General features: G+C 32.6%; 8 protein-coding genes, 1 long non-coding RNA gene and 8 pseudogenes across 25 annotated transcripts; 8 read left to right on the forward strand and 9 right to left on the reverse strand.

Moving 5' to 3' along the window:
* Window positions 1–1641: 1641 nt before the first annotated feature.
* LOC146910183 (LOB domain-containing protein 29-like) lies at window positions 1642–3152 on the reverse strand. Its single transcript, XM_085724255.1, has 2 exons — window positions 2821–3152; window positions 1642–2350 (listed from the first exon to the last, which is right to left on the reverse strand). The coding sequence occupies exons 1-2, from the start codon at window positions 3100–3102 to the stop codon at window positions 1961–1963; spliced, it is 672 nt and encodes a 223-aa protein (XP_085580381.1). The 5' UTR covers window positions 3103–3152; the 3' UTR covers window positions 1642–1960.
* A 14787-nt stretch (window positions 3153–17939) lies between these two features.
* On the forward strand, window positions 17940–20990 carry LOC146910184 (uncharacterized). The gene is made up of 5 exons (XM_085722636.1): window positions 17940–18146; window positions 19050–19164; window positions 20210–20299; window positions 20384–20482; window positions 20612–20990. The coding sequence occupies exons 1-5, from the start codon at window positions 18079–18081 to the stop codon at window positions 20711–20713; spliced, it is 474 nt and encodes a 157-aa protein (XP_085578762.1). The 5' UTR covers window positions 17940–18078; the 3' UTR covers window positions 20714–20990.
* A 1486-nt stretch (window positions 20991–22476) lies between these two features.
* Window positions 22477–29373, reverse strand: EMB1444 (basic helix loop helix (bHLH) DNA-binding superfamily protein). Of its 5 annotated transcripts, XM_085729927.1 has the most exons (12): window positions 29278–29373; window positions 28620–29031; window positions 27681–27851; window positions 27513–27600; window positions 27330–27371; window positions 26712–26771; window positions 25775–25894; window positions 24544–25500; window positions 24341–24448; window positions 23582–23722; window positions 23301–23426; window positions 22477–22877 (listed from the first exon to the last, which is right to left on the reverse strand). In XM_085729927.1, the coding sequence occupies exons 2-12, from the start codon at window positions 28712–28714 to the stop codon at window positions 22788–22790; spliced, it is 1998 nt and encodes a 665-aa protein (XP_085586053.1). In that variant the 5' UTR covers window positions 28715–29031; window positions 29278–29373; the 3' UTR covers window positions 22477–22787. The 5 variants fall into 5 exon arrangements, with proteins under 5 accessions (XP_085586053.1, XP_085586056.1, XP_085586052.1 ...); XM_085729930.1 differs by lacking the exon at window positions 28620–29031; XM_085729926.1 differs by having other exon boundaries at window positions 28620–29373.
* A 15031-nt stretch (window positions 29374–44404) lies between these two features.
* LOC146910186 (autophagy-related protein 9-like) lies at window positions 44405–50563 on the forward strand. 2 transcript variants are annotated; one of them, XM_085730964.1, is made up of 11 exons: window positions 44405–44479; window positions 45205–45262; window positions 45537–46184; window positions 46290–46610; window positions 47058–47280; window positions 48048–48227; window positions 48318–48524; window positions 48652–48729; window positions 48810–48880; window positions 49015–49125; window positions 49460–50563. In XM_085730964.1, the coding sequence occupies exons 3-11, from the start codon at window positions 45610–45612 to the stop codon at window positions 50289–50291; spliced, it is 2598 nt and encodes an 865-aa protein (XP_085587090.1). In that variant the 5' UTR covers window positions 44405–44479; window positions 45205–45262; window positions 45537–45609; the 3' UTR covers window positions 50292–50563. The 2 variants fall into 2 exon arrangements, with proteins under 2 accessions (XP_085587090.1, XP_085587089.1); XM_085730963.1 differs by having other exon boundaries at window positions 44405–44478; window positions 45198–45262.
* A 504-nt stretch (window positions 50564–51067) lies between these two features.
* Window positions 51068–52328, reverse strand: LOC146910187 (RING-H2 finger protein ATL16 pseudogene; annotated as a pseudogene). Its single transcript, XR_015020678.1, has one exon. The product of XR_015020678.1 is annotated as an RING-H2 finger protein ATL16 pseudogene (transcript).
* A 2687-nt stretch (window positions 52329–55015) lies between these two features.
* Window positions 55016–55744, reverse strand: LOC146910188 (putative F-box protein At1g65770; annotated as a pseudogene).
* Window positions 55745–56608: 864 nt separating this feature from the next.
* Window positions 56609–57138, forward strand: LOC146910189 (ethylene-responsive transcription factor ERF095-like; annotated as a pseudogene).
* Window positions 57139–59685: 2547 nt separating this feature from the next.
* LOC146910190 (F-box protein At2g26160-like) lies at window positions 59686–62427 on the reverse strand. Of its 6 annotated transcripts, XM_085724252.1 has the most exons (4): window positions 62310–62427; window positions 61507–61579; window positions 60174–61407; window positions 59686–60015 (listed from the first exon to the last, which is right to left on the reverse strand). In XM_085724252.1, the coding sequence occupies exon 3, from the start codon at window positions 61323–61325 to the stop codon at window positions 60177–60179; it is 1149 nt and encodes a 382-aa protein (XP_085580378.1). In that variant the 5' UTR covers window positions 61326–61407; window positions 61507–61579; window positions 62310–62427; the 3' UTR covers window positions 59686–60015; window positions 60174–60176. The 6 variants fall into 6 exon arrangements, 5 of the variants coding, with proteins under 5 accessions (XP_085580378.1, XP_085580380.1, XP_085580377.1 ...); XM_085724254.1 differs by lacking the exon at window positions 61507–61579 and having other exon boundaries at window positions 59686–60011; XM_085724251.1 differs by lacking the exon at window positions 61507–61579.
* A 4380-nt stretch (window positions 62428–66807) lies between these two features.
* LOC146910191 (ethylene-responsive transcription factor ERF098 pseudogene) lies at window positions 66808–67459 on the forward strand (annotated as a pseudogene). The gene has a single exon (XR_015017864.1). The product of XR_015017864.1 is annotated as an ethylene-responsive transcription factor ERF098 pseudogene (transcript).
* A 511-nt stretch (window positions 67460–67970) lies between these two features.
* LOC146910192 (putative F-box protein At1g44080) lies at window positions 67971–68865 on the reverse strand. The gene has a single exon (XM_085726828.1). The coding sequence runs from the start codon at window positions 68750–68752 to the stop codon at window positions 68021–68023; it is 732 nt and encodes a 243-aa protein (XP_085582954.1). The 5' UTR covers window positions 68753–68865; the 3' UTR covers window positions 67971–68020.
* Window positions 68866–78392: 9527 nt separating this feature from the next.
* Window positions 78393–79400, forward strand: LOC146910193 (ethylene-response factor C3 pseudogene; annotated as a pseudogene).
* A 7468-nt stretch (window positions 79401–86868) lies between these two features.
* Window positions 86869–87458, reverse strand: LOC146910194 (ethylene-responsive transcription factor ERF098 pseudogene; annotated as a pseudogene).
* A 24058-nt stretch (window positions 87459–111516) lies between these two features.
* On the forward strand, window positions 111517–112512 carry LOC146910195 (ethylene-response factor C3 pseudogene; annotated as a pseudogene). Its single transcript, XR_015020408.1, has one exon. The product of XR_015020408.1 is annotated as an ethylene-response factor C3 pseudogene (transcript).
* A 3271-nt stretch (window positions 112513–115783) lies between these two features.
* Window positions 115784–118209, forward strand: LOC146910196 (uncharacterized). The gene is made up of 2 exons (XR_015018939.1): window positions 115784–116197; window positions 116547–118209. It is a non-coding gene; the product is annotated as an uncharacterized LOC146910196 (long non-coding RNA).
* A 4954-nt stretch (window positions 118210–123163) lies between these two features.
* LOC146910197 (uncharacterized) lies at window positions 123164–129306 on the reverse strand. The gene is made up of 5 exons (XM_085729914.1): window positions 128940–129306; window positions 124309–124431; window positions 123923–123993; window positions 123726–123812; window positions 123164–123635 (listed from the first exon to the last, which is right to left on the reverse strand). Exons 2-5 carry the CDS (start codon window positions 124424–124426, stop codon window positions 123372–123374), a joined length of 540 nt encoding a protein of 179 aa, XP_085586040.1. The 5' UTR covers window positions 124427–124431; window positions 128940–129306; the 3' UTR covers window positions 123164–123371.
* Window positions 129307–131192: 1886 nt separating this feature from the next.
* On the reverse strand, window positions 131193–132134 carry LOC146910198 (uncharacterized). Its single transcript, XM_085729414.1, has 4 exons — window positions 131996–132134; window positions 131834–131838; window positions 131448–131723; window positions 131193–131366 (listed from the first exon to the last, which is right to left on the reverse strand). The coding sequence occupies exons 1-4, from the start codon at window positions 132132–132134 to the stop codon at window positions 131193–131195; spliced, it is 594 nt and encodes a 197-aa protein (XP_085585540.1).
* Window positions 132135–135392: 3258 nt separating this feature from the next.
* Window positions 135393–138871, forward strand: LOC146910199 (inorganic phosphate transporter 1-4 pseudogene; annotated as a pseudogene). Of its 3 annotated transcripts, none has more exons than XR_015020411.1 (2): window positions 135393–135594; window positions 136999–138871. The product of XR_015020411.1 is annotated as an inorganic phosphate transporter 1-4 pseudogene, transcript variant X3 (transcript). The 3 variants fall into 3 exon arrangements; XR_015020410.1 differs by lacking the exon at window positions 135393–135594 and adding an exon at window positions 135639–135700; XR_015020409.1 differs by lacking the exon at window positions 135393–135594 and adding an exon at window positions 135784–135897.
* The last annotated feature ends 3718 nt before the right edge of the window (window positions 138872–142589 follow it).

Raw genomic sequence — 142589 nt, forward strand, 5'->3', positions numbered from 1 at the left:
CAAATTGATCACACAACCGAATGCCAAATCAAAAGAAGCTTTTTACGCAATTTTTCATTTTTCCCAAAAAACACAATCCTTTCAATAGCACAAATAAGTCTTTAGGCATCACCATGATTATTCTGTGCCATTGAAAGATTTTGTTCAATACGGCCAATGTGAACAAATGATCCTCCACATTTTTCTTCCCCAAACACGACATACGTAGCGATTCGATCCCCCCATGCCAGAGAACACGGTAACTTACGAAGGAGGCAAATTTTCCTAACAACACTCCTTTATTCGCCTCCACCAAACTAACCAGACAATACCGGTACATTTCTCCAATAACTAACCAAGCTAGCTTATACTAGGGTGAAGGTTTGATTTAAATGTTAAAACACTGAAGCTTACATTATTTTTTATAAATATGATAAAAGAGAAAATAGTAGCATGACAACTAATTAATATGGTTTGATCCCAAAAACTAACATGACTAGTAACATTTCTAACATTTGCCTATAAAAAAACTAATTAATATACTAATATTGCCTATGCAAAAAAAAAAAAAAAAAACCTTGATAGAGGAAAATAGATATGAAAGGAAAATAATCCATGGACACCCAGTATCTATTCTACACCTTGATAGAGAAAGGAGTAGAGATGGTAAAGCGATAGATGTAATATGTTAGTGGTGTAATGGAAAGAGAGAGATAAAGAGAAAATGAGTTCTTGGATGAGTGTATGAAAATTAAAGGTATGCATATATTGTTGATTAATCAATTATAGTGTTTGACAAATATATATTTGCAAATGGATCCTCTCGTGTGATTTTCACATGAGAGAGTAAACAAATCATTTATAAGGAGTGTCAAACACTACCTTTAAAGTGTGATTGTGGTCATTGTTGTTGTGATATGCATTTGTGCCGTAAAATAACTTTAAATTTTCACAAATTATATGACACCACCGTGCCACCTTACTATTTACCATATTAGAGTATCAGTTTGCTCTGTCAATACTAACTGGGAGAGGTGCTTGAAATAAACGATTGAGAGACTATTAAAGGTAAGTTTTTTCATTAGATCTAAAGGAGATTGAAATTTGGGGTTATGGATTTTTAACTATTGGTGAGAAGATTTGAACGAACATTACCAAAATCGTGTGATACAATTCCGATGCGACCATACACGTGATTGAAGATCGCATTGCTATTGCGGTGCGATGTCGTTGCGGAGTCTAGCACAACAATAATATTGTGACCGCAATTGCGGATGCAAACCGTAATTTGAAACCATGGATATGACGAGTTTGAATGTTACCAAGAACTAACACTTTACTCTTTCACATGAAAATCACACTTAGAGAATCCATTCAAATATATTTTATAGTTGCATTAGTTATGAATACCTAAGCAACATGTGTTCCTTTGCCACCATATCCAGTCATCTTACCAAAATAAGAGTAATATTTAGTCCATATAGGTTTCTGAAATTAATATATCACCTACTTTGGGATTACCATCTCCTAGCTATAGTCTATTCCCAATATTTGTCACAGCAAATTAACCTATTTAATTTGAGAAAGCAAAGCAAATGTCAGAAAAAAGGACATATATCCAGGTGTGGATCTATTAGGTCAAAATTTAGGATATTTTCTAGGTCTATAAACAAACCCCAAAATTTCTCATACAAAACTATTGTTTTATCTCCAAGAGTTACACTTTATTATTCTAATAAATGCCAATATATATTACACTAGAATCAGATTAAACAAACACTAGCTAATTGGGTAGATTTTCATTCCAATTATATGTACGAACACATCTAGGCTTTCTAAGCTTATTTATAAATTATACTAACAGAGAGATATATATAGCAACAGATGAAAATTGATACAGTCTTCTTCACCAATTCTTTCACATAGACTGATTTGATCTTTCATAGAGCTTACTCAACCGTAAGTTAACCAAATTAGCCACTTACTGATAGGTCCACTGTCTTTGCATGTTGTCAAAGGACATTGAATTATTACATCGCTCATCAAAGGTAGAAAATGATGAGATGCTTTCTTCCAATAGGGTTCCTGAATTTTCATAGTTTCCAATAGGGTTTAGATCCATGAGAGTAGTGGTAGTCCCATTATAATATTGTGTTGTTGATGAGAGATTAGTGGAAGAAGAGAAATCGGGAAGAAATTGAGAACACATGTTGGAATTTTCCATCTGGAACCAACTTTGAAGATCTTGAGGGAGAATATTAGTAGGTTTTCCAAAGTTCTTCTCATTAGGGTTTTCAGAATTTGGGGCATTGAGACACCTTTGAGCTGCTTGTTCTCTCAGAAAAGCTAGCTGTGCTTGTAAATTGACTACCTACAAAGATCAGGAAGAAGAAAATGCATTTATTAGTAAATTGACCACTGCATAGATCAACACAGTGCTTATGTATTTTTTTCTTTAATAGCCAAAATTTTATTACAAACTCAAACCAGTGCATCAATAATACACCAATTGTATTAACTGCGCGAATTTGGCAAAAACTACACTTTGAATCTTAAACAAAACCTCGATGCCATCGTGATTTTATCAAATATATTTATACAGTCCAAATATGTGCCAAGTCTTACAGATCGACATGGTGTTTATGTCATGTTGATTGTATTAGGTCTTAATATTGATTTTTTGGTCGTTGTAGACTCTTTTTTATATATAAACTGGAGTACCCTTGATACTCTTGTTAATTAATTAATTAATTTAAATTCTTCTTTGCAATTATGAAGAAAAAAAATGTAAGCGTATACCATCTAGGGTTTTCAGTTTAAGATCACGAGAGATGAACAAACCTGTTGCTGGAGTGCAAAAATATGGGCAACACATCCATAAATTGGATCTTGAAGTCTAGCTTGAGCTTCATAAGAGATTGTGACTGCAGCTTCACAACGATCAGTCACAGGGAGGTGTGCGAGGAGCTTTGAAACATTACTTGCACCAAAGACCTTATGAATAGCTGCAAAATGGGTAGCACCTTGTTCATGGCAAAAGTAAGGTGCAAAAACACAACCTCTAACACATTTCCTCCTCAAGAATTTGCAGGCTCCACAAGGAGAACCAGAACCAGTCATCATGGCCGTAAGAATTTTTGGTTGTTTCTGGCTCTCTTGTGCTAATCATAATCATTTATCACCATCTTTATAGACAAAAAAAGAATTAAACAAGAGGAAAGGGAAGATTATTAGAACGATGAATATTTAATTACATAAGGTTCCCTTAATGGCCTACATGTTAATTATTTTATTTCATATAAAACTATATCACCAAATTTTTATTTGTTAGAAAATGAGATTCTTAATTAATTAACATCCTTATGTGACAAAATTAAGAGATAGCATTAACCAAACCCATTTTGTTTGATGATTGGATCTAGCTATTGGCTTTTGTCTTTTCTGTTTCTCAATAATTAATATGTATATAGGGTACCTCATATATGATAGCCGCAACATTTTCAATTACTACTTTTTTATTTATTCTTGTATATAGATACACTTGACCAAGAGAAATTAATATGGCAATTGGAATAAATAAACAAGTAGGTTAAATAATAATTGTATACCAAGCACCTCTAAAAAAAAAATTGTATACCAGGTAAGAATTCCTTTTAATGCAAAAATTATTGTTACTATTAAAAATAGCACAACGGTACTCCAACTCATTGCATAGAAGTAAGAAAGACTTTGGCTTCAAGAGTGTGCGAGTCATTTATTTGTCACTTGTACGTGACTTTGATATAATAATTCAATGAAATGAGAATTATCTATGTCTTGTGTAAATTTGGTATCCTCCGCTTTTGCAATTGCAGAGATTAATTCCACGAACCTTGTGGAACTCAAATAGAGGGAAAACTCTAAAAAAAATTAACGTTGTTGCATACCAAAGTCCCCGCTATGTGGATATTAATAAAGTGGCTATGGAAATTAATTAGGATAAATTAGGAAAGTAAGTTCGAGTTAGTTAAGGCACCAATTGGTGCCATAGCTGTGTTTATCACGTGTTTGTGAGTGTGTAGGAATTCCCAAAACAAAGTGTTGTCAAGAGTTGTAGCACATGTTGCCTAATGCTAAGAAGGAAGAGATTAAATTTTGTGGTGAAATGTTGACTTAAAAAGAGGGGTAGTTTACTCTAATTATAATTACACTTTTTTTTTACCTCATTGTTTGATAGCACTAAAAGGAGATATTTTTTAGGGAAACTTAAGATCTAAGTGTTGAGATATTTTAAGTGAGAAAGCAGGGTTATGAAACACATTTTAAACACCTTAGATAAAGAGATTTCATTAGAGGAAGGATTCAAAAGTTTTCTCTCTTGTCTTTTTGAGGATTGAGAGAAAGGAACATAAAGGGTAGAAATTCAGATTTAATGATAAAGCTAATTTCTTGCAACTTTTTTGCTTCTCTTGTGACTCGTTCATATAGTGGATTAGGGAGATGCTCTCTCCTTCAGACGTAACTCAATTTAGATTGAACTAAGTATTCAATCTAGGTGTATTTGTTCCTCTACTCTCTTTATTTTTGTTCTTTGTTTTAATTTTCGATTTGCTATATATTTAGGGTGCTAGATTTGTTCTTGGTTAAATATGGTTACTTTGGATGTTTTATTTTTAGTTGTCATTGTTATTTACTTCACATAATATTGTCTTGATGGGTTTGCACAAGGATTCAAATTTAACAACAAGTGGTGCCAATGGTGGGGAAATGGAACAAATTATTCAAGTGAGAACCATGAGTACCAAATTTGACGTCGAGAAATTTCCATAAACAACAATTTCAGGTTATGTAAAATGAAGATGGAAGCAATCTTAGTTTAACATAATTATGTAGATGATTTGAAGGGTGGTGTGTTTATTGCGGTCAACCTAACACAATCACATACAATCAGGATGATATATAGGTCAAGGAGTTCCATTATTCTGTCCCTTGGAGATAAAGTGTTGAGGGAGGTCATGAAGAAGAAGATTGTGGCAACGATGTGAGTCAAACTAGAAACATTGTATATGACCAAGTCATTAGATCATAGGTTATGCATGAAACAAAAACTTTACTCGTTTAAGATGGTAAAGTTAAAATCCATAGTGAAACAATTGATGGAATTCTACTTAACCACTGACGATTTGGTGAATTTTGAAGTGAATCTTGAGGATGAGGATAAGACTTTACGTTTGCTAAGATTGTTGCCTAGATCCTTTGAGCCCTTTTAGGATGCACTCATTTATGGAAATGAAAGAAATATTACCCTCGATGAGGTCTAGTTGGTGATTAGGAACCAAGGAGCTAACTAAGCATAATTACTTGAAGGTAAAGAATAGTGTGGAAGCCTCGAGTGTGTCAAGAGGATGATGTGAGAGGTACAAGAATTGGACTCAATCAAAATAAAATGGTGGTGATAAGAAATAAATGTGTTTCAATTGTTAGAAGGTTTGTCACTTCAAGAAGGATTGCCCTGGAAGATAGGGCAATGATAATTACGTGGTAGTTGCAGTAGGCTCAAAGGATGATTATGAGAGAACAGAGGCGTCAGTGGTTACAAATTAGGATCTGGTGAGGAGTTGGGTCATACATTTTGGACGCTCTTTTCACATGTGTTCAAGGAAAAAATACATGTGAGACTTTGAAGCTTATAAAAGATGTAGTTGCTCATCTTGAAAACGGAGAAGCTTGTAAGGTTCAAGGTATAAATTTGGTTGTTTCATGATGTTTGACTTATGTTATACTTAAATATTTTTATTTTTTTAGGTTTTTAATGCATGAAAAAACATTTTTTTAAAAGGCTAAAAAAATTTCTTTTAGCAGGTATGCACCAGCATTTTCTTACTATTAGGTCAAACTTATTTAACTTTTTTAGCAACGCTCTACACTTCGGCGGGTCTAATATTCATATTTTTTTTTTTTGTGGTGGTCGGGGTTTGAACCGCGAACCTTACATATTTTATGCATTGTCCATACCATCTGAGTTAAGCTCACAAGGACAATCTAATATTCACATTTAATCAAATGTTTCGATTAAAAAAAAAAAAACAAATATTCATTCAATGTGCCAAACCGCAAGTGATTCTAATTGGAGGAAAAATAATTATGAAAATGATTTTTTATTTCAAAGCCAATCTAAACGGTATCATGGATATCTATAGAGCACTACTAATTAGACTCATCAAATCCAAGAGATATACCTTTTTTTTTTTGTTAATTCTTTGGTTCTCTCGGAAGAGGGAGCCTAGTAATTCGGAGTTCGGTCGAAAGTTATAATGCCTATATCTGTATCCAATCATTATTTATGTATTGAGAAATTATTAGGTGAAGTCGAACATAACACCTCACCTTTAAAAGCAACCAATTAAAAAATTACAACTAATTAAATGAATATAAAAAATTAAATGAAATTAGAATACATAAAATCATAACCACACGACACAATTGAACCTCCTTCATTCATCCTCTTTTCTTTTTTTCCAGATTTTTCTCCATGAGTTTCTCAATTCATCAACCGTTTTTTTCAATGGTTTTGGTTACATAGATTTTCTGAGATAGAAAGTATTGTTATTGCAAATCATAAATTCACAATAATATACAACTCTTAAAACAAAATTAAAAAAGTTGTTACTAAATAGAAAAGATGAGTGCATCATCATGCAAAAAAATTCTGGAATTGATTTCCTGTATTTCATGCAAAAAAATTCTGGAAACAAATAGAGACTCATGTATAAACAATCGATGAACAGAGAAAACCATGGAGGAAGATGGAGGTTTAGTAATGTTGGGCGGTTTTGATTTCCTTTATTTCCATTTTATTTTATGTTTTTATATTCATTTAATTAGTTGTCATTTTTTAATTGGTTGCTTTTAAAAGTGAGGTGTTAAGTTCGATTTCACCTAAGAATTTCTCTTATGTATTAGGGGACCTTAGATAATGATTAGATGTATTAGGGGACCTTAGATAATGATTAGATGGTTGAATACAAGTTTAAACAAACAATTACTCTGACAGACACCATAAAAGGTCAATAATCTGGAGACACACTTTCCTCTTTGAGGGACTCTAGAGGTAGTGGGGACTTGTGTTTTCAATGAACAGACATCAATTATTTTTGTTAATATGAATGATTAGAAATTAAATATGATAAACTAATGATCAGACCTATTGGATTCTTATTAAGGGAATAATAATTGTCCTTTAAGTACAGGTAATCAAAATGTAAAGCAAGCACACAAAAGACACAGGAAAAAAAAAAGCAGATTATTCCAAAAATGAATGAAACAAACGATGGTGACAGTAGTTTAGATTATACGGAAGCTAATTTAGACATGGTGGGGTGATGATATATGTTTTATTTCCATATTTGAAATTGTTTAAGCCTTTCTGGTCATTGTTTGTCGAGCAATACCATATGTATCAACAAAAATATTATACATGTACTCTTTCAAAAATTTCAATCACTTATTTGTGTCGAGTATAAGTACGAACATGTAGACCCTCCCAAATGTTAATTGGCCCATATTCAATACTAGCTTATAATGACATTCTAACAAAAGCTCACAAAATAAAATTAATGGATGTATATATCTTATTGAGAAACATATATACGCTTCAATATAATTGTGAGAAAATGAAAATGAAAAATTTATATATTTGGCATATGGTGCTGGTTTGGAAGAATGATATAGTTGGAGCCTGTATGAAATTTAATATATATGTAAAGAGTAGTGTATCTTATAATTTCCCTAACTAATCAATTAAATTATATGAATATGAGAACTTTTTATTAAATCTTAATTGCAACATTAGTTAACAATTTCTGGTTTATGTAACATATTTTGTCATTTTCAATATCTGATATATATGATATTTTCCTCAAATTAAGAGGAATGGTTGTGTCCTTCGTATGCTTGTTTGTTTGCCACTTACACATGAAGAGTTCTGGTTGGCAACAGGACGTACGCATGTGTATACACCAAAAAGTATATCCTTTTTTTGGTTAAATTATAATTATCCCCATTACCATTAGACATTTTTTTTGAAGCACTATTAGACATTTATCAACGTGGGGTTCAACAAATTATATTTTTCAAGAGAAGATAACGTTGGTATATGCAATTTCCTAAACATTTGACATTTGTCTCAAGTTTTAAATAAAATTATAAGGACCATTTGATATTGTCTTGTCTAGCTAGAACTAGAAGCTTTCCAATGTTGTATTATTTCTTCACTAAGTAGTGTATTATGTTGTATTATTTCTTCACTAATTAGTGTATTATATACCTTAGCTTTTCTTATATGATGATGATCTTGCGAAGCGTATCTTTATCATGACATTATGCTTTGCTATGGATTTTATGGTCTTCCCATTCGAAGACACATGAATTCAAAATAATTTCCACAACATAACACTTTCCAAGTGACTTTTTTTGTTTCTTCTTCTTCTCCAAGTTCACATGATCCAAAGTGGATCATCACAAAGCTATTCATTTGAATATTAAGTCTTTCCATAAAACTTGTTCGTGTTGTATAATTTAAGTGTGTATAATTAATTAGTTATGTAATATGGAGATAAACAACATCCGTAAACAAAGGAGAGAGAAAAAAAAAAAAAAAACAGGCCAGGAGATTGATAAAATAAATTGCTTCATATCTGTTGCACCAAAGTGTTTTTTTTTTTTTTAAGTAGTGTAGTGGTTAGAAATTTCCCTCTAAAATAAATAAGTAGAGAATCCGAAATTCAAACTTAACCCTAACATACGACAATGTTTTTTTTTTCTTCCAAAAAAAAAATGCTACAATGTTTTTATCAACTGAATTATATTCACGAGGATTCATCCAGTTATTTATTTTTAATAAAGCAACAAAATAAAAATAAAAATGTACTCTAGCTCATATTCATTGTACCAAAGTTAATTGTCATTCACTCATTTAGCAGTCATTTAATTAATGTCCTAACACTCTGCTTCTATGTGTACAATTTTGTCTGGATCGTGTGGCAAAAGACAAAACAATGACAAAACTATTTATTTAAGTAAATAATTTAATCTTTAATTTGAAGTTATATATAAATTAATAAATGTTAAATAGTTAACCTCTAAAAAAAATATTAAATAGTTAAATTATTAATATAGTGATATTTTAACGTTTTATGGATGAAATGTCATAAAAAAGATGTTTTATCACTTATGAGTGAATAACAGTATTCATTGTGATATGAAGTTTTTACTGTCGGTCCTCGTGAACTTAGCTCAGTTGGTATGGACAATGCATAATATATGCAAGGTCTGGGGTTCAAACCCCGGCCACCACTAGGGATGGCAATGGGTACCATATGGGTATAGGGTACTACAATGCCCTTCCCCATACCCGCATTTGTAAAAAATACCGGTACTCGTGCCCGTACCCTCGTGGGAAACAACTTTTGTGTCCTTCCCCATACCCTATGGGTACGTAAGTGCCCATACTCACACCCATTACCCGCACTTTAACTATGAAAAGACAATAAAAACATCACAATTGAAATAAAACTATGGTCCAAATTTTTTAAAATTAACTCATAAAATAGTATGAATCGTAGTATTTAGTCACATAAAAAACATCTAAAATATCCCTAAAAAATTGTACATCGACATGATGTAGGTTTAGGCTTAAATAACTAAATACATTAATTAATTATACACCAAAAATAAATAAATTATTTATGATATTATATAAATATGTAAATGCGGGGTTGCGGGGCTGGACAATATAGTATCTTTACCCGTGCCCATACCCATTCAAATTTGTGGGTATTACCCAGACTCGTGCCCAAACCCATGAAAGCAGGGTTTTACCCTACCCATTGTGGGTATTTTTTGCGGGTACCCATCGGGTCTGGGTCCAATTGTCATCCATAGCCACCACCAAAAAAATGAAGTTTTTAGTTTATAATTTCGTTGAGAAAGTTGTAGGACACATAACGTAAGTTCTTCTTTCACAATCAATTTTTCTCCATGCACAAGAGTCAGCGATCAAACGTTTAACCTTTATTTAAGAAAAGTTATTCCTTTAGCGTCTAGAGAAGTCCATTGTTGGTGATTATTCATTTTCTCCACATATGTACTATCTTGCACGAGGGTTATAAAAAAATGTACAATCTTGCACGAGATATTTACTGGTTCGTCGATCAATAATGCTCCACCATAACCATCACATTTGTTTTAAGATGATAAATCATACCAAATGAAGTGCATTTTCTACTAAGATTGTACGAACTTTTGCATATTTTGAGTGCATATGCAAAGCTCGAATCTGTTTTAGCTCTTTTCTCTTCTGGCAGTAGCTGCAAAGGAAGAACATGGCACACTTTACGGGGGGGACATTTTAATGTGCTTGGAAGAAAGAATCTTGTTCTTTTCCTCGTTTTTTTTTCATTTTCTTTTCCTTTAGCTTATGAATTTGTCAATTTATACTTCTATACAACATGCCATCATGATTTTCTTTTTCCTATTTGGCGCGTATATCAGCCCCTAAAGAGTACTATATTTGTATCGATTTTTTTGAACTTATCTATTTATATAAGTATTTGTGACACTATTTGTAAGAACTTATCCACACAACTTGTGGCATTGTCAATAAGCTCTCCGTAATAATTTATGAAAAACTTATAGATTATACAAATACAGTTCCACTTTATTTTATCTTATGTTATACAATAGAGAGTTTATATGACGAGATTTTTGTTATATATAAGATGCAAAATAAATTGTCTATTCAAGCATAACCTACGGTCTCATTTTGTCACTAATCAACGTATGATAATTTTCAACTTCTCACCATCTCAATCATTATATTCACTTGAATGTTGGAGAGAAGTGTATGTATATACACTACCACCATGGAACATCATCTTTCTATTTACTGTCTAGGGTTACAAATTATTTGGAGACTGATCGTACCTGATCAGAAGGAGACTGCCTGTGCTTTGAATGCGGTGGTGGTGACGGTGGTGGAATGCGTCAGACTGCTTCTTGGAGCGGATGGGGTGTGTGTACCTGCAGGCACTCCGACGCTCAAGTCAGTAGAGATCAGAGAGTGAGGGTTTAGAGGAAGAAAGAGTTCTACCTTGGGGACTGCGGTGAGTCCCCTATTTATAGAGGTGGAGAGCTGCAGAACCGTTGAGGAGGCACATCTGGCTCTGGCGGTTACGAAATTGTGGGAAGTGTAACCGCCAGATATTTTATTGCGGGAATGTGCACAACGTGCAAGAGAGACGTTGGGGTTCGTTTGAACCGGTCTCTTTGCTTCGTGCACCCCCTTCAGGAGAGGGGGTATGTTGCGAGCAATAATGCCAAACGTGGAGTTTGGGCTTTGAGTGATATTGGGCCTAAGTAAATGGGCCAAGAATCCCTTTGGCCGGTCCAGAACAGAGACCTAGTAATAAAATTCATTTTTTTAATTTATTTCCTATTTAAAAATTTATAAGTGGTTCACGAATACATCGGATTTAAGACATCCTCACACACCACACTATGGTTCTGTTTAGTAAAAACAACGAATAGCTTATAAGCTAGCTGATAGCTGATAACTTATAGCTGATAGCTTATAGCTGATAACTGATGACTGACAGCTTATAGCGGATAGCTGATAGCTGATGACTTATAGCTGATAAGCTAATTAAAGTGTTTGGTAAAATTAGCGGTTCAACTAGCTGATAAATATAAAATGACATAAAAGAACATTCCTGATTCGTAATAAAATCTATATTAACTAATAGTATTTCAGATATATCAAAAATTCTTGTTTTTTTAAAAAAATTGGTAATTTAAGTATTTATATATTATTAAATTAGTTTCTTTTTTTTGCTAAAATTTTATTTTGAATTATTTTTCATTTCAGTTTTTATACTTTATAAAAAAAATTGGTAATTTAAGTATTTATATATTATTAAATTAGTTTCTTTTTTTTGCTAAAATTTTATTTTGAATTATTTTTCATTTCAGTTTTTATACTTTATAAAAAATTAAAGTGTAAAATTTTATTTTAAATCAAAATACAAAATAATATACCCATAAGATAAAAAAAAAGTGCTAAAGGAAAAAAAAACAAAGATGCATATATATGGAAGGGACAAGTTGTATATATATATACAACGATAACATTTTTTTTAGAAAAAGAAATTGCTATAAAAAAAATCGTATATTAATTTGAAGTGCCCACTCGATGTTGTATGTTAAGGTAATAGCCTCATTTTGTTTTAAATTATATAAGTAATATTATTATTAAGGGTAAAAGTGGATTTTAATTAAAATGATAAGGGTAAAACTGGAATTAAAAGTGAGACGATATAAGCTATAAGCTCAAACGCTACTTGAAGTGGCTTCTAAAAAATAGCTTATAAGCTCCTGAAATAAGCTATAAGCTCGTTGTAAAAAAACGTTACTAAACAGAGCTTTTTTTGTCAAACGAGCTTATAAGCTATCCGCTGTCATCTATAAAGGCTGTGTTTGCTAACACAAAAAAGCTAGCTTATAGCTTTTTGGACTAGCTTATAAGCTTGCTTTGAAAGAATGACTCGTGTTTGGTAAAAAGTTTTTCTCATTAGCTTATAGCGTTTTTTGAAAAGCTATTTCAAGTAGCTTTTTAGCTTATAGCTGGTAGTTTTTTATACTCTCTTCCAATTTTAACCTTATTAATTTAATTTTATTATTTTTTAATAAACACCACGTTGATAGGCAAGGTAACTACCCACGTTTGATATGACTTTCTTTTAGTGGAAGTTTTATATCCCTTTTTTATGGGGCATTTTTTTATAACATCTGCTTTTTATATTTTTGTTGTTCTTGTTTTTTTTTAATTTACAATAAATAGTAAAGCAATTTTAGTTAAATAAAATTCATCAAAAAAAATTGTTCAATCAAAAATGTCAAATTGAATTCATAAAGTACATTTATCATTTTGGTGATGAAAATATTTAAAAATATATTTAAATAATTAAAAAGAAATACATTAAGTAAAAATTATTATATGTATAATTTATGAAAAAACAAAAATAAAAAAAACATGTCCTTTTATGTCATTTTATATTTAGCAACCACTTCAACAGCTAATTTTACCAAACACTTTAATTTCAATCAGCTAATTTTTCAGCTATAAGCTTTCAGCTATCAGTCATCAGCTATAAGCTAGCTTTTCAGCTATCAGCTAGCTTATCAGCTATCAGCTAGCTTATAGCTTAATTTTACCAAACACACCCAAACTCTTTTTTGGTGTTCCCAAACATACTCATATCTATACACAAATTTACGTAACAAATAGTAATTTTTTCCCACATAAAAAAACCTATTTTGCACTAGTGTCCAGTCCGCACACGAGTGGCACTATTCTTTAGTATTTTGTTTTCTAGCCCGTGACAATTATAATATTGTTTCCTGCCAAAGAATCAATCTAATGCTAGCTGCATATTGTTATTACGAAAGCAAAGTAGTAATTGCAAAACGATAAAATAAGGGTCGAGTTCAAATTCTTCAACACAAACCTAACTAGAGATAACGGAACTGACAAGATTTATAAATTATTACTAGAATAAATAAAGTAGCATCCAATTACAGTTCTCTTCTTCCTAACAAAACAATTTCCATCCTCGAACAAAATTTGATTTAATTAAGGCGAGTTTAAGTGGGGTTTCTCAATTTCATTTGAAAATAATTCACCTATAATATGTTAGGTTGTCACTAATTAAAAATAAGATTTCGTCTAGTTCATAAATTCTAACTCAACTTGTCAAAATGTTAAAATTGTTAGATTGGTCATTATGATTAGGGTTTGATGCTGAGATATCTTAATTTTGAAAACAGAAGAAATTTAATTAAATTGATCACACGATCAATAAGATATGCCTCATATAATTGGAAAATATAATGTTTCTCCACGAATGGTAGGACAACGCAAGAGATTTGTTGTGCGTGTCAGATAGAACTTAGAATTATTCCTGAACCGAAGAAGCTAAAATAATCTACAAGTCAAGATCCATAGCGGAAGCTTAGGTCTGAGAGGAATATTACACCATATAGTATTTCTTAATTCAATCATGCTACCTAAGCCCAAAGTTTTGAAAATTAAATTGTTGTCATTTTGCAGCACTCTGCATCAGAAAGATAATGCTGCTGACTATTGTCTTAGCAATTAGACCAGTCAACACAAGGGTTCAATATGGGACCACTGCACGTGTATGGATGATTGTCAGATACTATCTACTACTATCTAGCTAGATTAGAAAATTCTCAAATTTGGATGCAATTCTTCTTGTCCTGTTTAATATTCTACACAAAGAGTATAAATAAATAACTTATATCATGTTGCTTGTTAGTGTTGTTTTCTTAACTATACGATTACTTCTTGCTTAGCACTATCAATTAATTATCATTCTTTTGTATTAATGTTGACTAGATTCTCATACAATTTTTACTTTATACGTGTGTTGGGTTTATGTGTGAGCTAAATGTATATTTATAAGTGAGCTCCTTCGGATTCTTCAACAAATGGCATCAGAGTCCTGACTCGGTTTAGCGGTGAAGCGGAGGTGAGATCTTTTTGCAAGTTGGATCCTTGTATCGAAAGTCATCATGAGAATGTATTCAAGAGGCATGTTTCGTGGTGATAACAGTATTGATATAGGATGTGAGATATTCACGCTTGAGAAGTAGATTACTTAGGTTAATTATAATATTTAATCTTACATCAATAGTGAGAAACATGGTTAACTTTTTAGTTGTACATATTATCAACTAATTGCGTCCATACTCTTTCAAAAAAAAAAAAAAAACTAATTACGTCCATATCTGATAAAAATAATATTATAACGATGAAATCTAGAAGCAAAACCCTTCTAGAGATATAAACAGTACCAACTACAAAAGAACACAATGTTGCTTAATGATTGAGACACAACTTCATTTTTCATTATAAGATACAAGATGTAACTAGTATCAGTGTACCACATTAAACACATTAGCTAATTTATTCACAAGTGACTTTCATATTTTAAAATTAAATCAATTAATGTAGTTTGAACAGGGAGCAGTTGTTAAAAACCCAGCCTTGATATAGGGATTGTTGAACCTATTAATTTAAATAAATTAAGAGAGCAATGAGACATAGTTTTGTTATCATTTCAATTTCAAAAGTTTTAACAATAATATGCAGCTAATTTGTCTTGTCTACTTAATGAATAAATAAATAAATAAATCAACAGGGCAATTTCCAAATCGAATATTAAAAACTAAACACATCTAGAAAAAGTATCAAGGCTCCAATCGGCCTGCAAAGAGGAGGCAACTGGGATGTAGTTTTAAATTATCAAAGTGAGTCTTCTTCTAGCAAAGAAGAAAGTGTAAGTCTTTAAATTACTAAGCCGCTTATCAACTTTGTCAAAGATGAAATTGAAAAGTATTCTTAGGGATACTTCTATGGAAGAGAAAAACTAGTGGTGGAGCTAGAAAAAAAATTAAGATTGACCACCATAATAGACTAATATATATAGAGAGATGGACACATATAAAAAAATTATGTTTTAATAAACATGAAGAACAAAGTTGGTCATCATTATTTTTAACTACATATCCTTAAAATTTTATCTAATTATTTATGTGTTTCTAGTGATTTGAAAGTGTAATTGTAACGTGTATCGAGATAAAGAAGAGGATGGATCACAAGGTAATTTTATTTAAAAACTAAGGATATCCATGATACTTCTCCACTAAGTGTAATTGGTGGGATGGGTCGTGGCCCACCCAAGCCCTAAAGTGGTTCTGCCACTTACAGAAAATTCATGATACTTCTCCAAATCATACGTCATTTGAAGTACTTTGGTGGTATCATGGTATCTCTTTATACATAAATATAAATTGGTGTCTCTATATTCTTGTTTATGGATGATTAATTAGATCCAAATTCATTATATCCACAAACGTTAATAGAATATGAATTATGTTTAATCAAGTTAGACATTTGTTGTTAACTGATATACTTGGATCATCTATTCCTCAATTGATTAAGATGTAATTTTCTTTTGTTTTTGGGCTTTGACCCTCTTATGATCCAAAAAAAAAAAAAGTTAACATAATACATATATTAGTTCCCACCACACACTCGCATAAAACTATAAATCTATTATAAAAATAAATTTATTTAATATCTTTAATATTCTTATATTGTTTTTTGAGAGGTTTAATATTCTTTAGAATGGTATTCAACTTTGTTATTATTAAACATACAAAGTCCTGATATTTCAACTTTGCATCATTGATACCGAACTTTCTAATTAATATACCATGATACAAATCAACATCATCGGAGTTTAGCGCAAATAGTTGATGCACAAAGTCAGAGACGGACCCAGGAATTTTTAGCAGTGTAGGCCAATAGAGAGACATCATGGAAGCTACCTCCTCCAAAATAAATTCAAAAAAAAAATATATAAACTGTGTTGTGTCCAAGCAAGGAGATCGATCTGCTAACTGTTGTGCTGTGTGGTGTTGTTCTTGTCGTGCTCCTTTGGTCACTGGTTTCTCTCTAGTGTTGTTTTAATTTGGGATTTGGAAAATTGTCTTGTTAGCATTATTTAGTTTATAATTTAGTGTGGGCCACTATTGACTTGTTGACTACACTTTAGGCATGGCAACAAAACCCATACCCGCGGTTACCCGCCCGAACCAAACCCAATTTGACGGGTTTTCCCCGTTTTGACTGGGTTTGGGTATGGGCATGGGTTTTCCCCGATTTCAAAACACAGGTATGGGACGGGTAACGGGTATATAGGTACCCACCCCGAACCCATACCAAAACCCGTCCCAAATGTAAAAAAACTACTTTATGTTGATATGTCATGTTATTTTGTTTGATAATTGTCATGTTAATAAAAAATACCATTGATATTTAAAGATCAACTAAATCATTGTCAAACAAATGTTAAAGTGAGCGCATTGTTAGATAATGTATTACAACATTGCTCTTGGGGATGCCAAAAAACTTCTATTTTTTAATATAAAAAATTATTCAATGCGGGGATGGGGATGTGGCGGGGATACCCGAACCCGTCGGGGACGGGGATGTGATTCAATTTCTCATCCCCGTTGAGTATGGGTAGGGTAACGGGCAAGTATATGAGAATCGGGTATGGGGACGGGAAAGGTAAAACCTGTCCCCACCCCGCCCCATTGCCATGCCTACTACACTTCCATTCAATTATTATAAGAGTATGAGGTGTTTTAAAATTAATTTTTTTTTAAGTAGTGAGGACCCAGGCCCACAGCATGCCTAACGTGGGTCCGTCCCTGCACAAAGTACGTGAATCTTGTAAACCTTGAGGTATTGAATTCATTTTTCACTAATTAAATAAATGTCAATTGAAACAACATTCGTACTTATAATTATTAAAGTAGTCTGATATGAAAATCACAAATACACAATATTGTTAAAAAATACAAATAAGACTATGTTACTGATTTTGAAATTATTTCTTGAAGCAATTTATTAATTGTTTTAAGTTTAATTATAAAAAAAAATTCCTTCTAGTTTCCATTTAAAAAAAATTCAAGCTACTGATGATCAAGTAAATGAACGTTAAATATATGTAGTTAACTATGATTATAACTACAAATAAGTAATATAATCTATTAATTTTGTTTTATAAGTTTTGGAGAATACCACCCACTTGCTAATCTATGAATTTACTTTTTGTCAATGAAAATATTTAGACATCCTCGTCAAGAATATAGCAAGTACTGAAGTTGGTATCCACAAGAATATAGTAAAACAAGGGAGGTGTGAAAAGTTGCAGTTTCCGTAACCCTAGTTGGTCCAGTCCAAGTTTGTCGTAAAATGCAATGCAGCCCATTATTAGAAGCGAAAAGTAGTTGCGATAATTTATTTGTACCGAGAAGGAAAAGACAATATGACCCTTGACTCCCACTCACTCTCGTTTTCAATTTTCGCTGGCGCTCTCTTTTTCTTTTTTCTCTATCTCATCTCTGACCGGGAAGGGAAGGGAAAAACCTCACCAACTCACTCAACCCTAGATTCTCTCTTTCTCTTCAATGGCTTTCGCTTCTTTTCTCGGAAGAGTTCTCTTCGCCTCCGTTTTCATTCTCTCTGCTTACCAAGAGTTTGTTCTTTCTTTTTCTTCTCTAATCATGCATGTTCATTATTATTATTATTATTATAATTGTAATTGCTCAAAATCTATTTTTGTTTTCTACTGAAATTAAATTCTTGTTGTATCGTTTGGATCTGTTTCGTTCATTCAGTAGATCTACGGATCTGTTTCGTTTTAATGCATTCAATATGTAACTGAAGGGCTGTGATATATTATTTATCTGTTTTACTTGTTTATGATTATGCGTTATGTGTTATTGTCAAGCTGGGAAATTAGCCGCAAAAAATTCGAAAAATTTAGAGCTAGTTTGGATAAGTTTTTTTCACAACCACTCATTCAAATGAAAAAGTTGGAATTATTTTATGATAATAATTATGACTGTTCTAACTAATAGGCATAGCTTCTCTCATTAATTGAACTAAACTTTGGAACCTTAGTTTTATTCATAAGCTCATTTATTTATTTAAATTATTATGCATAATTATTTATAATTTTTATACAGACTTATTTATTAGTTAGAAACTAAATACATATTTAGTTATTTATTTTAGTTTAAAATCTTATATAAGCTGGAAGCTAATCTAAACTGGACTTTAGTTTTTATATCTTTCTTTGAGGGAGATGAATTTCTGATTGCCATTGCTCGTGGATTTTGATTTCTGATTGATGTGGAATGATGTGAACACTCTGGCCATGTTTAATTTTTAGCTAAGTTGGTTCGCTTGAATTTAGTAAGTTGTTTTAGAGATTTTTTTCTTGTACTTGTTGAGAAAGTTGCTGGTTATTGCTAGTGCTTGCTGACTGATCGCATTTGATCAGAAATTTGGAGCTGGAACTTATTTTCATTTGACATGTGAATTATAGAAGTATTGATTTTTTATGGCTTTTTTTTATTTTTCCTCCCTCTCACAGATTTAATGACTATGGAGTTGATGGGGGACTTGCAGCAAAAGCAATCAGACCAAAATTTGATGCCTTCTTACACAAAGTAGATTCGCAAGTTGGCTTCAATCTTCCAGAAATTGATGTTAGTCTCTCTTGTTCTCTTTCTCAGTATCAATAATGTCAGGAAAGTATGATTTAAATTTAAAATGCAAGGAAAAAGAAAGTTAAATTGCAGTGAAGTGGAGTCTTACATGGACTTTGAGACTACTTAGGAGTTTCGTAATGATCATGCATTTTTCTGTTATCATCAAGTATAGGGATGGCTGAAGTGAGAAGCCTGATTAATTGTAGACAAAAACCTACAAGAGTACTTAATACTCCCTCCATTCCTAATTACATGTTGCAGTCAACCACTTCACACATGTCAATACAAAACTTTGACCATTGATATCTTTAGTTATCTATAATAAAAAATTGATATTTTGAAAATATTCATTGAGACTAACTGAACATCTTATATACCAACATTTGTATTTATATATTAGTTAAAAAATAGAGTAAGTTATGCCTTCGTAAATGCATGGGTTCAATTAAGACTATTATGTTGGGTATATAAGGTTGGTTTGGTGGTTGAAGTGAAAGAGCTAATAAATGAAATGATAAGGTGGGAGAAGGTTCGATATCCTTCCACTCCCAACATAATACTAATTAAACAAATATTTGCCATTTGAAAAATAGACTATCATGTAGCCTGGACAAAGTATTAATGTATACTCCTAAAAAAGTATTAACTTGTTCATGCTTGTCATTAATTATTTTGGCCATGAGGCTTATGTTTGCCTGACTGCTTGCTCATCATAAGGGATCTCAGCAGGCAGTATGATATGATAGTGTTGGACAGCAACGGTAAAAATGTTCTCAGCAACTTTAAAAAGTTCATACAGCTTCTGAAAACTGAAATGGGTGGAGGTTGGATAAAGATGTTGGGGAAGTTATGAAACATCACAATGGAAAACAATTGAATTTTCTTTTATCATTTTATCTGTGATGCATATAGTCATCCTTTTATCTACATCTGTGTGTTCAATGATGCACTCCTTTTCACATGCATATTACTTTACTTTGTATCTAGAATGTTTATGTTTATGTTTATTTATATAATAATATAATTTTTATGTCATGAACAGATAAAGTTTTTAGTTGCTGGGGCTATTGCTCTCAAGGGCATTGGAGGGATTCTTTTCATACTTGGCAGTTCGTTCGGAGCTGTACTTTTGGTTTGTAGTTTGAATTCTCTCCTTGCAATTGAGTTTATTTTCATCTCTAGTGCCCTGTTTAATATGGTTCTTTTCTCCTTGTAGCTTTTGCACCAGTTGATCACCACTCCAATATTGTACGATTTCTATAATTACGACAATGAGGACAAAGAATATATTCAACTTTTCATCAAATTCACACAGGTCAGAGCCATGGGCTCACTATCTTTTTAATGTATTTTCATGTTGGAATGCCTGATTTCAAGCTGTCACAGTGTTCCTTCGTGTATTGTTACAATTGTTTATTAAATGGTATGGTATTACTCCTTGCAGAATATGGCTCTCTTTGGGGCTTTGTTGTTTTTTATTGGGATGAAAAACTCCATTCCTAGAAGGCAACCCAAGAAGAAGGTTTCCAAAACAAAAACCTACTAGTAGCCGAAATTTCAAGACTCATTTTGCAAGAAGGTTCCCTGGTTGATCAGTATTCCCATTCCTCAACTTCCCAGGATCTGGCTAGTGCTTGTCTGGCACCGGCACAAATCTCCCCACCAAGTATTGTATTTGTAGGCGTAGCATCAGTCTCACATGGATTACACATGATTTATGTATGCATATATATTGTTCTTTTGCCCGACATTAGAAACTATCTTTCAATTGCTAAACTTGTCCACCAAAAGGAGTTAAAATGATTAGATTCTGTTTTTTGAAATGTGGAGATTGCTGATTTCATTCATTCCTTCTAGCAAATTTGATATTAAAGGTCATAAAAGTGTGGCCGTCATTGAAGTTGCTGTTGTATTACATGTTCCCCGCTTTGATTTCTTTGGCCCTTTTCATCTGACTTAGTGTTTGTTCAGTATTGCGGGAGTTTGGCAAAATCAGAGTGAGCCATTGTGATTTTGTTCTTAACTCCAATCCAACATGATACCAAACATGCACTATGACACAAATAGGGTTGCTCAGCGAGACTTGTTAAGAGTCTTGTCTAATCTATCTGTTGTTGATTCACATGATGGGATCTATTTCCTCTCAGATTGTGTCTAGACAAGTACAGTAGCAATTAATGATTTTGAGAATCGGTATTGGTTGGAGAACATCAAATGGTGGGTTTCAAGGTGAGGTTTGATAGTACAATAACTCTATTATCTATTGCTATATGCCTATATTGAGTTTGAGTAATTGGTAAAATCAGTAGTTATACGTGTTTGTCGTGTTCTCCTCTGATGTGTCAAATGTCATATTCAAGAGTAGACTTCCAACGAAACTTTTGGCTTAACCGTTTGTCTGAATGACTTGTTTAAGATTGGTTTCGGTTGCTTTTATTTTGAACCACCATCATATATGGTCCACCATGCACCCCGTTATTTTGCCATTCAACTTATCTTTTTCCAATAGTAATCTGATAAACCCTTTGCAGTTTGCACCATGTACTTTCAATTTTCCTTCTTTGTCGTTAGAGATTTCTTGCCGGACCGTCTCCCCCAATTCCGCTCCAATGGCCTCCGTCAATGCCGTTCCATTCGATAAGGAGAAGATATGACATAAAAATACCTTTGTCCAATACATGCAAGACTGGCTTGTTTTTTCGTTTTTATTTTAGATATGAATATGAATTATATTGTTTATTTATTTAACTTATATTGACTCAAAGGGTTGTTTGGAAAGACGGTGTTGAAAAGTTCCTTTGTCGTGCCGGTTGTGTATTCCACCTTGTGACCTTTTTTGGAATATCAAGAAAATAGATGCTGGCAAAACTACATCTAGTTCCTGAGTAAAGGCGAGAGGAAGACAAAGATCAGTCACATAGGCTTAAACCTAAACAAAGTAGCATACTAACAACATTCCCGTTTTTTCATAAAATAACAGAATGAACTAAAAGATTCATTAAAGACGTGGACGATCCATTGAAGGTAATCTCTTAACTCTGGTGCAAGTACTGCTTTTGCAGTTCATACAAACTTTTAAGAAAATGCTTTTTCTCATTGAGCAAATTATCTGGAAACAAATCTGCGACCACTTGCTTAATGTGCCCAAATCCCTTGCAAGTTACCACTAGAATCAACCACAGTCCAACCATTTTTTTTATTGTTTTAGAGATTGCAAGTGATTCAAAATAACTTCATCCATTTATAGAAACTAAAATTTGATTTTACATTGATAAACTAATCACATCACAATATATAATGGACCGCAAGTTGCAGTATATTCTCCATACTTTTCTTATTAAGCTCTCAAGGCTATATATTTTAACTGATCATCAAAAGATAAATCTGGAACATCAAAAAGGTGGCACTAAGAAGTGGTCAACGCTTTGTAGTGTTTTCAATGCCAAACACAAACATACAATCAAATAAAAATCATATATTCCAACCCAAACTTAAGAAAAACAACAAACTGAGTCTTGCTCATTACAAGGGTAGGAGATTCTGAGCATCAATCATTTCAGAGATCAAGAATGAGTTCTGGTGACCAATAAAAGGCCGTGAAGTTTCCACGAATCAAACAGTTACTGTTGATACACAACGCTCTTGGATTGTAGTATCTGAACAAGTGGCCACAAGATGTCCAATCTGTGTACATTTTTGTTGTTTTCACCCTGATACACAATTTGTTCATCATTCATCAACAACAATGACTTGATAGCTAGTATAAAACATAATAAATCCATGGAGCAGTTTCAATTGGTAAAGTAAATCTTGATAAATGTTAGTATTAGAATTACGTGTTATAGTAAAGAAAAGGCATGCAAATGAAATTTATATAATCTCAATGTATCTGATGTTTTCAACTACAACAAATAAACTCACAATGATTGGTATGCAATAATTTTCGAAATATATTTTAATTAAATTATATATAATTGGTTTCCCTTAGTTTAATAACAGTTGTCACGTCAACAATTAAATAAACAGTGCAGTAAAAAGGTTTGACTCTACAGTCTACAACAACGACCAAGCCTAGATCGGTTGGCTAGGTTTGATTCTAGAGAAAATAAATCTTCTGTTAGTTATTATTTTACCTCAACGATAAAGCATATCGATATCTTCTTATCACGAGCTTTTGTTGCGCCCTTCAAAATTGTAAGCCCCAAGCTTCTTACAGCTTCTGCTATTTCAAGAAAATGGCTGCTCTCTTCACATAGCGTCTACAAGAAAAGTCAGAATGAGAATAGAGAATGTATGCAATACCTCAACAGGGGGAGTTTTTCTTTGTGTTTGTATTATGTATTATAATTTTTAATTAATTTTTTTTACTTGATAAATCAAATTGAAATATTCCACAGGTCATACTCACGCGTACCTCAATAAGCATCTGTCCGTTGTTGCTAAGATTCTCCACTAATATTGAATGAACTTTCAGATGACCCCCTACCTCAACTGCCCAACTTGAACCCTGCTCAGAACTAGAGGATCCAAGAATGTCTGTTTCCATTTGATGCAACTGCAAAATTGCAGTAGTGTTAATTAAAGAAGGGAGAAAATCAACAAAATGACGAATGTCGTCATTTGCATTCAAAAGCTTATATCTTAAATAATAACTAAGAAAAAAAAATTACAGTCAACTTGAAATGTATCCTAAAGGTACATGTTTAGGAAAATTAAATGCCACTGTTTCCAGTATTAAACCAGGGTGAGAAATCAGCTACTCCCTCCGTTCCTTTTTAATGATCACTTTTGTAGAATAATTTTGTTCATATTATTTATTGTTTTCAAAGTTCAATGCAACATAACTGTTTTTTGGTTAATTAATACTTTTAACTATATACTGCAGAGAGACAGAAATAGGTTGAGTGGGATGATAAATAGTTAAAGGGTATTATTGGAAAAAGACATAATTCTATCAAAAGTAACAAAGTTTATGGATTTTCTTGCTATGTGCATATAACCTTAAAACTACTAAAAAGGAATGGATGGAGTAATTAGTATTTAACCATAATTTTGTATGTATGCAAATCTGAAAGTTCAAACATCAATCCCAACTTGATATAAAATGTAGTCAAATATTTATTTACAGATTATGGACCAGAGGATATATTTCTCAAATCCCTCTAAACCTTACCTTTGATTTAGTATCAGCAAGTTTAGTTAGCTTGTCAGCATGCTTAGTTATGCTTTGCAGAAAGAGCATGTGCTTTATCGAGCGCTCCAGTAGTGAATCAATACTACACTGTTGAAGTTAACAAAATGTTTAGCGACATGAACCCGAACTGCAACCATCACTCAAAATGCAAAAACGGGTATGAAAATATTACAGAAAGTTACCTTAGCTCCATTCGGTACCAACTCTCTAAGCTCCTTAATTCGATCTTGGATCAGTTGCCTGTCTCTTGGCCGAGGTCTACAACTTTCCCCAGGCCTGGCCCTCTTCTTGCTGTTTTTAGATGGTTCAGAAGATCTTTCAAATTGTTCACTACAAGCACTAGGACATGTAGAAGAAACAACTTTAGATGATGAACTCAAACAATGGTTTTTGTCCTCTCTGACAAGAGAAGGATGGTCTATAGTGTGCACATCTTGAATAGAAGCATCGGTTGTTTTTCCAGAACTCAATGCAGATTGCATTGATCTACAAAATGATAATCCACTATTAACATCATTATTACTACTGTGACAGATGTTGGCCACCATTGCTTCCAAAAGATGCTCTGGATGAGATTCAGAAGTCAACTGACTAGTGTTAAACACATCCGGCACATCCGCAATTTTCATATCTTGATTAACCTGAGCCAACCAATCAAAATATTTACTCCCTTTCAAAGAAGATGGTCCAAGTGCTTCAAGTAGTTCACATCCAGCTGGAAACTTCAACGGTGTATAGGAGGAATCCTTTTCCGATTGGTGTATTGAATCATAGACGCCAACATTATTTATAGCAGAATTGTTTAAAAATGACGAGCGATTTTGTTCAGAGTCCAATATCATATTTTTGCAGCCACTACTGCCCCCTCCACACTCCCTCGCATTTACAGGTCTTATCTCTCCAAATTCCTGATGCTCCACATTAATCATATCAGACATTGACTGAAGCAAAATGGGACTCACATCACTATAGAGCTCGGCCCCTTCATGCTTGACCATATTATCACCCATTTCCCAATAAGCAGAATGAGTTGTGTTGTTCCTCCCAGAACATTGAAGGGGCGTCAAAACATCCACTGTTTTATTCCTCATGCACGCAGGCATAATATCCGAAGATGATTTTTCCTTCAAGACATCCGGCTGAAAAAAAGAAGTGTAAACCTTATGATAATGCTCAACAATCCTGGTTAAAAATAATTATGGCATAACTCCACTCGCTTTCCATGTTAGTGAACACGTGACAATGGCCATGCGAATTGTTACACAAATCCCTTACCCCCTAACATTTAATAAGACAAATCGAGATCGTTTAACTGAGTCGTCCAATCTCAAATCAATGGTCGAGATTGATTACTGCGTGAAACTGTAGAATTATTACTGCAGGCAATCCAGGTCCGTGTACGAAGAAGCTTACCTGAGATGAAGAGCTCTTCAAACTACTTTGTATTTGACTAGGAATGTGGTCTATTGAGTAATCTTGAGTAGACAAAAAAAGATTTCTTATATGATCAACAACCCCCATATCTTCATTCACCTGCAGCAGCAAGTGGCAAAAACAGCGCAAATTATCAAATGTTTACACAATAAATGAACTTCCTCATAAGTTTATATCCTGCAAATATCTTACAATCCATCAAAATCATAGAACAGCTTATGACAAGAGAATAAAATTAAACAAACTATACAAGGAGATTAAGAGCAAGACCTAATGAATTTTCTAACCAAAGACTTGCATATTGAACTCAAAAAGTATTTTAGAGAAAGAGAAACAAATAGGCACAAATCTTTAATAAAAACTAATTAGCTACTTCTGGATCAAGTAAATGACTCTTTCTACCAATTTAGGCAACTGTTTTATATTATAAAAAAAATAAAAAAATAACAACTTATTCTCCATACTAACATCACGTCAGGTTGATATCTATGTCTATAACGATATTATCCATCAGTTCTAGTTTAGTAAATTATAATTTAGAGTACTTGACACTTGTAGCTAACAGAACATTATGCTTAAGTTCTCAAATGACATAACTAGGAGGGTTGATAACAGCTTCACTTGTTTATCTTTCTTTTTCACTAAGTTACACGTACATATTTTTATAGTATATAATTAGGATTGTTCAAGTATTTAGCCAATATTTAAATCAACAGCTAGCTGCTACAGAAATAATCTAAAAACGAAATAAAAGCAAGTCATGAAATCTGAATGGTCATGATATATTCATGCAAAAAAACGCAAATAAAATTTAAAACACAACAAATACAAGGAATGTTATGAACAGCAAGCATCATGAAGAGATATTATGGCGCTCAAGCAAAGGAAATAAACATAAAAAAAGTACTCATCTTACTTTTATTAGAGAGCCAAGCTGAACAACGCCTAGGGGAACTACAGACACAACAACAATTGTCTACAAGGAAAAGTAAAAGCTTTGTCAATGAAAAACTTCAGTGCAAACAAAGTATAGTGATGCAGACTAGGAAATTGTTTTCTATCGGCGAATTTCTAGGTTTCTTGCATAAAGTACACAAAAGTAGAACGCAACATTATATTATTTCAATAAAGTTTGGTTGTAATTAGTGAAAAAAGAACAATGAGCCGGAGTCATGTAATGGCTTGGTTATTTGTCTTATTAAATCCTATTACCACATGAACCATACTTTTCCAAATAAATATACCATCAACATTAAACTGTCCATTATCATTATTATAAGTGTTGTCAACTGTAGATCGCGGAATATATCAGTTTGTTCAAATTCAACTATGCAGCAGTGCTATAGCCGCTTTTTGACAACATGATGTACTAAATAGCATAACGCTGAACAGTAGCGATTTCAAATTCTGCTATGCATATAGCTACCAGTTAACAACACTGCTTGGTATTACTATCGGTATTGTGAGGTGGTTCTAATTTTCAGATAGACATAGAAAGTTCACTCTTCCAATTCTAATAAATCAGTAAGCATACCCTAATTCCAGCAGAAAATTGAGATTGCCACCCATCAGCAAACTGAAAATCAAACAAAAAGGGGGGAAGAATGAGAATGGTAGGAAGTTTAGTTAGATAGTCACATGATACTTGCCCAATACAAATTCTAGATTTTCAAATTTTCTACGGCCGGGGACAATATTAAATAACAAGAATTCTCACCTCAAAAGACAAGCCAGAACTTGTAACTTGATTATTATCTGCACAGATCCACTGATGCTTTCCAGTAACAGCTACCTGCCCAACAATACTGTAAACAAAGGATCTTAGGACGAGGGCAACCTAAATGAAAGTTTCAAATCTTAAAATGTTGCATTTGATTAATCATACCCTTGCCCTAATGGATATGCATTATATGACATCTTTGCAACAGCTAACCCCAAAGCGTCATGTGAAAATTTCCCACCCTCAATCTGTTCTAAGGTCTTCTGACAGTACTTATTTTCTGAAGCGTCAAAATAATCTGAATTGTCATAGTAAGCATCCTCCAATGTCAAGATCCTGCAAAAAAAAAAAAAAAAAAAATACCACATCCCGAAAATTTAAGGTAATGCATAACTCTTTGTGCTAAGTGAATTTGTAACATAACCACTAATTTACTAACATTTGCCTATCCAAAATAAAGACAGGCATGGAAAATCACCAAACATGGAAGGAAAAAAAGACAAGGAAGAACATAAAGGAAAATCTTCAGTCCTTTACACTTAAAGATGATTGAAAAAAAATATAACATGATCTGGTTGTTATTAATAAAAACATTTGCCTATCCAAAATAAAGACAGGCATGGAAAATCACCAAACATGGAAGGAAAAAAAGACAAGGAAGAACATAAAGGAAAATCTTCAGTCCTTTACACTAAAAGATGATTGAAAAAAATATAACATGATCTGGTTGTTATTAATAAAAACAAGATGTATACGCTATACAACCAATTAAGCTAACCGGACATGTTTAGAAGACCGATTCAAATTTCAGACCAAGGGATACAATCATGCAAAACTACAACTTCACAGCCAATTGGTTGGACTCAAATGGTTAATGAGCTTCAGCTAAGGACAAATCATTCGTCGAATCCTTGCTGGAATAATCTTTGGTAAGACTTTTTACCTCTATACCAAACGCCAAATTAATAGGGAGGGATTGAGGGTTAAGACCAAAAATACAACTTCAACTCATTTAACATATTCTATTTTGCCAACATCCAAATAAAAGATTCAATACATGTGATGCACACAAAAAAAGGAGTAAAGGTTGTAGTAATAACATACATTGGAGCACAATGTTTGAGCTTCCAAAAGATTGCATAATTCCACTGAGTATTGAAACAAAGACTTCTAAGTAGTTGATGCAAGTTGTTAACCATCTTCTTCTTCCCCTTATAAAAAGTTAGAAACTTTAACACCTCAATAACACCCTCAAGCAAAAGGGTCTCCAAATTAGTCCTCCAAAAAAGAAGAAAAACCCTCCAAATTCCAATCACACAAAAGCAATCAAATCAAATTTCCCTAACTAGCTAACTTCCTCTGTAAGACCCTCTTCCAGCTTGCTTCCTCCGCAACCCAGCTCGCCGTTTTAATGGCGGTTCTCTTCCAACTGTTTGTAGCACCACACAATCCCAACCCATCACTCACGCCACAAAATTCCCACCACCCCACCAACAAAAGCTTCAAACTTTACTCCCTAATCGGTAAATTAAACAGAACCAAACCCTCTATTACACTTGAAAAGCAAAAACACAAGCACAACAAAACTTGCAACTAGCCATAATAATAAATTGAATGCAAACTACTTTGTTCTTGATTTTGAAGGTAGATTCAATAAATTTAGCTTATATCTGATGACATATCAAAGTGTTTAAGGGAATTGAAGTGTTGAATTTCTCTTAAAATGTGAAAGATTTTGCAAACAATGAAGAGTTCTGCTTACCCTTTTCACAGAGAAAAAGAGAGAATGAGCTTGTAGTAGTTGGCAATTGCTGAGAAGAAAGTGAATAGGTAAAGAGTGACAAAATGTCAATGGTGTGAGAGAAGATGTGTGAGTTCTTCTTCTATATTGTAGTTGGAACTTGAAAAAAGATTATGTAATTGAGTCGAGCAGTTTTCAATCTCAACCGTCCGATCTAAAGTACTCTTGAATGTTGTTAGAGGGAAAGGAAAAATGTAACTTTAGAAGGAAAGGGAAAATGTTAGAAATAGAGATCGACATTAACCTCTTTCTTAAACTCCTTTGGCGCTCTAACCTTTTATTTTGTAATTTCGTTCATCTGATCTTAAATTATCGATAGAGATTGTTTCCTACAGATATTTGTTTTTCTTGTGGTAAGAAATCTAGATCCTAAACATAAGATTATAATGCATTTTTTTACCGTGGTGAACTTTTATGTATTTAAAACAAATGAAACAAAAAATTGACTTTGGAGACTAACAAGGGAAAAAGTCCCAAAAGGAACTTCATGGAGGATTAGGGGCTAATTAGAACTTGTATTTAACATTAGCATCCACCATTAGGACAAATCCAAAAAGGAACAATCCAATTGGGTTATGACTTATGAGTATACTTTATGGTGGTGAATATGGATGGCCAACAACATCATATCAAATTGAGAACATGCTTCCTTATCTTTTCTTCATGTTCTCAACCCTTTCTTTGAAATTCTAGTAAAAGGAGTCCCCTTCTTTAGGTACTTTTCAACAATGATCTTATTGTGCCTTACTGTAAAAAGAAAACAATCATCTTATTGCCCTAAAGTTATCACACCTTCACAATTTTGCATCATATATTTATGTAACCTTTTACCCTTCCTTGCATTATAATTGCTTTTCTGAGAGGACCCTTCCTTGTGCTATAGTTGTATATATTGAAAAATGCTCTCATTTTCATGAAAAGATGCCTCACCAAAACATACAAAATTATGTGATTGGTCATTTTCTTCACTGGCTTATATATATTTATTGTTTTTTTATAGACAAATGGTAGTAATTCTTTTGTTAGGTAAAGAGAAAAATTGTCAGCGATGAGAATAATCGAACCCTACATCTTTTTTATAATACTTCTTCAACATCTCAACTCATACCGTTAGGTTACGCTTTCTGAAGACTACACAATTTTGGCTTCACAATTTCTAATTTTTTTTATTTTTTTATAGCATCTGGAATTTTTTTTTTATGACATTATAGCATCTGGCTGTATTTGTTTTTTATTATACACATTATCTCTAATTGAGGATTTAGCCTAATTTTATTAAGTCAATCCCTATAGATTACTTCTTAGACAAGAGACATATCAGCAGGTGGTGTTTAGGGCAGTCACGTTTCTACAGGATGGGTGGCAAGCAAAGCAACTATTGCCTCCAACTCAAGTGACTTCAAGGACTCCTCGGATAAACACTTGGATTGCACCACCTACTTGATAATATAATGCGGATACTGGGTTTTTTTTATTTTTTTATTTTTAGGAATTGATGAATATTTTAAATTGAACTATCGTTAGTCCCCAATTTGGGTTCGAACCCCAGACCTTGCATATTTTATGCATTGTCCATACCAACTGAGCTACTTATTGCTCTATCGTTAGTTTATAGGTTAAATATGTTTTTTTTCCTATAAATATATTAAATCTTTGTTTTATTTTATCTAAAATTTTACTATACTTTTAGTTTTTATAAAATTTTCAATCACCACTTTTGGTCTTTATTTTTCAGTCAAGTCGTGTATTTTTTTAATGAAATTGTGCAGAAATGCGTAGAAAATTGTAAAACTATCTCTCAAATTTTTATTTTTTTTTTAATAAAACATGAATTAAATATGAATTTTTAACCGCCAAAAATATAAAAATTCATATTTAATTGATTTTTATTAAAAAATTCTATTTTTTAGAGAGATTATTATAATATTATAAAAGTCGAAGAAAATAAAACTTTTAGAGAGACCAAAAGTGAAATTTTTTATAACTTTTAGAGAGATTATTATAATATTATGTGATTTGTTGTTTTCTTCACAGGCTTATATATATATATATATATATATATATATATATATATATATATATATATATATATATATATATATATATTCATCAAAGAAACTTTATAGAGGAACTAAAACGAAAAGTTGATATATTTATAGGGACTAAAAATATATTTAACCCTTTGTTTAGTAATGAAATGTGAATGAGTCGTGTGCATGTTAAAATTGACAATAAATTAAGGGTACGTTTGGTGTATATGATAGGGAGACAATATATGATAAAAATCATTATATCCTACATAAATATCTTGTTTGGTGCACCAATTTGAAAAGATAAAATAAACCAATTATTTATCATATCCTACTCCACTCTTTATTATTTTTATCTTTAGTTTAAACTTGGTTAGGAACTGGTAGCATAAAACATCACACAAGCGTGTTTTCTAGTATTTTTCAAGAACATTCTTCGACTCCACTCTATGCATATCATATCTTTATCCAATTTCTTATCATATAATGTCTTTATCCTATCATATGTATCAAACAGAACCTGTAAAAATCACGATGAGAAAAGAAAAGAAAAGAAACATTTTCATCATCATGGTATTACTTTCGTTGCTTTCCTTTTTTTGCTCAACATGGTTGGGAGCCAAAATCATCCCAAATGGATATTGTAGCTGAACTTTTAGCTAACACGTAATCTAATTAAGAAAAAAGTTGACTCCTCAACCTCCAAAGTAATGAGTAGAGTGTTTGATTTCATTATGTCTTCACACTAGGTCAATATCGATGGGCATATGAAGGTGCAACACCCGTAAGATTTCAAATTTAATTCAGCTAGTAATTATCTTGGTCACGGAGTGTGTAACGAATAATCATAATATTTTTTAATGTATTGAAATTCTTAAAAAAAAGTTTTTTTATTGCAATTTTGTTAGTCATAATAGTTTATGAAGTTAAAATAGTCTCTATGTTGACATAATTATTTTCATATGTACTGATATGACAATAAATATATTAAGGGATTAAATTGATAATATTAACGAAACATTTTAATGTAATCGACTATCTTGACCAACATAATGTACGATCAATGACTATTTTAAAATTTCGATACAATGAATAATTATTATGGCTATTTATTACATATTCAGATATCAAAATGACTATTACATCAATTTAATTTTACATGTGGTGAATATATAAATAACTCTAGTGGTCACTACCTAATTAATACCAAAATATCTTTAATTAAGCTATAACTATGAGGATCTGGGGTGAGGATTTTGTTAGAAAGATTTTGTTTCCATTATGTGGATAAAATAGGAGCAAGGAATCCTATGGAAATCAATTCAGCCCGTACCCTCTTTAAGCTTCACTGAGTGTAAAAAAAGATAAAGAAATTTTTGTCATCTTGTGAATAATTAGTGTCTACAATATTGATTTTCTTACTTTAATTGGGAATATATATCATAACCTTTTTTTTATAAGAATGTAGTCCATTGTTGAACCACTAATAATGTGATATGATAACTACAACGGTTAATATGGTCCAAAACCATGTTGTCACTTTCACTAAAGTGCCATTAATATTCGACCTTCAGGGTGTGAAAATGAAATTACAATTACTTTTTTTTTATTGGGATCTCCACAAACACAAAGTAGACGTTACCTATCCAACCCACATAATATCGTAGCAACAGCAAGAAACAAGTAAAGTCAAACATTACTATATAGGAGTACTATATTTATATAAATTGATATAAGCTTTGTACAAGTAAAATAAAGTAATATACCTACCACAATGATAGGTTCAAAATCCTTTGTAATCACACGTATATTTAACATGATAAAGTGCTTAATCCAATATGTTTTTAGAAGATAAGATTGAATTGCTATAATTTGTCATTTAATAGAGCTCTCACAAATATTATGTGTATATTGACATGTTTTTTACATAATAGTATTAAATATGGATAGTTTAGTTTAGTTTTATATCTAAGCCAACATAATTTTTTTGTTATTTATATTTGAAATTGGTGTTATACCTCGATTGGTATATTTTATTCCTTTAATTTTGGGTGCTGGCCATTCATCATCCTTTGTGTAGGACAAAAAACATATCAACCTAAATTCTGAATGACAATGCTTTGTCATTGTCTCGTTGTTAATTCAGTGGATCTGAACTGCTAATAATGAGATTCAGCTAGCATTGTTTTGTCCTCAAACTATTCAACATTCTTTGGTGTAAGCAATCATGTAATTGGGAAAATGTTCACCACCACTATACACCTGCAAAAGCACTAGCCGCCAATCTTGTATATGGAGAAGAATTCACACTGTGCTTATCATTGTTAATATACATTTTTATTTCAATAACTTATATTATGATGGTAAAATTGATATTCTTAATTATAGTCTCATAAGTCCTAACTCAATTGGTAAAAATATTGAAATTGTTAGGCCGAACGTCATGATTATTGGGGTTCGAACCTTAGCATCTCCACTTTGCGTGTGTGAATTTATGTTGGTTTTGTCATTTCCTTTATCTAAAAAAAACAGCATAAAAGGATTTGGTTCATCAGCATAGAGCTTTGTAGGTTCAATAAAAATTGTGGGAAATAATAATCAAACATATTCAACTTAAGTTTGCGTGGCATCTCCACTTTGCGTGTGTGAATTTATGTTGGTTTTGTCATTTCCTTTATCTAAAAAAAACAGCATAAAAGGATTTGGTTCATCAGCATAGAGCTTTGTAGGTTCAATAAAAATTGTGGGAAATAATAATCAAACATATTCAACTTAAGTTTGCGTGAAGACTCAATTGCCTAACCAATATGGGATTCAAGTAAAAAACTGAGGAAATAGATAACGGTTAAAAGCAAATCATATGTGAAAGCCACTAATTATCCTAAGAATTTGAAAAGCAATGGGTTAATTTTTAGGAAGATATGGTCAATATGGATGAGATCGAAATGAAAGAAAATGTTCCACGGTACTAATTTTCCCACAAATTCAGGTTCTATAAAGTAGATATGTTGGCAAAACATCATATTCATCACCTCATAAACCGAAAGATAATATACTTGTCATTCCTCATGCAATTATGTCACGATGCATTAAAAATAGGGATGGGAATAGGCTAGGCCGAGCTAGGCTTTGCAAGGCCTAAGTCTGGCATGCCGTATTTTTTTGAAGCCTAAGCCTGGCCTGCGGCCTGTCATAGGCCTACTTTTTAGGCCTAAGCCTAGCCTTCTGAAAGCCTGATACGGTCTGCTAGCCTGTTTAAAAGCATATATCTTATGAACATCTTTAAATAAGCAATGTGATCTAAGTTTAAATGGACTAGCAAACTAATAGTTCAATTAGATTAAACTTTTTTTGATAATCAACACGAGGTTTTAGGGAATTCGACTATATATTGTATCATATTTCTATTCTAGTTTATAATAATACATTTATATATGCAAAAAATTAATGTAATAATAAATAATATTATTCATATTACGTAAATAGGTCGGCCTAATAGGCTTAAGAGACTTTTTGTGAGGCCTGTGGCCTGGCCTTTTAAGCTAAATAGGCTTAAAAAAAAAGTCTAGACCTTCTCTATTTAAGAAAAAAGTCTGGCCTGGTCTGGCCTGTCGTAGGCTAGGCCGTAGGTCCCTGTAGGCCGGTCTGGCCTATTCCCATCCTTAATTAAAAACAAGATGATTATAGAGACCGCGTACCATTTTGAGCCAATTTTTTTTATTCTTTTTCTGGTAATATTGACGATATGGTCTAATCATTATAAATTCACATGCATGTGAAACTGTTAGGGTTCGAACTTGATGATAACGTTAGTTGAGTTAGGACTTGCAAATTAGTCAACTTTTTTAATGAGAAAAACCATAAATGTTCACTCGAATTACATAGAAAATGCTTATGAACATAAATAGTCTTTTTTTTTTTAATGAAAGTAAGATTTTATTAATTGGAAATATCATCAGAATACGCTTGGGCTTGGAGGTTCTTCTTCAATCCAAAACTTATTTTGTCTAAATGGGTTAGTTCAGCTAACAGATGAGCAACCCGATTGCCGTTTCTCCTGCATAGCAAAAGATAATGTTAGTAAAGCAACCTAATAATTAAGAAAGAGAATAGAAAAATAACAAAGAATGAAAAACATGAAATATTGATATGATTGATTTGTTCTTAAAGGAAATTTGCAATCAGCACGATAAATTGACTACGAAGTTTAGCCGGAAGGGTAATGGTGGTAAAGAAGTGCACTTGGTGGGTTGAGACAAAATCACCCGTCCCAAGTCTCTTGGAGGGCTCGGCGTCGGTGTGGCTCGCAGTGTTAACACTATTCTCCTTGAAAAATTGGTGTGGGATATTCATACTAATGCTAACAAATTATGGGTGCAGATTTTGTGCAACAAGTATCTCAACAATTTCAGTGTTCTAGATGTTCCTAAGAAGAATGACTCTACCACCTGGAACTTGATTTTGAAAGCGACGTTGGTCTTGCGAAATGGTTTTGGGTTTCGGCTAGGTAACAACACCACGTCATTTTGGTATTCTTAGACCACCTTCGGAACCCTTGCTAGTGTGATCACATGGGTTGATATTCATAACATATCCTTATGTATTCGTGACTTAATCATAGATGGTAATTGGAACTTTAACACTTTGTATACTTTTCTTCCTAGCAATATTCAAAACCATGTGAAATCCTTGCCCCCTTGTTTGCATAATGATGTTCCAGACCGCATCACTTGGGCTGATCATCTCGACGGCATTTATACAACAAGGTCGAGATACTTTTGGCTCCTTTTTTTCTCATTCTAAAGATCTCCATAATAACGACATCTCTTGGAATTAGATTTGGAAAATGAAAGCCCTCAATAAGATCAAGTTGTTCTTTTGAAACGCTAGTTATGAGTCGCTCCCCATGAAACCACTTTTGCACCGTCGTGGTATGGCTTTGTCTACTTTGCGCTATAGATGTGATGAACATGTTGGAACATTGGTACTGCTTTCTTTCAAGAGCCACACACTCACTCGTGGCTCAGAAAAGGTCTTCGTCTTTCAAACCCTCTGATTTTTGTGGCAGGCATCTGGTGTATTTGGAAAGCACGAAATGCAATGTGTCTTGGTAATGAGCAGGTTAGGTATCATCAAATGTGACACAATATTGGGAGCTATCTTAATTCTCTCTCGACGTCCTTGTGTGGTGGTCTTCTCTTTCATCTGCAGAAACGTTGGACGTCTTAGAACCCTTCCCGTATGCAGGCTACGATTCTCAATGTTGATGGGAGCAGTTTTGGTAAAGTTTGAAAATTATGATCGATGTTTTTCTATGAAATTTTAATTTTGATTAAAAGTATAAATATAAATGATTGTTGTTTTCAAATTATAACAAACCAAACTAACATTGTTTTCATTAAAAAAAAAATAGATCATATTTGTTTGTTATATTGTTTGTGTCATTGAAATAGATAATCATAGTTAGTTTGGTTTGTTATAACTTGAAAGCAACAAACATTTATATTTTTAGTTTTATTAAAATCAAAATTTCATGAAAAAAAACACCGTTCATAATTTTCAAACGTCAGCGCAATAAAAAGAGCAGAAAGACAGGCACGTGAGTGCTCGTCTTTTCGCTAGTATATATAAAGAAAATAATCTCTTTCAGCTCTTTTGGGCTGACTTTTTCTCTTTTAAAAAATACCCTCAATTTTGAATACAAATAACACTAACAAATAGATATAGATGAGAATAAATTTAAATATTAAAAAAATGTAACAAACACGATATGAATATATATGGTTTTTTTTTCCTTTATCATTTAAAAAGTGTAACAAACTAGATGGATATATTTATACTTACTTTTTTATTATCCCAATTAGACCCTTAAACAACTTTTTCTATAATAAAGATCGTTGTTGATGTAATTAAAAAAAATATATTATATTTTTTTTTGGTGTCATTGAAATAAATAATCATGATTAGTTTAATTTGTTATGTCTTTTTTTTTGAAGAATTGATTTGTTATAACTTGAAAGCAACAAACATTTATATTTTTAGTTTTAATCCAAATCAAAATTTTATAAAAAAAAACACCGTTAACAATTTTCAAACGTTAGCGTAATAAAAAAACGGAAAGGCAAGTGCCCATCTTTCCGCTAGTATTGATAATATTGTTTTATTTTAGTGAGATATTTCCTAATTTATTGGAATTTAATTTTTTTATTAGTAAAAGATAAAATAGTAAATAAAATAGTTTAAATGAAGGGTAAAATAGGTAATGAAAAAGTCAGCCCAAATTCATGTATATTATGTCTATTTTCTTTTTATATAGTATAGATGTATAAAGAAAATAAGGGGATTTGGGGGAATTTCGGGATGAATTTTTTGTTATTTCAATTATACCCTTCAATAAATTATTTCTATAATAATGTTATATTATTGATGTTATAAAAAAGATAACAATTTTTGTTATATTTGTTATTTTATTATTGTCATTGAAAAAGATAAATATGGTTTGTCGAGTTTATTACATTTGAAAGTCACATATATTTATACTTATAATTTTAATTTTAATCAATATAAAAAAGTTTATATAAAATATCGTTTGTAATTTACACGTAAAATTTCTAAAAAATATCGTTGATAATTTATATGCGTTAGCACAATAAAAATAGTGGAAAGACGAACACGTGAGTGTCCATCTTTCTGCTAGTATATATAATATAGATTAAATTACCTAAATAGTAAACAAATTAAACTCCCTCAGAATAAAAGTAAACAAATTAAATCTTGGTAAGAAACTAGTGATTACAGCATGTAAAGTTATTGTGAATTGATTCACAACTTGCCTCAACCAATTGACAAAGAGAAGTATTTTTGAAATATATCAAACCATAGTGAATACATTTTTTATAATTAAAATAAGATAAAAAAGCCACAATTAATAATTTAATATATCGTTAAGAAATAATTTTGATTATTAGATAAATCACACACAATTGATTTTCTCTCTCATTCTCATGAATTAAGCATTAAACATGATTGTTGGGAGTCATACATTTCAATCACAAACAACACTAAATATACATATTATGCATAAACCACCAATTCTTGGCAAATAATGCATATCTCTCTCATTCTTCATGTATTGAATATGAGTCTTGAATTCATGCATGTAATGTGATCGTAAATATTATATATGAAAGAAATACAAAATGGTTGTAAAATTTAACCTCTATTACATTTATGAATTATTAACGTTCATATGTCTCTATCTCTCCGTTATTTTTATTGTGGTAATGCGTATAAATTATTTATAGTAAATTTTTGTTTTGATTCAAATTATAGGTATAAATACTTTACACTTTTATATCGTAACAACTATGTTTATCTTGTTCAAAAAAACAAACTATACTTATATCTTTCAATAACACCAACAATATAGCAAATTTAATATAAATTATTATTATTTTTAATAGGGTCATGTTAACTTGTGCCCTTAGTAATATAAATTATTATTATTTTTAATAGGGTCATGTTAACTTGTGCCCTTAGGGCACATGTTAAGCAGCCCAAAAATGGAAACATTTTCTTAAATTTTGTGCATTCAATTATTGAAAAGTAAAAAAGTTAAAGTCAAATGCATTAATTATAATAGAATATTTCTATTTTGAATCATTAACTTGTGCCTTAAGGGCACAAGTTAACATTTCCCTTTTTAATAATATTGTTATATGCAAATTTGTTTAGAGGTATAATTGGAAGTAAAATAACTAGCCCGAAATCATGTATTCTCTTTATATAGTATAGATATATCTATCATCTATCAAATAATTGATTTTATTTTTCTATTTTTTTATAAATAATTGCATCATAAATTTTTGTAATGTTATAGTATTATTTTATACACAAATTATAAATTATATCATTTACCACTTTGAAATTAGATAAGAGACATCAACAATGTTAATTATTTATTTAGTTTCTCTTTTTTTTTCCTTCCATATATTCTTTTATATATTCTTCTCATTTTTGCATATCAAAATTTGTATTCCTCTAACTATTAATATATATCTATACTATATATAAAGAGGGAAAAAAAACTCTTTGAGCTCTTTTGGGCTGATTTTTTCTCTTTTCAAAAATGTCCTCAATTTTCAATACAAATAACAAATGTAACAAATAGATAAAAATAAATTTAAATATTAAAAAAATGTAACAAAGTGTAACAAACTTATATTTGAAAAAAATGTCTGATTTTTTTTTCTTTATCATTTAAAAAGTGTAACAAACTAGATAAGTATACTTATAATTACTTTTTCATTATCCCAATTATACCCTTAAACAACTTTTTCTATAATAAAGATTGTATTTAGATTATATTTTTTTTTATATTGTTGATGTCTTTGAAATATATATAATCATGGTTAGTTTTGTTTGTTATTAGTTGAAAGCAACAAACATTTATATTTTTAGTTTTAATCAAATCAAAATTCCATAAAAAAAAACACCGTTCATAATTTTCAAACGTTAACGCAATAAAAAGAGCGGAAAGACAGGCACTGAGTGTCCGTCTTTTCGCTAGTAATTATAAAAAAATCTAGTATCTCTCAAAATATTTATACACACTATATCTATATATTATTAAAAAAAATAGCGTGTCTCTTTGTATGTGGTGCCCATGGCGGTCGTCCATTTCAACTGTGCGTAGAGACCACCACTGCTTTAAGAAGGTATTAAATCCAATAATCTAACATGCAAAATCCACGACGTCATGATCAATCAATCAAATTAAATCTAATGATATCATTGGATATAACCCAAAAAATGGTAAGCAATCCAAACCAAGAGGGGAGAATGAGTTTATTAAGCTCTCTTGAAAGACCTTGCAAATCAATATCATCTTTCCATCTTTTGCTGGATGGGAAGCCTCTGAAGTAGAATTTTCCATATTGATATGGCAAATTCTTATCTTCCAAAAGTAACGACAATCACTGTCCATAGAATGTAAAAGAAATAAAATTTAATTTGCTTTATGTTCATAAAAGAGATCTAATTTGTTTTCGAATGTAAATTATTTATTAAATTATTGTAATTAATTTTGTTTAATATTTTTTCAATTAATATTAATTTTAGTTTTGAAAATAGTAGTAGTGTAGAATATAAAAGGTTCTGGATGGATGACACTTATGTATCATTAATGTACCAATGGTATATACCATTAGTCAATTAGAGTGTGCCACTTATCAATTTTATTTTACAAATGCTTTATTTGATATATTTTTTTTAAAAGGTGAGCCATGTGGCGCACTTTAATTGGCCAATGGTATATACCATTATGGTACACAAGTGATATCCGTCATGGATTATATTTACTAAATAGAAATATGTTTTCTCTAGAGGTTTAAAGTGAATCTTTTGGTAGTGAGTCAGACCATGTACATAGGATCAAAGTCTAATATATTTATATGTTGTAACTCTTGATAGAAGAAAATGTTGGTATTTAAAATGAGTTAGAAGTCTTATTGAATGGAAGAGTAAATGATACATTGAACAATATATAAGTGAAATAATTTGACTTCATAATGCTTTTAAGTTTTTTAGTTAAGAGGTAGGTGTATGGTGTTCAAAGTCCAACATAATTCCCTCATAAACCAACAAAAAAAATTCTCAAGTCAGGACGTGCAAGATTTTTTTTTTCAAAAATATTTTTCTAATTAATTAAGTGTACTGCAAAAATAGGGCTGAAGCAAAATGATCATCATAGGAATTAATAGCAGCTGCAACTTTACTTAAAAAAGAAGAAAGAAACATATGTATTAGATGCATGAAACGTCTTAACATTCATATATATACCAGATCACAAGGAAGTATTAGCAGCAATTTGCACATTAATAACATAAACAATACACTCAATACTCAATTAACACCAACCCTGTGGCCACCTATTTTTATAATCCAATCTTGGAAGCCATATCTTCTTTGAATTGGAACCCAATGTAGTTGTTCTCTTCTCTTTACGCGAAAACAATAGCTTAAATATAACTAGATCTCTGACCCGTGTGATGCCTCTGTTGTATGATCTCTTGGCACTACGGTCCTGCTTGAGATAGTACAGATCATTGGATTCAGCCGGAAAGATCTCATCGCGGGTCCGTGTAGTATTGAGTTTTGTATACTTTTGTTCAAGTGATTCCTCGGGTATGTTCCTTGCCAACAAAGGTGATGCGCCTCCCCAATTATTTGTGCCTAAAGATGGGTGTTGAGGTGTTCTAAATTCCAACATTACTTCTCTTTGTCTTTGCTTCATTTTTGAAGTGTCCTCCATTGTATCATTCACCACTTGTATTGGACGGACCCCTTGGTATCTTCTTATACAATAGTATAGTACAACCATTTACTACCCAATAATAAAATAGTAATATTTTATTTTATATAATTTTTGGATGGTCCTGTGGTTTTTATTTTAACTAATCATGCAGAATAATCTTAATCGGGGTAATGCCGTGGAGGAAGCTATTCCATTTTGATAATATCAAGAATTAGGTCGGAGCATAGGTATGAGAACTTAAAACTTTAATGGTGTCATTTAATAGCAATTTTTTTATTAGGAAAGTAATTTAAATTTAAATATAGTTGAAAGATGTCCTTGTCAATTTCCATTTAATTATTAGATTAAGAAACAAGATCAGATGGCAACTTAGTGCGACAAACTAAGTTCTTGTTTATTTCACACATTTTTTGGTCATTGCATTGTACTCCTTGATGTCATGGCAACTTAGTGCGACATACTTGATGTCATTGCATTGCTTTTTTTTTGGTCATTTTTCAAACAAGATCAATATTTTGCTTCTGTTTGGAAGAAAGACATATAGGCCTTTTAATGATCTGAATTTCTACAATACTCTCTACGATCCCCTTTGGGTCTCTCTATCCATTAGAAAGTTTATGAGAAATTCTAATTAAGATACTCTAGTAGCAGATATTTGATTAAAATTTGAGTGTTGGTATATTAACTTGAAAAGAAAAAAAAAACTATTGTACTAGACTAGGTTTTTAAGAAAAAGAGCATAAAGCAATTATTGGATTTAGGAGTGTGGTAATTAGTACATATGTTACAATTTTTTTTCAGTGGATATAAATTCATCTTTTTTTTTTGTTAGTAGTAAGTAGTTTCGGGGTTCAAACCTCCTCAGTCACTACATATAAAATATGATGCTCCTACCAACTGAGATGTTTACCTGGATACATCTGTTACAATTTTATTAGATATGAAGCAACACTCAGGGAGTGTGGCAATTGTTTTATCACGATTAATATTTTCATAATTTGATCGGTACCGTGCATTTTGCTATTTTTTACTTGTTCAACACAAGCCTAAAACATCGGTTACTATCCAACTCTGTTGCATACTTTATGCAATAAGTAAACATGAACAAGGTTTATTTCAACTTTGAATGGTTCATACAAAAAAGTCCTAACTCAATGAGTAATGGCAGTGAGTTATACGATGTTGGCTTGGTTATCTTCATTTAAATTTGGACAATGGAACAAAACAAAATGGGCTAGTCTTTGTGAGTATGACTTTTTTTTTTTGAATGGCAAACTTTGTGAGTATGTTTTTAATTCCCTTGAACAGTTTTAGTGGCAATAGTATCATATTTTAGTTTGAGGGAACAACAATTCACATTGGCAGGTAGTGCTTTCACTCTTCAAGCACAATTGAGATCGCATTGGCTCTAAATTATAGAGACTGGACAATTTGATATCTAAAACGATGGTTGTTTGGTTTCAAATGGAACATGGTAATTGTATATGTGAATTACTCTTACTAATATTCTATTATAAATTTCTAAAAACTTGTCGGCCTTAACTATAAAAAAAAAAATAGCGGACTTGTGAGAATATACGAGTATTTTGCCATATAAAAAAAACACTATAATCAATTATAAAGTTTAGAATTTTGATCAATTATAGCTTTATTTTCAAAGCTCTTTTTTAGTCAAGCTTTGCTATGTTTTTTTTATCAAGACACGTTTTAGGTTATCATCAAATAAATTGTACCTCTAGTTAAACTTTGAGATCTATCCTAACCCTGATAAAACTCTATGATCCAATTTACCTAAAACAAATCTTATTGAAATAAAAGAAATCATACCCAATCACTATAACGAGATGTCTTCATATTATTTATTTTGAGATTTCTAAATGTGCCAACAATATTGTTTAACTACACAATTATCTTATTTTATAAAAAAACGCATATATCTTTTTAATGAATGATTGAAACTCAAATTAATATCATTAATTAATCTGACTTTTTCATAAAATTAATAAAAAAACTTTACACCAATAAAATAGTGAGTATTGTATTGTGTTAGAAAATGCGCACTTAATATTTTTCTTGCATTTTTTAAAAATTAGACTCAAAGAAATGAGCTCCAAGCCATTATAATATGGATTTAACTGCAGTTCAACAAAATAAAATAAATAAATAATAACCATTTTTTTTGAATAAAAATAAATAATAACTATTTAAAAGGTAAAAAGATGCTCAAAGAAATAAGAATTAGTTGAACCAACTGTGGTTCAACTCCAGTTCAATTCGATTTAACCCAACTATGTCAAAATAAAGATTAACCTAAACAACAAATTAGTCGAATTTCATTGTTCAATCGGTCGAACTAGCCAATCCAGTTTGATATGTTAAATATTTCTCTTACTTAGATATTTTTTTAAGGAAGAAATTTTTTCCCTACATAATTGCACTTAAAAATGGTTAATTTAATTTAAGAAGTAAGAAGGGGGGTTTGTTTTAAAAAGTAGAGCAAAACGCGGCGTTTAAGTTGGGAAATCTTGCAGGGAAGGAGAAGAGAAGACGAAGCGCGATTAAAGAAAGAAGCAAGAACAAACTCCAAAAACCTATGCTCATCTCATCTCCTTCCAAACGCAAACTCTATATTAAAATAATTCTAATTAAAATATTATTATTTGTCGCTGTTTTTTCATTTCATTTCATTTCATCTTCATCCACGCAACTATAAACAAAAATCTTTCTTCTTCTTCTTCTTCTTGTCATAATAATTTTCATTTCGATTCCTTCCTTCGCTACTGTTTCATCATCTATAAACTCTTTTCTTTACTTCAAGGTACATAACTTTATCCCTTTCTTTTCCATATCATATGAATATCAATGATTTCGGTGTTGATAAAGATTAGATTACGAAACCACGTTTCTGTATTTGTGTCTCGTTGCAATATATTTTTATATCTTTTTTTTGTTAATATTTTGTTTAGTTGAATTTATATTTGTCGTCAATATATTTTCTATTAAAGTGTTTGCATATTTTGTAACGTTGGAATTGAAATTATAGTTACCTCGTCAACAACGATAATAATTTGAGAAAATGACATAATTCAGTGTAAAATCATTTATACGTATATTTGAATGTGTTGTGCAGACTTGTATGAATGATGAGAAATATAACTGAATTTGTTCTTTTTTGGTCTGACATTTATGGAAGTTAGTTAGTACTATACATATACAAATACAATGATCTTTGGAATTGAAGTTAGCAGTCCGAGGCAAAATTTCTGTGCAAATTGTTAATGTCAATGAAATCAGTTGCAACCAATGAATAGTTAAGATAGTTGAAAATGCGGTGCTATTTTGACTCATATTGTACTTACCCATGTTATGATAATTGCTCCATTGGGTTGTTCCAAATTGGCAATGTGTATTTGTGCAACATAACTGATTTTGATTATTTTTGAACACTTAGGACTGCCTAACTTTCTCTCTCAAACTTTATATTTTTTATACTTTTGTGAAATGGTTGTGTGCTGACATTTGAAGATGATGTTTTTGGTTCAGCTCGCCCCTTTGGGACTTTGGCGTTGACAGTTTAGTACAACTTTTCTCTCATGATCAGGTATGGTTTTCATTAACCGGTAGAAATCTTGGTCTAGATATTAATTTGACAAAAAATTTGTGTTGTCAACTTGAACTCGAAGCACATGATGCAAGACCTTGTCAAGTTGCCCATATTTGGCTGGCGATTCATACCTTGTCTTCGCTTTTATTTTTCTGTTGTTTATTTGGGTTGCCAAATAGGAATGCAATTTGCAACTACATAGTTTCTTATAATATTTGTTTGATTGTTTGCTTTTTGTAAGATTCTAATATTAATTTGGTCATGTTTGTAGAACCTTGTTATAATCGTTTTGGTCTTTGGGGAATGGATTGGCTGTTTACACCTACTATTAGTGTCTGTGAACAATGTTTAGCAGACCAAGTGGTTCCGGTGCTTTTAGTATATTCAAATGGAAACAGAAAGGCGCGTCATCTTTGACTAGAGGTTTACTTCATGATGATTCGCCGGAGATCGAATTGTCTAATTACGGAAGGATCCCAAGTCCAGGAAGTGAGAGCCCTTCAGATTTCCTCAATGGAGAAAGTGTATATGTAGAACCAATTGCTGATTTGGATCTCTTCTTTGAAAGACTTTATGGTTACTACTGTGAGAAAGGGTTATGGTGTATTGTTACAAAGTGGATTGTTGAACTTCTAAGTCTGGGGTTCACCATATGCTTTTCAGGATTTTTTTTACTATATGTTGATTGGAATGGGCTCCGTAATGCAAAATGTGGGATGGATGCTGTTCAATCTGGAATTAAGCCCTGTGATCTTGGCAAAGAAGCTCTTAATCAACACCCTTTAACCCCACTCACACTTACCAAAGCTATTATTGTTGGATACTTGGGGATTTTTTCCTTCTATTGGATGTTTTGTTTCCTGCGATTCTTTGCTCAACTAAAGGATATTCTCGAAATCCGCCAGTTTTTCTACAGCAGGTAAGTTTGATTGTTTGAATGATAAACAACTAAAATGCATTGAAGCAGTTGATTAATTTTCCACAGTTCACATGTTTTTGTCTTAACATACAATGAATGTTTCAGTCTTCATGTCACTGACAATGAAATTCAAACTATGCCCTGGGCCAAAATTGTTGACAAAGTTGTTCTCGTTCAAAATACTCGGAAACTATGTGTGCTGAAGGATCTTTCTGCCCATGATATAGTCATGAGACTGATGCGGAAGGAGAACTACTTAATTGGAATGCTCAACAAGGGTGTGCTTGCTTTCCCCATTTCACAATGGTTTCCAGGTGCTGGCCCGAAAGTTCAATCTAGTCCTGATGGAGCACAATATCGTTTAGTACTCACCAAGACCCTTGAATGGACTTTAAATTGGTGCATCCTACATAGCATGTTTGATCGGTATGTTAATTTTTGTACAAATGCCTTTAGTTGTACAATCAGAGTGTTCAATATCATTTGTTCCTGTTAATATTTAATAATGTGTATGAATTATTGTCTTTTGAGGCGTATTCATCCAATTTTCCCTTTTAACCATTTTGTGAAATCGGTTTGTTTGTTTGTTTGAAGGATAGAAGGACTATTTAGATGCTCCATGGTACCTTATATAAGGATGCAATTTATATCTGGTGCTTAAGATATACATTTCAAATTTCATGTTATTCTGGATTGCTTGTAATTTCATAGTTAGTTGTATAGGAGTTGGTTGTTTTATTCTGTATTTGTCTTTAATATGAATGAATTTAGATTGACATATGTTGTGATTCGGTCAATTAATTAATATAAGAATTTTCATATAATTAACTCTTACATATTTTTATTCTCCTTTGAACATGACTTTTGCTACAGGAACTTTTGTGTCAGAAGGGATTTTGTGTCAAATCCAAAGACATTACAGAAAAGGCTTATGGTAGTTGGGCTTGCAATGCTTTTACTTTCTCCATTCCTTGTCATATTCATGCTGGCATATCTCTTTCTGAGGCATGCTGAGCAATTTTATAATCACCCAAGCACAGCATCATCTCGAAGATGGTCAAACTTGTCTAGGTGGATTTTTAGGGAATACAATGAGGTATCATATTCATTTTCTTGGTCTTCCATTTTCTTCCATTTTCTCTTCTCTTTTGTTGCTTTCATGGTTCTACTTAATACTTTATTGCGTTCGTAGTTTCCATAGACACTTCTATACTATGTCAAAGACCAAGTGCATATTTTATTCAGTTTATTTTCAGTACATAATTGGAAGCAAATGTGCAACAGTTATCCAAAAACCTTTGATGGAGGCCCATCAGTGGTTGTGTATATAATCCATCCATGCATTCTCTGTTAATATCGGAGAAAAAATCACCATGAAAGAAAGATTTGAAGTTGTAAACAACTATTCATGAAAATTTTTATTGGAAAATTTATGGAAATTACAATAAAGGAATTTTGATAATTTTTTTTTAGTATAGGAAAATTCAATGCTTAACTAGTTGATGATGTTTTAATAGCGATTTATGAGTGACCACATTATGGTGTTATTCTAGTCACCTAGCATTAACGGCTTATTCTTGCATATTTTTTTGAAACAGGTTGCATATTAATGAGTGACTTGAATTTTAAGTTTTTGTAACATAGTTATTTGACTTGGCCAGCATTTATGTTGTTTGAAAAAAACCTTTATACTACCAAACAATAGCCATGTAGGTTGCATATGACATTCTGAAATCTACTGAGATTGATTTTTATGTTGTATCAATATATGTCTTCTGCTGTACCTGGTTATCGTTTTTAGAATTATCTCACTTGTATTCTTTTACTTTTATTGCCAAAGCTTATCAATAACTTGTGTTATAGGTCGACCATCTCTTCAGGCATCGGATTAATAACAGTGTATCACATGCTTCTGATTATCTCAAGCAGTTTCCTACACCTATCATATCTATCATTGCAAAATTCATATCTTTTGTATCCGGTGGCTTTGCTGCAATTCTGATCATTATTGCTTTTCTCGAGGAGTCTCTGCTAGAGGGCCATGTAATGAACTTCTGTTGATTTTTACTGAGTTCATAATGTCATGGCAGTCGTTAAAGGTTTTTATTTATTTTTTCTAAAATATCATTGCAGATATTTGGTCGGAACTTGTTTTGGTATGCTGCTGTTTTTGGAACTATAACTGCTATTAGCCGGGCTGCAATTGCAGATGAGCTTCTGGTCTTAGATCCCGAGGGAACAATATCTATGGTGGTTCAGCATACACATTATATGCCAAAGAGATGGCGTGGCAAAGAAATTACTGACGTGGTCCGCATTGAATTTGAAACCTTATTCCAGGTATTCTGCCTGGGGTGTCCGATCAATACATTCACATTATGTTAGAATGACCGTTATTTGTTATTTATTTACACATAGAATAGGTTTTAATACCTTTCGTGCTCATGTTTTTCTTTGTATGGTGCAGTATACAGCAATGATGTTACTTGAGGAGATGGCTTCAATTTTCCTCACTCCATATTTACTTCTGTTTATTGTCCCAAAGGTCATTTTCGTACTTGGAGATTTATTTATATGGCCCAAGTATACTGCATTTCACAGTAAAATTTTTTTCTCATTTTGCAGCGAGTTGATGATATCTTGCAGTACATTGCAGATTTCACTGTAAATGTTGAAGGTGTTGGGCATGTTTGCAGGTTAGCATGGATTATTTTGCTTCTCTTCTTTTATGATGTACATCTGTAACATTCTCTAGGACTTCTGTAACAGTGTCTCAATTCCATAGCTTATGGCAGAAAATATTGATTATATTTTGTTATATTTGTCGCAGTTTTAGCGCCTTTGATTTTCAAGAGCATGGAAACTCTCATTATGGTTCCCCATATAATGCCTCTCGTAGCAGGAGGAGTTCACAGGGAAAGATGGAGAAATCATTGCTGAGGTATGGTCTTGGAAAACTTGTTATACTCATAAGACAAAATTCATTAGGAAGGCGAAATTTTCATCAGTTATCCATATATATGTTTTGAATTTTAGAATTATTTCCATTACTATTATGAATATTTTGAAACCTGTGTGTGTGCATGCTTTTTAATTTTTTGGTCATAAAAAAAGTAAAACAATGTTTATACTCAGAGTTGGAATTTAGTTTATATGTAAAAATAGCACCATAGTCAACTCTTTTCTCAGAATTCATGTGCCATTAAAATAATTTTTTTTGGAGCACTTGTGCCTATATGTATTTTTGTTTAATTTATCTTCTGTTGTCATTACAGCTTTCAGAGTAGTTATCCATCATGGGAACCAAATACTCAGGGGAAGCAGTTTTTGCTAAATCTTAGAACATTCAGAGAGCGGAAGTTATCAGTACATGGAAACATACACACATCTTCCCCTCCTAGAATGTGGAGGGGTAGTCCCAATACGGCAGGGGATGAAGACAGAAACAGGTTTATATCCAGGGAAATGCCATACAGCACTTTTGCAACTGGCAATCACTTGGATTCGTTGTGGTTGATTGAAGCCAACCAGAATAATCACCCCTATCTTCTTGATTGGTACTACACAGCTCGACCTCATGATGCAGCTTCAAGAGATGTTCCATTAGAACCATATGGAATAACAGAACGTTATTCCAGAGACTATTCGATGCCTTCCAACTTGACACAGAATGAACCCAACTATGAAGAATACTCAAATGAGTATCACGAGGATCGGGCTGCATCTCAACTTGGGGCTTCCTCATCAGCTCCCATCCTTAGGGAGAGCTTTAGTCAGGAGCAAAACTATAATGAACTTCCCCACGCAACCCGAAGCCATTGGTGGGCTAGAAGTCGTCTACGGAGTGGACAAGCTCAGGCAAGCTTTTACGAGCCTCCAGATTTCAATGACCAAACAACATATAATTATCATGACAAGTTTTCTGATAGAGGGTCAGAGGATCAAGACCAAGAACAACACTTTTACTGGAGAGATCATCACAACAAATTATCTAAAACAACAATGACAGATGACTTAGAGGCAGGAGAATTTAATCTACATTTTGGTGATATTTATAGCAGACCTCCAGAAACTCCCACTATAAATTCCAGCACTGCTAGCTTTTGAGTAATAATAGCTTTGCCCCTTTCCCACATTTTTTTGTTTGGAAGGGTGCTTTCAATTAAATGGAATGCATGAATTTCCAAGTCATGATTGTCCCTCTCTAATTGTTATCTGGAAATTCTATTCTTTGCTGTACATAGATTCATTGGTGTGAGGTTAGACTGTTAAATGAACCTCAGCTTGATGTTGGAACTTAAAAACGTCTTAAAGATGCCTTCCATTTTCAGATGTAAGGACCCCAGCAAAATAGTCTGGCAGTTGTCCTGATTCATTAACCCAGTTTCTTGTTTAAAGGATCCCTATGGTCTTCTTAAAGAGTTAAAACAAAAACCATACCTAGTTGGCTTCAAAAATAAAAAAAAAAAGAAAGTAAAACCACAATTATTGCTGTGTTTTGCGGTGAGGCAAAAGAAAACATCGATATAGTAATTTCCTAGTGCCTTCTCATTCTCTTTGTCCCTCTGTGCTTTGCCTTCCAATGATTACCTACCCTGCTTTCTTCACACCTTGCCCCTTCAAAATCCTTTGGCCCAAGTGACACTCAAAGTAAGAACAGAGGGACATGAATGAAAGCTGCGTGCGTGCAAGTAATCATTTCCTTTCATTTGTGATTTTAAGTAATGACAGGCTAAAAGCAATGTCTCTTTTTTGACAATATCACATCTCTTATTTTTTGACAATATCACATGGCAGCCTATGAAAGCAATATCTCTTATTTCCTCATATCGTTTCTGTCACTCCTTCCTGACATAACTGGAATGGAAATTTTGAACGCAACATAAAGAAAAAATAATGAAAATCAAATTATCACATCACTTCACATTACAAGTTTACATTATAGTATTATTAAACACTGTTCTTGAGGAAGTAATGCAGTTTTTTTATACCCTACCATAACGAAATGGAAAGAAAGATCTTCGACCCTTGTTACTACCGCGATTACAATCTTCATAGCTACATCCCTCACTGTTGATTCCACAATCCTCATTTTGATGCCTATTATTCTGTTGGATGATGTTTTGAACATCCACATAAGCTTTTCTATCACTTGCAGAATCCAATGAGAAGGATCTTCTGATAGGCTGAATAGAAAATTGATCGTCTTTTTTTCTAACATCAATACACTCATCACCCATTATCGAACCACGGTGGCACTTCCGTGGTTTCAACTGCACTACCTTCATCTCCTCCTCCGCTTTCCTAGTTGTAGAGTGAGTTCTACTCAATGTTTCTAGTCTTTCCCTTGACTCATTTCGCTCTTGCTGAATCTGAGACCGTGTTCCCCGATTCTCTCCATCTCCCCACAATTCAATGACCACAAAATCTTCATCACTACCCATGTTAGATAGTAACTGAGAATCTTGTGGAGAAGAGCTTGGTGCTGCTATGATACGGTTCATCAGAAATTGTGTGTTACCTGAAATGCTTGTTCTACAAAGAGGGCAGTTTGCATTTGTTTGAAGCCAAATGTTAATGCAATCCAAGTGAAAGTGGTGGCTGCAATTAGGAAGTACTTTTAGCATATCTTGTTCTTGGAAAGAATTCAAACATACAACACAACCCTTTACACTTTGATGATTATCATCATCACCTTCTCCTTTTGTGAATTGAAATGTTGGAATTTCTTGGATGACGGATTCATCGACTCCGCGAGTCCAAATCCTTGGAGAGAATGCTATGAAGGGTTCTTCATTTTGTGGAGGTGGGAGGATGGAAATCCATCTCAATGGGTGCCAATTTAAGCAGCATTTGGTCACAAAAATCAAGTAGGTGATAAATATGAAAGTAGTGACCAAGATACTTAGTACAACAATGACAAATATGAGTAAAGCATAGTGGGAAGAAGATTGTGCCATTTGAAAACTATGAATGTTAGATATGATATTTAAGATGTTCTTCCCTTTTAAGAGATTGATTTGTTTAATAGGAATGTGAAGGAAAGAAAGATATTGTCTTGGATAGAAAGGAGAATAAAATAGTGATGAAATTGGAAAACCAATAAAATGAATGCATTTGGATTATTATGAGTTCTAAGTTGTAAGGAACAAGCACATGTGTTTGTCATAAAAGGAACTACACATAGAGAAGCACGAGGGGTCGGTGTTTGACTTTACAAAGAGGGTTATCTTTTTCTTTTGAAAAAACCAATCTTTGTAGTGTGTCATTTTTGGCATTTACTTTGTTTTGTTTGAATGAATGTTGTCTTGGCCCTTGTCCCCGTCTTTACTAGTAGTGAGCTCATAACTGATAAGTGTGTCTTGGGTGGTCCTACTAGCTGAAACTAGTGACGTCCCTTAGTGACTGCCATGGCTCATGGTCAACCAGATAGCTTAAGTCGGTCGAATCCAAAAATATTGGGTCGGTTCGGTTTGTATTTTTCTAAATCCAATATATGATTTGGGTATCATATCCAGAAAAACATCAACATCTCCCACCTCAAAGTCACTTACAAGTGAGCATATTAATTCTAAGTTCTTCAATACATATAGCAATTCGAAAATGTGTACTATTCACATTAGTTACTTTGATAATATTTTTAAAATAATATATAAATAAAAACGTTAGCATATAAAATGTTTGATTTTACTTAAAAAAAGATGTTGTTCGATTTATCTCAATCCATATTTTTAAAATATCAAATTTTTATAATTTTTAATTATATATAATTAAATATATTAATGGCCAACGTTGTGTATTGACGTGTAGTGATTAACTGCAGCATATATTTAGAAGCAGAGAAGTAAAATATACAGTATTTATGCTGTTTGAATGCATATTTTCGGACAAAAATGAAGTTTTATTAAAAAAAAAAACATTTCCAAAATTATGTGTAGGTTTTTTAGAAATTTGGATGGATAAAGTTGCTCTCCAGGAAAATATGTAATCCTGCGAACTCAAAATCAAATCGTGTTTTAAGCAATTATAAATTCTAGCATGAACTTAGTGAAAATGCTATTTCATAAAATTATAAGACTAAAAATGACATTTCTAAAACAATAATTATATTCACAGGTTTTTTTATATGTTAATCATCTGGTTCTTATGAGAATGAATCAGATAATTTAGAATTTGGTTAGAAGGTAAATAAAACCTACAAAATAATTGTTCAGCTTAGAAATTAAATTTGGATTTTCACAAATAATTTTTTCTTTAGTAAAATTCATTAATCAAGGGTTTATATTCATATGTTGTGTTTGAGCAAGACAATCATAATTTTCCTCTGGAAACAAATGAAAATTTATTCTTCCTTTTTATTATTTTTTTCTAATTTTTACTTCTAGTCAACTTTGTCATAATATTGATTATTTAAATATTAATACGATAACAAACTTGGATTGCCTGCATTAAAAAATTCTTAAGAAATTGTCTAAGAAACTGTGTTGTAGTAATAAGAAACTTTTGTTTGACCAATTGTCCTAAGAAATTTGAAATCTCAAGATTCATGGAACACATATGTCTTACAATACATGATTCCAAAAACATGATATGATGCTAGCTTTTGGACAGATGATAATATATTTTTGTTTAAGGAGTTGTTTACTTGGTTATGGTACCAGTTTGTCTCTTTTTTTTCAACTTTTCCTTTTGTTTCCTTCTACTTTCAAGTTCCAACAATTGTGGTTGACCGTAACAAAAGACCATAATTAGTTGGAAATCGTTCTTGTCCACTGAATTTTCTATTCAGCCCATACATTAAAGGAAGATTCTCTTCCTTCAATTTGGTTTGTGCTCATTCTATATTTTGGCAAACCATACAGATTCTTTGTGATCAAGATCCTTTTAATTGTATCAGTCACATTTATATGTAATTTTCTGCAATACAGATGGCAGAACAAACTAGGGTGATATGGAACATCATCATACACACTGCTACGCTTTCATTTTATTATAGTTTTTTTGTTTGACTTAATTTATAAATATGCATCTTAGGAGAATATTCCAATTAACATCAATAGAAAATATTGCAAAATCAAAATAGCCACCAAATTCTGTTTCAATCTAAGAACTATGATAAGACGAGATGGATATATATAGCTATTGAGGTTCAATGTTTCACCTCACTAGGTTAAGATATTATTAATAACGTGATGTACTTGATATATATATATATATATATATATATATATATATATATATATATATATATATATATATATATATAAACACACATTGACCATTAGTTTAGACAAACAAGTGGCACCGGTGGGACAAATGGTTATTTTTCTATATCCAAATTTCTCTTGGATATTATTATAAATAATGATTAAATTGGCATTAGTAAAAATTCTTGATGCATGATCTTTCTGACCACATAATCTGTCTCGTTAGAACTATATACCAACTAGGGTGATGTTCTTTATGAATAATAATAATCCAAACAAAAAATTAGTCCTTGCATTATGTGGTGGCCTTTCCAAAGGTGATAGGCTTATAGCACTGAGCATATTATGTGAACAAATACCTAAGCATGTCAACTAAGCTATAAGACAAAAGACATCATTATTGAAAATTCTTATTATTCTTTAAGTGAAGAAATGCATGTCATGTTACTTGATAGTGAAACAAAATCATATCAAAGGAACAAATTATAATCATAATAATAATTAAAAGTAGGATTCCAGTGATTCATGACTACCAACTGCGGTTGGCATAGATGGTTTGACGTGTTCTTCGTTCTTGTTGCGACTTAGATTCATATTTTGAATTCTACAATTGATAAGTTATACGTAAATTCAGTTACAAATTTTCGATGAGGTTAATGATTCTCCTTGAACTTGTCTGAGTGTGTGTCTTTCCAAATCGACATTTATATATGAAATAAAAAAATCACCACCACAAGACACTAAAATCACATGTCATATTTATGTGCATTTTTATACTTGGTCACAGGATGGAACAAAGTTGGAAATGGCCACAAAATATTAGCTGGTTTAGACTCTGAATTCTCCAAGCTGAAACAAGAAGTCATGCTTTTAGAATAGAAGTAGACACAATATCTTTCATATCATAATAATCTTGAGCCAGCAAGGCAAAGTTTGAGTTTTTATCCAAAATAAATGAAACATCACCCAAATCATTTACATGCAACCATTTACCCCATTCTTGATCAAGCGTGTAAACTTCCACAAAAACAACCTTGACCAAGTAACCTCTTTTGCAATACCTTTCATCATTAATATACAAATCAACCACATAGAGACTTTCGTTATACTCTACTAATTGCTTCTTTTTTTGTATCAGAGTTCACCCTTATATGCCTCTTTTTGTCACAACAGGACAAGTTTTTTGGTGAAAATTGAACCAACTTCAAGGACAAAGCATTGATCCAGAAAATTGTTCCGTTATCATCCATAACATAAAGTTGTCCCTTATGCAGTATTATATCATCAAAAAAAATGTTTACTCCACCATCATCCTTTAATATGGTATTTTGCTTTTCTCCAATATTGGAAACTTTAAATACTTAGGGCCTGTTTGTTTTGGCTTTTCACCATCAAGAATCACTTCTACAAACCTCAAAAGTGAAAAATTGAGTTTTCAATGATGTTTGGTTTGGCTTTTAAGAATTGCTTTTATCCTCCAAAAGTAATTCTCCTTAAAGCTACAATTCCTAGCTTTTGGCTTTTCTAGAATCAATTCTCCATTAAATTTTATATTTTTATTATTACAACCTATTATTTTCCTTTATCAATTCTCCTTTTTTATGGTTTGTATTTAATTTGAGGAAACAAATTTAATCAAAAACTTTAACGAACTTTTCTTCAAAAAAAAAAAAAAATTTAACGAACCAAATTAGCCCCATAAAATATCTATGAACATGAGTTACCAAGTTTTGGATTATTTTTTTTTACGGTTTTTCCGTTCAGATTTGCTGTATTTTTTTTTCTTTTATGCTACATTTTATCATTTTTGACAACCATCTCTATCATTATGTTCTTTAAAAAAAATCTCTATTATTATTTAACTTAAATATATTTTATCAAAAAATATAAAATACATAGAACAAATATTTTGTCAAAAAATTTGGTTTAATGATCGTATTTATTATTTTTTAAATTAATATATAGAAAAAATTGTTTACTTACATTAAATAATATATCTACATTTAGTATTGATTTGCACATACATTCAACTATGTCCATTTATTTTTATTTACCTATGTCCATTTTAGTAATTATACATTCAAAAACAATTTTGATCAAAACTATCCAAACAACATTCATTCTGTTTAATCAATTCTATGTTATTGTATCCAAACATAAATCAATTCTATCAGAATCAATTCTATCCAAAGCTGAACCAAACACACACTTAATCACTATGCAGTGCAAAGACCATGCAACGACCCTCAACAGGAAACAAGATTACTTTGCGAACGTTGAAAACATTGCAAACATAATTACCAGATGCACACTTAAAACCAGATACCTGTCGTCCATCACACAAGCACATGTATGAAGAGGAATTAACAAAGCAAATCAACTATAGAGGAGTAAGGATCCGGCCCTGGCGAAAATTTTGCCGAGATTAGAGATTCGGCTAGGTTCTTCAGCCATCTCAACTTTCCACATGAACATTTTCCTTGCAGTGTGGCTTATAATTCTTCTAAGCCATCTTCTTTATCCAATTCAACGCCATCATCATCATCATCATCATCATCATCATCATCATCATCATCGATTAAATCAGAGCTTGGTGAACAAGTTTTAGAGTTTGAATATTGGGATGAAACATTGTTAGAGGAACTCTTGGATTTTGAGAGCATCCTCAACCAAAACTTGTTCAAGTAGAAGTTACATGATTTAAGTATGAGTTTTTTTTTTGAAACAGCAAATTTTATTAAACGACCTGATCCTTGCTCAAGACGAACAGAGACCGGTGAAATTGAGGATACAAACAAAGGCGCCGTATATAAGCGGAACACCCGAAAATAAACACCCTAAAAACACCCTGGAGGACCTCACCCACCAAAATACACGTCACCTCCTAAAACAGACTCCTTCACGAAACCGACCACTGTAAAAACGATATCCAACCATCCATCGTCACTACTCACCCCCCAAGAAAAAACACCCCTAAAAGATAAAACCCCCGTCCTGAACACCAAAGCTGAGCCACATCCGCTAAACTCCTAACCAAAAGATCATTCAGCTTCCACCACCTCTCATCCTCCGATCCATCGAGAGAAACCAAAAAAAGCCCAAAACCAAACTTGAGCCAAAGAACTGACTCCCGATCTCGAATCAAAAGTGATCGGCCCACCAGACTTTAAGACCAAATCAGAAGGGCACCCCTCACCCCCGATACACCAGAGAAACACCAACTCCCGATCTCGAAGCAAAATTAATCGGCCCATCGGAAACCAGCACACAAAAAAGAATGACAAACGACATGGTATGCGGTAGTGCAAACAACAAACATATCAAAAGGAAAAGGCTTAGCTCAACGGGACCTGCTTCCTCCAAACACCCTAAACACCTTGACAACCACAAAAAAGCAAACAAGAGCTAGTGACGACGAACAAGGACCCGAGTAACAGAGGCTGCCTCCAAAATGAATCACCACCCACAAAAACACCCACCTCCTCACCTAAACAACACCAGTCACCCCCTTATATAACTCTCGTCCACAAACCGTTCCGACACCAACTTCGAGTCCAAAAAAAACCACGCTCCCCCACGCAAAGCCACCCCACCACCATCACCACCAACAGAGTACACACAGTAACGTCAAGGGGTCTGCCACCAAACAAGCAAAATCCGAAGCACCACGGCCACAGACACGAACAACCACAACCACCACGATCCTTACGACAACAAACGATCCGGGAGTTCGTTGAAGGAGGATTAATCATGAATGGAAGAGATACCGCCGCACCTGCAGCCGCCGGAAACGAATCACACATATCGGCACCGCACCACACCTCCACACCACTCCCCCACACATCACTACCATCACGACACCGCCACACACACAGAACAACACCAAGCAAAAATCATGTGAGCCGCTACTGCTGTAGTAGGTGACACTAACAACACAAGCACGTAACTTGAAATAAAGTCAACTGAATCCATCAATTTTGAAGCTCATGCACATCTTAAGTGGGTTGAAGCACATGAACCTCTTCATGAAGACATAGATACGCTAAAGACATTGGACTAGGTAAGGCAAATGTGAATCATTGGTGGGGTTGGTCCATGTACAAAGTAGCAAGTAGTAGCCGTAAGTGATATTCCTACCTTTAAACAAAGGATGAATTCTCTTAGATCATTCATACCCACCTCCCAAGCTTTCTTCAAAAAAGCACCACCCATTCTCCACCACCAACACGTCACCACCTCACCAAACAGGAAGAAACCGGACCACCACCATGTCTCCACCACCATATCTTCACCCACACCTCACAAGACACCTCTAAACGGATCCCTTGACAGATCCACCACCACAGCCGGCCTCACACCACCCAAAACCACCTAAAACCGCGACCACCGTACCTCAACCAAGTAGATCTGAAACAGATCGGAGCTCACCAAAACAGGACCGGAACCGGGAACGGAATGCTTGTAAAAGGTTCAATGCTTGTAAGTATGAGTGATCTTGTTCTGTTTTTATCCGAAAGATATGTTTAGTACTTAATGTCAATTAAGTACTTTATAAGAGAGTTGGTCGTGAATACACAATGTTTATTCCAATTTGATAAATAAGCTTAAAACTACTCCTTCGGTCCCTTTTTATAAGCATCCTTTCTGCGGGTGAAAATGATGCTTATAGCATAAAAATAAGATACAGGGTATAAAATATAATGAGAACCAAGTTTTGTTGTGACAAGTTCAATTCATGTCATGCTAGCATGGTTTTAAACTGCTCTCAGTAACAGTAATTTGGATGCAGTATCCATGTCCTTTTAAATGGCATTAAATAAATTACTCAACAAACTAATCAAACATCGAGGTTTGTGATTCGTTCACATTAGATGGAGGTAAAGTAATTGGCATTTACTGCTATGTATCCAAACTTTAATTTAAGGTATATATTTCAAATACAAAGGGGTTCCATACTCAACACATACCCAAAAATGGTGACAAAGGCTCAAACATAAGATATAGCATTGTGGCAAAAATTTCTACCAATGAAGTCCTCAACCGTTTAGGTGCTTAGGAGTGACTACTACTCTTAGATTTTGATTATTGTTTTGTTTGGTTGGTTGCACCGTTTTGTTTTGGCATCTTTTTTTTTTGCTTGATTTTTGTATCATTTCAATCTTAACACTTCTTGTGTTTTGATTGTTCTGCTTTAATAAAATTCTATTTTGGCCTCTTAAAAAAAATTGAAATAAATTCAACTTTAGACAATCATATAATATTCTAGTTACAACAATAGCAAAAGATGCAAGTAATTAACAATAGTCACAATATTAACATTATTAGTTAAGCAAAATACATCCATTATTCCTAAAAATGAACACAAAGATAAAGAAAAAAGTCACCAAGTTCAGTTTCAAAATTATTATTACTGAACAAATATGTCATGTCAGTGTCACCTAGTATTGAAACAAAATCATATCCAAAGGAACAAATCATACCAATAATTAAAAAGTAGGATTTCAAGGAAATCACTACTACCAATTGCAATTGGCATAGATGGTCTGACATATGCTCACATCTACTGTGACCTAAGTTCAATGAAGTTGGTGGTTTTCTCTATCCTTGCATGAGGGTGCGCCTTCCTGAATGTAAATTTTTATATTAAAAAAAGTCGCGACTACAAGACATCAAAATCACATATCATATTTATGTGCATAAATATACTTACAAATTAATTGATCACTGGATGGAACAAAGTTGGACCAATCCAAAATTTGTCAATGTGCATAAATATACTTACAAATTAATTGATCACTGGATGGAACAAAGTTGGACCAATCCAAAATTTGTCAGCAGGTTTAGACTCTAAACTCTTCAAGTTGAAACAAGATGCCCTGCTTTCATAATAGAAGTAGATGCAGTTTTCTTCACACCCATAGTAATCTCGAGCCAACAATGCAAAATTTGTGTCTTTATCCAAAACAATCGAAACCTCACCCAAATCTTTTACTTCTAACCATTTACCCCATTCTTGATCAAGCTTATAAACTTCCACAAAAACAGCCTTCAAGAAGTAACCCCTTTTGTAATACCTTTCATCATTAATATATAAATCAACCACATATAGACCTCCGTCATACTCTACTAATTGCTTCCTGTTTATGTTAGAATTCACCCTTATATTCCTATTTTCAGCACAATGGTACATGTTTTTTGGTGAAAATTGAACCAACTTCAAGGAAAGAGCATTGATCCAGAAAATTGTTCCTATTTTATCCACAACATAAAGTTGTCCCTTGTAATGTATTATATCATCAAAATATTTGTTTTCTCCACAATCATCCTTTAACATGATATTTTCCTTTTCTCCAATATTGGAAACAGTCAACTCTTTATCATTATGCAGTGCAAAGACCATGCAACGACCCTCAATAAAAAACAAGATTACTTTGCAAATATTGCAAACATTGCAAACATTATTACGAGATGCACACTTAAAACCAATTTTATCTTCATGATGACTTCGAGTATATACTTTAGACAACTCAACAACTCGAAAGTTCATCAAATCCAAAATTTTTTCGGTATTTTCCTCGGCTCGGATTCTCGTATTAGTGAAGAGATCAAAGAGATAAAGTTTGGAGGAATTTGAATTTTGAAAAACTTTAATGATCCCACCTTGATTAGAACAAGAAGTTGAAGGGTTGTGATCATGTGGTGATGGTTCAATGCGGTATATTTTGGTTTGGAGTAGAAAATAATTTTGATGTGGAATGCAAAGGTTGTGAGAGGCAGGTGGAGGAGGAAGAAGAGAGCGCCAAAATCTACAAACACTACGGAATCGAACAACATCAATCGTAGTGTTCAGTTTTTTGGAAATAATTGCCCACAAATCTTCAAGAAGATTTGAGTTTGAACACTCCACTATCTTATTCATATCCATCGCATTCATAGCACACTCTTTAATTTTTCTACTTCTTCTTCAAGACTTGTTCTTCAATTCTCCACTTAGTCCCTTACACCTTTTCTGGTATCTGCTTTTCATGGATTATATAATATAAACGAACCTCTCTATATAAAGAAAATTCATAATACAATTTTAAATTAAAAGTATAATAAAACGGGTTTTGCACCTTTATGTATACATATTTTCGTCTCCTATTAAGTTTCCAACATTCTTCCTTCTTCGACTATTTTATCAGTTGCCTTTCAAAGGATAAAATAATACTAAATACGAAACTATAGTATGAGTAAGCTCCATAGTATATTTGAAATTTACAATCTTCGAAAATTAAAATAAGATGTGGTGCTAAATTATATGTTTTTTATGAATAAACAGGTTGACGCTCGAACAGAAAAAGCTAACGAAAAGTTCCACAACGTCAGAGCCATTAGGGGGGATACAAAGAAAAAGCATGAATAACATCAAAACAATGAAAAATCAAGGAGAGAATAAACTAAACCATGCTTGGCCAAAGCAAGCATCAGGCGCTTAGCCGTTTGGTTTGCTTCTTGTTAGAAATCTTGGTTGAGTCTTACACAACCCCACAAAACCACCTTGTGAGGTGAGGATTTGCCCCACTCCACTTATAAACACATGTTCAGACCATATTTTATCCCATGTCGGACTATTTAACTCTTCTCTTAATATATGATTCCAATGAACCTTACAATACAACCGACTCTAGATAAGAGGCTAAGGCTAAAATACGACAAGGGATAATAAGGGTGACTCACTCAACAACCCTAACTTAAAAAGTGGATAGCAGTAAGAGAGTCACTCTCAATAATGTGATCAAATAGCACTAAAAGCCTTTTTCATAATCAAGTAGTAAACAACAACCACAGAGCAAGTAAGAAGCGATTAACATTTGAACAATACAAAATTTAAAAGGAACGAAAAACGATTGAGATGAAAAAGGAATCAAATAAGTACCTGAAGAAGGAACGTCGTTCACCGCCGTACGAACCACCGTTGACCGATGAAGAAGGACTTCGACTCCAATTTTGTTTCCAGGAAAAGGAAAAGGAAAAGGGCAGAACGCTAAAAGATTAATAATCGGTGAGAACTAGGCTGCCTTTGAAAACTCATCCTAGGGAATCGAACCAAGGTGCTCACACAAACTAGAATCTTTCTCCAAAACCACTTGACCAATGCATTTGTTGTGAAATAATCTGGAATGCAAATATATGTTTTTATTGACATTTTTTTTTTGCGATCTCTTATAAACCCAGCTTCAGTAAAAAAAAAAAAAAATTATATGTGTGTATATATGAAATAGTAAATCTTTCCATCCTTAAAAAAAAAAAAGTAAATCTTTCTTTATAATAAGGAAGGAATTCATTCATTTGATTTTTTATATTTTAAATATAATTTTTTATATAAATTCATACTTTTTTTTTTTTGAGAGATCATACTTTTATTTAGATTTGATGATCTACAACAATGTTTCATTTGTGATCAATCAAATTGTGATTTATTTTAGATCCGACATTTCGTTTGGATCAGATAAACTATTTAAAGTTATTCAATGACAATTATGAGGACAAATGTAATGTTTCGATTAAATATTTTTTCATTTTATATGTAAAAAAATATGTTACATATTTGTTTTGTGCTCCTTGAGGATTTTATTTAATTATATCTGTTGATACAAGTTTTTATGTATCAAGATGAGAAAGTATTTTTTTTGAATAAATCAAAATGGAATATATTGCTTAAACCAAAGCGATTCACCCCGCACAATCAAGATGAGAAAGTTAATATGACAATTTTGAAAACTAATAACTATTTTTAAAATATTAACATTAATGTAGTGTTTCAATTAAATATATATTTTTTATTTTATTTGCAAAACATCGTTAAACAATTGCACCACACTTGTAACATCCCGATATTTTATATAATTTATATATGTCCTTCGTAATCATTTTCTTGATTTATGATTTATTCAACTACTAAAGAATTTTTAAAAAAATTGTAACACTCCCTATTGAAAATTGTACTTTTGTTCGCTCAATGAGTTTTAAAAAATTGACGAAAACAAGTTTTAGGCATTTCATTTAATAATAAAGTTTGGGTGCATGTTGGAATGTTAATATCGATACGAACACTATCTACATATGAAGTTGTTCTAGCTAAGATGAAAAATTGTTGTTTTTAAGACAATTATTTTTTATGATGCATTAACATGTGCTATTGAGACACAAGTTAATATGATCCAAAAAATAAGATTAAATCTATATGTGAAATTGGCAATAATAATATAATATGATTCATTCTTTTTCAAAACAAGATAAAAAAAATTGATTAAAAGATTGTCCTAATTATATTTTGCATCTCTTATTTTATTAGACTCACGAATGTAGTAATCACCTTTATTAAAATTGAACTTTTTTTTTTTAAGAATTAAAATTGAGCTTTTTTGTCTACGTTTTCACATTTGTTGTAATTTTGGTCACAATTCATGTTTTTTTCTCTAAAAAATTTCCTTTTGATAATGTAATATTCGAGTTCCATTCCAACATTTACACTCAGTGGCGGATCTTCTTGGGAGCCCATGGGAGCCATGGCTCCCCCCAGATCTGATATAAATACTATATTACACTGTTATTATCAAATGTTATGCCTGTGTCGCAGTGGAAAATGAAGTTTGTTTTGCACTATTAGGTCGTGAGTTCGACCCCTTCTGTCTCTTTTTTCTTCATATTTTTATTTTAAAATGACAAAAAGTGGCTAGGCAAGGATTCGAACCATTGATCTTAAGGTGGTATCCAAGCAATATAAACAACAACACCACATATCAACTTGTGTTCATTGTGTGAAACAACTTATATATATATATATATCTAACAAATATTTGGCTCCCCCCACATATTTTGTCAAGATCCGCCACTGTTTACAGTTGACTATAAGAGAAGAAGACAGTTGTGAAGAATCATAGGATGAGACTGGTAAAAGACCATAAACATCAGTAAGAGTGCATATATGTATTTATGAGATAGAAACTCAAATGAAAATATGTTGATTGATTATAGATCGATAAAAGATAGTGAAAATAAGTACATACAACTATATTAATCCTATTTATAAGACTTAATGGACTAACCAATTATATAACCAACTTCTAACTTTACTAACTAGGAGTAATTAACTAATAACTAATCCTAACTAATCAATTCTAACAATCTTACCAACCATAATTAGTTGGATTGTCCACCGAATTTCCCTCCAAAAAAGACAATAAAAATAAATGAAGATATACGCTCCACTTTAGCAACAATATATCCATGTGACTGATCCAAGCACAAATGAAAATCACAAAATCTCAAGGTTGCACCAGAGATTTGATCAAACAAAGAAATTTTGAAAGTTCGGTTAAGTTAATTATTTCCAAATAGTTTGTTTTTACAAAACTATTTCCAAATAGTTATTGAAAAGTTACTTGATTATGACAACTAATTAAATGTGATCCATGCCATGCTGATCTTAATCTCATAATCATCATCAATTTGATATATAAGGACTTCAACAATTGAAGGGTGAAGGCAAGTAGTTCCAAAGATACCTTCTGTAGCTTCCATAGTTGGGAGTAACACCACCATGGAAACAAACATTCGTTTAATTAACCTTCCTCATTAACTCAATTAAAATCAAGTCAATTGAATTCATCAATGTTTTGTTCCACCCAAAAATCAAACTCGCAACAAATTGTTATTTGATGGAGCTAATAACCAGGGCCGGCCTTGAGGGGGTGCAAACAGCTCAACCTAGCTGGGCCTCCCTCAAGGATGGGCCTCCAAAAAAAAATTTGTACCCAGTAGTATACTATCCTGCAATAAAGGGGGTGCAAACAGCGCATGACTTTTGATTGTTTTGTGCAGGTTTAATTTTCCTCTTGCTTTTGGTGTTAGGTGGGGATTCCTCATGTATACGGTAATTATTTTCACCTATGGGTGTACCGCATATATACGGCACGTTGTATTTATCTTTTAAAAAATATAAATAGAGCATTGCTCTTTTTAAAAAAATACGTTTTGATTTTATCACTGACCTCTTTTCATTCTCAGAGCCGAGCCTCCGAATTCTCAGGGACGGCCCTGCTAATAACCAATTAAACTCAATCACTTGATTATTACTAGTAACTGTGATTTCGGCAACAATATCAAGTTATTTTAATTGGATTGCATAAGTCACATTTATATGTAACTTTCTGCAATACAATGGATGGAAGCATAAGCTCGTCCTATTTACAAATCTATCAAGTGGCAAGACCTTAGATGCGGAAAGTCTTTATCGATTAAACGAATTGGTTCAAAAGTAAAAAGATACAAAAAAAAATTGCAAACAAAGAATACACAATGTTTGCTCATAAAATTCGGTCAATTGTGCCTATCTTTACGGCTGTCCTGCGGCTAGAGCCTAAGGTGTCTATATCGATTAAGCAATCTGGTTCAAAAGTGAGAAAGATTAACAAAAAAAAAATGCAAACAAAAAATACACGATGTTTGATTATGAAATTTGGCCAAATGTGCCTATCTTTTTAACTGTAGTGCGGATAGAGGCTATAGTGTCTTTCAATTAATCAACCTTAAGATTTATAGAATACAACTTGTATTTACTAAATAATACAGTCAAGATTACCTGACTCATACTCAACAAAACATGCAGGACCAATAGTAAAAGATTCTTTAAAAAAAAACAATAGCAAAAGATGCAAGTAATTACCATTCCAATAGCAAAAACATTTTCCTTAGTTTTACATGTTTGTGCAAAAAACACTCCACAAATCATTCTCAAAAGGAACATAAGTATTCGGCACAAGGGACAGAAAAATGAAGATGTACATGATAGTGCAATATTTTCATCTCAATATAATTTCTTTGTTTGACTTTGTAAATATAAATATGCATCTTAGAAGGATATTCCAATTGATATCAATAGCAAAGATTGCAAAATTAAAAAAGCCACCAAGTTCTATTTCAGTATCTAAGAACCATGACGTAAGACAAGATGGATAAACAGTTGAAGTTCAATGTTTCCCCTTTCTATCTGAAGATACTATTAACCACGTGATGAATTTCATATAATAAGATTGTATTATAATGTGTTGGTCCTTTAATAAATTAATATATAATGTTACCGTTAGTACTTGACTAAACGGACCATCAGTTTAAACAAGTGGCACTGGTAGGACAGATAATTCTTTTTTCTATATCCAAATTTCTCTTAGATATCAATAATAATGATTAAAATAGCATTAGCTCTCTGGATGCATGATCCTTCTGATCTCATAGTCTGTGTCGTTAGAAATATATAGCAACTAGGTGATTTTCTTTATGAATAATAATAATCCAAACAAAAATTAATCCTTGGCTTATAGCATTGAGCAGAGTATGTGATCAACATACATTGAATTCTATTACCAATCTCAATCATTTGGTAGTTTTCACCAATCCATTGAACCTTGAATAAATTTCCAAATAAGTGCATTTTTTGTAGCACAGTATAAAAGGCTAAGTTATTATGTTGATAACATTCTTGTACATACAATGGAAGATGACAGAAAGAAAAAGGTAAGTGAAGGTGAATTACCAAAGCAAATTAAGTATAGAGGAGTGAGGATAAGGCCATGGGGAAAATTTGCAGCCGAGATTCGAGATTCGGCTAGGCATGGTGCTCGAGTTTGGCTTGGTACATTTAACACTGCTGAGGAAGCTGCAAGAGCTTATGATCGCGCTGCTTTTGATATGAGAGGTTCTTCTGCAATTCTCAATTTTCCTCAAGAACATTTTCCAAGCAATGTGGCTTGTAATCCTTCTAAGCCCTCTTCTTCATCCAATTCAACCTCATCATCATCATCTTCAAAGGTTAAATCGAAGCTTGGTGAACAAGTTATAGAGTTTGAGTATTTGGATGAAAAATTATTAGAGGAACTCTTGGATCCAGAGAATACCATCAATCACAACTGGTTCAAGTAGGAGTTACTTGACTTGGGGAGTTGTTCTATTTTTAATCCTAAACTAGTACTTAATGTCGATTTAGTACTTTATATAATAAAATTGGTTTGTTGTTACAGTGTTTATTCATGACTTGCATAAGTTTTTATTTTTTATTTTTTTGGCTTTCATTTGAACCACAATGTTTGAATAATAATGTTGATTCACACAACACAAGTGTGGTGGTAAAATACGAGTGCAATAAGTGTGATGAAAATAAAATAAAATCTGTTTTCCCATACAAAGCAAGACATGTTTGACATAACATGGTCAACTGTTACCTATGCATCAAGCTATAAGACAGAAGATATCATCGTTGTTCAAAATTATTGTTCCTCATTAACTCAATAAGTGAACAAAGACATGTCATTTCACAAAATCTTATTCAAAGGAACAAATCATACCAATTATTAAAAAGCGGGATTCAGAAGAAGTCATTGCTACCAATTGCGGTTGGCTGGCACTGATGGTCGAACCTCTGTTGCGACTTATCATCAATAAGTTTGGTTGTTCTTCCATACCTTATATGAGGGTGTGCGTTTCTGAATCTAATTATTTATATTAAAAAATAAATAAATAAAATAGACACAACCACAAGACAATAAAATCAATGGCAATCTTCAATAGTGTGATTATAGTACTTACAAATTAACTCGTGACAGGATGGAACAAAGTTGGACAAGGCCAAAAAATGTTAGCTGGCTTAGCCTCTAAATTCTCCAAGTTGAAACAAGAAGTCCTGTCTTCACAATAGAAGTAGATGCAATTTCCTTCACATCCGTAGTAATCTTGAGCCAACAATGCAATGTTTGAGTCTTTACCCAAAACAAACGAAACATCACCCAAATCTTTTACATCTAACCATTTACCCCATTCTTGATCAAGCTTATAAACTTCCACACAAATAGCCTTCAATATGTGACCCAATTTGTAAAACCTTTCATCGTCAATATACAAATCAACCACATAGAGATTTCCATCAGACTCTACTAATTGTTTAGTGTATGTACTAGAAACCTTCCAGATATTACTCTTTTTACCACAACATAAGTTTTTTGGTGAAAATTGAACCAACTTCAAAGACAAAGCATTGATCCAGAAAATTGTTCCCATTTTATCCACAACATAAAGTTGTCCCTTGTAAAGTATTATATCATCAAAATACTTGTTTTCTCCACCATCATCCTTTAATATGGTATTTTTCTGTTCTCCAATATTAGACACTTTCAACTTTTTATCAGTATATAATGCAAAGACCATGCGACGACCCTCAACAGAAAACAAGATTACTTTGCGAACATTACCAACACGTTTTAACCGAAAATCAAAATTATGACATAGAGTGTATAGTTCAAACAACTCCACAACTCGAATGTTCATCAAATTCAACACTTTAGGTGTAGTTTTATCCTTCGATAGGAGTCTCTTATTAGTGACAAGATCAAAGAGATAAAATTTGAAGGAATTTGAATCCTGAAAAACTTTAATGAGCCACCCTTTATTAGAACAAGAAGAAGTTGATGGTTCGTGATCATGCAATGATGGTTGAATGCGGTATATTTTGGTTTGGAGTAGAACAAATCCTTGATGTGGAATGCAAAGGTCGTGAGAGAGAGGTGGAGGAGGAAGAAAAGAGTGCCATGAACTACAAGTACTGCGGAATCGAACAACATCAAGTGTAGTTTTCAGTTTTTTTAATATAATTTCCCATAATTCTTCAGGAAGATATGAGTTTTATTGAGATTGTATAATGGTTGTGTGTCTTACATGATCACACTGAATGTTTATTTATATTCATATGCTTGTGTATACAATTGGTAACGTATTAAATATGATTAATTACAATATTAAAAACTAATAAACACTAGTAAATACACAGTTGACTAATGTTGATTCTTAACACTCCCCCTCAAGCCGGATCATATATATCATATGAGCCGAGCTTGTTACAAATATAATCCACTCGAGAGCCCTTGAGAGACTTAGTAAACATATCAGCCAATTGGTCTTCAGACTTGACAAAATCTGTGGTGATTTCACCAGAGAGAACTTTGTCTCTTACATAGTGACAGTCTATCTCTATGTGCTTGGTTCGTTCATGGAAAACCGGATTGGATGCAATATGGAGTGCAGCCTGATTGTCGCATATGAGTTTTGTGTTTTGGAGGTCTCCCAATCTAAGCTCTAAGAGTAGATTCTTAAGCCATGCAAGCTCCTTTGAGGCTGCTGCCATAGCACGATATTCAGCTTCTGCACTAGATAATGCAACTGTGTTCTGTTTCTTGCTTCTCCATGAGATCATATTTCCTCCAATAAGGACACAATATCCAGAAGTGGATCTCCTATCTGATGGTGATCCGGCCCAGTCAGCATCTGAATAACAAGTGATTTTAGCATCGCCATTGTCTTCATATAATAGTCCTCTTCCTGGTGAATTCTTTATATATCTGAGAATGCGAATAACTGCGTCCCAATGACTATCACAAGGAGCGTTCAGAAATTGACTCGCAATGCTGACAGCAAAGGTAATATCAGGTCTGGTGACTGTAAGATAATTGAGTCTGCCTACAAGACGTCGATATCTTCCCGGGTCTTTCAATGGCTCCCCCTGACCCGGAAGAAGCTTGACGTTTGGATCCATAGGAGTATCAATAGGACGGCAATCAAGCATACCAGTTTCAGTCAAAATATCTAGAGCATATTTGCGTTGGTTAATTGCAATGCCTGATGAGGACTGTGCGACTTCAATGCCTAAGAAGTATCTGAGAGGACCTAAGTCTTTTGTCTGAAAGTTTTTGAAAAGATGGGCTTTGAGTTGCTGGATACCTTCTGAGTCATCTCCTGTAATGACAATGTCATCAACATAGACAACAAGAAATATGCACCGACCGGTGGAGGAATGAAGGAAGAAAACAGAGTGATCCGCTTCACATCTAGTCATACCAAACTGTATTAAGGCAGAGCTGAAGCGACCAAACCACGCACGTGGGGACTGTTTCAGTCCATAAAGAGAACGGCGAAGCCGACATACGAGTTTAGAATTACCAGGAACAGTAAAACCTGGAGGCTGATCCATATAAACTTCCTCCTGCAATTCACCGTGTAAAAAGGCATTTTTAATGTCCAACTGATGAAGGGGCCAATGATGAATGGCAGCCATCGCAAGAAAGAGGCGAACAGAACTGATTTTGGCCACTGGTGAAAATGTGTCACCATAATCGAGACCAAATATTTGTGTGTAACCTTTAGCTACCAAACGAGCTTTGAAACGATCAATTTGACCATCTGGCCCTACTTTCACTGTATAAACCCATCGACAACCCACTGTGGTTTTGTCTGGAGGCAATGGAACAATGTCCCAAGTATTATTTGAATGTAATGCAGCCATTTCTTCCACCATTGCTTGGCGCCAATTAGCATCAGTCATAGCTTCTCCTGTAGACTTAGGAATAGACACAGAATCCAAAGCAGACACAAAAGAAACATAGGAAGTGGATAGACGATCATAGTTTAAAACACAAGCATATATAGGATTAGGATTACGGGACCGAGTACCTTTCCGTAATGCTATTGGAAGTTCATGTGCAAGTGACGTAACGAAAGGAGCAGTTGGAGCAGGAGATGATGCCGGAGGATCAATATCATCTCTGATTGTTGGTGGAGGAGGTTTTCGTCGCTGGTAGACACGCAAGGGAGGTGCGGTAGGGGCTACAATGGGTGCCGGGACAATAGAAGGGATATCTTGAACATCTGTAGTAAAGTTGTCATCAGGTGACACAGAAGCAGAGAAGAATGGACAAGTTTCAAAGAACGTGACATCAGCGGAAACAATGTATCGTTGAAGTTGAGGACAAAAACAACGATAACCTTTTTGTATACGTGAGTAGCCTAGAAAAATACATTTGAGAGATTTGGCTGAAAGTTTGTCTTTTCCTGGAGTGAGGTCATGAGCAAAGCATGTGCAACCAAAGACACGAAGAGGGACTGGGTAGAGTTCATGATGTGGGTTCAAGATAGAGTATGGAATCTGATCTTGAAGGACAGATGAGGGCATTCGGTTAATTAGGTGACAGGCTGTGAGAAGGGCATCACCCCAAAAACGGAAAGGAACATTGTGGTGAAGTAAAAGGGTTCTTGCGGTTTCAACTAAATGACGATTTTTACGTTCAGCGACACCGTTTTGTTGCGGTGTGTGAGCACATGATGATTGATGAATAATCCCCTCTGAAGTTAAAAAGGTTTGAAATTGGGATGACAAATATTCACGAGCATTATCAGTGCGTAAAACTTTAATGGAAGTATCAAATTGATTTTTCACTTCTGCATAAAATTCTTTGAATATATGGAAAACTTCTGAACGATTTTTCATTAAAAATAACCAAGTACATCGTGAAAAATCATCAATAAAAGTTACAAAGTAAGAGTAACCTAAAGTTGACTTGACACGACTAGGACCCCAAACATCGGAATGAACTAAAGCAAAAGGTGACGCAGCACTTTTATTTACTCGTTGACTGTAGGTGTGACGAGTATGTTTACCTAACTGACATGATTGACACTCAAATGACGAAAGCTTGGAAAAACTAGGAACTAAAAGACGCATTTTATTAAGGCTAGGATGACCCAAACGCTGATGTGTAAGGCTTTGAGAGGCAACAGAAGCACATGCCACCGGCGGTGAGAGATAATATAATCCTCCAGATTCATGCCCTGCTCCAATCGTCCGTCCTGTACGTCGATCCTGGACATAAACAGAATTATCAACAAAATGAAACGAATAATTACGAGTACGAGTGAGTTTGTTAACAGATATTAAGTTGAAAGGACAACCGGGAGCATAGAGACAGAATCTAAGGACAAGTTTGGAAGTGGGTGAGCCTGACCAAGGCCTTGAACTTTGACTTTGGAACCATTCGCCACAGTGACAGGAGGCAAAGAATCAAAGTAAGACAAATGAGATAAAAGAGATTTATTACCGGTCATATGATTAGAGGCAGCAGAGTCAAGTACCCAAGGACCAAGGGAGGACGATGTGGAGATAAAGGCTGCAGGATTACTAGACTGTGCAACAACGGTAGAAGATGATGGCTGATGGGCTGCTTTGAACTGAAGGAACTCATTGTAATCAGCTGCCGGAATAGTAACATCTCCGACGGTAGTAGGTTGAGCAACGGCAGCAACTGTAGGCTGTTGTTGTTGTTCTCTTGCTTTTGTACGACAATCAGCTTCAATATGGCCGTAGCGGTTGCAATAGTTGCAACGAACACTATTACGACTACCGCGTCCACTGCGTCCTCCATTCCGTCCACCACGGCCATTGTAATGCGAGGCAAGAGCAGATGAATCATTAGGAGATGGAGTGGAGACATGACCAAAAGCATGAGGTGTGGCCAATCGCAGCAATTGTTCACTAACTGTCTCATAATCGGGAACAGTAGATCCGGATAAAATTTGGTTGCGCACAGAATCAAGTTCTGGTGGCAGTCCAACAAGAGCCATGACCATGAAAAACTTACTGCGTTGTTCAGCATGAGTTGTTGCATCACTAGTGAAAGGCATTAAAGTTTGAAAATTAGCCTTTAAAGAATCAAGCTTACTAAGATAAGCTTGAACATCCATATTCTCCAATTTCAAAGAATTGAGGCTGTGAACAACGCTGTAGAGACGGTGAACATCATTGGAGAAGACTTTCTTAGCCTTTTCCCACACTTCATAGCAAGTAGTGAAAGCTTGGTACTGTGCTTGGAGATGGGGTGCTATTGAAAACCATAGAACGGTGCATAGGGATGCATCGACTTGCTTCCATTTTGTGCGATGAACAGTGGCAATATCTTTGCCTTGTTTGGTCAAGTGATCTTCAAGACCTTGACCGTGAAACCAGAGTCTGACGGCACCAGCCCATATGTTGTAGTTGGCTGTTCCGGTTAGCTTCTCACACGGAATGAGCGGAACTTTGGTGAAAGTAAAAGTATCGGCACCTCCGGTATCACCCATGAGTGTTGGCTGGGCTGTAGAGGTCGTCGGAGTGAGACAAACCTATTGGTAGTGGCACACCGGAGGGAAGATGCGCGGTGGCAGAGATGAGGATTGCTCAGTAGCCGTTTGTAATGGTAGGGTTACTGAGGCATATAAGAACAGATCGTGAAACCTAAAACTACTGATACCATATTGAGATTGTATAATGGTTGTGTGTCTTACATGATCACACTGAATGTTTATTTATATTCATATGCTTGTGTATACAATTGGTAACGTATTAAATATGATTAATTACAATATTAAAAACTAATAAACACTAGTAAATACACAGTTGACTAATGTTGATTCTTAACAAGTTTGAACAGTCCTTTTTGTCATTCATATTCATCACATTCACAACACATTTTTTTTTCCATTAATGTCTCGTTCTTCAATTTTCTACTTAGCTTAGTCACTGACACCTCTTTGGTCTCTATTATGTTGCTTTTCATGGGCTATATAATCTATAACAAACCTCTATATAAAAAAAATATCAAAATTCAAATTAGAATTATAATTAATAATATTGAATTAGTAATTAGAAAGAAAATTTTACAATATTGAATTATAAAGAACACCATAATTAAACTATGGACACTACGGAATCGAATGGCATCAAATGTATTGTTACGATTTTTGGATATAATAATAACTAACCATTCAATTGTGTCTTGTCATCCATCACAAAGACAAAGATTTTTTCTAATCCTATAGAGAAAAGAACCTATAATTCTAAGTAGAAGAGTACTAACAACACTCTCTTTTCAACACATTTATTAGGTGAAATTAATGTGGAACTTACCACTTTATGCGGGACACATTTCTAAAATGTGAGACATACATAAATTTCACCCAACAAAGAATGACCTTTAAACTTTTTTAGAAATAGAGTCTTGTTGGAACTCTTCTAATTAAATCTCTAATTCCTTAATGAACGTATAAAGTTAAGCATAACGTATAGAATATTTTTATGGTTTTATGCATGATGACTATTATTAGACTAGAGATACATCCATAAACGGGGATCCCCGTATGGACTGTCCCATTTAAGGGTTTGCTTTGCAGGTAGGAATTTTTCTCCACGGAAACGGGGATGGAGGAGAAAGTCTTCCTGATAGTGCCGGAACCGGGATCATACTTTTGCCCCATGGAGACCCTTGAGGAATTCACTAAAATATATTTTATGTGTATAAATCACAAAGTTATATGTTTTATTTATTTGTTTTTTTTAACAAAAATATGTGTAAAAGTTTCTTTATGTGTAATGTTTACAATATTGTCTTACTATTCTATTTATTTCATGGTTAAATTTTATTATTTATCAAATATTTGACTAAAATAGAGATTAGTAAAGTACTCTCCAAGGAATGGGACGAGGATGGGAACAATTTGAATGGATGAGACAAAGAGTTGAAAAGTACTCCCCGCCTCATTGATGTCCTTAGTTTCAAACATGAAATTTAGATTAATTAAGGACTGTTATCGGATTCCAATTCTTGAATCTTCTTCATCCTTATCACTGTAACAAACAATAGAATAGTTTAATGAGATAAAAAATGTGCACCTACCAACCAAAGACCATGCAACAATCATCCAAAACTTGGAATTTCTTCTTCTCATGATAGCAGCAGCAACAATAATTGAGAAGTGTTCTTGTTGAACTATTGAACACACATTACCGGGTAATAGAATATCAAACATCACTGAACCAAGTAGAATTGCTGAAACTTTAACCCCAGTTAGGTTATTGGGGACTTCGCATCATCATAAGGTGATCCAGTTTTAGGCTTAATAGAAAAGGCCTTAAAGACGTAATCTTGAAGTTGGGATTCAAGTGCTCTTGATGAATTACTAACATCATCAAGTATTATTTTCTATTTGTTTATAAAAAAAGTTATTCAATACTGATGCATATATATATATATATATATATATATATATATATATATATATATATATATATATATATATATATATATATATATATATATATATATATATATATATATATATATATATATATATATATATATATATGATAGATGTGTACATGCCCCTCTATACTCATGATTGATAGTTAAATATTTGATGCTTCAAAAAATAATCACTACAGTCACATGTTTAGGAAATAATATTGTGTGTTTATTTCAAAGAAAAAGTTGGGATTCCACAAAATAAATCTTACATCATATCGAAGGGAGCTGGCAAGAGAAAAACTATTGTTGAGTGGTATCAACACAATAGACCTGAAAAAAGTCCTAGCTTCTCAATATTTGCCGATAACATTGTTGTCAAATGTATGAGTTTCCGGGTGAGAAATTATCCACCAAATACTAATTTTTTTTTTTTTTGAGAATTATTAAGTGTTATATATATTTTGAGAACTAGAGGTGTTTAAAGCTACAAAGAATTTCAGATAAGCAGCCTTATGAAGAGAGGGCTTGTTTTGGTTTACCATAACTTAGGCAATTGGTATGAGAATTTTACCCTTTACCTGGTAATGTGCGTTCAACAGTGCAACAAGACATTCTCAATTGTTGTTGCTTCTGCTATGGGGAAGAAGAATAACTCATCGAGTCGATGATTGTTGCATGGTCTAATTGGTTGGTTGGTGCATACTTTCGATCTTATGCAAAAATTTTGTCTTCGAGTTACTATGATATTGGTACCAAGTTTTTATACGCAATAACTCAGTAAAATCTAACTAAAGTTTATGTTTCTTAAGATAACTAAGGAATGATTGTTTTGTTTTCCATGTTATGTTTCAACAGGAAATAAACATGATAAAGAAAAAGAAGACAAAGTCATCCCCATATAATGTTTCAAATCAATAATAATTCATATATGATGTTTCAACAAAGTCATCATCCCTACCTAACAATGAAAGTTTAAGAAAATAAACATGAAAAAGAAAACAAACCCTAATATTTTGTATCCCTCCGTTGTTCTCCCTTTCACTGTTGCAAGTGCATGTCGTCTCCTTTGCTGCGGCCTCCTATCAAAAACCTAAACGTGTGTTTGTTTCTTTTATATCCGGCAGCATATATAAGGCCCATAAGCCACGTTCCTTTTCTTTTCGAAAATTCCTCAATATCCCCTTGGATTGCTCAGGGGGCCTCAAATTTTCCAAAGATTAATAATTTTTTCCACTCTACTATATTGGATGTGTTTTTTATTTTTCTATCATTTTTCTGTCATTTTATAAAAGATATTAACATTTCAAAACAATATTCCTTATTTAATTAGGGAGCCCCTAATATGCACCTTTTAAAAAAAGGTCCATGGGTGATCCTTAGAAAAATACCGGATATAACCGGTAAGCCAGGATGCTGATTTTTTTCTTTTTGCACCCTTTAAATACTGACTGAACAGGGGTTACAAATATGATAGAACAAGGCGTGGCGTGTAGCAGTTCCCATTCAATTGTTTCAACTTTCAACTCAACAAACTTAATTTAATCCATCATGAGTTAATGCCCATCGAGATTTTAATTAATCCACCTTTCATTCACATGATAATTAAATAAAGGAGTTTAATAGTAATTTTTTTATGTAAGAGTTGCAACTTACGGAAACTTGGACAGGTGCCGATGGGATCCAACGGCGGTGCAATGGGTAGTGCAATTTTTGGTGAAGATTACCGAGTGTTCTCAGATTTTTATTTTGTCGTTGCGATGTTGGACTTCAATTTATTTTTAGTTTGTTCACCGGAGGGTGAGTGTATCTTCAAATTCATGGAGTTTCCATCAGCAAAAATCTACTTTTTTACAAACAAAATTTTCCTTCAACAACACACTAATGCGTTGGTTTTGTTGCAAAACAATGAGAGAAGCAAGCGCAAAATATAAAACAATTTGGGAATTTTGAAGAATAGATCAACAATATGGGAATTTGAGAATTTTGATAAACAATGGGGTTGTTGCACAATGTTGAAGAAGATACAAGCTGAAAAGAGGGGATAATTGGATATATCAAATATAAGATAAAAAAACAAAAAAAGCTATAACCTGCTATAACAGGTTCACTTGAATGGGTTCACGGGTGAACCTCTTTAAAAGGGACCATATTAGGGGCACCCATTTAATTATGATTGCTAAAAAAAATCCAAGAAATTTGTAATAGAGCAACAACAATTATCTTTTTATTTCCTAATTCAAGTCCTATATCTTTCAAAACTTGTAAAAATAAATTATTTTTTCATTTTTCATTCATAAAACGTTGAGTTTTCACACCACATACGATCATCCTGTTTATTAGAACTTCTTTAATTACAAAAAAAATAAATAAAACCTAAAAAATAGATGAACATCCTCATCTTCATCATCAACCCTTCTTTCTTCAACCCAAAAAAAATAAAGAAAAAAAGAAAGTGCAAAATTCAAAGTTAAAACATGGACCCTAATATATTAATGTTCATAACACTATCAACCGAGTTGTATTTACATGACTATATTGGTAAATCTTTATAATTTATTTTGAAGTGAATCTATTATTGTTCAAAAAGGAAAAACATTATAAAATAATAAATTATATATCAATTAATTAATAATATAAAATGCTTTTTTTTAAAAGAAAGAGGCCTCTTGAAAGAAATATAAAATGCTTCTTATAACTGGTGTTCTGAATCTTGGGCCGGGATTGAACTTAGTCTTGGAAAATACATTGTTTGACTCCACGTGCGCATACTTTCTATCCTATCAAATATGAATGTGTCCAATCGTTTATTTTTATTTAACCCTTTTGTCATAATCTATACACATGTTTTGCTAATCATAAGAGAGAAAGAATAAAAAAAAAAGTACCATTGTAATATAAAAATTCAAAGCCACCCTCTTTCTCCAATTCTTAACCAACTTTTTCCCTAGTTAATTCCATTCCATTTTGAACGGTTTTATTTAATAATAAGCTATTTGGTTATTCTCTCTCAATACGTATGCATTTCCCTTCTATATATATATATACACAAGTGCAAATCATTCAAATCTTCCATGCAAAAAGCGAAAATTATCACATACACATAGATCGAGAGAGAGATTTCTTTGCTTTTTACTGAAGAAAATCGGTAAAATATTCTGATCTATACAAATCGAGAGATAGATCAAGATATTTTTTGTAGTCTTACTGAATGGATTTCTATTCTTCCGCAAATTTATTTGATATTTCATGGGAAGAATTGTTTATGTTCAACAACATTGACTCCAATTCTTCATCATCTAGTGGTGAAATGAATTTACAAGAACTCACATCCAATATTACATACAATGGCCACGTTGAAGAAGAAAACTCACCACCACCATCACTTGCTCCAAAAACCCTAAATCCAAAACCACCATCATATAAAAGTACAAACCAGTCACACGTGAATCCATCAAAACGAGAGAAGAGGCTCTATAGAGGAGTGAGGACACGACCGTGGGGAAAATTCGCAGCAGAGATACGGGACACAACAAGAAATGGTGTTCGTGTGTGGATTGGAACATTTGACACAGCTGAAGCTGCTGCTTTAGCTTATGACCAAGCAGCTTTTTTAACACGAGGATATAGGGCTATCCTTAACTTCTCCGAGCATGTTGTGAAGGAGTCTCTTCAAAACATGAATTTTAAGACATTGTTAAATCGTGGTTCCTCACCGTTGTTGGAACTAAAAAGGATGCATGTCTTGAGAACAAGATCTAAGACTAGTAGCAAAAAGGGTAAAAAAGATTCCAAGAGCATGGTGTTGAACAATGCTCAAAATGTGTTGGTGTTGGAAGATTTGGGTTCGGAATATCTAGAGCAACTTTTGATGAGTTCCGTTTCCCTTGAAGGTGTTGGAAATCATCAAGTCTTTGTCCAAAGCTAACAACTCAAACAAGCCTTTATTCATTAATTTGTACTTATTCACTTACATTTGTTTTTATTCTTTAAGTTGTTTCATTGAACAATTCATTCATTTTAAGTTGTATAAACATGTAAATTTCTTGTTCATAATGTTGAACATTAATAATATAGCAAACATTTTTATCTCTTCATACGTAATTCCTTAATATCAGATGATTTTTGTAGTCACATATATAGTTATTAATTAGCGAGTACAGACTATTCGATTTATGTGAACCCTAGTTTTTTCAAATCCCATCTCATCAGTTAGATAAAAAATTAGTTTAAATCTGAACTATACAAACTACACTTGCAATTGCAAGCAACAAGATATACTGCGGCTTAGTGATTTGAGTGAGAAACACACGAATTAAAGAGACAAGAGTGGCATAGAATGTTGTTTTTGAGTAAATTATTGGAGTCTCTTCATATTTTTTACGAGAGGGTAATGAAACCCTAGCTTTTTTTTGGATGATTAATGAAGTCTAAGATATTTTTTATTATCTTCTTTCCATCTGCCTCGTTTTATTTTTGTACTGCCTTTTACCTTATTTTAGGTCAAATATCTCTCGTGATCATTTAAGTTTGACAAAAAAACTGGCTTAGTACTTTAAGTTTTTAAAGTTTTAAATAAATCATTTAAGTTGTTAATTTAATGCACTATTAACTTTTTAAGGACTTATTTGAAACCTAAAAACTTAAAAAAAAAAAAAATCAAATAGGTTCATTAAATTAACAACTTAAGTTTGAAACTTAAAAAAACATAAAAGGATTTATTTGAAACTTAAAAAACTAAAAAGTATTAATCCGTTATTTTTGTCAAACTTAAAAGACCAAAAGAAGTATTTAGCCTTTAATTTACACACACATACATATACATATATATACACATTATTTGAGATTAAAAAATGCTTCCAAAAGATAAAGACGAATAGTCCTTTTTCGTCCTGAATGTTAACGAACAACCACAATAGTCCCTCATTATAGCAAAATTCTAAAATAAACCTCATTAACTATTCCGTTAGTCAAAATAGTCTTTCATGTATATAAAATCAACGAGAACTAATTAAAGATAGTTTTCAGATTTAGAGACTTCAGATACTATTGGCAAACGAAATACACAATTAGAGACTATTTTAAAATTTGGTACATTGAGAGACCACCGTAGCTACTCATTATTATTAAAGGACGAAAATGACTATTTATCCCAAAAGATAATGAAATCTTTGATTTTTGTAAAAACTCAAATACACGATATTACAAGAGGTACACTAATCGTTCATTTGTTTGGTCATGTATACAATAAAGAAGTATTTCATAGTTTTTTGAGAGGAATATGTATTTCATAGTGTTTCCTAAAAAAAATGTATTTCATAGTGTTGAATACAATAAACTACTAGTAGCTAGTATTCTTCTTAAAAAAAAAAAAAAAAACTGGTAGCTAGTTTTTAGTGATAATATTTTTGTAATAGTAAAATATAATTAAATCAATTGGTCAAGAAACTGCTATTTATCGTTAAAAGGCTGCTCCATATACAATGCATCATTCCATGAAAACCCGCTTGTCTTCAACCATGAATTTCATTCAAACAACAAAGTGATTCATGTATCTGCTTTCATCATTCAAATTAACAGAATGATTAGGATGGACTAAATCAAAGGAGAAATTTCATGATACTTATGAGCAAAGTTGCCGATTTTATTAAGTAAAGCAAAAAAAAAAAAACATGTGTCTACTACTTCGCACGGGTGTGCATAATATTTAATTTAATTATATATGGCAGATAGATTCATGCATGGATGTTCTTCTTGCATCATATCTGGATTCTGATGCAATTTTATATTTAAAACGACACAACTTGTTTTCTTTTAACTAAAAACAACACTACTTGTTAATTGTTATGAAAGTAAAAAATGGCAGGTGATGGAAGAAGAATGCCCTCAACGGGACATGGTCAAATTCAGTAGATCATATGGTCCTGTAATAATTAAAACAGTGGTATTAATAGCGGTAATGTTGACCAAAAAAAGAACGTAATAGGAATGAGCCGTGATAAAGGTTTGTAGTTCATACTACCGCCGCAAGAAGGTTTTCCACTCATTATTAGTAAGTGTTTTTTTTTTCTTCTACGGTGTAGTCACAAAACTAATTTTTTTGAAAAATTATTTTGTTTAGCTAATAGTATAACTGTTGATGTTATGTCAACTAGTGTCATGCTGGTGGATTACCTTATTACAAATCAGTCTTCTTACAAAATATTAAAGGAAATTTCAATCTTAGTGCACAAATGGGAATCTATGTGTTGAAGGCGAAAAGCAGTATCGAGGAGGATGTGATGATTTTTTAGAATTTTCATTATTCTGTTTGTTTTTCGAGGAAATTGAAGAACATTAGTTTATAAAGATTTAATTTTTAGGATCTCTAAGAAAAGGGGGGGTTTGTTAATTGAAGGATTGGAACCTTGTGAAAATCGGTTTAACTTCACTAGAAAAGTCATTTTCATACTTCACCACAAAATTTTCCTTCTTTTTCTTATATAAAAATCTAAATTAGCCTACTCATCAAACATTAGATCTTGACGAGGAGCACACTCAAAGATCTCAGGGCAACACCAACCAACCAACTCAAGTAAGTTTCATTATTCGTAAGATGATAATTGTTAGTGTGACTTTTTTCTTTCTAATTTTGCCTTTTAATTAAGGATAACGTTTGGCATCGCGAATTTACTGACCGCAACAACATCAAGAGTGTTCAAAGTAAGCTGAAGGCTTAAAACTCTAACCTCTTTAATTACCTGCCGTGTTTTTCGGAAAAAAAGAGATTTGATTGGTTAATTACTGATTCGTGAGTAATTATTGCTAAATTGTGTCGCTGTAAATACATCGCTCTTTAATTAATTAATTAATCAGAACTTTCAATGTGTGTGTCTATATATAAGTATATAGCACACCCTTCGGTCACTATTATAAGCAAAAGTTTGCATTTTAGATTCATTCATTAAATGATGTATGTGGTCTATAATAAAGACCATATACATCATTAATTGAATGAATCTAAAATGCAAACGTTTGCTCATAATAGTGACCGGAGGGTGTACATTTTAAGTTTTAACATTTTTTTACTCTCAATTTTACCATTCACTAAAAACTTTTTTGTTATAATTTCATCTTTTCTTACCAATCAAATAACTTAATTTCTTAAATAATTGAAAAAAAAATTACAACTTTTATTACTTTTATCAATAAAAACATAAAAACATACACTTTAATGTCTTACAATAATTGTCACATTTACAAAAATTATTTGCGCTAAAGCATTTTTTAGCGTGCTACATGGAAGAAACATCACATTTTTTTCATGGATGTTAGGTAGTTCTTCGCATACATCTCCATTCACCTCTTTAACAGTAGTATGTTTAATCTACATCAAATCTATAGCGCAAAACATGTTTCTTTCATCGGTTATGATCACTTCTTTGTTATTTTGATCTTTTATCGCAAATTATTTATGTTCAAATAACATTTTGTAGTCTTTCTCCAAATATTGAGCAACATTTAAAAAAAATTGATCAATTTTGTGAACATGTAAAACATATTGAGAATTATTTTCAAACATGAATGGCTTTTAATTTCAACTGTTATAATGTCTTTTGCCACAATGTGGCTCCATTCCCAATTTTAACTTTAGAAGTAGCAGTTTTGTTGAACTCTTCGAAAAGCTCTCGGTCTAAGTCATATGAGTTGTGGAACCACATTCAATATATAGGCCAATCTATAGAAGCTTTTTTCAATACATGTAACACTTTTTTCAAAGTGATCTTACACAATTCTTTGTGTACTCGAAGACCCTATAGAAGCTTCATATTGCTCAAGCACCGTTACAAGATTTATTTCTACAATCCTGGAATCAGGAAATTGAGTGTATGCTAATTTTGTCAGTATTCCTGAATTTTTCAATCCTTATCCATTCTTTGTATCTCAAACTCTCTCGATATTACTCATGAGCACTTAGATGAGATGACATTTGTATCTCAAACTCTCTCGATATTACTCATAAGCACTTAGATGAGATGACACAAATCTTTGCAACCTTAACCAATGTTCTGAGGTAGAATTCAACATTGGGCATGCAACAGCGTAAAAACTCTTAGGAAGAGTTTGCCGCTCATTTAGATGCTATAAGGCTCGAGGGATTAGTCTACGCAATTACGTCCGCGGAGGATACCCGGTTTTAAAAAAAAAAAAAAAACTCACTAGATATATTCAACACATGGATGTTTTGGATCCTTTCATCACTTGCATAATATTCTTTTAAGTAATCTCAAATTACTTTTGCAATTTTGACAGTCATGATTCTAGAGAAGATAGAGTGTGAGACACTTGCAAGTTGCAAACAAACATGTATTTCTCTTCTTCATGAATTATCGTTTAGATGATCGTTTAGGACACTAGAATTTTTCTTCTTACATGCGTACCTATATATGTACCAGATTTTAAAGGGAATTACGGAATGTAAATAAACAATATTCCTTCAAAAACCATGGTAGTTATTCTACTCTTAAACAAAATCTCGATGCCTTGCTAAAGTCTTCTTAGTCCTATTTGCTTTGGATACATGAGTTTATCCCTATCACGGGCCAATCCCTATCACTGAAGTGCCATATCCCTTTTCAATATCTCTTTTGACTGGAAAAATATCCCCCGGAAGTTATTTATCGGATCGCTGTTAAAAAAATTTAGAAAATCCATCGAGGGTTATCTTTCGAATTTTTTAAAGGCTTAAGAGACATTAAGGGGACCAAAAAGAATTGCTCATTTCTATATCGAAAATTGCTCTTCTCTCTTTCATTTTTACCCATTTCCTTAATTCAACACGAGTTAATTAACTCACGTTCGGCATTTTTCAGCGTGAGTTAACTCACGCTCGCTATTTCTCACGCTAAATTAAGGGAATGGGCAATTTTAAAAGGTAGAAGAGCATTTTTTTTTCTATATTTATTCCCTTTGGGCCACATTTATCACAAAAGCCCATTTTCCAACTGGAGTATGTATATGATGCTCATTTGGAAGATTTTTGTTTTGGTAACAAAAAGGAAAAAACAAGAAAAGACCCAAATGAGGGTCGAACTAACTCAACTTCCATGGCATCTGCAAAGAGGACATAGGCCATATCAAGAGAGGGCTTCATTCAAAATAACAAAGCTACTATTACTTATAGCACCCTTTTTATTTTAGCTAGAAAATAAGCTGCAACATTACCCTCACACAAAGTATATCGTAAATTAACCACTCAATCTCTACGAAGAAGAAGGTGTTTAATAACATGATCAAATTTACTTAGTTATGATGTACATGTACATTCAAATTCTTTTGGATGAGGTCAACAACATTAGGGTGTTAATACAACTCGATCTACTATCTGATTTAAATTTGTAGGGTTTTAATTTTCAACTTGCAATCATGTCGCAGGTGATATAATTCCTTGTATTTTGAGCCCCCGACAATTATTTGGCATATCTTATGTTGTGTTCTACACATATTTTGGCTAACATATATAGGGTAAATACCGTATTTTAGTTCCTAGAATAAATTACAAGACTCAATTTGATCTCTAAAAATAAAATAAAAAATAAGCTTTTATCCTTAAAAAAAGACTTTTAAATTTAGAGAATTTTTTTGAACAATTTAACCCCTAACTAAACCATAGTGAGAAAAGAAAAATAAGTCCTAACAATAATAAAAAAATATTATAATTTGATCTTTGAAAATAATTAAAAAGAGGCAATGTTTTCCCTACACCAAATAAAGTCTATAAAAATTAAAAATAAATTATTTCCGCTAGACCTTTTTGGATGATAAACACAACATTCATAGATTTAATAAACATAACATTATTATGCATGACCCTTTGAACTCAATGTAGAAGGTCAACAATCTCTTGTGTTAGGAATGCAAATGTGTCTAAAATAAATGGTATAAAAACATGTTGATTGTTAGAACACGATTTCTCATGTTTGATCATTTTGCTTGACGCAACTTTAAGGTTGTCTGTCATACAATAAAAACCCCAACTCCAAATCCTACAAGTGGTGAAACCCAAGTCAAATTCACACATGCATTTTTCCTCTTACCCATTGGTATAAATGGTAGTTGCTTGAACAAAATAAGAACCCTGTTGTTTTTGGATTTCCAAATTGTTGTATTTAGATTTCCAAATTCTATTATCTACCGAAGTTGTTACTAGGCTGAGTCACGACCAGGTCGCTCTCTTTAAGACGTTTCGTGGCACTGCCCAAAATTGTGCACGGCAGACTATCGACCACGCCGCCTCCAGGATAAAACAAGCTCAGCTACAACTGTGCGGTTAACTACTGCCCTGTAGAAAACCGTTCGAGATTTATACCTTCAAATATGGTACTAAGACCACTCTTTAATACTGAAACCACTTTAGTATAGTAATGTTACCACTCTGTTATGGTGTTGAGACCACTCAAATATGGTGTTACCACCATTCTAACTTTAATTTCTCCAAAGTATCAATATGACACTACGACCACTCAAATATGGTGATACCACCAATTCCACTTTTTAATTTCTCCTCAATTAAAATATTGAAAGAATATTTATATACAGTTAAAATCATTCTTAATTCCGACGGGACATTATTATTCCAAAAAGGGACTATGATCTTAAAAGTACTCTTTATTCCGAAGGGACATATGTTATCGAAGGGACTATGTTTTTAAGACCATTCTTAATTCCGAAGGGACATTAAACCGAAAAGGGACTATGGTCTTAAGAACACTCTTAATTCCGAAGGGACAGAAAAAGGAGATGAAGAGAAGAAAGACTCATCAACACAAGTCAAGAAAGGGAGAAGAGAGAAAGAGTTCCCGACAACTCAATGAAACTCTTTGGTGTGATTTTTGAACTGAGTGGAGTTCTCTATTTATATAGAGATTCTGTAACTGTTTTAGCGAAAATTGCAACAACAATTACTCTAATGGATAAGATTAAAATGGAGTTTATCCATTAACCAGTTCAACAACACTTGTGGATAGGATCAAAAGAAACAAATCCACAAAAGTGGAGGAAACAAACTATTGGATTTGAATGAAGAAAATATAAGAAATTCAATTAAATTCTTATTCTTATCACAACCACCATAAGCTAAATTTATGGGAAGTGATATTCTCGAATAAAAATAATAATTACTATTATTTTTATCATTATGAAGTATTTAAAATTAAATACCGCAGTTTAAACACTACTAATGTGTGAGTTCTTTTTTATGTGGGACCCCCACACTCTATTTTTTTAATTCACGCAACATTAGATCAAAGTATAATTACTTGGTGTTTAATCTTCCAATTTATTTTCCAACATCACACTAATGTTCCAACAAACCCCGATTTTATCTTTTCAATTATTGTCAACACCAAATCACCAATTTTTAATTATCGATAGAAACCTTTTCTAAGAGGTGATTTTAGTTATCCCGATTGTTTTTCACAGTGACAAAATATTGATTTTGTTTTTCTGATGAAATGCATTCAATTTTGCAAATCTTTTCAGAAACTAAAATACATTTTCACTTAACATTTTTTTGCGCTCAAAAAGTCAAAAATCTTTATTAACTAATCATTATTGCAAGAGAGAAACCACAAATTTAATTTCATGCAAACAAATTAAAGCAAGACAGCATCTTTTACATGCATGTAGACAGCTTCTTAGCTCATCAATGAATTCTTGCTATTCACGTCTAGAGCTACCTGCACCATCATCTTGCACCTGACCTAGGAGTTCTTCCAATAACTTGTTGTCCAAGCATTCCAAGTGATCAAAAGTATCATCATGATCTTGTTGTAGATTTCGATATGAATTGGGTATTAATGAATTTGTGGTTGAAATAGTGTTTGGAATAAAATTTATAGTAGAATGAGCAAAATCATTTGGGAAATTGAGAATGGCTTTGTGACCACGAAAATGAAAAGCAGCAGCATCATAAGCACGTGCAGCTTGTTCAGCTGTATCAAATGTTCCAAGCCAAATGCGAGAGCCTTTTCTTGTTGGGTCACGAATTTCTGCTGCAAACTTACCCCATGGTCTCCTACGAATTCCTCTGTATCGTGCTTCTGCATTTTTATTTCCTTCTCCCTCCATTAATTCAATATGGAAAAGTTACTGAGATTAATTATAATAAGGTGGTAGTACTTAATTATTCAAAAAAACTGAGAATAACCACCGGTATTTATGCATGTAGTGTTTGTGATAAGCTTGGCTTGACCCTCCTACAGGGTCGTAAGTGACGGTTTGAATTTCAACTCTATTGATTGTTTTATATAGATATAATATAATATAAATTGAGTAAAAACCCAAATTGATATCTGAAAAATTGTCAGCAAACACTTTTTTTCTGTTTTTTCATAACACAAAAATTGATTAGAGGAGGCTCGAGGTTAGGGAGAAAATTTGTAGATTTTTTCAGATAGATTTTATATATATTAAATAGTAACAAATTCTTTAAAACAAAACTTTGAAAATAAAAACAAAATTGTGTTATTAACAAAAGCATTTTTTAATAAAAGTTGACGTCGTGAGAATCTAGGAAGGAATTAATAATTGAGAAAGAGAACTTCATGCATGACGAATGAAAGTGGTAATGTATGCTCAGTGCACGCATCATGATGATGCTCCAATACATTTTTTTTTTTGTGAGACTTCTGGCTCTTGAACAAAAAAGACTTCGGAAACAAAGGCCCAATCCATTTTTGTGAGACTTCTGGCTCTTGAACAAGAATTTTGCTCTCCACCCAGCACGTTTTGCTCGCACCCTGCAAGCGTACCAAAAATGCCCTTGCGCAAGTTAAGTCACGCAGCGTGACTTAACTAACGCACGTTGTATTTATGCGTGACTTAAGTCACGCAATACGCGAGTTAAGTCGCGCAAATAAGACTGATTTTTACTTCTTTTTTTTTTATGCCCTCTTGAGGTCAAAACTTATTTGATACCCTCTTCGGTATATGCCAAATAGCTCATGGAGAAAATAGTGATCAGCCCTGGGGAAAACGACATCAAGATGCCCTTTTCCCGACCGGACCGACCACTACTTCCCCCATAAGCCACTGGTATATACCTAAAGCGGTATAACCACCCTAGAAACTAATAAGAAACAAAGAAGAAGAACAAGAAGAAGAGAAAGAGGGGGGGGGGGGGGGGGGGGAGTGGGATGAGAAAATGTGAGGAAAAGAGGAAGTATGTGAGGGTTTTTATAGGGGGTATTAGGTATATAGCAATTAATGAGTCAAAAAATGTGGTCAAATGTGAAGGAAAACGTGCAAAAACCATTGAAGACCATTGACTACCGTCCAAGAAACGTTTGTGCTTCAGTTTTTAGAACCGGCCAACTTACGCAAGTTAACTTGCGCAAAGCTTATAACGTGCGTGACTTAAGTCACGCACAGCTTATATGGTGCGTTAGTTAAGTCACGCAGTGTGACTTAATTAACGCAATATATTTTTTCTAATAAAGTAAAAAAAATAAATTAGAAGAATAAAGTCAATAAAATAAATTTGAATAAAATTCGAATAAGAATCCCAACAATGCTTCTGCTGGTGGTATCTTCAGAGACAGGGAAGGTATATGTACTGGTTGCTTTGCTCAAAACTTGGGAAATGTTAATGCTTATCATGCTGAGCTTATGGCGGCCATTATTGCTCTGGAAATTGCTCAAAACAGAAATTTTTCTTATCTTTGGTTGGAAACTGATTCACAGCTAGTCTTCTTGGCTCTAAAGTCTTCATCAACCATTCCTTGGCCTTTAAGGAATAGATGGCACAACTGTATGAATTATGTTAGGAACATTAGTTTCACTTTTTCTCATGTATATAGAGAAGGAAATGCTTGCGCTGATGGCATGGCTAACTTAGGTTTATCTTTACCTTATAATTTTTTGGCTTGGTATAGTTCCATCCCTGATGAAATCAGGGGGGGAGTACATCATGAATAGGATGAGATTACCTAAATTTAGGTTTGTTCATTTTTAAAAAGGTTTTGGCCTAGTCCCCCTTTTTCTTTTGTGTACTCCTTTTTTTGTTTATATATATATATATATATATATATATATATATATATATATATATATATATATATATATATATATATATATATTTGGGTTGATGCTCTGCATCCCCTTTTTGCTAAAAAAAAAAAAAAGAAAGAATAAAATTCGAATAAATATTGCGAGTGCGTGAATTCGAATAAATGTTGCGAGTGCGTGAATTCAAATAAATATTGCGATAGCGTGAATTCGAATAAATATTTCGTATCGAATAAGTAAATTATAATAAGTACACAACATTAATTCAAATAAAAATGGCGTATTGAATAAATAAATTCGATAAGTACACAACATTAATTCTTAGACAATTTTATTTAGATATAATTTCATCTACGTTACATTACATTGTGGTATCATTACATTACATTACGTAAAAGACATGTACGTCAACTATCATTACATTACATTCGGAAATGTACCTTCCAACTACAACAATTATCTTACCTCTGAATGGGGTCAATTCAAGCTAAAAAGCAGGACTCCGGCATTCGTCCAGAAGTGTTTTTATTCCATTCCAAATGTTAAATTTTGGTTGGTCTTGGTTTTAAATGATAGTATCTAAGTGCCAACGGAATGAGGTCCAGACCTTGACACTTCGATACCATCATTTAAACGAAGCCAACCAGAAATTAACATTTAGAATGGAATAAAAACACTCCCGATCGAATGTCGGTGTCCTGCCATTTAACTAGTTTGAATTACCTCATCCAGAGGAAGACAATTGTTGTAGTTGGAATGTGCATTCCAACTACAACAATTGTCTTACCTCTGAAATGGGGTAAATTCAAACTGGCCAAACAACAGGACTCAAGCATTTTGCTGGGCATTCATGCTTTCCTTTGAAAAGAATAAATTTTTGTCAGGCTTGATTTAGATGATGGTATTCAAGTGCCAACGAAATGAGGTCCATTCCTTGACACTTAATACCATCATCTAAGCAAGCCTAACAAAAATTTAATCTTTTCAAAGGAAAAACATTAATGCCCAGCGAAATGCTTGAGTCTTAGCCGTTTGGCAAGTTTGAATCACCCCATTTCAGAGGTGAGACAATTGTTGTAGTTGGAATGCACCTTACCCTAACTAATGACGATCTTCTGGCGGAATCAAGCTGTTGATGATATCTTCAGTTGATCTCAGCAACGTCACCCGCATATCGATCCACTGGAACTTGGTGTGCTCCCAAAACATGCTCGTCACGTTTTCGTCGTTCTTTAACTCCACCCAAGTGAATGATGTGCTCCCCTCGTCGAGCTTTGGACGTTTATATCGAACATTTTGCACCCTCCTTGTGTCTCTTGGGTTGACTCCTTGGTTGAATTCATTCAGTTGATCCTTGAGATCTCTTAGCGTTACATCAAGGCACCGAACCTTCAACCTCTGAGGTTCTCCGCCGTTGAATGTTGCATGAACGTCGATCCACCCGGCCATTGTTTCAAATCTACGCACATAGAAATTAAAAATAATCAATGAAAAACTCATTCAAACATTTAATCAAACACTTGGTGTGCATATTATACATAAACCCTAAAAATGATAACTACAACATAAACATGCAAACATCTAAATAATTAAGCAATATTACTCATTTGCATGTAACATTGTAGCATATCTTGCAAAAAAAAAAAAATCAAAATTTAAACAAACCCTAATTCTAAAAAAAATTTCTAAAAAAATCAACATAAACATGCAAACATCTAAACATTTAAGCAACACAAGTCATTTACATCCTAACATTGTATGATTTCCTAGTTAAAACACCAAAATTTAAACAAACTCTAAATCTAAAAAATTTCTAATTTAAGAGAAAAAATCTAACATGAAAACATAAAAGGTTAATGGTGTTTGATCATGAGAACTTACTTGTTATTGGAGTGTTGTTTGATTTGAACTTGAAGGAATTTTGGAGTTGGGTGATTTGAGAGAGATTTTTGAGATTCTAGAAGAGAAATGAGGAAATGGGGTGGTCTGCATGCTTAAGACAACACGCCACGTGAGTTAACTAACGCTGCGCATGTTAACTGACGTAGCGTTAGTTAACTTGCGCAGAAATTAACACTTGCGCAAGTTAACTTGCGCAAGGGCATTTTTGGTACGTTTGCAGGGTGCGAGCAAAACGTGCTGGGTGGAGAGCAAAATTCCTTGAACAAAAAAGACTTCGGAAACAAAGGCCCAATCCAAGACTCCAAAATCTAAATTGTAAGGCTTGAATATGTAAATCGTCCCTGTAAGTTCGCGTGTTTTTGGTTTTCGTCCATGTATCTTTTTTTGTTCTAAAACAAACCCTGTAAGTTAATAACTTTTTGATTTTCGTCCCTCCTATCAACTTCCGTTACAAAAACGCCTAAGTGTCTAACGGCGGCTGACGTGGCGAAAGATGAAGTGGCAAAAAACTCTTATGTGTCGTGACAGATGATCCCTGACTATATTACAGGGACCAAAACCAAAAACGAAAAAATACATAGGGACGAAATTTAAAATCATGGACTTACAAAATTTAAAACTTAAAACCCTTGCTTCCATCTTCTTCCTCTTATGTTTCTCTTCTTCATCTCTCTGCCATCATATGCAAAACTTCTACTCCCCTGAAATGAGACTTGGCAATTTATTATGATTAAAATTGGATTTTAAAACAACAAAGGATTTTCACATTCTTTATTCTTGATTGTGAGTTTGCCACAAAGGGTTTTCAAAAAATTACGAAGGCTACAAATTTGCATGATGAGAATAACCATTGGAAAGAAATTAATGATCTTAAGGATCATTTGAATGAGCTTGAGAGTATGTATATGCACATAATATGCAAGTCCTAACAGTTTTATATTTTCTCACTTAGTATTTTTAGTGTTGTCTTTACTTAGCTTTATTTTTGTAAGCAAATGCAGAACTCTGATGATTAGTGAATAGTTAAAGTTTGTTATAGTTTTCACTTGGTTAAGGTTTGATGTGGTTTAATACTAGAGGTTTCCACATTGTATGTCTTCAAACATGTTTAAACATTGTAAAGGAAGTAGTAAATTTATCTGTTTACTTCATGCATTGATGGGAGTAATTAATCATCTAGTGAATCTATATACCTAGATTAAAAAGTTCATCAGAAGCATTTGCTTCTTCAGTTAACTTGAATATTAGAATTTGGTATAAAGGGTGCAAGACTGTTAAGGTGTGGAATGATGGGAACATATATCGATGTTGGGTACTTGAATTGCATCATATGGTGAAATCACTTGCTTCTGCTGTTGTCTATCTACATGAATGGGATGATCAAGTGATTCACATAAACATTATATATCTCTTCAGCTGTGACTCTTGAACAACATATGAATCCAAGAGTTGGTAGTTTTGCCCTAGCTGAATTTCTGTCAATGAATTAGTACATGCAGAACTTGATGATCACAAAAAAACATTACCTTGTCAAGATTCTACAAGATCAAAACCATCCTTGCGGAGTTCCTATTACCATAGGAATTTCACCACAAGCATGAATATGAATTAGCAATGGAATGAGAACAAATTGGCAGAGAGATGAAAAAGAAATTGGCAGAGAGATGAAGAAGAAAGAAAAGAGGGATGAAGAAGATGAAATCTCTTGTTTTTAAATTTCAAATTTTGATGTTTACGATTTTTTTAATTTCATCCCTCTGTACCTTTTTCGTTTTTGGTTTTGGTCCCTGTAATATAGTCATGGATCATCTGTCACGACACATAAGCGTTTTTTTACCACGTCATCCTTCGCCACGTCAGCCGCCGTTAGACACTTGGGAGTTTTTGTAACGGAAGTTGACGGGAGGGACGAAAATCAAAAAGTTATTAACTTACGGGATTTGTTTTAGAACAAAAAAAGATACATGGACGAAAACCAAAAACACGCGAACTTACAAGGACCTTTTACATATTTAAGCCAAATTGTAATAGTAATTTCTTTCTGAAAACAAATTTCTGTAATGTTTTAATACATGTAGAAGCACAACTTAACATCTCTGGAATCATATTCACAAATTGCTCTCGTATATCCAAGGTGCAATTATAAAGACAAACCATGATAAAGAAAATTGATCTTCTCGCTTTTGTTTCTGCTAATTCACAGGCCTACGTGAGTTAACTTGTGTTAAAAAATGTCAAACGCGAGTTAACTCAAATTGAAAAAGTCGAGCGTGAGTTAACTTACACCGAACATAATTAAGAAAATGAACAATTTTAAAAGGGAGAAGAGCAATTTTCTATAATAAATAGCGAACACTTTGGCAAATGGAGTATCTCCCATAACATTCACTAGAAGAAAACAAACAATCCAGTTATTCATTGTGTGTCACTAGTCCACCTTATCCAATAGTGTCATTTGAGAAACTATCATCCACATTTTAGCATCACATCCATTATATGGAGGCTACCATTTGGAAAATAATCTACTTGTTGTTGATAGATTCTTCTTAGTGCAGAAACTTACCACATTATCATGTAGTAAAAATATGTTGTAAATCATTTTGTTGATGCTCCATCTTGTGTCTCAAGTAGTACCATGTTATTTCTCCAACACCAAATCCATGCGAAGAGGGTAGCAACATTGCTGCCATCAATGTTTCTAACCCAAACATTAACATTGTTGCTTAAACAGAGACCACATGTAGGTACTGCTTGGGGGTTAAGATTAAAACCCCCAAATTAAACTAGGTCACATGCACGAAGAATTTTTTTCTACGCGTAGAACTTCCGTTATTTTTTGTTCACTCATCAGGGAAAAAAAACATCCATCATATTTTCTGCTTTCCTGACAAAAATTAGTCTTAGTCTAGTTCAAAAAATTTAAATTAGTAAACAATAAAATGAAATAAAATTTATTCTAGTTTTGAGATATTTTATAACAGATTTAATGACATAACTTTCTTTTATGGAATATAACATATTTATTTCATAAATTGTAAAAGTTATCTATTAAAATGTCATGATATTCTTAAATTTGTCATGATATTCTCACCTTTTACAAATCACAGACATGCACCGTGAGTTGGAGGTCGATGACCTCACATTCAAACAAACAAGCAAAAGTTGCCCCACCATATAAATTACTTGAGCAATGATATTTTGACATCCATTTGATGACAACTTTGTTGACAACCTTGTTTTTCTCACTTCTTATTGGTCAAAAACAATGGAGAGAGAAAAAGGAAGAGAGAGGATAACAACATCATGTGAGTATGAGAGAGAAAGTTCTTCAAAAGTTGTCAAAAAGTGGTTGTCAAAATATCATTCTCTGGTTACTTTCTATGGGACAATACCACCAACCACAGGTACTTTAAAATAAACAGAGACCACATGGAGGTACTGCTTGGAGGTCAAATTGCTAGCATTTTTTTAGTATATTGAAGAGGGAGTTAGTTACCTGATTTGAGCCTTATACTATAGTTACGTCACAAGTTTCCAAATATGCTGGGTGTTTATTAATTTAACGGACACGTGTCTAGCACAAGTTAAAGTGCTAAAAATGAAATGAGTAATGATATTTGAAAATCAAAATTTTGATAATTTATGTGCAATTTATAAAATAAAGTGTTAATTTGGTTAAGAGAGAAAGAAAACATTAGTATAAAACTCTCATGAGTTGTTTTTAGTGTGATTTTATAAGTTGTATTCAGTTGTCAAAATTTTGATGTTTAAATATCATTGCTCGAATGAAACTAAGCTTTTAAGAAATTTTTTACACTGAAAAGATAAATATTTAAATTTTTAAAACTTTAAATACATAATTTCATAATTTCTGAAAAGTAATTTTATTTTTAGCTCTTAGATACAATTTAGCATTTCTCTTAATTTAATTAGCTAGAATTCAACATGTTATGCCAACAATCTCTTTACTTATTTACAATTGTTAAATCTTCTCTCGTAATGGATTGAAGCACCCCCTCTAGTTCATATGAATGTATTATTGTCAAAGAGTCTCAGACAAAATACATTTTGAACATTTGTTTATAAGTGAGGTGGGGGGAATTCTCATCTCATAAGTCGGTTTTGTGAGATTATGTCAGACCAACCACGATTTCTACGATGATATCAGAACCTTTTCAAGATTCATCGGGTCACCTGTTATCAGATTCCTGTTATCGGACCACCCACCATTAATGTCCACGAAACAAGCCAATCCATCTGCTATTAGGTTTCCGTTATCGTGTCATCCACCATTTATGTCCATGAACCAAGTCCAATAATGATGATCGTGAGGGGAATATGTCTTGAACATGTGTATATAGATGGGGCAATTCTTACCTCACAAATCGATTTTGTGGGATTGTGTTAGGTCCAACCACGATCTGCTTATAACTTTTTTTTTACCACAAATTACATTCCGCTTATAATTTTGTTCGGTATATGTTAGGTTCTATTAATGGAGGATATAAAATACATTTTAGAGATTTTTTAAGGGACATTTTGGAGATATATAAATTGATTTTTACATGTTTATTAGATGTTTTCTACTAAAATTGATTTTGACTTTAAAATTAATTATAACTTGAAATTATGTTTACAATCTTTTTCTCTACAACTGATTTATGACCTTAAATTTATTATTTAATGATTTTTCACGTGAATGTATGTAAATATAATTTTTTTTAATAAAGCAATATAAATTTATTTACATTCAACTAAAATAATTTTTTGTAACAAAAAAAACTAAAACAATTTTTTGAAATAAATTATTTTAAAATTAATTTTGTTCACGCATAATTTCTATTTGCTTGTGGGACTCATTTTGTTGTCACCTTAAAATAAAGTTAATTTTTTTATCTTAAACCCTTGAATTGAAAGAAAAAAATTACAATATATACAAATAAAATATGATAATTAGATTTTTTTTTTTTGTATTCAATGTTTGATGAAAACTCTTTTTTTAAAGATGTTTGATGAACACTTGTTATCAAAATAAATGTTTGATGTGCATATAGTGTCCTTTCAAATGTTTGAGATTTATTAATTGCATTAGATTATAATGACGTAAGTCCTCGTGAGTTTAGCTCGGTTGGTAGGGACAATGCATAATATATGTAAGGTATGAGGTTCAAATCTCGGCCACCATAACATAAAAAAAAGACTATAATGACGTAATATGATATAAACTAATTTTTTTTTTCTTTTGAGAGATATATGATATACTAACTTAAATAACAAAAGGGTCTTGTTAACGAGTGCCCCGTGGCACTCGTTAACATTTCCCATAACAAAATTATTTGTCTTTCAAAGTTGTGACAAATTTTTTTATTGATTAATGGTGGATTATTACCAACTACTAAAACACCTAAATAATACCCCATCTTATCTATGCTTCTCCCTCACTAACAAATACGCCTTAGTTTTTTCTCTCTAGATTTTCTTTTCCATTTTCTTTATTGAATAGAATGAGTGATTTTGTGTCAATTTTTGACCCAAAATTAACAATTTATATCTTTTTTTATATGGGTCTTGCTAACCAGTGCCCTCAGGGCAATGGTTAAGAAAACTATGAATAGAAAATTTGTCTTGAAAATATATGTTTTGACTTTTGATTAAGTAATAATTACACTACTTTTTATTAAAAACTACTTGTTTTTGTTGTTTAATCAATGCACTGATGACACTGTTTAACATTCTCCTTTTTATATTTAATTTCAATTTAAATAAATGATTTTCACATGAATATATAAGTTTTTTTTCTCGTAATTTCATCGTCCGAGTATGATAATGTGTTATTCGTCTGAGTGTAAAAATATACACATGTGTTGAATCTGAAAATCTTTATGATTTTTTTTCTTCAAATACTATAGCTCAAAACTCACTCTAATTAACTTTGTTTTTCCTACTAATTTTCAGCTTATAGAAAATACCATATAAAGTTGTTAATACGGAGGATTAACTACTAGATCGTGAATTAAGTTTTTAATTAATTTAGTTTTTCTTAACCAAGGAGTATTAATTTAGTTGGTAAGAAGTTGACTCAACTGTAACTTCTTGAGTTTAACTTGTGATGTCAACGTGAAGACCTCTTTGATAAAAATCTAAAAGTATTTTTGTTAGCACTCATGAGCCTCTAAATTCTAACTGATCACCTAACAAAATCAACAAAACAAGCACTAGATAATAAGGGGTGTAGTTTCTTATGTCAAGTAGTTTGATAGCTATAATTTCACTATTAAAATGAATAAATGAAAAATCTGATGTTTGAATCATAACATTTATATATTATAATATTTCTAACAACTGGGTTATGTACAAGATAAATAATTCAACATTTTTTTTTAAGAAATAATTCAACATTTTTATGTTCGTAACAAACAACAGCGCTGTCACTAGCAACTTCGAATATACTATAATATTATTCAACAAAAGCTTCCAACTGTATCTTCCTCTTGACTTTGAATTTTGGAAGAAAGTCCAGACGATGTAATGGACCAATTAACTACTGAACATGCCAAATATTATGTATCTAAATAAGGAAAATGATATCGTGTACCAAAAATAAATTGTAGTAGTATCATTTATTTTTCAAAAAGTTAAAAATTATTTTTTCTTAATTAATACTTATTATTTATATAATCCTTACCAATGTCTCTAGATCATATGTTAACATGATAGTTTAAATATTTTCTGGACCTGTTCTGGATGTTAAATTAGTACTTATGTTTTGAAAAGGACTCAAGAAGATACACTTGCCATAAAGAAAGTGTTATGAAGATACATGCATGTATATATGTTGCAAGTCACTTAAAAGCACGAGGCGTCGCGCGGGTCCAATAAACCTCGCAATAGCTATATTATTTCTTTGTCAAAAAAAAAAAAAAAAAAGCTATATTATTTTATTTTTATTTTATTTTTGAGCAAAGCTATATTATTTTTTGAGAGGTGCAATAAGCCTATAACTTTTTTTTTAATAAGCCAAAATGAAATTATATAACCACACCAATGAGCAGTTCCCAAGCATAAAGTATGCCTATGAGACCACTACAAAAGTACAAAGTAAGTCAGTATCGAACGGGGAGAAAGCAACAGAAGTTAGCCAATGCCCAAACAAGCTAAAGGGTTTGACCACCACCTCTAAGTACCAAAAACAAACATGGCATTTTTAGCTTTCAACCACCCTAGAGATAACAATTTAACCTTATCTAAAAGTCGGGGACTACAATAAGCCTAAAACTATATTAATGTTCCCTAAAAAAAACTATATTTGGATCTTCCCCTACCTTTTTTATGCAGCCCCTTTCCTTTTTTGATCTAATGGTTGATTGACTCATAAATGAACGAAAAATAGCATCACACACACACACACAGAGAGAGAGAGAGAGAGAGAGAGAGAGAGAGAGAGAGAGAGAGAGAGAGAGAGAGAGAGATGTGAATGGCAATGGTGCGGGGTGGGAACGGGTTTTACCTTCCCCGTCCTCATACTCTACTCCCAAATACTTACATGTACCCTACCCATACCAAACAGGGATGAGTAATCGAATCATATTCCCGTCCCCGTCGGGTTCGTGTATACCCGCCTCATCCCCATACCCGAAATGGATAATTTTTTTACTAAAAATAAAAGAATTTTTCAGGCCCGAGCACAATGTTATAATGTGAGACGATGTCGATCGATTACTATGGTGATGGAGAAGAGATAGGCCAAAAGTGTGAGATATGGAAGGAGATAAGAGAGAACTATGATAAGTGAGTGTCATATGAAAGACTGAGATTCTGACGGTGTGAGTGAAATGATTTAGGGTTTCAGTTTCTATTTATATAAAAGGGGTAATAAAGTTATTTTCTACATTCAGGACGGGTCTGGGTATGGGTACTTATATCCCCGTTACCCGCCGTGTACCCGTGTTTTGAAATCGGGAAAAACCCAAACACATACCCAAACCTAGTTAAAACGGAGAAATCTCGTCAAACGGGTTTGGTTCGGGCGGGTACCCATGAGAGAAATTGTTAGAGAGGATCTGAATCCCTATATTAATATTGGCCCTTAAAAAAAAAACTATATTAATATTACCCATAGCTTCCTTAAAAAAAAGGTTTAAATGTGTGTTTAGTCCCTGCATTTTCGCCCAGTTTTGGCATTGGTCCCTGCGCTTTTTTTGTTTGGCATTGGTCCCTGCACTTTGTAAAACTTTTGGCTTTAGTCCTCCCGTTAAAAAAAATACAAAACTAACGGTGTGCCACATGGGCCAATCATGACATGCCACGTGGCACACTAAAAGAAAAAAAAAATCAATTTTTAATTATTATTTTATTCATTATTTTTTACTTAAAAATATCATTAGTCCCTGCACTATCAGCATTTTTTGATATTAGTCCTTGCACTTTGGTAATTGGTCCCTAAACTTTTTTTTTCTTTCTTAAAAATGAAATTATTATGTTTTAATTATTGTTTTGTTCATTATTTTTATTAAGAATAATCATAAAAAAAAATATTAAGCTTTAATTGTATCACATTGCAAATGAAAATTGTATCGTATTAACACCGTGACAAATAGATAATTAAAATTAATTATTTTCATTTATTAATTAAAATTTTGTCTTTTAGTGTGCCACGTGGCGTGTCATGATTGGCCCACGTGGCACACCGTTAGTTTTGTGTTTTTTTTTAACGGAAAGTTAATGGAAGGACTAAAGCCAAAAGTTTTACAAAGTACAGGGATCAATGCCAAACAAAAAAAAGCGCAAGGACCAATGCCAAAACTGGGTGAAAATGCAGGGACTAAACACACATTTAAGCCTAAAAAAAACTATAGTATTCGTTAAACATTTATAAATTGAAATGTACCACGAATAAAAAGTTATTTATCAAACATACAATGATTAATAATTTTTTATTTTATTAAAAATAAACTATATTAAATTGTAAATGATATAAAATATTTTTATTTTTAAAAAATAACTCATTTGACTATTAATTTAACGGAGTGTACAGTATAAATTGTCATATTATTAATTTATAAATATTTCTCAAACTAGGGTTTTTAATAAATCAGGAGGTAGAAATTCTCAATTTTAGTATGATCTAAGGCGTATAAAAAGAATGTTAGGCGTGAAGGAAAAAGTGATCACATTGCCATTAGATTGGTTAAAATTTTATCTCGGTCAAAGTCATTATCATGTGCTCCTCCTCGAGGTCTCAGGTTCGATTCTCTCTAGTGTCAATTTAAGTGGACTAATTTAACTTCTTCAAAAAAAAAAAATATCATGTATCACTATTGAACTAATTCCTGCACAGGCTCCAATGCAACTCATGTTGTAGATTTGACAAAGAATTAAGGATCAACAAAGCAATACATTTTGTGATATACTCTCTGCAGTCACATTTATAAACAAAAAATAACTTTTTAGGTTCATTGAATGATTAACGTATCTAGTCTATATAAAGACCAAATACATTAAGGGTCTTGTTAACTTGTGCCATAAGGGCACATGTTAAACAATCCTAAAATAGAAATATTTCATTAATATTTGTGCATTCAACTAATTAAAAGTTAACAAATTAAATGCAATACTCGAATTCCAACAAAAAGTTTCTACATTTGACTCATTAATCTGTGTCTTGAGGACACAAGTTAACATTTCACATACATTAAATATTCAATGAATCTAAAAAAGTGATTTTTGCTTATAAATTGAATGATTAACATATCTAGTCTATATAAAGACCAAATACATTAAATATTCAATGAATTTAAAAAAGTGATTTTTGCTTATAAATATGACCAGAGGGAGTATGTATTGTTGATTTTGGAGTGATGCACTGACGAGAATGACTATATTCAATGAGAAATTATATTTGAACATCTAGTGTATGACAATTTTGTGATAATTTTCTCTTTTATATTTACATTATTTTTTACTTTATCTCTCAATTGTTTGGTTTTCGTATTTACTTTTTCTTTATAAATTATTATTGTCTCATAAGTTATCAACCAAATGGTTGTTTACATAACACTCATCATATTCAATAGGGTAGAAATGACATCTTCATATGAGAATACTTTTTTAATTTTTCTCTTTACTTTTTTTGTTCTATTTAGTTAGATTTATGTCCCGCAAACTTTTCTTTTTCTTTTTTCATGAATAGAATTATTTTTTACAAAATTTTTGACAATTTTTTTTGACATAATAAAAAAAAGACGAGGTTTATATATAAACAACATATAATTAATAATTTATAATTAATAATTTATAATTAATAATGCCAAGCAAGTTGCTCGAAAGAAACATTATTAAAATATTATAGTACACAAGTTGATAATAATGCCAATCTATTGAAGTATTAATCATTTAAGGCTATTGTCTGCATTTTCTTTATCATCTTTGGTCATCATAACGGTATTTCTAATGACCCACTATGATTTTTCCGCAATTCTTTTCCAGACTAGGAACTAGGAATAAAATACTGTCAACAAATTATTTTTTATGAGCAAGTAAAGCTAACAATTATCTTGACATGTAAGTAGCACTAATTTTCACGGTTATTTTAGTCGATCTAGTAACGTATGAGAATTTTTAATTTGTTATTCTTGATTATCTACTACTCTGTACCAGTTAGAAGGTGGTCTAAATGCAGTGTCATGGATTTCAAGCACGATGTTGTTTGAGGATAAAAACAAATCAACAATGTTTTTTTTAAAATGTTAATTGTATCTATGGGATAATTTCGTACATTTCATATATATGTCAAATGTTCAAATCATATTTGAATCAAGCACCTAACTTATCCTATGTATCAGTCAAATCAAAAGATTATCCTATGAACTAATTAAATCAAGCACCTGGTTTCTAACTTATCCTAAAGTTTAAGCTAATGGTAACTTTGAGAAAGTCTTTTTCATGTGGATGCATATGTGAGTTTGTAGATACATATAAAGAGTTGCTACAATTTTGTCTAATATTTTTTTCCTTTTAATTTTATCGGTTGTTTAACCTATTTAGTTTATAAAAAATTTGTATCTAATTAAATTACACTAAATTTTGGATTATTATTTTATTAAAAAAATGGACAGGTAAATATTATATAATCATGTTAGTGTCATATTTAGTTTTTTTAGCAGATGAAATAAACATTTATTATCATTGAGTAACCAATGGAGATAGATAATGAGCTAAACTCCTAAACATAACGAACAAGATTTAAATTATATTCCACTAAGATATTACCATCTAATATCCGACATATTTTTGAATAAAATTATTCCAATAAAATATATAAAAAAAATAAGTTGAATAAATGGGAGACTAAAACAAATTTCAAAAATGGCTTGCAAGATAGTAGAGTGTCAATATAATGTTGCTAGAGCACTTGAGTTATTTTATCTGCAAGGTAGAGGACACGCTGGCGGCTGATGTGGACACTTGTTTCAAGTCTAGAAACGTTAGATAGGGATAGGTTACTGGAATGGAAAAAATACACTGCATTCAACCCCATTCTTTTCTTACTCGTGGGACCAACAGTACAAGACTATTTTTTATGAACTGAATATTTACAACATGTACCTTTAAAAATTAAGCTATTAAAAAAATTTGTAATAAAGACTAATCTTCATAAATTCTAATCGAAGTTTTACAAATCTCTATAATAGTGTCATATATAGAATTGGTGTTGACTCTCTGGACTATATTGTCAACTAAATTGTTTGCAATAAGTTTAATAGACACCTTAGATAAACTCATATTACCAAACCACTTTATCGCTTCCTTCAACTCTCTTACTTCCATCTCATGAAGTTGTGGTAATTCTCGAAACCAAATTGTCCTAGCGCTTATATACTCACCTTGCCTCCCTCTAATACACATCCCCGTGCCATAACAACCTTTTTTTTTTGTGAAGGAAATGCCATAACAACCTTATTCCTTTACTCAAAAAAAAAAAATAACAACCTTATTTCTTGAAAATCGTCGTGTCAACATTTCACTTATAATTTATCAAAGCTCCCTCAGGTATCATCTCCTCTATCGATTCTCTTTTAATTCTTTTTTTTTTTGGGGGGGGGGGGGGGGGGGGGGGGGGGGGGTGAGGACTTTAGGAAAATATCTTGGATTGACTGGAACACTGTTTGTTTGGATAAGGGGGTTGGAGGTATGGGGGTAAGGAGACTTAGGGAGATTAATTTAGCCTTGTTAGGGAAGTGGTGTTGGAGATAGGTAACATATAATGAGGGTCTGTGGTTTAGATGTTTAGCGGCCAGGTATGGTTTGGAGGGTGGGCGCTTGCAGGCAGGAGGCCGAGAGGGGTCGGTTTGGTGGAGAGAGATAGTTAGGATCCGTGACGGTTTAGGGTCGGCATTGGGCAATTGGTATGCTGACAATGTCCATCTTAAAACTGGAAACGGATTACTTACTTTGTTCAGGTTGGGTGATGTGCCTCTCCGTGTGCGTTATCCTAGGTTGTTTGATTTATCAGAGAACAAATTAGCAACTGTTGCACATATGTTTGCTTTGGGGTGGGGTGAGGGCGGATAGGCGTGGAAGTGGAGAAGGAGGTTATGAGTGTGGGAGGAGGAGTTGGTAGCGGAGTGTAGGACTTTATTACTGACAGTTTCTTTGCAGGATGATAGTACTGATGTTTGGACTTGGATTCCTGATCCTTCCCATGGTTATACAGTTAGAGGGGCGTACCGTACTCTTACTGATGGTACGCCTACAAACCTTGGTGTTTCATTGCTTTCTGATGACATTTTTTGGAGGAAGGACGTTCCGTTGAAGGTCTCAATTTTTGCTTGGCGCCTCTTTCGGAATAGGTTGCCTACGAAGGGTAATTTGTTTCGGCGGGGGATCATTCACCATGATGATCAGATGTGTGTCGGTGGGTGCGAAGTGCAAGAACTGTTGATCATTTATTTTTAAATTGTGGTATCTTGGCCAACTTTGGCAAATGGTTCGACATTGGCTAGGGGTTTACACAGCTTTACCTTCATCAATTATTAATCATTTTCTGCAGTTTAGTTCAGCTTCAGGCTATGGAAATCGGAAGAAGTCTTTTATGTCTTTGATTTGGTTTGCGCATCTTAGGTCTTATGGAAGGAAAGAAATAACAGAATTTTCCATGGTGAAGAGAATACTCCTCTTAAACTATTGGAAAACATAAAAATTCTTTCCTTTTGGTGGCATAAGGCAAAATTTACAGTTTTTCCTTATCAGTTTCATGATTGGTGCCTAAACCCTATGTTATGCTTGGGTGGTGCTTAATTTTGTTAATATTTTGATTAAACTCTCATTGTATTTTGTGGGCTATTTACTCTAGTACACCTTGTGCTGGAGGGATAGCTAGTTGTTAATATAATTCATTTTGATTTCTTCAAAAAAAAAACTTATATTTTATCAAAACTTTAAGACAAATTTCATTAGTAAACAAACAAATAGTGTCATTCATTTGTTAGCCAAAGTGTCATTGTCTTATGTTAGTTCTCGAATTCATGATCATATGTCATCTTGTATTAAGACTGTTATTATTATTGTAATGAGTTGATTTTGTTTCAGTAAAAAAAATAACAAAGTTTTCCGTAAAAAAAAAAAATCCAATGCTAATGTTTAATTTTATTTGTTTGTTGGGTTTTGCTAACCAATGCCCTTAGGGCAATGGTTAAGGAATCAAAAAAGGAAATAATTGTGAAATTTCATGTAGAAAAAGTTGTTTTTTACTATTTCAATAAGTTGAATGCACAATTTCCAAGATAAAGTTACTACTTTAAGTTTCTTATCAAGTGCCCTTATGGCACTTGTTAGCATTTCTCTTGTTTGTTACTCACTAATTAAAAAAAAAACATGATTTTTGTCATGTAAGCACAACTTAGTTGGTAGCTGCAAGGACAACATTATGCAGAGATTAGTGTTCGAACTCTAGATTATCTACTTCTCCACATTTAAAATGTCTTAGTTCCAACACTACTTGACAAAGAAACATGATTTTTGTATTAAAAAAAAAAACATCATTTAACATCCAAATTTTATTGACAAAACTATTATCACTTTCTCCATCTAAACGAACTAAAAAGCCAATACCATATAGAAAAGTTAATATAGGTGTTTTTTTTACCATACAACCGTAAAATCACTTATGAAACATATACATTTTCCTGTGTATGGTTAAGGAGCTAAACATCTACCTCTTTTAAAAATAGGGTGATATTAACTAATACTTCCGAGACACTAGTTGAGAAAAATAAATATAGAAATTTTTTATTGAAAACAACAACTTATTAACTTTTAAAAAGTTAAATACTTATATTTTCAATACAATTTTTCTGATTTGATTTTTTTAACTAGTGCCCCTAGGACACTGGTTAGGGGCATTGGTTGACATTTTCTTTAAAATTATAATGAGTCTGTTTAGGAAAGGAAAACTCTTAGTTTCGTAAAATTTATTTTATTATACCTAGTAAAATTCTAGGGTTTAAACTAAGTGATTGAACTCATATGGTTAATGAGCTTTACCAAAAGATAAATTGTAATCTTGAGAGAACTCAAATTTGATTCATGGGTTAAACAATATTCTTCACCATACTATATTTATTTCTTGGTTGAACTCCAAATTATCAAGGACTCTTCCTCTGAGAATAGTTTAAATATTTGGGAACATTATAAGTTAGTAAGATATTCATATATATATATATATATATATATATATATATATATATATATATTTGATTGATTTAATTATTGAAGTTCATAAGATATATGACCGGTGATAACAAATTGACTTTGTAATCTCAAAAGATAAAGTTCAAATCACATATGAAATAGTCATAAAATGACAATAGTTTTTTTTTAAGGATAAAATGACAATTAGTGTCACCACCTATTAATAGGCCTTTCGTATCTAAATACATGTTGTAATTTGATCATATGTGCTATTCATATAACCTACTTTGATTATATATTTTTTACTAATATATACAGAAAAATATTATATAAGTTGTTGTTCTATTTTTTATAATTTTTTATTTTAGTAAATTAAAATATCCTTATTTATTAATTTTATTAGGTTTGCAGCAACTTAACCTAATAATTTCCCTCTAAAATGCTGCATTAGGTTAGCAGCAATTTAACCTAACAAATTTCATCTAAAAAAATGCAAGGATAAAATGACAATTAGTGTCACCACCTATTAATAGGCCTTTCGTATCTAAATACATGTTGTAATTTGATCATATGTGCTATTCATATAACCTACTTTGATTATATATTTTTTACTAATATATACAGAAAAATATTATATAAGTTGTTGTTCTATTTTTTATAATTTTTTATTTTAGTAAATTAAAATATCCTTATTTATTAATTTTATTAGGTTTGCAGCAACTTAACCTAATAATTTCCCTCTAAAATGCTGCATTAGGTTAGCAGCAATTTAACCTAACAAATTCCATCTAAAAAAATGCAGCGCACCAATTTAACCTAACAAATTCCCTCTAAAATGCAGCAATCCCTAATATTTCTCCTCACTGATAAGCTTTTCATTCCTATCATGTTGTGTCATCGTTTGTATATATCTATTGTTTATGTAGACTTTTTTTTTTTTGACAAGTTGTTGCACACTTATTTAATACGTTTACAAACAGAATACCCTAATTTCCATGCAAACTCGGTTACCCTAATTTCATCTCTTCTATTATTAAATTCTATGATATATGCAGATATGATATGTATTTGGTTGGAAAAATATATAATTACTTTTAGTAAATATCAAAGTGTAGTTATTATTTTTAGAGTTGTATGTGTAATTTAGAAATTCTATTAATTGAAACGACTTTATTTTTCATGTTAAGTTGAAATTTAAAACAATTATTACAAGTCAATTTTTGATGTTTAACTATAAAAGTAATAAATAAAATTGACCCGTGCAACAATATAATAGTATTGTATTCTTTTTATCTTTTTTCTTTATAATTTTTTAAAAAAAATGAGAAGATAATGCCCCAATAATATATTGTGATAAAATAAAATAACAGTCTTTAAATGATTAATTTTTCAAAACTAAAATGTAAAATTTGATAAGATTTGAGTGTCATTGAAGGACATAGTAAGACAAATTTGATTATAATATTGTATCTCTATTAATCTATTTTGCGTTTGTTGATCGATCCACGATCTTACGGGTTAAAGATTATATTTGGATTTATTGATCGACCCATGATCTTATGGGTTAAAGATTATTCATTGGTCTCTATTATAGTCGACAAGACCTGACGGATCAAAAGTCTAGTTAATGATTAAAGTTATTCATAGGCGCGCAATGCAAGTGATAAAAAAACAAAAACCCACTGTCTCAACAAAAAAAGAAAAACTCACTGTGCACAAGTCTCCCCTGCTGGGAGTTATGAAAATGACAGACTAGTGTATTTGGCACAAATGATCGACAGCAATACAAAGTCATTTTGTTTAGGAAGGATAAATACAAAGTCTTAATTTGTACTCCAATATTTGCTCTTGGAGGAGAAAAAAAGAGCAACTTTTATATTTTTTATATATAAAAAATGCGCTCTCCTTTATGTAAGTGATAGTTAATTAGTTATATAAATGTAGCTCTTTTTTCTCTTGCTGTTGATTTAAAATAAAAATAAAGTGAAATATTTTGATTTTGCTTTACATTAGTGCGGTATGTTCAATCACTTGAATGTCGCTACATTGGGTGTGCAACACACAGTTGACAACTGAGTTTTAGGAGATTGTATTTGATTTTTCTCTTAGAGTCTTGACACATCTTGTGGGCAGTATTTATATGAAAAATTATATTTGAACCACTATTTTGAATATCAGACAATTTTTCTCATATTCACATTGCATTTTTATATTGGTTTCCCTTTCTTTTTTGTTTTGGTACAATATTGGTTTCCCTTTTTTTTTTTTTGGTAATATATTGGTTTCCCTTTCTATCTCTATTGTTTTTGACTAATTAGAGGAGGGAAAAAAATTGTCGTAAAATGATTATACAAATATAATTACTCTATTTACAATAATTCTTTGGACCGATTAAGAAAAATGTAAAGTTTTAGATACATTAAAGGCTGATTATGTACATGTATTCAAATTTTTTTTTTGGTATTGATGTACATGTATTCTATAAACAAAACTCATTTAAATTTAATATAATTTTTAAATAAATTAATATAAAAATTTGAAAAAACATTGAATATATTTTTAAAAAAATGAAATATCACTAAATAATTCGATTATACGTACGTACTCAAATAAACTCACCTTAAGAAAAACATAAATGTGCTAAGAAACAGCATGACCAACTCAAATTTACGGTTAGTGAAATGAAAAACTTCAAATTTACGGTATTTGGGGAATCACACACGATATTTAATTCACTCACATTGTTTGATTTTTTTTATTCATAATAAACACTCATATAGTTTGAATTGTATTAAAATTGGATATTATTTTGCGTTTCAACTTTGCATATCTACTGTAAAATACAAAAATGAAACGTGAGCAATTTGATCAACAACTGATTGCATAATCCGGAGGTCTCAAATTCGTAAGTACACTGCATATCATTCCTATGAATCAAGCTAAGTTGAGAGTGACATCTATATATCTACAATAATTCATGCAAAATTGTTTCGAGTGTCCAAGATGGATCAATCAAGCAGTCTTATGCATAATTGACATCTCTATATACACATTTTTGTCTTAGATTAAGTGGTAATCCACTGAAATTAAACTCACACACAACTGTGAGGTGCCAGGTTCGAACTCGGATCACGACATCCGACCTTGCAATTTCGGCATTTGCCAGTTGAGCTAAGACTTCTAGACATCTCTACACATTATTATTTCATAAAATAAACTGTCGTCCACTTAAGATATATGCACCAATACCATTTTAGAGTAAAATCCAAATATTGCAGAAGAAACAGAAACCTTAAGCCAAATTCACCCTTTTAATTTCACCACTATGTAGCGGTCGCATACTCCAATATGACCAGGGGCGGATGGTAGTATAAGGGAGGGGTAGCCCTAGCTACCCAAAAAAAAAACATTTTTTTGAACGAGTAGGTATATCTTTATATTTAGCTACCCCTAATAATATATATTTAGCTACCTCAAGTTTTATTTTACGTGAAATAATTTTTTCCATCTTTTTTTAGCTTCCGGTCGAACTTCAAATTATTTGATAATGTCGTATAGGAACCGGAAGATTAACACCCAAAAGAGATAAATAATAAATAATAACAATATTTGGTTTATTTAACAAATAAAGTACGGTGGAATACAATAGAAGAGCCACAAACGACATGGTGTCCTAAACAGTAATAGAACATCAAGCACATAATTAGATTTGATTGACCATTGATCTCAATTCACACTTTGATCTCATTCACACAGTAATCTCGTTTAATTTGAAACCAATTTTTTATGTTTGGCTTTTTTGGTACAAAATAGTTTATTGCCGCATTTTTTGGTATAATCCGTTCTTGTTGAATCAAGTGTATATTTTATGAAGAACATTTTATATAAGTAATAGTTATTGTGAATTTTTTTTGCCTATTGGGTTAGATTAGTTTAAAAAAAAAAAAATCTTTATATGTGGCCATCTCATAGAATTATTGCTAGCTTCGCCGCTGAATATGACATATCCATCACCATATTTTAGAGGTAGACTCCATGCCCATGCATGATTGGCTCAAGATATGTTAGTGATGTAGGAGAGTTTCTTTAGTATTTCATTATTTAAGTTCAAGATATATTGTTTCAGTTTGTTATTTTTGGTTAATTAGGGTTGTTATTTGCCTATTTAAGCTTAACAGTTGTAGCCTCTACTTTTATTCATTCATTAATATTTTTGAGAGTTTTCTCAATTTTTGGTGGATTTTGAAACTCTATTTTCACAGGTTTGTCACTTATAAACTTGTTTCTTTTCAATTTAGGTTTAGCGTTTGTTAGCTCACGCTTCCGATTGTGTCAGTTAGAGTATAATATAAGGCGAATTTTAAGATTAAGAGGTCTTTCTAATAATAATTTAATGAAATTAGTGTATTTTGTTAGAAAAAAATATTTCGGATGTTTTAGAATGTAAAATCACCCTTCTAAATCAATTTTGTTCTTCTACTTTTATTTAAATAAATGATTTTTCATAGAGATTTGGTTTTTCTTGTGTTTTGTCTGTGATTTACTCATCTAAGAACAATAGTAATGTGATGTCCGTCATCTTGGTGCGATATTTTGATTACCCGTCTGGAGGCATAAATATTCTCCCTTAGAGTGTGCATGAGAAAGAATCGAACATGAGACCTTATGGAGGAGCACACTCCAATGACCCAAGCGAGCACCATCATGTCAACCCAAGTGGATTTATATTACTATTAACTTCAACTTTGTCCTCTAAATGAAATCCAATTTAACCTATTTGAGTTGGTGGTGTCGGTTTGGGACATTGCAGTGTGCTTCTTTCAATGTGTCAATTTTAGTTTCGCCTGGTATCAATTTTAGTGGACTAAATTCATACGAGCTATGATCTGACTTTAAATGAGTCTCCACAAGTGAACACTAAATTGAACCTCATTAACAAAATAAAATATATCAATTTTAGTGGACTAAATTCATATGAGCTATGATCTGACTTTAAATGAGTCTCCACAAGTGAACACTGGATTAAACCTCATTAACAAAATAAAATACAGTGACGTTTGATTTCATAAGTCACACATTTAAGAACTTAATGCGCTTCATACATATATAGGGTGTGAATTTTGTCATTAAAATCTTTAAAAACAATGACAAGAAATATATCAAAAGGTTTTGAATAAAAACTCTGACAATAGCCAAAATTTGAAAATTAATAAAAGAGTTTAATTTTCAAGCACAGCAGTCGCCTACTTGGTTCAAATTCAATGGTTCAATACTTCAATCTTACATGTCCTATTAGGAGTTGCCCATGTTGCTCAAAAGTTTGACTCACGTGCCTTAATTAAACTATATGCATTTACCCATTTTATCAAAGAAATTAGAAGGAGATTTAAATTTAGGCGTTAGGTCCATTCTTTGATAAGAAGATCATAAAAATATTCAAAGACATCCTCTATGACCTTCCTTTTAACCACAGCCAAATTTGTACTATATTATTTTTTAATTCAAATGAATATTCATCCATTTCTCAATCTTTTTGGTCGTTTTGTTTCCCCTTCAATTCAATGGGTATATAAATGAACCAAGCCCCCAAATATCTACATTCTAACTTTAGACTCCCCCACAACCACAAATAGTTGTTTCGCTATAAAAGGAAAAAACCATATATAGAGTGCCAAGTGATAAAGAGAATTTATTGAGTATTGCGTCCAAAAATGGATTTTGATTCTCCTCTCTTCCAAAACCAAAATCAAAACCTTATGTACTTCCCTAATAATTTCTCTTGGGAACTAGAAGAAGATTTTGTTAACTTCTTTAGTGATGACATCAACTTCAACAACCACTCACAATCACAAACAAATGAATCATTATCATTATCATCAACGGAATCAAATTCTTCTGTATCCGTACTAAGCAATGAACCACTAGAAGTTTCATCTAATACAACTTACACACAAGTGATCAAAGAGACACAAACATCATCACCACCTCTACCGCCGCCGATTAAGGAAAGCAAAAAAAGAGCATTTAGAGGAGTAAGAACTAGGCCATGGGGAAAATTTGCGGCGGAGATAAGAGATTCAACAAGAAAAGGTGTTAGAGTGTGGATTGGAACATTCGACACGGCCGAAGCAGCTGCTTTAGCTTATGATCAAGCAGCTTTATCAACAAGAGGTTCATTGGCAGTGTTGAATTTTCCAGAAGAATTAGTGAGAGAATCACTTAATGAAATGGCTAGTAATTCTAAGCCTTTGGAAGAAGGTACTTCACCTGTATTGGCACTCAAGAGAAAACATATCATGAGAAAAAAATCCAATAAGGTAAGTACAAAGAAAATCAAAAGTGAATATCATAGTGATCAAATTCAGATTGAGACCAATATTAATTCTCAAAATGTGTTTGTTTTTGAGGATTTGGGTGCTGAATATCTGGACCAATTATTGAGCTTAACTTATTAGCTTTTTTAGGTTATATTTTGTCTAGTTTTCTAGCTTTTGGAATTTTTCATCAACTTGGAATTCTTAATTCATGATTACAGGGTAAATGTTCTATAAGAATATTCCTCTTCTTCCTTCATCGTCATCATCATTACCTCATTTCTTGAATTTTTATTTTGCACTGTTGTTCTGTAAAGGAAAGAAAAACTTTACAAAGTATGTAATTATATATATGTTTTAGGAAAAATATGATGTATTGCACACGATAATGAAATTTATTTCTTATTACAGGATAATGGATTTTATATAGTTTGTCAGTTAATTAAAAAAATAACTAACCTTGTAAAAAGATATGGAAAAATACAATAAAAGACTGTAATCATTTGTCTTATTTGTATGGAACTCTTAAAAAACAAAAATATTAATTCTGTATACCTAATACACTTTGTTTACTATATTTTTTAATAACATTGTTTACTATATAAAATAAAGAGATTGATACAAGAAATATACCGGTGGATTCTAGGATGAGGGTTCAATTAAGTCCCTCATCGGTGAACCACCATGAATAATTATTGAGAGTCATTAAATTAATCAAGAGCACACACCTTATTATACACTCTCTACACTATATCACACCATTAAAATTTAAAGTAAGAGCAACTACACATTCCTAATTCTCTCCATTAGAGTTCTTTCTGGCTCGCCAAAAATCTGGTAAAGATGATTTTCTTCTTTTCATAAGGGCAAAGATGATTTTTTTTTCTCACTGAACGCAAAGATGCTTGTTGACATCTTAAAATTGTGACAAAACAAAGTTTGCAAAAATCAAACTGCAAACCAAAATCCTTGATAAAAACATGCAAACCTAAATAGATTTAAACACATGTAGAATGTCATTTTAATAAAGTCAAGTGGTTTCTTGTTTAACGCGATCTTTTTTTGTTCCGATCTTTTATTTCATTCTCAACTTAATAAATGAATCAAATATGGAGGTTGTTTTTTAGTGTTTCAGAGATTAACATTGCAAAGCCATTTTTTATGATTTAGTTTGTTGAAACACAGCTTGTAGCGGTCAGAATCCAAGCCAGGTGGTTGCATTCCTTGAAGGAGAGAAAAGGGGTAGCACTTTGGTGTCATTAATGGCACCGTGCCATTAAATCTGGGCCACACAAACACATTGTCATTGCATCTGGGCCACACAACACATCTATCTTGGTGCCATTAATGGCACCAAAGTGCTGCCCAGAGAAAAGAGATTAAAACCGTTGAAGATATACAGTAAATTGAAGAGTGGTGGTGGGAGGATAGAGAAAAATTGGTGAGGTGTGATAAAGTGTAGAGAGTGTATAATAAAGTGTGTGCTCTTGATTAATCTAATGACTTTTAATAACAGTTCATGATGGTCCATCGATGAGGGACTTAATTGAGCCCTCACCTTAGAATCCACCTACTATTACCACGTAAACATTAGAATATATCTGCACATCACATGCCGCCAAAATTCATGTAATTTACATAGTCCCCAGTCCCCACATAATTTATCTTCACTGATAATGTACAGTTTTTATTTTTGCCAAAATGCATAAATGCACGTCGATGCTACTTGACTTGACTTGACTTTGCTTCCTATTAGGATATTAGGTAGGGATGAACAAATTGTAAGTTAAAACGTTAAATAATAAAACAGAATTATACTGAAATAATCCAAAATAATGAGTTATTAACGAAAAATCTAAACCACTCCCTCCATTTTATTTTGTTTATTGCTGTATTTATATGAAGTTTCCACCAATCAAATTTTTTCAATGCTCATTAATTAAAAATTGAACTCCTAACTACGTGTTTAAAAGTCCATTTTTATTTTGTTTATTGTTGGTCCTTCCGTTCTATTATAAGTATCATATTTATGAAAAACCATCTTAAAATGAGCATTATTTATCAGTTTTCATATAATTTATTTTTTTTCATTCGTAGAAAAAGTATATGTTCTCAACCCCTAAAAAAAGAGCATAATTCTTCAATTATACCATTTATTTTAATTAACATATAGCATTATGCATCAGAACAAATTTAATTAATGTTATGTGTTCATAATTGTAAATTACTTTTTTTTTCACACAATAATTGTAAATAACTGTTGAATCACGTTATTTGGTTTCTTCATTTTGCAGCAAGTCACTACGTATTAATTTTGTTGTAAATATTTAAACAAAAATTAGTACTACAAGCAACTTTTTTTTGATAGAAAACTTAGTACTATGCCAGGACCAGGAGTATGATTTTCTTCCGTACAAAACCTCAAATATCTATGCTACTTTTTTTTTTTTAAGAAAAATATCTATGCTATTTTGCCAGGTATTAAACCATTTCAATAATAATAGTTTTATTTCAATATACTAATGAATGATTGTGAAGGTTGTAGGCCATATTATTAATATTAGGTGCAAGGATACCCTGTCCCGCACAGATGTAATTAAAATGAATTTGTTTTTTCTGAACTAGTTGATCAATAAATCCAACACAGACGCCTTAAAAGTGGAATTGTAGACCCCTAGAACAATTATTATTTGTACTACTAATACTATTAAGAGTTAAATATGTTTTTGATCCCTATAAATATGTCAACTTTTCGTTTTAGTCCCTCTAAAATTTTCCTTCAACTTTTAGTCCATATAAAATTTTCAATCACTACTTTTGGTCCCTATTTTTAATTTAATTTTTGTATTTTTTAATGAAATGTGTAAAATATTCTAAAAAAAATTAGAATTTTTTAACAAAACACAAATTAAATATGAATTTTTAACCGTAAACAATATAAAAATTCATATTAAATTCATGTTTTGTTAAAAAAAATTGAATTTTTTTTTGGAGTGATTCTTATAATATTTTGAATTTTTCTGGAAAATTTTATTAAATAATATGAATTCTACATATGAATTTACTTTAAAAGAGGGACCAAAAGTGAAGATTGAAAATTTTATAGGGACTAAAAGTTGAAGGAAAATTTTAGAGGGACTAAAACGAAAAGTTGACATATTTATAGGGACCAAAAACATATTTAACCCTATCCTTATCCTTATTATCTAATCCTAATGTACAATGTAAACAACTAATGCAAAACCCTAATCCTAGATTATGAGCGGGAAAATTTTGCTTACAAACTCATTTAATACCATTTTCAAAATTCAAATCTCTTAACTTATAAACCATAAGTGCAGACCCAAAGCTTTAGTCAATTAACGTACATGCTTACTTTTTCCAATGCTACATTAATTATGTGCCCGGTGCTCCAAATTAAACTAACCAACCACATTTTGTGTCTTGAATGCACTGATAGTTTCCAATGTGAATTAATTACAAATGTGTACTCATCTTTGCATCTTCTAATGCATTACGTGGGAATTGAAATTGATGCATTAAGTTCACATGCATGAAAAATGGGTTCTTCAAGAGGCGCCTCTTAGTTTTGTGTGCATTGATTCCATAACATGCTTCTATTTTCCCATTTTCTTCCCATCGTGACATTTCTTATTCTGTCATTCTCCATTTGTTGGTGTTCCTCTCCTTTGTGCATATGCCTTCCTCAACACCTATTTTATTTTCATCTTCATTTTTTAAAAGTAACGTTTTTAGTTGCATCACTTTCATTTGTAAGTTTGATGTAGTGTTAACATTTTTTTTCGCAGATCCATGGTAAATCCCTAACTTTGAAAGCTTCTTCTTTTTCATTCTCGATCTTTGTAATCACGTTTTGAATGTTTTATTTCAGCTGGTTGAGATTATTCTTCCTCTATTTTGTACACCTCCTTTCTTATAAAAAGGTAAATTTAAATACTTAGTTTCATTCATATTTAATTTGCATTATGTTTTGTACACTATTTTTCGCATTCATTGTTTTGATTCACCGTTAAAGTTAACCACAGATAGTTCATAGAAAAATGTTGAAGAACAAAGGGATGAATTACAAAGTATTTTATTCCTTTTCATGTTCCTTGAACAAATTCATTTAGCACATCGTTTGTTGGTGCTTGGTATAAAACCTACATGTTGTTGACATATATGCATTCATATAACAATTGGATAGCTAGCTATAACATTTTTTGTTTTTACGTAGATCGATCAATCATCACTAAATAAGCATATTTTAATATTTGTTTTCCAATATTATAGGTTTTCCCGGATGCTGGATTCTCATTTTTTTTTTGGATCAAGTAGGTAGCCTCCATCCCACAAGATGTTACGTTGTTCAAGCAATAATTTGCTTGGAAGAGATCCAAGTATATGTTCAGGTTCTATATAAAATAAGACGTTATTTTTGCCAATCAGCAAAGCATGTTTGTTTGTTGCTCTGATTGGTTTGTATTCTTGGTATTCCCTTACAGCTTCTCGATATGTTAATTTTGTAGCTACTATTGGGTTTTATAAATTTCGAATTTTTTTTGTTTAAGTGAGATTTGATGTATCCAGTTGTACTGAACAAATTTCTTCATAAAGGTTAAGAACACATCATAGGATCTGCATCAGTATCTTAATCAAAGGTGTATCAGCTCAATATTTTGTTAGTCACCTATAGTTGTTAAATTGATAAATGATGTTTTCAAAACTTTTTATAGCGAAAAAAGATCATGTTTAAGATGAGGAGAACAATTCTTTCAAAAAAAAAGAAGATGAGGAGAGCAATTAACAAGCCATTTGTCTCATTTAGTAATGGCTCTCATCAGTAGTCCTAAATCCTAATCATAATATACTAGCTGCAAGTTAACTTTTTTTATTTATATTTCTCTTTATTGGGGATGGTATGGTATTAAGTTTTTTTATTCTAATAATGAAAAAATCGTTAGGCTTCTTTCTTGATTTTTTTTTTTGAATCAGCATTTTTTATTCTAATAACGAAAAAATCGTTAGGCTTCTTTCTTGATTTTTTTTTTTTTGAATCAGCATATGTATTGATAACAATCCCGACACAAGTAGTGCTGAAACGGGACAACATGGAATACATAGAAGGAATTTTACGTCACTGCTGTACAGCACAAACAAAGCCGCAAAACCAAAGAACAATGAGGGAAAAAACACCCAACAGATAAGCACCTAACAACCTCAGCACTACCTAAAATTGTTCAACCAATTCCTGGCACATATGAGGAGAAAAACATCAGCACACAGGGCCAAAACAACACCACACTTGAGGCAGAAAACGTGAAAATAGATGACAGTAGCCAGCAGGAAAAACAGTTACAGCAGCCTTTAGAGTATATGTGAGTTACTACAATGGCAAGATTTCCAAAAAGGCTAACCTTGGTTTGATTTTTGAATTTAAATGTAGCAAACTTCATTTTGCTTGGAATTTGACTATAGGTGAGTTGATGACTATTTGCGTAGTTAATACAGGTCACATGATTTCTTTGTCTCATAAATGGGCTGTCTCATTTTCAAATCTAGAGGCAATTAATCAATTTTGTTGATTGTTCAAGTTGAGACAATGAACTCACTATAGTATTAGCTGCTACAATAACTCATGCTGTGTTTGTTATAGTTCTTGCACCTATTGGAGATATGGAATGATTAATTTTGAACTATTTATGTCATAGGATTGATTAAGTTTGAATCAAAATTAAAGTCACGATTTGTGGGCTCTCATTTTAGGGGAAGGATTTTACAATCTTGCTTGACAAGATCCTATCCATATAGCATGGAAAGGAAGACAAAATATTTCCTTCACAATTGTAAAGATTTGGTGGACCTTTATGTTTTTCAACAAAATAAAGGTTTGTTAGATAGTGATTCCCAATGTTTGTAATTCAGATGATGACGATTAATTTGGCCATTCACTTTTCATGTTTTATTTCATATAGTGGGCTAAAATCGTCAATAATACCCAAATTGTGAAAAAAGTCTGTCATTTCTCCTCAAGAACATTGGAGATGTCTCTTATTGGAGTGTGTTATTTTTGTTCTGCTGAAAATTTGAACAATTGTAATTTCAAAGTATATTAGTCATGAGTTATGAAGAATTGCTCTTTCAAACCAGTGCACAAGATGTATAGCGAGTCAAGAAGCACATTTGCTTGGAAACTAATCATTCAAGAAAGTCACTACATCAGTACCACACGGCCAGGTCTAGAAAGCACTACAAACAGTACCCAAAAAAATGCAGAAATGAATATGCATAAAAATGACAGCTAAATGAACCGAGCACATTGACTAATGGATATAAAATTAAAAATTTGTTTTATGTATGTCCTCTGAGACTTCTCTGTCAAATAAATGGGAGATTTGGGTTTTAATTGTTTTAGCTACTTTGTATTGCTTTTGTTAATTTCTTTCCTTTTTATATTGTAAATATTTGCAGTGATTTGTACCCAAAGTAAATAATATTTGAGGGGATAAGCTTATGCATGTCATAGCTCGGCTAACAAATGTTGAAATCATTAGGTTGGATGTTATGACTCAGGTGTAAACCTGTCAGTTGTTATTAAAAAAGAATTTTGGGGTTTATTTGGTTCATTTTATGCACATTGTTTTTGACTTAATTCATGACAATAATTTTTAAAGATACCAATTCTAGACAATGCATGTCTTAATCGACAATCTTTTAATTTACTGTCTTTCATGTGTTGTGGGAGTCTTAAATTGCAAATATATTGTGTTGATCGTTAACCTGTGCAAAAGTACGTGTCAACGATCTAGACTATCTTTTACACCATATTTTACAAGAATTCCTTTTAAATTTCTACGTAGACAGTTTCTTATAGCAGTATGTTTTGCAACAACTATGAACAAAATTCAAAGGTAGTCACTCAAACAAGTTGACATGTCTTCTGCAACCAGTGTTCTTGAATGGTCAACTTTATGTAGCAATATCATGAGTTTTTTTTTTTTTTTAAACAATCAGCAATATCATGAGTTACTTCAAGGAATGATATGAAAATTTTGCTAATAGATGAAGATAGTCTTTGCGTTGATAGTATTTCAAATGAAGTGTTTAAAGAAATTTTCCGAAACGTGTAGACATTAGAAACTTCGATTATAGTTGTATCCAAAATTATGACATTGAAGTTATAAGTTGGGGTTGCGTTATTAAATTTTGCTTTTGTCTACTACATTTACAATGTATATGACCCGTGCGGCAGCACGGGTGGGAAGTCTAGTACTATTAATATCATCCAATTCCTTACAGTGCCTGCCTGAAGTAGAGTACCCCAAAAAACAAATATGATTATATAGCAAAGGAAGCGAAATGCATACATAAATGTACAAATTTAAAGCACATTTAATTTGTCGTAAATTAATATTGAAAGTTGAAACAATATCAAAACATGTAGTGAAAAAAATTATAACTTATTCAAAAACTCATTTTTTATTTAAGAAACAAAAATGAAATATATAAACCAAAGAGGCGTCTCAATGACACAAGATTTGTCAAAAAAGACGACTAAAGTTTACAACCAAATAATCCTGCTCAAAAACTCTTTTTTTTTTTAAGAAACAAAATCTAATTAAAAGTGTGTGAATAAAACTTTGAAGTACTAATTTGTCAAAGATATCGGAGACCGGAATTTAGAGCCTCTTCATAGAGTCCTCGGTAGAAGGACACTATCCACATGATTTGAAGAGGTTGAAGATTGGATCAAGCTCAAATAGTGAAGATGTGTAGAAGGATAGAGGAGATATTGTTGGTTGTCGCATTCTTTTTTGTGATTCAGATGGTAGAAGGATTAAGGGATATATACTCAAGTTTATTGGAGTTTGCAGTGTCTTACATGATGAGAAGTGGGTTATATATGGGTTTGAACATGACTTGGAGGGAGTTTTTTTTCTCATCTTCCAGTGAAAGTGAATCGGAGAACATCTTGATGAAAATGATTTTAGACTATTTCAAATTCAACGGGAATACCCTATTTTGGTTCACCGTGTCTAAAAGATACTAAAATTAAGGTGATATGTGTGAATCAACAATCCTTAGCACGAAAGAAATAGAAGTGTTTATTGGCTTGCAAACTTTAGAATTCTTGTAGATCAATTGAATTTGCATGTTTTGTAGACTCCTTGTACATATTGAGCTTCAAATGTTCTTCTTTTATGATATTTATGGAGCTTATTTGCTTAAACGTGTTTTTTAAACTTCATAGTTTTTTCATTCCTCTGTTATAACAAAAAAATTGCCACCAAATTCATTTATTTACTTTATGATAAAATTATAGATTACTTTTAAAACAAAATGGTCTTGGAATCATATTTAGGATCATAACTCGATTATGCACACATGATTTATTAGCCCCATACAACAACTCTTAAAATTTGATTATCCATAAACAATTAATTTTCCGAATTTTATATCTTAAAAAATATTTCATTTTGACTTATTCAAAAAAACTTAATTTTTTTAATTTTCATAAATCCATTACACCAAAAATAATTATATTTGATGCATTGTCGGACCCTTACTATAGTTTGGGACAGCGCTTCCATGCCTTTGTGGCGCCAAAGGCACATGCCTTTGTGCCAATTAAATTCTGCCTTTGCCAATTAAATAAATTCTGCCTTAGGCAAAATTTAATTGGCACAAAGGCATGTGCCTTTGCGCCACAAAAGCATGGAAGCGCTGCCCTATAGTTTGAGCGTACATGCCTTTGTGCCACAAAAGCATGGAAGCGCTGCCCTATAGTTTGAGCGTATTGTCAACAAATTTTGCATACCAAAGTGAGGAGAACTTGGATGAGTGGTTTGGACATGAAGGTGAGTTGGCAGGTTGTTGTTATGTCAGTTTTAATGCACTTTTGTATAGCCTATAGGAGTCTTACGATAGTTTGGGTGCCATTATGCCTTTGTAGCTTTGAGGCTTTTGATGAGCTAATATTTGTGTTTTTATTTTTATTTTAAGAATCAACTAATATTTGTTTTTTTTTTTTTTATTAAAGAATGAGCTAATATCTGTTGTTAGCTCTTGTTTGTATTGTGTACATTCTTGTAAACCCTGTGTTTGAGTAATTTTAATATAATTTTCTTTTGCCTTTCCATGAAGACTAAATTTGATTTTAATGAAAATTTTGGCTTAGGTACTTCTTATATTATGTCATTTTTGGTTCAAATATCTTTGAGATTTACTTTTCCCACCCTATGTCTTTCCTAGCGCGCCCTATTTTTTTTTCATTTTTACCCCTGGTCCGGATTTCGTTTTTCGGAATCGATTGTTAGAATTTTGCAGATGTATCCGGATTTTAAAATCCGGAATTGTTTTCTTCCAGAACTTTTACAATTTCAAGCTTTAAAATTCGTAAAATAAAATGCAAATAAAGTAAAAAAACATAAATAAAAAGACAAAAAGATAAAAACAACTCATTTATTAATATATGAACAATACATTACAATAATTTTCAAGTTTTTTAAGCTTATTACATAAGATCCTAAATCTATTTCTAATCTCCTAAGAGCCTAATTCTAATCTCCTAAGAGCCTAACCACTGCTATGTGATAGGACATAGCAGTAGTTTCCCTATTGAAGGGCAACCAGGGGAGGAGGGAAGAGGAGGGCGGGAAGAAGAAACCAATGCCCTTGAGGGAGGTAGGGGGTGCTCAAACTTACGCCCAGACAGGCCAAGCTAAGAACCACACTGACCCACATGACCCCAGATGAACCGCACTTCTTTGCAGTGCAGTTCCATCCTCATTGACCGTTCATACAAACCCTGAAAGTTTTCAACGAGGCACTTATCTATGAAAGGCCAACGATGAAAAACCATGGTTGTAGAAGGAAGAAGAGGAGGTAAAACACGTTTTTTTGACTTGACCACCGACAAAAACATGTGGTGCAAACCACCGGCCATGACACTGATGCATTTCGGAAAATAAAATCCGGAATACACCTTTGTTTTCCGGAATATATTTTCCGGATTAATACGATAATGTGAACGAGGGAAAAGTTGGCACTTCTTGTAGGGTTAAGGAAGTTCCGGATTGTATAATCCGGAAAGCTTCAGCATTGGATTCTTTTGAAAGAGAATCGTTAATGTAGGTTTGGACGGTTACAACCACTAACACGTTTTCATTGACTGTAATAATGACCTAGGACTTGTCTTAGGCTATAAATAGGCTTTCATCTTCAACAAATACCTTCATTCTTCACTTCACCTCTTTTCTTCCATTTTCTTCAAATGTTTTTAGTTTTTTAGGGGTGTTGGTTGGTGTCATGGTCATTGTTGACCGTTCATATGAACCCTGCAATTGCATTGCAGCGTGTGTGGGGTTCATATAACAGTCAACAAAGACCCTTGACATCAAAGAAAGACACAAAAAAGCACATAACATCTGGTCCGGATTTCGTCTTCCGGATATCACTAACAATCTGGTCCGGATTATATAATCCGGACCAGAGGTATTTTTGGAAATTTTGCAAAGCGCGCGAGAAGGCAGCAGGGTGGGAAAAATAAATCTCAATATCTTTTACTTATTTTGTCATTGGATCTAATTGGTTTGGTCCATGATTCATTCCATATCTTTGAACTATTTCTTTTCCCACCTCCACATTTCTTGGATACTCATAGTTTTGTCTGAATTTTGAAATCCAGGCGCATATAAAAAGGGAGGAGGAGCTAGAAAAATTAAGAGTGTAATCTTTATAAAGAGTGAACTTTGGTGTAATCTTGGCCAAGTCCAAAAAAAAATTTGGTTATAAAGAGTGTTGAAACGTGGTTCTTATCACTCCTCTAAATTATATATTAAGTGTTGATCAAATATTAATAAAGTCTTAAAATATGGAAGCTATTTTCATTTGTGTTAATAAAAAGGTAATAGAAATTAACAAACCCCATCTATTTCGTGCATTAGTTCAAGCACCAAACGTCAAAAAAAGAAGGTCAAGTACCAGTATACAAACAAAAATAGAACAAGATAAAAGGATTGAAAAATTGACAAGCTACCTATAAAGAAGTTGAATAACGTAAGGATAATGCCAGATTTATAAAGATCATACAGATTGACAAATGACTCGTGTCATTTTCTAAAACATTTGATCCTTCTTACCACCACCCTTTTTATCATGTTTCCAGTTGCCTCCTTTTCTTTTTCCTGTATTTGACATATTTTTTCCAGTGTCATGACCTCTTGTGGGTGTTGACTTCAACAAATGCTTCACGTCGAGTATGCCATTTTTAAATCGACCTTCACTTAACTTCAAACCTCTGTCCTCTGGTTTGTGTTTTCCAGCTGGTTTTTTACTGCTGCTACCACCATCCTTTCCCCCAAAACGTCCTAGAATCATACGCTGAAAGGCACAAGTGGTACGTATATAAGGAATTATAAGAAAGTAAGTGTTGTACAAACAAATAAAGAGGAGGGTGATAGAATTAATTACCTCTTGGAGCATTTTTTCCTCCCTCTGTTTTTGTTTCTTCATTATTGGTCGTGCCACACTTAAAGGTAATCTTTGATTCTTGAGGGGCTGAATAAGAGCAGATGAACACGGTGAATTTTGTGCACTGAGCATTGTGATAATACCATTTGCAAATAGAACACGATATAGAAAAAAGAGCATCAATAAATAGACCTCACCTTCCCACCAAGGGAAACAACCTTCCTATCTTCAACCTTTTTGCGCTCTTTCCATGTCATATGCGAGTTGCCTAAGATATATTGCAATGAGTAGCCATTATAAAAAAGAAGGTAACAAACCACGTGAATATGCTTACCATAAATTATTTAACTCCAACACCCCAAATTTAAAATAATGAAATGAACAAATATTTTGTACTTAAGCATTCAAACATCCAATTCAAATTCGTTCTTATCATTTAAACATCTCACACGCAAAATCATAATGCAGAAACGTCATTGATCGTATATTTGAAGTGCATCAAAAACAGAAAACAGATTCAATGAGAAGATAGACAACATTCAGTGGAAAATAATTTCAAAATAAAAAAATGAAGAGAAAATACTGAAGTTTTGGACGTCTTCCATAATCTTCCTGATGTCCATTTCATTTTCCTGCTTATTGTTATGTTCTCTTGGAGGTCCACGTCCGTGAGCTTGTTTCTTCTTGTACATCTTTCCCATAGTAACTGAAAATTGAAAGAGAGAAGACGTAAGGGGAAAACCCACAAACAAAAACAAAACTTGGATATTGCGAACACATCAGAAGAGCAAATGGTTCAAATGAATGATTTAAAAGCTTGGACCTCTTCATACATGTACTACGACAAAATGATAATCATCCTCTTGACTAAATAGAAATAAGCATATAATGATACTGATATTGATAGATCCATGTGATAGATACATACAACACTATTCAACTACTAGATTAAAGGAAAAAAAATCAACTTAGGAGATTATCCCTAAAAGTGAAATAATGTGCCAAGTATTTCGACATCGATCGGTATAACTGCACATATCGTGTTTGACTATATGTGAATAGCTTCTTTCTATTTCCCCCTTCTCATTTTTACAATAGTGTAGGGATTAATGCAATTCAGTATAATCAATAAATTGACTTAACATATGCAGTCACAACATCTAAAAGTTATGTTAGTGATTTTATGCTTTATTATTGGGATTTGGAAAATTCTAAAAACTGACTGGATTTGAATATAGTAGAAGCAAAAGGCAAAGGAAACAAGATAGAAGTTCAAAAGATGGACAAAAACTTGTTACTTTAGACCCTAAAATGAATCATAAGGTTCAAAAGGGCATATGATTTGCCATTTGCCACATTACTAATGGTGACCAGTTACTCAACACCAACCACATTCAACCACCATCAACTCCAATTCAAACCATTACTGTACCATCCACCACTAAACTAATAGTGACCTATCGCTCTAACATCAACCGCATTCAATATCAATCTTATAACACCCCAAGATTTTATCCATAATTTCTCTGGGAATATTGTAAATTGATACCGGCCAATTAATAAATATATCCAGCAATTTCAGCCTTTAGTTACAAGCTTAAACCACTGTTGGAATTTGAATAAACTTAACTAATAAGGTAGCTCAAGTTTACTTGGGATTGTACATTGTTCGTCTCCTAAATCTAAATAATATACATAATTTCCTATCTCGAAGTAGTTCAAAAAACTCCTAACAATACATAACATAACAAAAGCTTACGCTCAACAGCGTGAATCAGACTTAAACTACAAAGAAGATCATGATCAAAACATAATATGACAGAAATCCATAACAGAGTTATTCATCGGCACCTTTTACCTATGTGTACGTGTTGATCTGAAAACAATAACAATGGGAGTGAGGTCTACTTATTTCAGTGGATTTCTACTAACTTTATATCTCTTATCACCTAATCATCAGATACAGTCTAATCGTAATTCAAGCCAACACTAACATTAATGCAACAATCATAAGAGGTTCCATACAACTTTGCATAATAATATTTTGAGCATACAAATGGCAAGTTATATATTTTGTTTTTCTTCTCTTGATTTTCTTCTTAACATGGATAAGCCGGACGTGAGGATATCCAACTTATTCACCTGTCGGTAAGGCTGTAATAAACCAATACCTTTCCGACTCTTCTGCTCACATTTAAATTATTACTTTCTCTAAGTTAGTCAAAAGACAAATGCGACTTGGGTCATTTGACCCTTAACAACTTATATTCTTGGTTCAATTAGTGAACCTAATCTGTTTACGCATTTATTTTCACGCATAGTTCAGATTTCATATCAACAAGTACCTGTCAGAATCATCAGTTGACAGATACTACAATATACAATATATAGGCAATAATTTATCCATTGTTCGTCTATTAACCTGTCAATCCATCCAGAATATGGAAAATAGTACATGAGGTAGGATAAGTATTTTATCCATTCTTCGTCTATTTAAAACCAATTAATTCATCCAAAACATAAACTAATATAGTATATGAAGTTTGGATAAAATAACTCATCCATTCTTCATCTGATAAGTACCTGTCTAAATTTCATCCAAATAACAGAACTAAACTTTAACTTAATCAATAGTTCAATCAATCATAGTATAACTTTCTATTAGATTACCTCAATTTCTATCACTCTATTGTAAGCAATGTAGTCAGGAACGAGTTCTTACGTAGGTTCGATCGGCTGGTGAAGGGACGTAAAGTTGGGAAACGTAACACGGTTCGTAAGAACCCACTCAAGGGAAAAGTTGTAACTTCACACACATACACACACGAAAACATAAAAATTACTATACATAAACAAAATAACTTATAAATCACAACATCAAACTAAGTTAATTAATAATAGTTTGTCATTTTTTATATCATTTACTACTGTTTTTTCTAAAATAAAAGGCAAGGTATTTATTATTTATTTATAATAAAAGGCAAGGTATTTCTTTTTGAAAGTCACGTGTTTGTTTAAAAAATAAAGGCAAGGTATTTATTATTTATTTATAATAAAAGGCAAGGTATTTCTTTTTGAAAGTCACGTGTTTGTTTAAAAAAGTAAGTGATTTATAAGAAGGTATTTCGGTATTGGGCCTTAGGCCCAAACAAGAGATAAGATTTCTACAAGTTTAACCTAATTTGACTGAGTCCTCTTCTTCCCCATGGAGCGCCGCAGCAGAAACAGAAAACAAGAGTTGCAATTCCTTGATTACATCTTCCCTTATACAGTGTTTCTCTTCTTTTCAATCTTCTTTTATTTTGACCCGACCCGGTTTGTAGAGCCCAGCACGTTTTTTCCTTATGTTTCTGCTGCAGAAACCCGCTGCAGAAACTCGATCCTGACCATAAAAATGGCAAAAACAACCCAGATCAAGGTCGTAGCTCGTTTTGGTGGGGAAAGCACGTAAGATCGTGCGATCCTACGTGCTGGGACTCGATCCTGGCTACCTTGATTGTAAGATAATAAAAATTAGGTATTAACCTTCTTTAGAGCTAAACAATCCTAAGTTGAGCTAATCCTTTTCACAACATAACTCATTAACTTAACAAATAATAACTTCCTACTATCATACCATGCTCATGAAGTAATTCAATCAATTTGTGAAGTCAATTCCTTCCTATAGGCTTATTGGCCGCAGCATGCGCACACACACACACAAAGTTCAATTTATCTTTTCAACAAAGTCACGAGTTTACTAGCCCAACATGATAAAAATGCGAATAATTAAAATATGCAAAAGCATGTCATTTTTGTTCTACAATCTACAGACCCTATGGGCCCGTTTGTTTTGGATTTTTTTTAAAAAAATCACCTTTTTATATTTGTAGTGTTTGTTTTAGATTTTAAAAAATTCCATTTTTGTTGAAAAAATCATTTTTAGCCTCAAAATGAAAAGCTATTTCAAGTAGCTTTTCCAAAATCTATTTTTCTCAAGTGTAAGAGCTTCAAATCTTTAAAAAATGATTTTTTTTTTTAGTAAACAAACAGAAATAGCTTTAGATTTTTTTTAACTCAAAATCTCTAAAAAAAATCTCTAATTCTTTTAACTCAAAATCTATTTTTTTTAAAAGCCGAAACAAACGCACCCATAATAATCAAATGGAAATCTTTGTCACCAAACCGAAGCTGCAACGCCCATAGTAGTCAATAGCGGCCGCGCGGTGCAGTGCGGTGCCGGAGCGCTACGCAACAAGCCATAGCGTTGCGGTGTGAGATAGCGGCGCAACGCTTCGTAGCGGTTTTGCGGATTAGAACCGCTATTTCATTTTAAGAGAAAATACAAAATTGTCCTTGGTTTAAAAAAAAAACAAGGGTATTTCTGTAAATCTTCCTCTGCTTTTCAGCTGTTCTGTAAAACTTCTTCACCTCTGCTGTAAATCTTCCTCTACTTTGTCGTGTTTGCTATGTTATCCTGTTATTTTTTTGTTTAACAATCTCAAAGCTCTGGTGTCCTGTTACTTTTTTGTTCTAGTTTTCTTTGTTATTATTGATTCCAAACTCCATTCTGCTCTCTCTGTTTCTGTTTGTAGTTTGTACAAACAATCCTCTGTTTTGTTCATATAAAACTCTATTCTGCTCTCTCTGTTTCCTTATTTTTGTTGTTTTTGTTTTAATGAAATAGCGGTCATAGCGCTATGCGCTATCCCGCTATAGCATTTTTGGGGTCGGCCGCTACGCGCCGCTATCCGCTATTAACTAATATGGCAACGCCATTCTACTAATGGAAGCAGACATTGTTGAAGTGTGTGTACTGTGGAGATCTCTCCAATCAGAAAAACTCACCTCTCCTCAGTTTAATGCTAGTAAGATGTGTCTCAATGTTTCATGTTCCATCTAACCTAAGTCTCAAACCACTTATTTTCACTAAAACAAGTTTCAGAAAGTGTTAAAAAATTTCAATATAGATCCAATAATTTTGATTTTAATAATTGACTAAAGAGAACATAAAAATATCCAATATTAAGCAACAATTATTATATGAATAGATAAACTAACAAGATTGAATTGTTCAAAGTTGTTAGCTACGTTGTGAATTGCGGTGAAATTTCAAGCTAACAGCATAGATTGAAATTTCACAATTTTGCTCATACAGTGAAATCGTCACAATAGCAGTGAAATAAGTAATTAGCAATTAGATAAGAAGAGATAAGGAGCAATTTTCAAACTAACCTTCAATTTCGTTTTCCCTATTCCTCCTTTTGTTGTTCAATAGAAAATCAAATAAATGAGAACTAGAGGATAGATGGATGTTGGATTGGTGGTGGTGACTAGTGTGTGTGGCGGCGGCTGAGAGATGGAGGTTGGAAGGGGAAGCGACTGGTCAGGGGAGAACTGAGAAGAAGAAAGAAAGAGCGACGTGCTCGTTTGATTCCGAGTCTCGTAGCCTCAAACGCGAGTTTGCTATAAATCGTATCCTCCAATGCAACAACACAGGCAGTGATGATTTTGGTTTCACTGATCAATTTTGGTTTCAAGCTTTGCACAGCTGCAACCTTCAATGCTCTCTCTTTCTCTAGGTTAGAGATGAGGGGAAATTATACCCTATACCCCTACATTTATACCGTTACCCCAACATTTGATATGAACTACCTATTTTACCCTTGTATATAAACTTAAAAATCTCATTTTTTTTCATTTGTCTCACAATTTTTTCCAAGTCTTTTCGGTGTACACTGGAAAAAACGAGAGTAAAGTATCTGCATAAACAAACCAAAAAACAACTTATGAGCTTTCATGTGTGCCTTCTATACCGGAAAACGCATAGCAACCGTTTCCGAATCTGATTGTTATCAAAAAAAACTCATATTTTAGGTGTTTTTGGTTCAGCTCCTACGATTATTATTGATTGTAGTTCAGGTCTGGTTACCGGAAAATGCATAGCAATGATTCCGATATCAGACCTGGTTTATTGAAAAACGGATAAGATGATTACAATTCACAATATGCACCAGAAAATTCTTAAGATTTATGTTTCAGATCTCCTTTCTGGTTTACCGGAAAGTAATATTGAAAATCTTACTTTTTGTAGGATCTCAATCTCAATACTAATCAATTTGTTGGTTTAATTCGACAATCCTTATCAGAAAGGAACCTTAAGTTACTTGTTTTGAACTATTTGTTAATTTGAGATTATTTATTCAACTTAGTCCTTGTTTTGTCCCATGGTTGAATGATGTAATCAATTATAAAATCCAAAAATAAAGTATGAATTTTAATGACTTTTGATGGTGTTCGAAGAAGAGGATAATTAGTTGTGTTTGCCTATTTTGTTTTCTTGTGCTGCTTGTGCGTTTTCGGAGGCACCATAGTTGTTTTTCTGTAAATTCTCTTGTGGTAGCATGATTTTCCCTTGTTATAGTGGCCTAGGCAGAGGTAGTGTTAGTCTTGTTATTAAAAAATAACTAAAATACATATTTTGTCGAAAGAACTTTCCAAAAGTAAATTTAATGACCCAAAAAATAGTAATAATATATAGTTTTGGTTTGAAACTTTCGGAAATGTATTATGTGGTTTTCTGAAAAGTACACCGGAAATGTTTTTATGACTTTTCCGAGAAATACATATATGAAATGCTATGTGGGGTGAACGGGAAAATATTGGAAGCGAGAGTGAAATATTAAAAGGGGTAAATATGGAATTTTTTGTGAATTGTAGGGGTAAAGGCACAAATGCATGGGTACAGGGTATAATTTACGAGATGAGGTTGAAATTGGGCTTCAAAAGGCCATTACTTTCTTATTTTTAGAAAAGCCTGTTGATTTTTTTTATCCTTATTTATTAACTTTATTATTAGGTTCGCAGCCGCTTAACCTAATAATTTCTTTGGTATGCTGCATTAAGTTAGCAGCAATTTAACCTAACAAATTTCATCTAAAATGCATCGCATCAATTTAACCTAACAAATTCCCTAAAAAATGCAGTAATCCATAATATTTCTCCTCACTAATGAGCTTTTCATTTCTATCATGTTGTGTCATCGTGGCTACCCTAATTTCTATAGAGAGTCTCAAAACTTAAAAAATGTTTATTTTATTCAATGTTAATTTCTTTTGAAGGAATTTTATTCTATGTGAGTTAATAATGTTACTAAATCCAGTTAATTTCATCTGCCAGTGCTTCTATTAATTTACGGTTACTTAAAATATGGTTTATTTTATTCTATTCATGTGTACTCATTAAGATATTTGTCATGTACTTGTCCGTCGTGAATTTTGTTTGCGGATATCAGTGACAAATTTTTGGTCATCCTTAATTACATGTCTTACCTAGGCAACGCCGGGTAAATATACTAGTTAATCCTTTAAAAATAAACGTTTGACATAATTTGGTAATTAATGAGTTAAAAAATTAATATAATATATCTAACAAAAAAAATTGGGAAAAAGAGCTAACAAAAAGAAAAGAAAAAGAAAAGGTTAAAAACTAGTCTCGGTGATGCATCTCTCGTCGGGCATCAGCCTGCAGCAACGAAAGCAAACCCTCCGGTGGCTCCAAAAACTCACACCAAATATCAGAACTTGCAGCTCCTAGTTTAGCAATGAAATTTGCGAACAAATTCATCTCCCTAACAGAATGCTTTAATTGGACGTTCCAACTCTTTGCAATAAATCACAAGTCATAGTTGAGACTAACTGAGCAGTCAGAGTTGAGTCAGAGTAGCAAATCACATCCTTATACCCTCTTTCCCAAGCTGCTTTTAAGCCATAATACAGAGCTGTAGACTGTGGAAATACCAACATTTCCTGCAAACCTATATAGCCAACTACCATCATTCCTACGAAAAACGCCACCAAAACCAGATATTCCGGGATTTCCAAAACTGTTGCCATCAACATTCAAGACAACGGCCATACTCTCCTCTGGATGCCAAGTCACATAACGACCTCTTATACCCGTGGATAATGCCGGAGAGAAAACAGAACGAAGAAGTGCTGCCAAATTGTAAATTTTTACCTTCGAGGAGAAAATAGAAATTATCTCATTCTCCATACAAAGTGAGTTTCGAGCGCACCAAATCCACCAAAGAGCACCAAAGAATAAATGATTATTTGCGCTAAACTCACCTTATCTGAGCCAAGTGACCAGAGAATTCCCCAAATAGAAGTTAATATTGTCAAATCCAAGAGCAAGCCAAAGATGCTTAACAAACGGACAATCTCGAAAACAGTGCATGATACTTTCACTACTATTGAGGCACCTCAGACAGTTATTAGTGTCTAGCATACCTTTGTTATGCCGCAACGACCTCGTAGGAGCAGCATCATGACAAACCATCCAATATAGAAATTTAATCTTTTCAGGAGCAGCTAAACGCAAAATCCACTTCCAAGATCCGACCTCATCCTCGCTTGAGGTCCACTTCATGAGCCACTTATACCCAGCTTTCACCGAATAAATACCATCCAAATTACCCTTCCATGTAAACCATCCTGAATCCGACCATTCAAACACACTGGGGTGCCACAGATAGCCTCAGCTACAGGAGAAGGAAGTTGAGTATATAAACAACCCAACACTCAAGTATCATCTAAAATTAAAATTAAACTATCTATATTTATACAAAAAAAGTTTTTAATGGAATATGCTTTTTATTTTAAATTTTTTATTTCTTTATGAATAATCAAATTAATAATGCAACAAAATTTGAATAACTATATAAATAGAAATGAAATATAATCTTCAAAAAATATTAATGCACATTTTGATAATTATGCATTCAAAATCAATTTTGATCCAAGCTATCTAAACAACATGAATTTATAAGAATCACTTTTGTCTTGATGTATCCAAACATAAATCAATTCACATTCAACTAACTTTTCACTAAAATCAATTCTAACAAAATCAATTATATCAAAATCAATTCTCTCCACCGCAGAATCAAACATAAAAGAGCGTTTTTTTTTTTAAGTGGGGGTGGGTATTGGGCCATATAAAAAACTTTTGAGACCTACATTGGTGAGTAATGTGTAAATACTAAGGTCAATTTTATTTGAGTCTTAAAGTATGGTCATCTGACTTAAAAGTGAGTTTGCTAAAAAATTGATGTTTGGGTAACTATTTTTAAAATTGAGTCTGGCTTGTAAAAGCAATTCCAGTAGAAGCTGGTATTGTAGCTTTTGGAAACATGGTGGGAATTGATTACAATCTATCTATTATTTTATGAATGGATGTTCTCTTTTTTACGTATTCATCCTTTCCTTTATACCGTTTCACTCAACAAATTATCTAGGAGCTGCAATATAGTTTTTTCATGTAGATCATAAATTGCACTAAAACAATAAATTGCTAACTAGAAAAAATTGCATATATTTTGTACGAATAAACCCAGTCTTATTTATTTTGATGTTGTACATGACAAAAGCCTACTTATTTATATTATGGATTTCTTAATAATTTAAATTCACGTTTTTCATGGACATTTTTATCATAGCAACCCTTAATATATGATTTAAATAATTTATGAATAATTTTGTCAAAACAATTTTATAAATAACTATTTTTTTTACAATTATAAAATATTAAATTTAATGATACAAATTAAATTTGAATAATCATATAAAATTCAAATGAAATCTAATTGTATTTGTAAATACTTATATTTATAATGAAACCCATTTTGGTAATTATACATTTAAAATCAATTTTGATTCAAACTATCCAAACAACATACATTGGTAAGAATCACTTTCATATTAATGTATCCAAACACAAATTAATTTCACTCAACTCACTTTTAATCGGAATCAATTCATTCAAAATCAATTCTTTCAAAATCAATTTTATCACCGTAGAACCAAACACACGCTTAAACTTTTTATTAACATTTTTTTTTTCACAACTTAGAGTTAAAAATTCCAATAATGAATTTACATTTTCTTGTTTTACACATATTAAGAAATGACTATCGTGCACAAAAAATAAAAAATAGCAGCGGTGCTATATGGCACTAGTAGCCACAAGCACGACATGCACCGCACGAGTGCTTTTCAAATTTTTCTAAACTTTAAAACTAAAAAAATCATTTTGGTTCCTAACAAAATAACTTAATTCAACCCTTCAAGAAAAAAAATCTGTAGATATTTATTTAGTATGATTAAAATTGTTTATGTTATTTTAAGTTGTTTTAATTTTATTATTGTTTATGTTATTTTAAGTTGTTTTCATTTTATTTGGACAAAATTACACTTCATTCTTTAATTTTATTTTAAGTGCCGATTTTTTTTTTTACGTTAATTTTCGATACAAGTTCTTAGTATCAATTATATGGCCCTTCACTCATGTTTCCATATAAATTTAAGATTTGATACTTAAAATACATATTCAAACAGACCAAAAGAACAAAAATGAGGTGAAAATAAAATAAAAGACAAAATTGTTACTTAAAATTAAGTAAAAAGAGGACGAGTGTAATATTATCTTTTATTTTTGTCTCTTAAATCATAAACATTATACACTTTTATTCATTAAAATTATTTTGTTCATCTAGATCTTATAAACTATAAATGTTTGTAATTTAAGAGATCAAAATCAGAGAAAAAGAATTTTACAAGACTAAAATTTCTAATGTTTATAAATTAAGGAACTCAATTGGGAGAAAAATAACTCAAGATACTAAAATAAAATCTAAAAAAAATAATTAAGAATGTGGAGCTTTCTCTCACTAAAAAACTAGGGTCATTTTTTATTTAGGAATTCGTATCTCGAATATGATTATCAACAATAGAAGAAACATATGAAAAACAAAAAATTAGTCAATGAAAAAATACTCATGTCCCTAAATATAAGATCTTGTTGATAAATTTACTTGTCTCTTTTATAAAAACTATTAAATACCCATTGTTTGTTTTACACATATAAGAAAAAACTAAGACAAAAAAGAATTACGTGAAACTAAAAATAATAATTATGGTAAAAAATCAAAAGTGATACTCAATTGCCATTTTGGAGTATTATTTTATTTTTTTTTGCCAAGTTTGTTTAAACAAAAAGAAAACGTATAGGTGTGTTTGTTTCAAGTTTACCAAATTTATTCTCAGGAATAACATTCCTTGGAATATAAAGATGGGAATTTTATTCCAAGGAATTTGGGAAAAATATGTTTGGTTAACTTTATAATATTCCTAGGAACCATAAAAATATGGATTATAATAGGTAACTATTTATGAATTTATTCCCATCTCCATGGGAACTTTATTCCCACCCTTTTCCTTGGGAAATTTTTTCTATTCCCAGAAACATTTTATACCGGGAATAAAATTTAGTAAATTTGTAACAAACATAAGCATATTTATTCCTATCATTATATTCCCAGGAATCAATAAATATAACTTGAAACAAACACACCCTTAAGAGTACTTGGATGAGATAGGAAAGATCTCTTTTAATTTAATTAAAGGTCATAAGTTTAAATTCCACCTTAAAAATACATCAATGTTAAAATAGTTTTGTTTTCCATTATAATATCATCCGAATCAAACAATTAATCTTTGTTGTTCTGGGCAAAGATACTCAGTTAAAATAACGTGTAGGTTGAATAATATCTATGTTTACGTGTGTGAATGGAATATAAAAATTTCAAACTCAAATGAATATTAACTTTGAATGAAAAAGTAGTATACCGTATGACTTACTAATACAAAATTTCAAACTCAACTGAATATTAAGTTTGAATAGAAAAAGTATAGTATACCGTATGAGTTAATAACATACATACACTTGTTAATGGTCCAATGGATGGTCATCGACAATCATCATGCCATAGACGCAAGAGCACTAAAGTGACGAAGAGGTTTCTGGAAGGAAGGGTGTCTTAAGAAAGCGTGTATGTTTGGTATCATGGTTATACTAGGCCCGAATTAGAGTGGTACACTTATGCTATATTTAATTTGGGTCGGTTAAGGGGTATATGCGGGTGGAATATTTTGTTTGTAATGATCTTAACTCATTTATTTCTTGCATGTGTTTTTCCTTCCTTATAAATTGTTGTCAACTCCCTCCATCTATTTCGCTCACTCACACATTAACACATTTCTTTCTCTTTTTATTTAACTTATTTCTTCTTATTCACTCTTCTCAACATTTCTACTTTCTTCTTCTTCTTCTTCTTCTTCTATCACTCTCTCTGGTTAGTTTCACAGTCCCTTTTTTCTATATCATCTCTCATGTCTCATTTCATGTATATATGCATCATGGTTTGATTTATTCTTAACATATATGTTTTATGTTTAACACTAATGATACACGTGTGCATGTGTTGCTGATTTGATCTATAATAATTATATATGTTTGATTCAGAATCATTTTGGATTTAAGATTCATGTATTTTTAACCGAATCAAATCACTGGTTCTTGTTTTATTCTTGATATAAATCCAACGGAGTTTTTTTTTCCCTTGATTTATTAACATGTACCTATTTTTGTTTGTTTTTGCTTTTTGTTATGGTGAATTTTGTGTGTCTTTTGGATCATAAAACCAATTTGTGTAACATTATGTTATGGTGAATTTTGTGTGTCTTTTGGATCATAAAACCAATTTGTGTAACATTATCTTCGTGCATGTTTGGATTCATAGTGACTTCCGCGGTGGCTAACCGTGATTTAAATCACAAATCTATCGTGATACCAAACATGCATTTAATATGTGTGTGTTACATGTATAAATCCAACGAGTTTTTTCCCTTGATTTCGTAACATGTACCTATTTTTGTTTATTTTTTGTTTTTGTTATGGTGAATTTTGTGTATCTTTTGGATCATAAAACCAATTTGTGTAACATCATCTTTGTGCATGTTTGGATTCACAGTGACTTCTACGTTGGCTAACCGTGATTTATATTACATATCTATCGTGATACCAAATATGTTTAATTTCAGTGTATGTGTGTGTCACCTGTAGTTTGTAGATATTTTTTTTTTATTGATATTATTCTGTGTGGAAACATTTATTTAGTTTATTTCAGTGACTATTTTATTCAATTTTCTGGAGGATTTAAAATCTATGATTGCTTTGAAAATTTGATATGGTTGTAGCATGCTCTGTACTGATTACTGAATTTAATATTATTCTGTTTTTAACCTCTTCATACTTACCAGGGGATACAATTATGTCTATTGGTTGATTTCATTAGTTAACATCCTCTATTTCTTTGGACGATAAAATTCGCGATAATTTTAAATAAAATATTCCATATTTTTGTCAAATCTGACTCTTGGTTTCACTTATCCAGGAATTTGGTTCTTTTGGCTTGAACAGTCATGGCCAAGGATCAAATTGAGGTGCTAAATGCGCTTGATGTGGCTAAAACACAATGGTACCATTTCACTGCAATCATCATAGCTGGTATGGGATTCTTTACAGATGCATATGATCTGTTTTGTGTATCCCTTGTTACCAAGTTGCTCGGTCGCATATACTACCACATTGATGGTGCAGCGAAGCCCGGTACATTGCCTCCCAATGTATCAGCTGCTGTGAATGGTGTAGCTTTCTGTGGAACACTTTCAGGGCAACTTTTCTTTGGCTGGCTTGGTGATAAGATGGGCAGGAAAAAAGTCTATGGTATGACCCTCATGATGATGGTTATCTGTTCAATTGGTTCTGGTCTTTCTTTCGGACACACTCCAAAATCTGTCATGACAACCCTTTGCTTCTTCCGGTTTTGGCTTGGGTTCGGTATTGGTGGTGACTACCCTCTTTCGGCTACCATAATGTCGGAGTATTCTAATAAAAAGACTCGTGGGGCCTTCATTGCAGCAGTCTTTGCCATGCAGGGTTTCGGAATTTTGGGAGCTGGTATATTTGCAATCATAATTTCATCTGCATTCAAGGCCAGGTTTGATTCTCCGTCTTACGAGGTTGATCCAGTTGGTTCAACTGTTCCCCAAGCAGACTACATTTGGAGGATAATTGTGATGGTAGGAGCACTCCCAGCTGCAATGACTTACTACTCGCGGACAAAGATGCCAGAAACTGCTCGTTATACAGCTTTAGTTGCTAAGAACACAGCGCAAGCTGCAGCAGATATGTCTAAGGTTTTGCAGGTTGAGATTGAAGCCGAACCACAGAAAGAGGAGAAGGAAAAGGCTAAATCATATGGCTTGTTCTCAAAAGAGTTCATGAGTCGTCATGGACTACATTTACTTGGTACAACAAGCACTTGGTTCTTGCTTGATATAGCATTTTATAGCCAAAATCTCTTCCAGAAGGATATTTTCAGCGCAATTGGTTGGATACCACCTGCACAAACCATGAATGCACTTGAGGAGGTTTACAAAATCGCGAGAGCTCAAACACTTATTGCTCTATGCAGTACAGTACCAGGCTATTGGTTTACCGTGGCTTTCATAGACAGAATAGGAAGATTTACCATCCAATTGATGGGATTCTTCTTTATGACCGCCTTCATGTTTGCTCTTGCCATTCCTTATGAACACTGGACTCATAAGGATAACCGAATAGGATTTGTGGTGATGTATTCCTTGACCTTCTTCTTTGCAAATTTTGGGCCTAATGCTACAACATTTGTTGTGCCAGCAGAGATTTTTCCAGCTAGATTCCGATCAACTTGCCATGGAATATCATCCGCATCGGGAAAGCTTGGGGCTATAGTTGGTGCATTCGGGTTCTTGTATTTGGCACAAAACAAGGACAAGAGTAAAGCAGATGCAGGGTACCCTGCAGGTATTGGTATGAAGAATTCATTGATTTTGTTGGGATGTTGTAACATTTTGGGGTTCTTGTGCACTTTCTTAGTACCCGAGGCAAACGGAAAATCTTTAGAGGAAATGTCAGGTGAGAATGATGAGGAAGTTGGAAGCAGAGAAGATGTAGAGAAACCTCATGCTCAGAATAACAACGCTGTTCCATAGATTTAGGTAGTGTTTATGTAGTATACTGCTATTGTAATCTAGTAGTACCTTACATTTGGTAGGTGAGCACTTAAGCTTTTCCTTTCTCTCTTCAAATCTTTCTGTCAAATTTTGCCGGGACATTATCAAAGAGGAACTTAGGAACCATTAGTTCTGCCAATAATGGCAAATGCTATAGTGTAACCATTTGAGTGTAGAGTATTTGCTATTTCAATAAGCAGTTTTGCAAAATGACTTGATTTTTTATGCTTGCTTTATTTAACTTATTTACTCCTTGTTGTTTCAATCTTTCTTTTTCTGAGGTCTCCAAGGAAAACATTAGTGTCAGGGAATTTGTGTGATTGAAATTGAAATATTCAAGAAAAAATTACTCGTGTTTATTGTTATTTATCACAATACTTGCATGGTGCTAGATGAATAGTACACATACACCATAATCTATGAAAACGGGCACCAGACACGATACGGACACTGACACTACTGATAATTTGACAAAATCACGTAATTTAGTGTAATTATATATGTCGGTATCGTGTTGGTGTCAGACACGATATGTGTCCGACACTGAGACACGTCTAATCCGAGGAGTGTCGGTGCTTCATAAACCAGAATCTAATCTTTTTTTTTGTCTTTATATGACTATCACTGTTTAGTGTGAGTGTTTTGTACTTGCTGGTGTGAATACAAACAAAGAGGATATATTTTTTTTAGTAGAACAGACCCATAATGTTGTTGACTCTTACACTACTAGAGTGTACTAGTTGCAATTTTGGTCTGTTTCTGTTGTAAAAATTAGTCATAAGAATTATCTTCAAATAATAATCATTATATAAATAAATAAATAAAACAATATTGAATATCATAAACAAGAATATCAAGTAAACTTATCTGTTCTTAAAATTGCTGTGATTTGAAGTCGGCAAATCGAAGTGAACAAACACTAGAAGCCATAGAAGGTTATAACATGCTAAACAGTAATCCGTTATATAACATGAGGCATGACAAAGTCACTGTCCTTAAGGATTTATCCGCCTCATAAGCGCATATCCTCCCAGGATACAACATGTTCTTCCCTGATGTGAATCACATCAGAGGTGACAGAACAACATGAATCTGATAAAGCACAGGAATGATGCACCCAAGAAACCTAAACTTGATTTTCTAAGGAAGAGGAAATTGATTTTGTGTGGAGATGTGAGTTCTTTGTAACAAGTATGTTTTTCTGCTATAAAGAAATAAAGGACGTGAGTTTTTCTTGTGAGCAGACTTAGTGGTTCCTTATAATTAGGAAGTTATTAACACATGGTCAAATAAAATGGTTTTTTTTTTTTCTTCTGTACGTACGTGTATATTCAACAAAATATTTTTCCTTTTGTAAACCAAGAAATAAGGCTTAATAATAGCCACATTTAAGAGATATTAAGGGAAAGGCAGTTACAAAATTTGGAATTAAAAATATGTTATAAAACCAAGTCAAACATTATAGTTAAAATATAATAATAATTTTTAATTGAAATATTTTTCTATGCTTCTCAATTGAAAGTATGGAACACAAAATATTTGAAACTTTTGAAATATCCTCAAAATTACAACAATCCCCCACATATTTCAAAAGTTAAAAAATAAAATGTTAAGTTTTCCTGGGTAAACATCGTAGATGTAATGCATCGGAACGGTGTAGCAAGCTATGGAACCCGTCCTAGACTAATGAGACTTAACACACAGTGAATTGGTTTAGCAAGCTATGGAACCCAAGACACTTGTTGTATGCAAGAGGTCTCACAGTCACATTACACCCCCACAATTCTTGTTGTTACGCGGTTGTGCGCTAATAGGCCATGCGCGTGCCTGGTATTCATGAGTGCTCTAGAGACCCGCCACGGTCTCATGCAAGCGGCCCCATGATGTAGTATTTTTCCTACACGTCATATAACTATGTACACGTGAGTATATATAGGATCGTTTCCACAGGGAGTTACGTTTAATCATAAGCATTTACACAATCGTTCACATTAAGGGTTTGGATATAATTTGTTTGTTTGTAACACTATATCCATATTTGACACTAAAGTAAAAACGAGAGGGGATCGAACTATTTCGCTTGCGGTATAAGATAACGAGCAAGCATAACAGCAGCAATCTCTCGATCGATTAACAGACTCTAGCTTTATAACCAATATTATTACAATCATTTCTACAATATCCTTCGTGTCCAAAGCGACATCGTTATTTCTAGGTTATCGTTTAAACATTCGTGTCCAAATTCCTTAAACGATAACATAGTCGATCGGATAACTTAATCGACCGTGTCCAGCCTGATTAAGTATCCGAAAGCATTAAAATCTTGATTAAAAGTAATTATCAAAGGTTTACAAACTTGTCAAGAGTGATATAACATAAGATAGATTGTTATTCTAGTTCTAGATTCAAGAGTTTGTGTCCAAATCATCTTGAATCTCTTTGAAAGCATTAAAGCAAGAATAACAACAATATTGAATCATTAAGCTAGAACCTTATATATTAAAAGATCAAAAGATTACATAATAGCTTGATAGTTACCTCAATACTACAAAGAAGGTTAGTTACATATAGACATGTAAACTAATGCAAGGAATGAAGGAAAGATGAAGATTCCATGCCAAGATCCTTGATGTCTCAATGAATCTAGGGTTGAATCTACTCCTTAATCACTTGCTTTGTGTTTCTCTCTATGAAATAGCTCTAACCTCTCTCTAGAAATGTGTAAAATGTTTTAATGGAATAGTGAATACCTAAAAGAGAGGTAAAAATGCTATTTAAATGGCCTGTGTTTTTGCACCTGCGCTAATAGCGCAACTCACGCTAATAGCGTGGTAAGGCGGCCTATAATTTGGCCAATGGGAGCCTGCCACGTTGTTCTTGCCCTGCTGCTACGCTCCAGCCACGCTAATAGCGTGGCTCTCTGGAGCATTTACGCTAATAGCGTGAAATACGCTAATAGCGTAGCTCTTCAAACCCAGCTTCTGCTTCCACGCTCCAGGTACGCATATAGCGTAGCTCTCTGGACATTGTACGCTAATAGCGCAGAATACGCTATTAGCGTACTCTTCAAGAGTGCTCCAGATCCACGCCCCAGGTGCGCTAATGGCGTATCCCTCTGACCTTTGGCATTTTTTCATCACGCCAATAGCGTAGGACACGCTAATGGCGTAGCTTCTTTGAACTTTGACATTTCTGCTCCTTGCTTGTAATTTCCTGCACAAAAAGGGTAGACTAAGGCTCAAAAGCATAAATGACATATTAACACAATATTTGGAGTTTTCCATAGAGAATCTTGCAAAACAAGTCACTAAAACGCCTAAACTCCTATGCGAAATATATCACTTTTAAACACTTATCAAACTCTCCCCAACTTGGCTTTTTGTTTGTCCTCAAACAAATCAATTGAAAAGGAAACTAACAAGGCTTTGGACAAGGTTTTCAACATGATGTCAAACAATTCAAAACAAAAATAAACAAATGGTGATTCAAAAATGATCGCGTGGACAAGCATGAAGTCCTCCGCTACTCTAGGTTCAAACTAAGAATGCGAAAAATGTCCTAAGCACAAACTATACATCACAAACTTCAAAACATAAACATATCTATCTATGAACCACACCTAACACACTTCTTTGAAAGTAAATGCAATATAATGTTAACAATGAATGAGGTAATGAACACACATCCAACAATCATGCTAACATCCTATTTAAGTTAGGTGTCCATCCAAATATTGTCTCAAAAAGCATAAAAGCATGGATCAAAAGGTCTAGCAAGGGTTATAACTTGGCCGGGCTACAAAAGAAATGTCATATGTGGGGCAATTGATCAGAAAGCCTATCAAAGAGGAACATTTTTTTGTATCACAACTTGAAATCCATATACTTCCCTACCAAGAATTAAAACCTTTGGTGATTAACAATCAAAC

This window comes from Medicago sativa, chromosome 7 (assembly GCF_051527215.1).
Source record: "Medicago sativa cultivar Bolivia chromosome 7, Bolivia_mono, whole genome shotgun sequence".
NCBI classification, from domain to species: Eukaryota; Viridiplantae; Streptophyta; class Magnoliopsida; order Fabales; family Fabaceae; genus Medicago; species Medicago sativa.

Excerpts from the sequence above, each read along its gene's own strand:
- LOC146910183 (XM_085724255.1), bottom strand. The coding sequence starts at position 3,102 with ATGATGACTGGTTCTGGTTCTCCTTGTGGAGCCTGCAAATTCTTGAGG. Across the intron at positions 2,351-2,820 it reads TTTTTGCACTCCAGCAACAG|GTAGTCAATTTACAAGCACA; the intron begins GTTTGTTCATCT and ends TGATCTTTGTAG.
- LOC146910184 (XM_085722636.1), top strand. The coding sequence starts at position 18,079 with ATGGCTTTCGCTTCTTTTCTCGGAAGAGTTCTCTTCGCCTCCGTTTTC. Across the intron at positions 20,300-20,383 it reads CGTTCGGAGCTGTACTTTTG|CTTTTGCACCAGTTGATCAC; the intron begins GTTTGTAGTTTG and ends TTCTCCTTGTAG. Across the intron at positions 20,483-20,611 it reads TTTTCATCAAATTCACACAG|AATATGGCTCTCTTTGGGGC; the intron begins GTCAGAGCCATG and ends TACTCCTTGCAG.
- LOC146910192 (XM_085726828.1), bottom strand. The coding sequence starts at position 68,752 with ATGAACATTCGAGTTGTGGAGTTGTTTGAACTATACACTCTATGTCAT.
- LOC146910197 (XM_085729914.1), bottom strand. The coding sequence starts at position 124,426 with ATGGGAAAGATGTACAAGAAGAAACAAGCTCACGGACGTGGACCTCCA. Across the intron at positions 123,994-124,308 it reads GGAAGACGTCCAAAACTTCA|GCAACTCGCATATGACATGG; the intron begins GTATTTTCTCTT and ends AATATATCTTAG. Across the intron at positions 123,813-123,922 it reads TTGTTTCCCTTGGTGGGAAG|CCCCTCAAGAATCAAAGATT; the intron begins GTGAGGTCTATT and ends GCTCTTATTCAG.
- LOC146910186 (XM_085730964.1), top strand. The coding sequence starts at position 45,610 with ATGTTTAGCAGACCAAGTGGTTCCGGTGCTTTTAGTATATTCAAATGG. Across the intron at positions 46,185-46,289 it reads CGCCAGTTTTTCTACAGCAG|TCTTCATGTCACTGACAATG; the intron begins GTAAGTTTGATT and ends TGAATGTTTCAG. Across the intron at positions 47,281-48,047 it reads TTTTTAGGGAATACAATGAG|GTCGACCATCTCTTCAGGCA; the intron begins GTATCATATTCA and ends CTTGTGTTATAG.
- EMB1444 (XM_085729927.1), bottom strand. The coding sequence starts at position 28,714 with ATGGTTAACAACTTGCATCAACTACTTAGAAGTCTTTGTTTCAATACT. Across the intron at positions 27,372-27,512 it reads GTTCTGGCTTGTCTTTTGAG|TTTGCTGATGGGTGGCAATC; the intron begins GTGAGAATTCTT and ends TTTGATTTTCAG. Across the intron at positions 25,895-26,711 it reads AGCTTGGCTCTCTAATAAAA|GTGAATGAAGATATGGGGGT; the intron begins GTAAGATGAGTA and ends TTGCTGCTGCAG.
- LOC146910190 (XM_085724254.1), bottom strand. The coding sequence starts at position 61,325 with ATGAATGCGATGGATATGAATAAGATAGTGGAGTGTTCAAACTCAAAT.
- LOC146910198 (XM_085729414.1), bottom strand. The coding sequence starts at position 132,134 with ATGAAGTGGACCTCAAGCGAGGATGAGGTCGGATCTTGGAAGTGGATT. Across the intron at positions 131,367-131,447 it reads AAAGCAGCTTGGGAAAGAGG|AGTTGGAACGTCCAATTAAA; the intron begins GTATAAGGATGT and ends TTTATTGCAAAG.